Here is a 144,179-nt window from a genome sequence, read left to right on the forward strand (position 1 = left end):
GAGGTCATCCCTGCTTGCTTTTTTTTTTTTTTTTTTTTTTTTTTTTTTTTTTTTTTTTTTTTTTCCCCTCCTGCTTCAGGAGTCTGATGTGTATGAACGTTTAAGGTCAGAGTGCTAATTTCCACACCACTGCAAATCTCTGGGAGCAGGAACTCCCTTGTCCCTCTCCCAGCTGCTCTCTTTCCCAGCAGCATCACAGACTCTGCTCTCCCTTTAAAGAGAGAGGAGGAGCAAAACGAACATGAATTTACCGCAGTGCATTTTGTAATTGATTCTCGCATCCAGGTCAGAGGAGAGTGTTTTCTGGCAAGACATTGCAGCGTTTCACGGTCCTAACACGAGTGTAAAGTAGCTCCAGGAAGAAACTCCAGACCCTGCTGCTGCCAGAAGTGAAACTACTCGCCCTGCCCAGTCGCTTGGTCCCTTCCCCGCCCTCCCACCGCGTACCATGCAGCGATGCATCCAGCCAGCAGAGGACGGGGTAGGTTCCCTCGGCTGTCAGTCAGCAGGAGCTGCCCGGTTCGGGACGAGCTGATCGCGAAATAAGGACTGGCCCTGCGGAGAGCAGAGTACAGAGAGCTGGGGTGTCCAGCCTTGGCCCCCTGCCCTGCCTGGAAGCATCGCCTGCTCGGCATCTTCCTCCGTGCAGCCCCAGTCCGGTTAATCCCGCGTCATCTCCCACGAAGAACTGCCTTCTAACTTCGGCGCCGCCGCCAGCTCTGCCTGCTCGTCGTGGGCAGGATGGGGGTTGCGGCATCCCCTCTCTGCCCCGGAGGCAGCCAGCCCCCTCCTCCTCTTCCTCCCACCGCCGAGCCCCGCGCTGGAATCCCTTCGGCACAGCCTCTTCACCATGTCCTGCCAGGGGCGGGGAACCCTCAGCCGAGTGCCTAAGCGGGACCGACCCCAGAACCGCGGACAGATCCCGGCTCCGACGGACCGGCTCCAGCACCGCGGACAGATCCCAGCTCCGGGCGGAGCGGCTCCAGCACCTCGGACAGATCTCGGCTGCACGGACCGGCTCCAGCACCTCGGACAGATCCCGGCTCCGCGCAGAACAACCCCAGCTCCGCGGACAGATCCCGGCTCCGACGGACCGGCCCCAGCTCCGCGGACAGGTCCGTGGTGCTTCCGGGCTCCGCCGGTGGGAGGAGGGAGCTCGGCGCCCGCTCCAGCCCCGCTCCGTGCCTTGGTGCCCCGGGCTCCTGTGTACTGCTGGCAGCCCGCTGCGGTAGCGGCACTCAGCTCTCCCCGCACGCACTGCCACCCACCTTGCTCACGGTGCCAGAAGGGAGCTTGTATTTGGGCTCAGGATCTGAGGATCTGTCTTCTGTGGATCGGGATTTAAGAACTTGGACGTTGCCTGTTTACAGTGGTGTATGAGTCTACAGACCCCGAGGTGCACTACAGAGTTAGAAAGAAACCTTGGATCTGTCACGGCGTGGAGGGCTAAAAGAAACACTATACAACCAGCAAACCCAATCCAGGCCTTCCTGCCTCCCAGCAGCCAACTTTACACACACACACACACACACCAACCGTGAGAATTCCCTCCTTTCCTCCTTCCTCCATGCTCCTTCCTTCAGCGACTGTAGGATGAGGCATTTTCTTCTATCTGGCTCGGGGTAAAAGCATACCCTGGGGGCATCAGCATACATCTGGCAGGGACTGAAAGGTTTTAATCTAGCCTCTACTGCAATCAACAATGGCAAATGAACCAGTGATTCTGAATGTTTATGACATGGTGAGTATAAAACTACTGACTGGGGGCAGTGGGGCTGAGTGGGAGTTCATGCTTGGAGGGCAGGCACTGTACAAAGAGGAGCCAAGCACAGATCTCCAGAGAGGCTGATTCCCTCTCCCTCCTCTCTTCCCTGGCCCAAACTCCTCATCCAAGCCTATCATCCTCTCATGTCAGAGATGATGCTGACCTTGCTTTTTTTTTTTTTTTTTTTTAATATTTAGCATATTGGGCCAGATTTACAGGTATTCTGCCAGATTTTCTGCAGGATTTTTCAGGAGCAGCAATGGGTAAAGACTTTTAATTTCCAGTGTCCCACTTAAGGAAGAAAATGTGATCACCTCTGTCTGTGTTAGAGATAATTGTCCTTTAATTTTGAGTGAACAAGCATTATCAAGCTGTGGAGTGGGGGTCAGGATTTCATCTAAGGAGGAGAAACAGCTGTAGAGTTGCAGTAAGGACATAGTTTCTAATAATCTGGATCAATTCCTCATATGCATAAGATTGTAGTTAATGATTTTCTCTGAAGGTTTATTGCAACAAGAGTAAGAGATTGTCTGGTGAAGTTTCAGCACAAAAAAGGGGCATGGGCACATGCTGCTCGGCAATATTTCCTGAAAGTTCACAGGGTAGCAAGTGGTTTTCCTTGACCTCTTCTTGCAAGGGGGCATGTGAGTGGGTGTTTTCTGTGCTAGCAAATCAGAAGGTCCAAATCTTGGCACAAATCCCCAAAGAAAAGGTGGCTTGGCACAGCCTATTTGCTTGCTGGTCTGACAGAAGCTTAGGAGAGGCATGTTCACATGAGGAGTGTTTTGATGATTATGTATTTCACCTTTGTTTTTTGATTACTAACTAATGATTTTAAAAAAAGTAGTTTTCAGATCTTCCACAAATTTAATAAACCTTTCTGGGGAAAATATGACCTTATAAGGCCCAGGTGGTGACTGAGCTCTAAATATCCAGCTCCAGAACTTTAGGATTACAGCATACATTTGCTTTTTATCATCAGGCAGTGACAACTTTTACCAGGAAGCCCACAGAATAGTGTGGGTTTCCCTGTTGGGGAAATCCAGAGGACAGACACCAAACAGATTAGGAGTGGGTTGCTGCAAAAGTCAAATGTCTTTTTATCACAAGGATCAAGGGATCTTTTGTGAACTAAAACAGGTGGGATGTTTTCTGAGGGAAGAGTGAGTGGTAAGGGTTATTTATGTAGGACAGTATCTGCATTGGTGAGCAGTCCAAAAAGCACAAGTACACTGGACTGAAGCTGCCTCTTCCAGAGCTATTATTAGTAAAATTGAGTAACTTGGTGAAAATCCTTCCCAAGACTTTGGTCTTGAATATTTGTTCATCAGTTGCTTAGCAGCCTGAACTGTGAACTCCCCCAAGATGTTCTTCAACCAGCAGGTTTGGTAACCCAAATAGGTGGAGCTAGTGCCGGATAACAAGGGACACTGCAAATGCATGCACAAGAGTTTATCATTAATCCTTTGAGGAAAATAGAGTTGTGTTGTCCTTTTATAATATCCACTGATTTCCTTGCCAATTTTTTAGTTTGTTCTGCAGCAGACTATGGCCTAAGATTTCCTCTCTCAGCCACTGTTGATCCATCCCAAATCTGTGAATGTTTCTCCACTGAGCTGAAGAGATCCAAATACTCGACAGATGTGGTCTTTACCATTTTAGGTTTAATTGACTGGCACAAAAGATGAAACCTTAAGTAATTAAGGCAGAAGGAGCTTGCTGTTCATAGTCACTGTTCTGAGATGGATACCCAGACACAGTGAAAGAGTTGAGGTTATCAGTTTACTTCAGACTGAGTAGTTTTTGTTGCTTAGCAAACCATGGAAATCTCCATGTGCAAGTACAAACTCCATAGGTTAATCAGTCTGTACACAGAAACCATTCTATTTTCATACAGCATCTGTTTGACTACCACTGAGTCACCTGTAGCTCAAGTCCTGCATTATGACTATTGAGGCTACATGCTTTTTCATTGCTGCTATGATTTTAACATCATGAAGCCGGGAATGTAGCCATGCAAAATCTGCACTTTGTTACACTGTGGTGGGGAATTGCGGGGGAACTGGGAAATGAGCACATTTGCTTGAATGACTGTTGGAAAACTAGCCTCAGTGGAAAAAACCCAACAACAACAAAAAAAGACAGCTGGGAACAACAATTAACTGGATGTAAAGCTCTGCTTTCCTGACAAAGAACATGACCACCATATGGCAACTGGAAGCACTTACACTGCAGGAAAACTTATCCCTAGGGCAGAAGTTCAATTATGGGCTTTGTGCAGCTATGGAATACCCACTCCATGGAGTCTTGTGTATTCAAAGATTATAGCCATTTATCCTTTTACCCATTGGATATGTAGCAGGCTCCTTTAGGAAAAAAGTGCTTCTGTTTAATGAGGTGTTTTGCACGAATTGCTTAAGGAGGTAAATCTATTTGTAGGCTTGTTTTCTTCAGCATGAAATAATGGAGCAAAAACTTGGGTATTCCAAGTTCTCTGAATATTGTCATCAAAAGCAACCTTTCTTCACCCCCAGCACACAGGGTGGTTATATCCTATCTCTTGCCAAAGAGTTTGTACACACCTGGTCACTTGAAAAACAGACAGGACAGGTGGACTTTGCTGCTCAATTAGGAAAGAGCAGATATTCATGATACTGAACTCTGATTTAATATGCAAGTGTGAACACAGAATAACAACATGGATCATCGGTTTGATCACTGATGAATCTCTTTGCCAGTCTGAATTCAGCTCTTGCATGGACTTAATCTAAGCCAACTGCTGGCTGGAGACCTGCAGGAAATAACTAGGTCTGTAAAATCTGTGACAGACTTTGCTCAGATTAGTCACTTACCACTTTGCCTTTAGAGGGACAAATCAAATTGCCTTTCATAACTGGCAGCTCTCTTCCCTCCATTCTACCTCAAGAAGCTGTTTATCATGGAACAGATCTTACTTAGATCACAGGCACAGGGTTGACTTTTTTTAGTCAGGATATTATTCTGTTCCCTCATCACTTTAAGTCTTTGTGGCTTAGTTTATTTAGTCACTGTACATTAATAAATGTTGCCTACTTCAATCAGGCAGAAGAGTAACTGCAATTATTTCCTGGGTTTAAATCTTTAACAAGCTACACATATTCCATTAAAAATAGTTTGCTTGGCAGAGATTCAGGTTTGGGGACTCTCATTTTCAGCTTAATGCATAGCACATTCATGCTATCATATTACAGGCAAAAATATTCATATTGCAGTTATCCCTCTTTTATTACAGCTCAGGTTGTCCTGAATTTCCCCCGTCTTTGCAGCTGATAACATACAAAACTGCTGTTTTGATGTACTGCATTTTTGCTTACTCCTTCTGCTGGGGAAAGTGAGCCCCTAAGATGTGCTGCAGAGGAGAATGAGAGCCCTGGTCAGCAGGGAGCAGTGATGTAGGGGCTGTTTGAATGAGAAGGGGGCTCTCTTACTCAGCCTTGTCCCACACTTATTCCATTGATTCCACTAACATTACCTGTCATTCCCTCTGGAGAGGGAAATAATGTTCAGGTCACTGTAGATGGACTGAAGGAAGAGAGATGTTTTGTGCCTCTGTCCTCAGTACATAAGGAGCCTTTGAGTCTCTTATAGAAACAGCAACAGGCTTGCAAGCAAAGCCTTTCATTCTGTGAAGTGATTGATTTAAAGCATTGACTAGATCATGGAGAATGGCATTATCTTTCTGGAGGAAAGAGTAACTCTTCAGTTACTCAGTTACTTCAGTTACTTAGTTACTCCAAAAATGTGAACTTGTTGGTGCTTACTGCAGGTGAAAGTCTCAGATGCTCTCAGCTCACTGAGTCAGAAGAATGAAAAATCCTGGTGCAGGTGGTGCTGCTTGGTAGTTGTTTGTGAGCTGCTGTGTGTGGAGAAGCACAGCATCACCTGAGTCTATTTGGTATTCCAGGAAGCCACGTGGAGAGGAAGGGGAATTTTTTGTCAAGTAAGTTGATAGCTATGAAATTTCTTGCTGTGATGAGCTGAATGGCTGCTCTAAGTCAACAGTAGAACTTGTGATCTTGAAAGATTAAGTCATGGACAGTCACCAAGATTTTTTCTTTTTTTTCCTCCTTCGTATGTTGACCACACTGAATGTATTTAACAAATAGAGAGCAAAAAGCAGACAATTGCCTTTGGGATATTTTAGTTAAATTCTGATAACTCCTTGACTACTCCTAATATAAACATATATATATATATATAATTAAATGCTTTGAATTTTACTTCAAATATTTGCAAGCCATCTCTGGCCAAAATTATTAGTCAAATCTGAATCATTTCTGTTCTCCAAAACACACTCTTCATTCAAAAGTTTGCCATGTTCTTGGAAGGGCATGGTAGGTGTACCATATTCTTATTTGTTCTGTGATCAGTCAAAAAACTCAGAAGAATTCCCTCTTCCATGAATAAGAACTGGTTATGGAAAATCTGGGGTGTTTTAATCTTCTTCACAGCCTTGTTGTGGAGGTAAGCTCAAAGATAAATCCTAAAAGGATTTAGGAGTAGTCAGACATAGTGCTACTCAAAGGTGGTAATGTGAGGGATCAGGCAGCTCTCAGGTGCTTGTTTTATGTATCTTTCTAGAGCTTTGAGTTGGCTTTCTGTGCTGGTGTTTTGTTTTGTTTTGTTGGGTTTGTTTGTTTGATAGGACTGTGTTTAGATTATTCAACTATGCATATGCTGCATAATAGATTCAGGGTTCATAATCCATCTTGTGTCATACTATGATGCTTTCTGTTATGGGCCCAAAAACTCTCTGGGAAGACTCTTGGTTAAAGGTAAGAGACCCTAAATAGAGCACTGCTGAGAACGAGAGACCAGAGCAGAAAAAGCTGCTCTCACAGGATAACAGCGGAGCCCTGAGCCCAAGATACAAGAGGTGTGTCTGGACTGCTTCAGTTTTCTTGAATACAACAATTGCTAGGCAAATGTTCTTGATTAAAAAAATTAATTTTTTTTAAAGGTGTTATGGCAAATTTGATGGCAGTACATTAGAGGTTTCAAATAAATCAGGCTGTGCAGCCTGACAGTGTGTGCAGGTGAGAAAAACTAGGCTTTGTTTCTGCGTCTCTTTTCCTCCTAGACTGCATCAATTTCGTTTGAGTGACAACAGGCTGACCTCAGGCAGGGTAGTAGAGTAGAGTAGTAGTAGAGATTGCTCCCTTGTCCTGCTTGAATGCAGGAGCAGAGGGACAAGAAAAGCATTTTGGTGATGCTGAGCACCGTGTTGTACGAGTGCCTGCTTCAAGCCTGTGAGAAGATGACGAAATGCAACTAGACATCCCTCCTCTCTTGTGTCTTTGGAGAGAGGAAATCAATTGGAGGAAGAAAAGATTAAAAAAACTATTACACTGAGCTGCAGCTGAGTCTTTTCCTTCAAGAAGGAATCCAAGCATGTCATCTGATTTAAATCAATTAAGAAGGTAAAGAGTAAGTGGCATGGCCCAAGTTAATAAGTCCAGCAATGAAGTATACCCATTTATGCATAAGTGAATTTTTGTTGTCTTAGCAACAGCCTGGAGATGTGTTATCCATCGGGGAACAGTCTGTTTGGATGTTGTCAGGGTGACAAGCCTGCTACCTGTCCATGTTACTGCAGATCTTCTCCAGCACTGCAGCCCTGTCACTGGCTGCTGTATGCTTATGCATGAGATGTCTAAAGAGCTGTCTCTTGACTGTACGCAGGGCATTGCTCTCTCCAGCCACGGCATTTATCCCATCAGTAAGCTCACTGAACCACTGCTCTGTTGCCCAGTGGACTGACTTGAACTGACTCATCCAGGGCAACACGGGAGTTGTCACTTCTGCTAGTCCTGCCTGCCTTGGGAAAAATGCTCCACAACATGCTCTCCTTTACATCAGCAAATGTAAGAAACCTAAGAAGAACCTAGGAAAGCTAAAAACAGTGTTAAAAAAATGTGTGAACTCTGCTCCTGGAGCAAAGCCTCAGAGATCCTGTCATTAGCCCACAGTTCCCATATCACTGCTCTTGAGTTGGCTCCTGCAGGTGACAGTCTGACTTGGTGTCTCTAAAGCACTCATTTCAAGGCAGCCTGAATTCTTGAGGAGTCAGGAGACTCCTGTGCAGGATTTCAGGTGTAAGCCCAGGGGCTCAAAGTAAGGTGAGCTCTAACCCAGAGATACGGAAGATCCAGAGTTACTTTTGCTGTTACTGAAAGCTGTTCTTTACCCCATCTACAGGCAAAGTCACAATCTCCTGGCCTGGCTCTGAGCAGCTCTAAGAGAAATGATTGTTTCCTCTTGAAACCATATGGAACTTGGTTTCCAGTGTTTTTTCTCTGGTGCTTTTTGGGCTTTCCCCTTACAGAAAGGCAGACTCCTTTTAAAACATGACACTTCTGTCAGCAAGATTTAGCTTCTGGCTCACTAGGCTGTCAAGGTTCCTAATTTTACTTGGCTATTCCTTAAAACAAACAAATAAGCCCCCAAACCAACGTTTCTCACTATTGATGAAAGCTGATGTGTTGACAGTAGTGCAGACTGTCGTTCTCCTAACAAATAAATTATGCTAGCAGTAGCAAAGCAGACCCTTCTGGCTTTTGTACCTCATCCCTGGTGTATAGGTTGAGCAGCTCTGGTGTCATGGCTCAGCTGGTCATCCAGCTTCCTTACTCAGGCAGCCCACAGGGACTAAGTTATACATGCAGTGGGAGCTTCTGTAGGGGAGAGCTGAGCATTAGTGAGCTACTAAGTTGGAACAGCTGTCAGATCCATTTCGAAGTGTGGCGATCGGCAGGTATATAGTTGTGCATTAGTGCAATGAACTGAATTTAAATGGGTGTCTTAGGGCTGAAAGCTGTATCAGTGACCTGAGTTGCCCTTATTTCTAATTCTCTGTTTGTTTCAGTCCCTCTTGTTCCTGTCATTATGCCGAGGTGACGTAGCTGAAGCGGGGGAGGGAGGCAGAGACCAATCAATAAAAAAAAAAATCGATATTTCTGCTGGGGAAGAAAAAAACCAAAATTCACAAGTTTAATGATTCTTTCTCTAACAAGTGGACTCAAACTGTTAGGAAAGGAAAAAAAATATTTGCTACCATTCTTGGTAAACACTGGATGTTTTTGAGTGAAAGATCCAGAGCAGAGATAGCAGGTATCTCCTCACTTCAGAGCTTTTTCTATCAGCATGTGAATCTGTGAGACTTCTCATCTTAGAGGAAAATATGAGGCTGCATCCTAAGATTGGAAAATTGTTTTAATTTGTAACTTAATTTTTAAACAACTAATCTTAAGGTGTCTGGAAAAGCAATGATAAGGGAAGAAGAAAATCTGGAAGAAATAAATGACTTCCGATAGGTAGGAATGCTGATCTATGGAAGCAAGTGTCTGATGCTAGAAATGCTGAAAGCATTTCAGCCTGTTTAGTGCCTTCCTGGTGTGTGTCAACACATGAGTTGAATGCCATGTGACTCCTGATAGATCCACATCTCTGGGAAAGGGAGGACCTGGCACAGTGTGAGCTCTGTTGATTACATGGTTTGCTGAACCTTCAACCATGGATCTGTTACTTTGCTTTCCATATGGTCATACTTAAACCCGCAAGGAATGATCAACCCCTTTGCTGTTCTCTTCAATATCTGCTAGTGAGTGACTTATACTGGATCCTGATGCAAGAAAACAAGCTTCCTAGATGCTGATTGCTGCCTCGGGATTTAGAGTGCATGAGGAGCCCAGTGGAGCCTTCCAGAGTGAATTACAGGCTTTGCCATAGGTTGGCTTTCCCTAGGTGAACAGTGTTCCCTTAGACATCTGTTCTTGGCTCATCTGTGTGTCTTGCTCTGTTTGGGATTACCTGGAGCTGATGAATTTATAATTGCCCTGTATTTGTCATCTCCCCCAGCTCTGGACTAGTCTGGTGAATGTGAGAACTGACAAAAAGAGAGGAGCAAGAGGTTAACCATGGGATTAATCTGATAAGTCATTAGCTCTGTCATTAACCTTTATTCTTGGGCAGCACCTGGGGCAAGAGCCTCAGCTATCTGCTCCAGTTGCATAAGAAGAAGCCTAGGTTGTGGGTATTTTCAGGCAGGGCTGGGGTGCTTTCTTAGCAAATCACCTATCTAGAAAATGAAAGGCTCTGCTAGTGAAGCCTGGATATAAAAGGACATTTTAGGATATTTGGCTGACCTCTGGATTTCTCTCAGGAAAGGTTGAAGTATTTTCCCTCATTGATCCTCCTTCATAGCTATCAACTTCGAAGAGATGTCTTGACTATTTTAGAGCATTTGAGATGGCGTGATATACCCAGAGGTTCCTCATGAGTGCTGCTTATGTGCTGGGGCAGTAACAGTCCTGGCTCTGCATTTGGCTTCCACCATTTAGTATGCTGATGCATCTGGAGTGACAGAGACCAGGTTAAAATCCCTAGGGGACTCAAATACAGCTGCCCCTTCACACAGGTCTGCCAGAGAAGCAGACAGCAGGAAACTCTGGATTTGCTTGTTCTGGGTCTCTTGTGTGAAAATATTTCTGTATTGTTTGAAATGCTCACTTAGCAGAAGAGTGAATATTTCCAGTGAGGCCTAGCTGTTCCAGGAGGTTGTCCAGGCAAGAGCCAAGATATAGTGCTACTCACACTTGTTCTATGGCCTACTGAGCATGTATTTTATTTGAAAGAAATCTATTCTATACTTGATACAATTCTAAAACTGCTTCACCACAAAGGCATGAGAAAGCTGGACTCCAGATACACTATGATAGGGAGACCAGGATGCTTCTCTCTGAGATATGTGGAGAGTCAAATTCCTTCTGGCAGGCTGAGGTTGTTAGAAAGCTGTTTAGTACTCTCCTGGACAAGTGTCTGGTCTCCTGGTTATTAGGTACAAGCAAAAAGCACTTGCTCCTCCTGGGAATTAAGAGGTCAACCTTACTCTCCCTTCCTCCTACTGGTTTGTTTTCAATCAGGGCATTTTTAGACAGATGTCAGGCTTTGTTGTGCTAAAAGGATATTTTCTGCCCTTTCTTTGTTACCTATCTACCTAGCCTGCAGATTCAGTTACTTGTGGAGTAACTTCTTTTGAGTCTGTCCCAGCACCAAGAATTCAAGGGCTGTTACATCTTTAGAGCAACCCTGTGCTGGAGACATTGTGGAAAGAGGGGAAGGCAGTGCTGAAGATTTCCAAATCTGTGGAGGCCAGAGCTAAAAATGCATGTCCCAAGCTGAAATACACCCACCATCTGTCTCCAGCTCTAACATTCATTGTTCTTGATTGCAGTGCCATTTGCTGTACTTTTATTCACTCTAATTTTTATGGCTGCTCGTTATCCAAGACAGCTGGCTATCTTCTCTTTGGCAGTTCTTTGGGATGTGGAACAGACCTATTTTCTACTGCTGGAGCCCTGTGCCTTGTGTGCTGGCTACTGCAAGAATACTGGGGACAGGGCACTGAGGAATAGGTTGTACTGAACTGAAACAGAACGGATGAATTCCAGTGTAAGCCAAGAAGAAACAGGGGCAAATTAAATGGGTCCACTTCAAGCTCAGGTGTTCTTGGGACCAGAAGAAAGGAAATACTCTAATCCTTTTTCTTCCCTTATGTGTCTCATAATATAAACAAGAGCTGTGACTTCTGCTGAGCAAAAGCCTCTGGAAGGATAAAGAAAAAATGCAAACCACATGGATCCAGAAAAATTTCACTTGTTTTTATTGTCTGGGCCAAATTCTGTCTCCTCCCTTGGGCAGCATGCTGCTGGCAGGAGATGCTCTGCATGGTGGTAGCCAGAGGCCTTGGCAAACAGGCAGGACACCCCTAGGGGGCAAGGGAGGACAGACAGGAGTTCATGCCAGCACCGTGTTAATTAGATTTATACATCCCCCTGACTGCTCAGTGTGTACTCTTCTGTCCCTTTTGTTCAGGCAGAGCTAATAGGAAGGAACATGTCACCAGAGAGCTGAATTGGGAGGTAAAAGAGAATGAGCATGGGGAGAAAGAGACTCCTTACACATCTCTTATTCAGTTTTTAACTGCACAGGATCAACTAAAACTTTTTCAATGCTCTTTGAAGCGCCCTCTATTCTTGAGAGAAAGGCAAGGAAGCAGGAAGCAAGGTGGAGTAAAAGTGACATCCTACCATCCAAATCCATCTCTGCAGTAAAGTTATGCTAGGAGGCTCACACGTCCATCTGTGGCTTTTCAAGTGCTATTTGTAATATGGCATGTTATTGAAATGCTTCAAGGATTCCCTTTGTAATGTGTAATTACTCTGAGATATGCAGTTCGGTGCCTATTGCAGCTGCTGTTCTGACTAATTTTAATGCAGTTAAAACCATTCATGGATCAAAGAAATTTATGCAGATGAAATTTTAAAGCTAGTGTAAAGAACAATTTAATAGTCTCCAACACATCAGGTACTTAAAGATCCTGTACTTGGTACCTCTGGACTTGGATTTTACTTCTCATACCCAGAGGACTTTGAAGCATATTTCTAACTGTCTGTTACCTCTCCTGAGATTTCAGAGGTGTCTCATTAAAGCTGATGTTCAAGCCTATTAAATACATGAATGCAGCTTCTAATGATGCATCTCGTTTAGGTGAGCTGACACCAGGAACTGGCAGGGATCATTGCTGCCCTGGTCCCCCCAGTGCCTGGGATACTGAAAGCCATCTGGAGAAGTGCAGGATAATACCTTCTGTGTTGGGAGACACAAGCAAAATATCTTGAAAAGGCTGCTGACTTTCAGGGGCACACCAACCTTGTCACCTTCTCACCCTACCAGTTCCCCTCCCTCCCACCTGAAAAGTGCAGCCTCAGCTCCAGGAGATTGCAGATGGGAAGCATCTGTCCTTGAGCTCTCAGTCTCTCCAGCAGTTAATTATTAATCATCACAATATCCCTCGTGTCAAGCATCTGAACTGCCCATGAAGCATGCGGATCTGTTTTATCAGTCGAGTCAGAAAGTGTTCTGCCACTCATTACTGTAAAGCTGTTCTGTCGAAGAACTGAAGCACTCAGAGTGATAGTTACCTCATCTGAGCCCACACCAGATGCCCTGGTACTAACAGGGGCAATAAATGTGCAAAATGGGAAAATACAGGAGAAAGTTAAGCTTCTTTTATGGATCTGGCAACAGAACTGGTGCATGTGATGAGAACTGTAATGCTACTGCAGTTACAGGTATAGTGCCCATTATGAACACCTACCTACTAGGAACATATCTCAATATTTAGCTCCCTAAAAGATACCTGCTGGGCTATTAAATCCTGGGTGGCACAACTAATTTTCTGTGACTGTTGGCTGGCTGTTGTACCTCTCTGTGGTATGCTGCTGCTTGCCATTGCTTAGAATCAGAGAGACAATTGAGCTGCATGGAGCTCTAGGACTTACCTGTGCTCTGATTCAGCTTCTGTGCTATTCTAAAAGAGACTGAGAAGAGACAGACCAAAGAGTAGGCATGAAAGAAGAAAATCACTGAACTTGTCTCAAGGCACTTCTTACTATTGGGAATAGTCAGACATGAGAACTTGACACCCAACTCCTTCTAGCTGGGACAATTCTAGTGAAAATGGAATTGCACTGGCGCTTTATTTCTTGTTGAGGCAACATTACATTTTCCTGCTACCACTTAAAATTCTACTGTGGGAAGCCTTGGGTATTGCAGGTAAGTGAACTCATTAAGACAGGATGATACACATGACTTAAATTGTGTTCTTTAGGATCCCTAGGACATGATTAGGTCCTCAGGTACCCCTGTGTTCCCCTCTGCCCTTCTTTCTGTCCCAGAATGTCTTCATGCAGAGTGAAAGAAATTATAGTGGATCTGATGGGATGCTTTTTTGTCAGAGTAAATTGATGGTAGACTATCAATAATTAGCACAGCAAGGATCAAACTCATTCTTCCTTCATTCTTTTGATACTATGTAGAAGACCAGCTCTTACTTACATGTAGTAATGGATGGAGGTTTTTTTCCTCCTTTCAGTTCAAATATAACATTGTGTTCAATGACACCACAATGTTTTGTGGAAAATACAAGTGCTTTGAACATGTGAGGATCAAAAAGCTCTAAACAGATTGTGTCATGCTGCAAACAAAGCATGTCCTTGGTCTCTGGCCGAGAACAAACAAACCTTCATTTTGAGTAAAGCACTGGATGCTGAGAAGGGGAACACCCAAGCTTTAGTCCTAGTTCCCATCTCAATTGCATTTCTAGCAGTTGATGCCACTTCAATCGCTTTGCCTTGAGTCACCTCACCTGTAAGATGCTTTATTTATGGGATGCTTGGGTGTTTAAAACGCTGACTGCTTTTTGGCCCCTGGGATGTAGCTGCCTGGGTGGACATGATTCCCATAGGAACAGGAGGCAGCAGCAGGGTTTCTGGGTGGTGGGCTGAGGGGCAGCAGCCCTGCATCCTGCTGGCTGCCTGACCTGTGTCTGGGTGAGCACATGCCCTCTTGCTCCATCCCTCCTGCCTGCCCTGGCAACTGTCCCTGGCCTTCCTGCCAATCAGGGGGTGGTGGTCCCAGCCCCTTCTCACCAGAGCCTGCCTGGTGAAGGTGGGGATTTTCTGAAGCACTCACCCACCACAGCTGCTCCTGGCCTTGGCCCTTACTGCCCTTTGACCACAGACAGCAGATGAAGTATCTACAGACAGCTGCTATTTCTGTCATTAGCATCCAGACTTCCTAGGAGAAAACTGCTGAAATCTGTGACAGCTGAAATGTGACTCAGAGGAAGCTTTTTACTTCAGCATGTACAAAAGCAAGGGGAGAGTGAAGTAAGGGGGAGGGAAAGACAGAGCTCAATTTGCTATTCATTTAGTTCTGTCAGGAAAGCCCAGGCAACTCAAGATGACGGCGAATTGCAAACACGCAGCGTGGTGGATGTTGTTCAGGGGATGGAAGACGCAGAAGAAGTGAGTAAGAAAACAATGCAGCACGAGGGGGCTGTGTGCTGTGCTTCGTGACAGGAGGCATTAGCTCCCCCCGAGCAGTTCTGTGCTCTGCACCTTGCTGAGGGTACTCGACAATTTAAAGCAAATGTATCTCCATGCTGTGTTGCTGTTGCAGGGGCTGGAACAGGATACCCAAGGGATTTTCTTAGCCTTTTCCATTCCAGGGCATGATCCTTTCTCAGTCTTCTCCAGTGTTCTTGCCATTATTTCCTTGGAGAAGGAAAAGGCTGTTATTCCAAATCTGCAGCTGAGGCACTGGCTTGCAGAGAGGCTGGCTTGTCTGATGATAGGACATGAGGAATGGAATGAAGCTGTGTCAGGGGAACTTCAGTCTGGACATGAGGAAAAAGGTTTTCACTGGGAGGGCGATTGGCCACTGCAACAGGCTCCTCATGGGAGTGGTCACAGCACCAGACTCACATGGTTCAAACAGCTGTGGCTGCTGAAAATGGTATGATTTCTTTTTAAGGACTCTGATAGATATTTCAAAGTGAAGTGTTTTATTGAGGCTTCCCAGTTTACCTGTCCTCTCCTTTGATGGAGTTCAGGTAGCTTGTAGCTCTGAAGGGAACTGTAGGTCAGAAGCGCTCTCCCAGCACTCAGTCTTTTCAAAATGAAAGTGCAGGCCCTCTGTTGTTATCATGATTTCCTGTTTGAAAGAAAACTCCTAGGATTTCATGTCGTACTGTGACGCCAACAGGATCAGAGATGGTTCTTTCCAAACCGATTAATTTACAGAACATCTCTGGCAATACAATTCAAGAGGCTTTCTGAAAACGTGTCACTTAGTAAATGGGGGTAAATGAGCCAGAGCAAGAACAATTAATGCCCCTCCTTTTCCCCCACGACTCTATATAAGCTTTGGACTGAGATAGGAGGAGGTAAAGAAGAATCAGTCAGTCCCAGTTCTGCCCAGTGACTTGACAACAGGATTACATTCATGTTAATCCACCAAAATTTATCCTCTGCTTTAGAAATAGAAACAATTGCTCTAGACAAGCCTGAAGTCTTTATGCTGACCTATTTACACAGGTTATCATTTAATTTGATGGCCAACAGGTTTGAAAATATTCTTGTTTAACTTGGTACTTGACAGAATAAAATGCTACCTAGGATTTTGGAGGGGATAAGAACACTGGGGTTACAGGAAGTGATGTGGTTAAACACTGCATGCACATATGTGCTCTGGGAACAGCTTGACAGACTGCAGGCTTTTGGAAAGGACTAGTCTAGCAAAGGAGCAGGGAGAGAGAAAGCATCTGCCAGTAAATAGATGGATAAAGATGTTCTGTGCTGCTTTTAAGGAGCACCAATCATCTTTCTAACTTTGACAGGTGGCAGTGGGGCAGGAGGGGAGGAAGAGATTCAGAGAATTGTGTGGGTGGTGAAGAAATTAATCCTAATGAATTGGAAGAGCAAATCCACAGTGGGCAGAAAGCTTTGGATTTCTGCCCTGCTGGATATGAATAAATAGAAGAGAATCCCTTTTGCACGCAAGAGCTAATTGGGCAATTACAGCATAATCTCAAAACCTTTGCTTAAATTGTATTCTGACTATCAAAGCGTGAGGCAGATTCTCATTCATAGGTTCATAAGGCTTGCCCAGTCTTTGAGGCAGATGAAAGCCTATCTTTGAAACACCTCTCCTCCTTGTATTTCCAAGGTTTCCTTTCCATGTTTTTATTCTTATTCACAAAAAGAACACACAAGCATAAGAATGGCCAGACTGTTTCAGACCAAGGATCCATCTAATCCAATTTCATTGTTCTTCCCTCAATGCCTGCTTGTGCCCACAGTTGGGAGATGGAGCAGTACAAGCATATATGACACTTTCCTTCTAACACATTCACACAAATTTAGCTTTGGGGCTTCTCTGAGCTTGACCTCTGCTTCTTTACTAGGCTCTATGGCTCTTTCTTCCATTGAGTTTTCCTGAGCAAATGCCTTCTGTATTAACAGCCCTTGCTGGTAGCTTGCAGATGTCCTGTCTACTGGTGAAAAGCTAAGTCCTCTTCTGATTTCCTCACTCTTCCTACTTCTACAAAAATAAAAGTGGGAGGTTCCAGCATGGGAATCTCACCAGTTTATTTGGGTGGAAACAAGAAAACTCTTGATGGAAAGATTGAATTTATTTTTTCTGCAACAGTGGGTGTCAGGTTTGAGTTCTCCTTTTACAGCTTTGCTATCACTTGACCCTAAAGACTTCTCTTCTGACCTGCTGGAAGAAGATTGAAGAAATAAACATTACTGGAGAGGCTATTCTTCTATTTTTTTAGGTCTGTCTAGAAGCTAAAAGTGAAAATGTTTTCATCTACTCTTGAAAGGACAGGGTCCTGAGACAAGTTGAGTGAGGAATGATCAGTAAGAGTGCTGTCTGAAGTGCTCTCTGCTGGACATTTTGGTTCTCCCACCCCTAATTTGTGTGTTCATGATGTCTAAATCTTTATTATGACTGCACTTGAACTAAGATTTGAGTGCCACAATGCCAAGCAGTTCCACAGGCCGAAGAAACAGAGCATCTGAATGCTTCCAAAATTTTGGCTATTCTTAAGACTTTAAAACTCAAGACTGATTCCTGTTTACTTCAACCATCTTCCAAAGGCTCACTTGTGATGTGAATCATGTTATTCTCCATCCTGTCTCTCTTCTGAACCTAGCTGGCATTCTTTCTCTCATGAGTGTTTTTCTTTGGGACTGGCACCAGCACAGCAATTCAGCACCAGGCTGGTCTTGCTCACATCCGTTCTGGAGTGCCATCTGATCAAACAGATGAGGAGTATGTGCCTTGCTAGGACTGAGTTGGCAGGGAAAGCAAAGGAGGTATTTGCAAACATGGGTGCACAAACCCCATGGTATTAGTGTTCAAGTGAGGTAGAAACCATGGCTACACAATTACACAAAACAGAAGTGAAGCTCATGTCACAGTAGGCGGTCTTTTTTTACAAAGAGAGAGGAAAAAAGGTGCATTGCTGGCTAGTTTTTCTCTATCCAGAAGTGTTTTCAGACTTGGTTACCTGGACATTTCTGCTGCAGGTTGGCAAACCAAGCTGTGTGTTTGCTCTCATTGTTCACCACATACAAATGCACATTGGAGGATAAAGTAAGCAGAGAGTTAAAAAATTCACATCTTCTGTAGTTTACTTGCTGAAGAACACCATCTTCTAACACACTAATTACTGCCACAGAAAGCAAAGGCATTCCTAGGGATTCAGCAACATGCTTGTGTAAGTCACCATGTTCTGGAAGAGGATGATTAGGAGAAAATTGTTCCTCTAAGGAGTTTTGCCAAGGACCAATCTGCCGTGCTGCACCTTTGGTGCAATACTGGGCTTGTTTCTAGGCTTGATTGCTAAAATGGCATATGGGAAAGGAGACTGATTGCTGGCTTTGTACACAGTCTTGGGCATGTTTGCTTATTGCTAGCTGGCCATTTGATGGAGAGCAGAGGGTTAAAACACTGCTGTTCTCTAAGGCTTTGTTGTACACATACAGACTATTTATGTTTGCATGTGTGGCGCATGAGCAAATATGTCCTGTTTGCTTGGGAAGTTTTCTTGATGTTCTCCTTTGGAAGGAGGTAATACTCTCCTGCCTACAATGTGCTGGTGTTTGTTTTGTCCTGCTGTTAATGACTCATTTGTGATATCAACTATGAACCTCAGCCATGAACTGGGATTCCATCGTATTTCACAAAGACACTTTGTAAATAGGAGCCAGAGAAAGAGTTCTGGCTCCAGAGAGATTATGAGCTACTTCTCATCTAGATTTTATAAGGAAGCATGCAAAGAGAGATTGGTTTATGAACTCCATCTGATGACATTAACCTCTCCTGAGATCTCCCAGTCATGCAGGCAGTCCTTTGGTCATGATGCCCAGTTTTATATTATTTTGGGGATTTTATCCCTTTGTGGTCTCTTCCAGTAAGAGAGGCTAAACAAGATTATTGTGGTGTTAAAGGGAAGCACAGTAAAATGAAATATAGAAATGCTACTAACTCGTACTTCATAGAGCAAATGGAACTTTCACATAAGATGAAATATATCAGGCTGGGCTGCTGATCTTATTTGTTTGATGAATCTGTTTACCTCTTGCATGCATCCATCTAACTCAGGAGAAGGCAGATATATGGAGTGGGAACTGAATGGTCTCAGACCTATCCATTCATCACCTGCATGACTTTCATTGCTAGAGTGTCCAGATTACTTCCCTGCTATATAGGAAGAGATATCTTTATTTTCTCTTGGTTTACTGGATAATTAGCTTAATTTATGGCTTTATGACCATTTGTATTCCTTAGCTTGCATGAGTGATCTTACAGAAAAGCAGCTCAAGGGAACTGAAATCCACGTGTGCTGTACAATACCTTTAATCACTTATGCAAGTCATGTCTGCATCAAAGCTGAGACAACTGAATGGGGTTTTGCCCTTGTAGTGCACTATGGATCACTCTGGAAAGAGGGTGATGACTTTTTTAGGTCTCTGGTTCTCTGAGAAGAATTTCTGGGTCAGTATGGAATATGAGTTGTGTATAGTGTCCTATTAAGAGCATGTGCTCTTATTTTAGATAGTAATCAAAATAGGGGTGTGCTTGGACTGTGCTTCTTCACTTCCAGAAATGAGTTGCAGTCTGCTTTTGAGAAAGATGACAATGGCCCACCTCCTCAGGCCAAATAAGGCTTTGTTTATCTTCAATAGATATCTGGGCATCTAGAAGCCTCTCAGAAGGGCCAGTCTTGGGAGACAGGTTAATCTGAGAGCAGAGGTCTTTGATATTAGAAGATGTTGTGAGCTAGGTGAGGCATCACAGTGCTTACCTCTGTCTCCTACATCAGCCTGGCCATGGTTCAGGTTAGATGTCCACTCTGCATGCAGGAGAAATATTTGGCAGCTCTCTGAGGGATCTGGCAGACACCACCATTTGCACTCCATAGTACAAATATACAACCCTTTATTTTTTCACTGAAGCAAGTAGGAGCCAAGATGTAGTTGCAGCATCTAATAGATTTTTATAGAAATAAATACTAATGGGGGAGGTGAGGTGGAGACAGTGGGAGGAATATTCCTACAGAAACTTGTTACATAAGACAAATTCTCCTCTTTGGTCTTATTGAAGTATTTCCTTATCTTCCCTTTTTTCCTTCAATTCCTGATCTTACTGGCCACATTTCAGATGTGGAGATATTGTAAGATGCAAGCCTGTGAAGGATGCAGTTGTCTGAATCTCTTGGGTCATTTCAGGTCTGCTTCTAGATGTATGCAACATACAGGAGACTAGCACAGAAGATTTGCTTTAATACAAGTGTAAAATTACTCTTGTGCCCAGAAGAAAGGAAATATTTAAGGCAGCCTGAATGCTAATCCAACACACGCTGTGCTGTTTATGAGGTGGGCTAAGGAGAAGAAAGAAAGGACAACTTAGTGTTTTACAAAAAAGCTTCACTGTCAGGTTTGTGCCTCTCCCTGAGGCACAGGTGTGTGTGACCCTTGGAAGAAGCAAGCACAGAGGCTGTCCCTTTGAAGGGACAAATACCTGCATTTTAATCTGAAGTGGTTTGCACACAAAACAGTATCTTCATAGTACCAAATGCTGATGACTCATTGCCAGGCACTGCTCCTAACAGCCACTTCTGTCTTCAGCAAGAGATGGCTATTAAATGCTTTTGTAGCTGCACATCCAGTGCTACTCATTAAATAAAGACAGAGGGAATTCTTGGGAAAAAAAACCCCAAACACAAGCCTCCTGTAGCCCCCAGCCAAACCAAAGCAGAGCACATTACATCAGATTTATTAAGGCACTCCCACAGCTTTTTAATTTGTTCCCAGCCACAGTGGCATGCTGCACATATTAATCATTGTGTTGCATCTTCATATGGGGGGAGCAAAAGTATCCCTAAAACACTTTGTCAGCATTCAACAGCGAAATACCAACAATAAGAAATGGTTCTCATTCCCTAAGCTATTCATGTTTACTATCTTTGGTCATTTTAAATAGTGCTACAGTCATTCAGAAGCCCTTGGGTCATGGGTTAGAAACAATTTTCTATCTGAACTTCCCTGATTGGTGTTTCTGTATCAGTTTTGTGCCTTGTAGACAATAATTATTCCAACAACCAATTTTGGCATTGAGCTAGATTATACAGTTACCCCTCCTTGAGACAGTTCCCATCCCAATGAAATGTTCCTTGCTTTACTGGTTTTTTTCCTTTTTCAGACCAGGAGAAGTGGGTTTTGAGGGAAGATGTATTTGAATCTCCATGGCACAGCAGTATTTTATCATTGCTCTATGCAGGTTTCTTGCTTCCTGTTTTATCCCTTAAATTCTAATCTGCAGATATCACTGCAATGCGATTCTTCAGTAGTTGTGCTGGAAGAGCAGAGAGAGAGCACACAATTATGGCAAAAATGCACACCTATCCATTTCCTTGTATGAAGTGCAGAGAGATGAGACACTGTATGACATTGGCACTGTATTTGAACAGCTTTATCCAAGATAGGACAAACACTATAGGGTAAAAGGACAGGTCGCTAGCTGCAGGAATCTGTATTTTCCAGTATTTTTCTAAGCTAAGCTGGTTAGGCACCCTGCCAGCCAGGCAAGGGCCCTGGAACCTCTCCAGGAAAAAAGCTCACATTGTGAAAGGGTTTCCCCCATCTATGCTGCAGAACAGATTCTCTTCTCAGAAGCTTGGAGACAAATATTGATTCTTTTTTTCTTTTTTGCAATAGCAAACTACTGTTAGTGGCATGCAGTCAATATCTCTCATGGACACTATGAGGTATTTTGAATATGTGCCACCAAAGCCAGCATGGAGTATAGATTCCTTAGTGCAAACAGACCCTACCCTGCTCTCTTCTGCTCTGATGTTGGCTCACAGGACAGGCACAACTGGTTTTGGCAAGTGAATGGGAATGAGACAGAGTGAGAATTTACATGCCTATACAACATGCAATTTTGTTTCTACACAGCCCCTGCACAGAGAGAAAATCTGGGGATTCTTATATTCTTTTTTGACTTTTCTGTAAGGATCCAGATTCACCTGTGGGTAGGTCTAACTCCTGGCTATGAGGTGCTAATGCAGCCCTTGGGAACCCCAGGGTGAGTCCTACTTTGTGCATTTCCAGCAGCAAACAATCAGTGTTTGAAAGGAGACCTGGGATCTTCATCTCTGCTGGGGATTCTCTTTATCTGAGTGTGGAGCTCACGCTGTATGGGAAGGTCTTCCATTCAGATTGCTGATAATGATGGTGTTAAACACTGCAGGGTAAATGGGAATTCGAAGAAGAATTTGGAGGATCACGGTTTTGAATGTGAATGTGGTATCATGCTGTCGAAATTTCAGTTTTGACCTGGTCTGGAGTAAATCTGTGATGTGTCCATAGCAGAGCAGAGAATATCTCTCAAGTTCTTGTTTGGCATCCTAGCTATGGAACTATCCTTCATCAGTTTGTCTGTGGATGTTCAAATATGCGTCCACCTCCTGCTTGAACTCAAGATTTTTTTCTTTCCATTTTTTGGAGGCAATAATTTTATTTCCTTTAATATTTGTGTGTCTCTCATTTTTTTTTTCCTACAGAAGATGTCAGCTTTTGTCTAACAAATGTACTGCTAGCCTACAGACTTCTTTGAAGTTGTTTCCTGTCTACCTTAGGTCTCTACACAACAGGTTAAAAACAATGTTACTGTGATCTGCATGAATGGGATGGAACAGAAAGAACTATTTATTCCATTGTCTCTGGTGCTCATGGTCCTTTTGTGATATCATAAACAGACTTTTTATCCCTTTCCAATGGCTGTAGTTGCAATTACTTTGTTGTTACTCAGTCTTCTCCAAGTGGGTATCTGTGTAGAAACTTGTCAGAAATTACATTAACCAGTTTCTTATACTTTCTTGGTATAAAGGGAGTAGATGTCCCAGTCCTTATGTATCTAGGAGGCTGTTGCCCTTGGTGAAAGCTTTCATAAATTGGATTGCAATGCAAATATGGGTATTCCTTCCACTTGGTAGTCATCTCTGACAAAAGAAAGTTGTAAGTGGCCTGCATTCAGCTGATCAAAATTTTCAAGGTCGTATGTGTCAGATGAGGAGCTTTATTGTTAGTCCATTAGTCCATTGCATCCCATTCCTTCAGGACAGTCTCAGCCTAGAAATTTTGGAGACGATCCTTCCTTCCTCTGCCACCAACTAGATATGGTTAGGAGAAATGATCTTGATAGGTAATCAAGGCTTATGGTATGAAATGAAAACTGAACATGTTTGTCTGGATCACCTGACAGGTGTGAGCCACTGTCAGAGGATAACAGAAAACAAAATGCCATTCAGGAAAAAGGGTGAGCTGCCCAGCCCACCAAGCCATGAAGCCTTGGTAACAGGATGAGCAGACAGACTTTTTTGTCATAGATATTAATTTTCTCCCTCAAAGGCTCTGAAGGTTGGCTATAAATTGGATTCTGATGAGTAATACTTCATTCCTGAAGTACTTATGAATGGAAACAGCATGGTGAAGGGTGTTTCAAACTATACTAGAGCTTGAAAGAGACTAAGGTTTTGGATGTTCTCATTAGAAACCCAAGAAGAGATCACAAGAAATCTGCCTCAGGTGGTCAGGCATGGACTGTTGGTGTGCCTGGATTAACCAAAAAGGAGGTATTTGGGTTGACCCAGGCAGGAACATTCCAAAGGAGGGGAAGTCAAGAAGGAAGAATCAGTGTCATATTAGCATTTTGCTATCATGGAAGAGAAATTCAGGAACCTGAGCAGGGATCTAGACAAGCCTTTGGCAGAAAAGTCTTAGCTGCTGGTTTATTTGGTGGCATCAATTTCTCACTCTCTTCTGCTGGCTGTTTACATGTGCATGCATCACTTTGATGGAGAAGCTATGGCTGGTGATCAGGGTGTTCATCTTGGCTTTGAAAGACTGAAGTCAAGCAGAGGTGAACTGTGCTTTTCAGCAGTTCAGGGATATGCTGCAGCTGCTTGTCAGTCAGCTGTTCAGTGGGGCTCTGGGGGTGCATGTGACCTGCAGCCCAGTGCTGGGAACAAAGCAGATGCTGTGGCCTAGGCAGGACCGATGTCTCAACCCGAGAGCGTTTGCAAAGGATGCACTGAATGTGTGTTTTCTCTCTGTAAGGCTGGACATCAGGGTGGGGTTAGCCTCTTCTTTGGAGAGAAACACTGCCACAGGTCCACAGAAGACATCAACGGATCCTTACCAACAGGAAAAGGAGATGTTACTGTTTCTTGGTCTGAGCAAGGCTGCAGCATTACTCCACATCTGAAAAATCATTTAATAGCCCTATTTGTTATTACAGTTTTCAGTTACATTCTTTCTGCAAGATGAAGGGTAGAGAGCCATCAGGTCTAACCCCACCAGATATGTCAAGGACAATCTAGTTCCAGAGCCAAAGCATCTGCACTGTGCTTCAGACAGCTCCTGATGAGTTCCTGTCCAAGCTGTTGGCTCTTTATCTCCCTTGCATTATTTTTCAGCTCATCTGAATCTTCCTTGATGGGGAGCCTACTTATTGACAGTCTGGACTGAGGGCTCACAATGCAGATAGGTGTGCAGCATCTGAAATATGCTCAGCTGAGAATGTTAACAGCCTCCTTGACAAGCAGAGCAAAACATTTCAGACCATTCAATTCTCTATCTTGCACAGGCACACTAAGGCTTTCTCAATATCTCACTTTGAGTCATACAAATGTTTTCTTGTTCTTTTTTTGCTGCCAGGAAACTTCTAAGCACTTAGTCAAAGTCTCTCTTCTTTTTAAACTGAGTATGTTGCTCCTACTTGAATCTTTTGTATCATTCTTAAGAAGTATTCTCCCATAATTCATGTCAACCCTTCAGATGTTTGCAGATTTGTCATTTGCAGTCATTGCTTTGCCAAGCTATTAGCTCTCCTGAATTAATTCTTATATGTCAGTCTGCCACTTCCCTGATCATTTTGTTGCTGTTCTTTTTCAATACCTCTCAATTTGTCATTGTGAATGCATCTAAGGCAAAGGTATTGTCACTTCCTTAAGTTTCTAACACATGTGAGTTTCTCAGGCACATTCCGTGAGTGAATATATTTCAGTGTAATCCTACAGATAGATGCACTTTTTTTCTGGCTTTATATGCTCGGGATGAAAATTTGCATAAAAGTTGTCCAGACTAAGGGGATAGAGCATGTAAAGGGGTGTGCAATAGCATGGATAATCCTTCTTCAGGGCTGCTTATAAGATTCCGGTGTGGGACAGGCTCTTGGCACTGGCACACGCTCCAGCAACTCCCCCTCAGTGACTTCTGTTTGATGTCCCCAGTCCCACCCTGGCTCACTGAGCTGACTCCTTCAGGCACAGTCAGTAATGAAGTTTAGGGAAACAGGTGGAGGTTGGGAAAGTGGCACACTGCTTCTTATAATCTGTAAACAGTGTGCTATAAATACCATGTTCTGTACACAGACAGCCAAGATGGGCCATTTGTCATGGCTGGTGTGACAAGCCCTTGGCCTGGTGGCTGGCTTTGAGTGAACCTACAAACAGAAGAGACAGGGATGGTCATTCTGCAGGCACAGAAAATATTTGTTTATTTTAGGCAGCAAGTTGCCCTGTGTCTCCATTGGCAAGGCAGGTTCTCAGTCATGAGCTGGATGAGTGCTGGCTCTCCTCAACAAGAGAACTGTGTTTAATGCAGAACACAGCGGGTCAGCTGCCCTCTGAACAGCAGCTTCACATGTGCATGCCTTGAGGCCAAGGAGACAGCAGTGAACTTGGAAACACCTCACAGATGTAGCTGCAGGAAGGAAGCTCTGCTCAGGACAACACCTGCCAGCAGTGTGACAGGGTAGAAAGTGTAAACAGCAATGGAGAAAGCAGAAAATTGTAAGGAACTTCAAGTAATACCAGCATACTGAGCTAGAACTGTGCCTACCATTTATAGGATGAGACTGTAAGTGGAAACACTGGAGGTGTCCCATTGTCACATTTACAATCTCATTTACAACTTTCAATTAAAAATATTCTGAATGCACACAAAAGTTAACTTCCGAAATGCCTACTGTTTCCTTTCCACAGCATGATTAATATTTTCTTCTGTCCTGGTATTCTTCCAGTAAAATCGCATTGCGTCACAACATTCAAGCATAAGTAGATTTCCAATCTCTTTCAGCAGCAGCATCAGTTTTTAATCCACACACAGTGTTTTAGAAGCCTTTGAAATAAGCTCTTTATGCTTCTTGATTGTAAAGGTTTTATAGTTGGCTCATGCATCAGGCAATTCAGATGCATATTATAATAATGTCTGAAAAGCCACAGTAAACTCTGAAGAAATTCTTTGTGAGGAGGCAGCCAAGGAATGTATTTAGCCCAACCTGAGAGAAAAAGATACTTTGCAGAGCAGAACTTGGCTGAAATAGAAGACCTGCTGAGACAGAGCAGTCTGCAGTCCCACAGAGGCTTGGCCTCTCATTCCTCCCAAGGCTGCAATTGAGCATTTTGCCTTGGGTCTCCTCTCCTAGTATCTGTGGGTTTGCATCAGGGAATAAGTTTAACTGTATCAGTTTTAAGTATCAGGCTGTGGTTTCCCTATTAGATATATTAACCTGAAGGGTGGAGAAGTATCATTAGCAGAAGCTCCTTTCATTCAAAATGCAGTAGAGCAGAGACAGTTGCATGCCAAAGGATGCCTTGTCTTTTTATTCTTTCTGTGACTCTGCTCCTCAGATGTCTGTTCTTCAGCCAGCTCTTCTGTCCCAATCAGAGTATGAAGTGAGGTCCTTGTGTCACCCTGCATCCCTGCCTCATCAGAGCTACATAAAGCTCTCTTACTGCACTGAAGCTGCAGATTTCTCAGTATTTGAGAATGCTCTCCTGTAAGAACACCTGTAGTTCCTGAGCTTTAATCAGTTCTGCTAGTCCGGTTATTTGCAAGCAGGCCAATGCCTACACCCTTGGAACTGTTTTTCTTGATCCTTGAAAGTTATTGCCTACTGCAGCTGGGGGCTGCTCCTGTTTGTAAACACAGATCTCCTTACTGCAGTGTTTTGTTTCTTTACACTGTCTGGAATTGTAGTTGAAAGTTAACATGCCTGACTAAAGCAGGTGCTGCTTTTGGCTGACTGGATTTGGAGTGACCTGATGGGCTTTCACACCCATGTCCATGACATGCACATTGACAGCTTTTGCCAGCAGTGATGAGGACCTGACACAGGAGACGATCTTCCAGCTGGGAAGAATCATGTTCTGTGTGTGCTGGAGTGAGGGCCCACCCAGGTAGCTTTTCCCAGGTGTCAAGTATCAAAGACAGGTCTGTGTCATCACTCCTCAATACTCTGTTAAGCTTTATTTAGTTGCTGTTCTGCCCACGTGTATTGAAACCCTTTCCCACTTAATCTGTATTCACAGTATTATTAGGAAAAATAGCATTTTAGACTTGATGAATATATGAGCCTTGGACCCCTGGATAATGGAGTGTAAGAGACATGGGTCACACTGAAATGAGCTTGGGTCTCACCCAATTGCAAAAGAAAACTTGCTAATCATAGCCATGCTGTATAACTTGATGTCATCCCACATGGCAGTGAGTTTTTACCACTAGAGCTCCAGGGCAGAAGGGGTGAACAGCAGGACTGGGACATATTGCAGGACTGTGTGCATGCCTGGGGCCATGGAACAGAAGTGAGCACTGCTTCAGTATGACTGAAGAGCCCTGGATCTGCAGGAAGGCCCCTGTCCTGCATGTCTGTAGCTGAAGTAAAGCTTCCTTCGCCTCTGCAAGCATTACTTGGGGAACAATCTGTGATCTTTACCTCTCCTTCCACCTCTGTGGGCCCAAGATTCTGGATCTTGATTTAGAAAGCTGTATTGGGAAAACAAACTCTTCTGAAGCTGCTGGCTGTATGCTGTAAACAGCTGGGATTTTACTCGCTGGTTTCCTGAAATGCTGTTCTCTAGCTTTCCCCTCCAGTTTTATCTTTTGTGCTCTCAGTTTCTGGATCGATGCATTTCAGGACATAATGCTGAGGTATTGCTTTGATGTTCCCTAGCTGGTCTCCTGCATCAATCTGATATTGCCTTTAAAAGACTGCCTTTTGTGTTGAGATTTAACATTGCAGTGCATTCTCTTGGTGTTTGAGATAGGACTGAGAAGTGTGTTTGTCAGTGCACACAGTCCTTTGCATGCCTTCACGAGGCTGCTTAGGTAACTCAGCTTCAGGGGCAAGCACTGCCCTGAGTGTCTCCACTTGGATTTGTTGAGCCAAGGTTCTCTTCAGCAAGCCAGATCCCCCATGCTATAAGGAGGAGACATCCCTCTAAAGGGCCAAGCAGTGTGTGACCTGGCCCTCAAGAGGGAAAGGATTAAAATCAAGCTCAGGTGTAGGGCTGACAGTCTCTCATGGGACCTGTGTTGACAGGAGTCCCTTACCATGCTCCTTGCTCCCCAGCAATGTCTAAATACCTGGGTATTTACTGGCTTTACTGGGTTTTCCCTTTCTCCTAGAAGCAAAGCTCTGCCAGTGAACTCACAGGGAAAAGGAAGTAATGCTTCTGAATTACATGCAGACGGTGCTTTGAGAAGAGACATGGACAAGTTAGTTACTATTTCATCTTCTGTCTTTGGTAAAGGTGTGTCTGTCACAGTAGTGTGTGGTCATACCTGGACATCAGAGCACCAGATGAGGTCAGAGCCAAGCTCTCTCTAGCCTGGTATCCTGGCACAGACATTGCTGGTATGTGATGCCTGCTGAAGAGCAGAGCTCTCAGCAATGATCTATGACACTGGATACTCTGAGTTTGCAGCTATTTATTGAAATCAGATCTAATTAACAACAGGTGGATTTCTTTCCTATATGTTCATACAGATCATAAGCAAGGAAGGCTTAGCCTCTGTTCAGTAGTGGATGGATCTGGTGGACTGGAATATCCAGTCAGTATTGGGGTGATAAATGGAATATTGCTTAGTGTGTTGGCTGCTCAGAGGAAGTATCAAGTGCTCAGAATATCTGAGATACTCACAGAAGAGATCTTGTCTCCAGCATGTGGGGAGCTGTTTAGTTAAACTGCTCAGTGCTTTGATGCAGGAAAGATTTTGGTGACACACAATTGAAAGTAATGAAGTAGGTCTGAAGTAGGGGAGAGAGAGTTAGTGACAGAAACTTCAATGTTATAGTACAGTATTAGTTGATGGCAGAAGTTATGGCTGCATGGATGGGCCTCTTCTATCTGGAAACTCATGTTTCTGGCATGAGTTCCTGGGAACTCCTGCTCTGAAAACTGCCAGGATGATATAATCTGCCAGTATCACATCATCTGCTTCTCCATTCTAGACCTAAAAGACGTATATCAATACAATGACCCTTTTTAGTTTCTTTCTTTTCTGAAAAGTTAGGGCATGGTTCACTGTTTTGTTAAGACTTCGACCTCTGTGTGATGGAGAAATGAAGTGAATAACATAAGAACTGACTCAGAGTGTCTCCCAGAATCTAAACTATCTCACTGGTTATTCTGATTTCAGAACCAAACCAACAGAAAATCAGGGAAAACCTGAATAAAACCTGACAATTTTCAAATTCTACTTAATCAGGGACCTTCATTAAAAGCTATTAACTGATACACAACAAACTAAATGCAGAGGTTCCTCTCTAGGTTTGAATTTTGAGTTTTGGGTTATCTGCTGCTGTTATGAAGTGATTATAGCCTGGTCAGCCTTCCTCCCTGCCTCTGTTACCATCTGAGCTCTTCTTGGTCTCTGCTGAAGATGGAAATGAGACAGAATGCCCCAAGTCCCTCTCTGTATGGTTTAGGGCACAATTTTCCAGGCAGTATGCAATGCAAGAATGAATCACAACTCCCTTTAAGATATGGCTGTATTCAGTTCTCTGGCTCTTTTCATCTGACTGAACAGGCTGCAGATTTTTGTTTTTCAAATAAGCAATAACCAATTTCCTCCAGAGATGAGTATTTGCTGACTGTTGCTGTTGTTCTTACGCTCAGAATTGCAAACCCCTTGGAAAACAAGGCCAGCTCGTGCATGTGTGTACAAACCTGGCTTCAAATCTGGCTTGCATTCTCTTTTCCAGCTCAGCAAGTGACTGACATGTTCACTTTAGCACAGCTTCCTTCTGAGACAAGCCGGGGGCTGTGCCAAAGTGCTGTGAGGCGTTCACTGGGAGTTCAGTCACACACTGGAGGCAGATTCTACAGCACCCTGGAGACAGGGGTGAGATGAGGACAGTACAGCCATGATTCAGAGCTGCCTTGCAGTTTGGTCTTGCTAGTAGGTCATATCAGTATTGTATCAATAGAACAAAGATGCAAATCAGGCCCCGCTTCAATAACACCCTTGTGTGACTGAAATTATTTGAAGGAAAGGATAGCTTCTGTTCAGTTCAAATTCAGGTATGGCTGAGGCTGTTGCACTTCAGTCCATAATAGCTCACTTAAAGGAATTAATATTGAAAAATACACCATTTGAATATAGAAATGTCCATGTCATGGTCATAGTCTTGCAACACCTGACATCAGCCAGAGAAACACTTTTGCTCCTCTCTCCTGTATATCTGGAGGAGCCTCCTCATCACCTGTGCTTTCAGAGCTGTCCTGAAGCCTGTCCCTCTGCTCCAGTTGGGCAGGATGGGTTGCAGGGGCTGAAATTCTGTGCTGCGAACAAGAGTGCCTGGGGGACAGCGCAGGTTTGTGATCTGCAGGTATGAGGGTGCTCTGCATGTATGTCAAATCTCAGAACATTAACAAGTAGTCGGTCAAGGAGAGGGGTTTTTTTCTTGCTTGTTTGCTTAATTGTTGTCTGGATCGAACATAACCTTTAATATGGAAGAAGAAAAAGCGATAGCTGCAAGTGGCTTTCCATGTAACTTCCTTGTTTGAAATACAAAGCCTGATGCAGATGAGGCTCTGCAGAATGCCCTGATTTTGATAACTGGCAAGAGTATTTCTAATTTAAAAAGTCTCCCTTCTCTTCCTATTAGTTACTTCTCTAAGCAAAGTGGCTGCTGTGACCTGGGCATGTTTTGGTTGTATTGTTGCTGAGAGACAATAGCTCAGCCTGAGGGAAGAAGACAACCTAGTTACTGCATCATCTGGGAGTTGTTTCAGCAGGACTTGAGAAACAAGTGTTTCCCTGAAGCTCACTGAGACTACCTGAGACTATCTAACTCAGGAGTTAACCCCTGAGTGCCCCTTCAGTCTGTTTGCAGACAACACCAAGTTGGACAGGAATGTTGATCTGCTTGAGGGTAGGAAGGCTCTGCAGAGAGATCTGGACAGGCTGGGTCAATGGGCTGTGGCAAATCATATGATGTGCAGTGAGGTCAAGTGCCAGGTCCTGCACTTGTGTCACAACAGCCCCAGGCAGTGCTTTATGCTGGGAGAAGAGTGCCTGGAAAGCTGCCCAGCAGAACAGGACCTGGGGGTGCTGGTCTGCAGCAGCTGAACACGAGCCAGCTGTGCCCAGGTGGCCAAGAGGGCCAGTGGCATCCTGGCCTGTACCAGCAATGGTGTGGCCAGCAGGACCAGGGCAGGGATTGTCCCCCTGTACTCGCACTGGTGAATCCTTCAAATCTTGCATCCAGTTTTGGGCCCCTCACTACAAGAAAGACATTGAGGTGTTGGAGCAGGTCCAGAGAAGGGCAACAGAGCTGGTGAAGGGTCTGGAGCACAAGTGTGAGGAGCAGCTGAGGGAGCTGGAGGTGTTTAGCCTGGAGAAAATGAGGCTCAGGGGACACCTGAACGCTCTTTACAACCACAGGACAGGAGGCTGTAGTGAGGTGAGGGTTGGTCTCTTCTCCCAGGCAACAAGTGACAGGATGGAAATGACTGGAAGTTGTGTAAAGGGAGGTTCAGAATAGATGCTAAGAAAAATATCCTCTCAGAAAGGGTTGTCAAGCATTGGAACAGACTGTACAAGGAAGTGGTGGGTAACCATCCTTGGAAGTATTTAAAAAATGAGGGGATATGGCATTGAGGACGTGGTTTAGTGGTGAACATGGTGGTGGTGCTAGGTTGATGGCTGGATTTGATGATCTTAGAGGTATTTTCCAACCTTAAAGATTCTATAATTCTATGAGGTGTGGGAGGTTCAAGAACTGAATGGAGGGTTTTGTGCCTGGGGAGACACTGGCTTTTGTTGCCTGGTGTCATGTGTGGCCTCCATCTCTATCTTCTCCCCCAGTCAGAGTAGGGATATTCTTGCTGCAGAGAACTAGGCAACAGAAAACTGTGGGGAGGGGCAGCAGAAGGCAAGGGCACCTAAATACCAGGCATGGTGTTCAACCCAGGGTTCACTGCTAATGTGCTGTTCCAACTGGCAAAGGCTGAAATCTACCTGACCCTTAAGAGTTTGCATAATTCAAGTGAAGAAGTAAATGGAGGTTACACAAGGTCTGCAGAGAGCAGTGGGCAGAGTTGCAGCTGGGGTCAGGCAGTTTGCTGCCCTCCTACAACAATACATCATTTGTGATAAAAAAAAAAAACTCACAAAGAACAAGAAGCATTACAGCCTTTTCTGGAGGGAAATGGAACTGCTGTACTGCCAGAGGCAAGCATTTTTGGGGACATGGTTTAAGATATCAAGATTAGCCATACATTAAGTCAGGCTTGGGACTGTGGCTTTCGTATCAAAGCTACTGTGTTTTTTCACAGTAGCAGTGGTTGTGCAGAAAACATTTTCAGGTGATTTACAGAGCTACTGCAGTCATCATAAATACATAAGCAAGTAGTGCAAGCACAGTAGGTGGAGTATGCCAGACCTCTGGTTGCCTGACAGCAGAGGGGCTCTTACTCATACCATGGCAGCTCAGTGACACCAGAAGGTGCAGCTTCCACAGGGAAGGTGCAGCTTATTCTGGTTCCAAAAGAAGCTGCTACCAGACCCAGAAGAGAATTTTAGTTTAATGAACCTGTCATGTCCTTGTACAGGAACAAGTGAACAACACTCATTTTCCTTGCAGTGGTAGATTAAAACCAGAATTTAGTTGCTCTGAGTTACTAGAAGATGTATCTTCCTTGCACAGCAGTAAGTGAACTGTAAATATACCAGGCATGGGCAGTTTCCTCAGTGCCTGAAACATCATTTCTGTAGCAGTGCAGCTCTGCAGCTGACCTAATAAACACTGATGCTGAGTAGGGCTAATTATCTCCAATGCAGCACTGCCCTGGCATGGCTGTACAGCTTCCCTCTCCGGAATTAGCTTATCTGGGGCTTGTCTGGGTGTCTGCACTGCCCTTCACGGTGTGGTGGAAACAGGCCCTGCGCAGTGCTCGGCAGAGGAGCGTCACACACACTCACTGGACTGCAGTGTTTCTCTGCTCCGAATATGACGGGGGAATGCTGGCCTCCAGAGCAATGGAGTTGCTTAACAGCTCCTCTTGAACATTTGTCTGACCTATTGGGGCAACAAACATCCATCTCTGTGATCTCTTTGCCTAAAACCAAACTCATGATAAGTAGGGGTGCTGGGAGGTGATGTTACAAGGGGCGTGGAAAATAATTGGGGATTCTCTTATAGAAGATTTTGAAGATCAAATAAGGAAAGTGAATTGGTAAAACTGCCTCACTGTCAGGCATTAGGTGAGAAGATAGATAAGTAATCACACATCCTGTAGCAGCTGGGTTTATGCACATTCAGGTCCAGTTGTATCTTAATACAGGTTAGTACCTTAGGTGGGAAGGGTTAGATGAGGATTTTTCAGAGGGCTAATTCAATCCAGCTGAATAAACACAATGCCCACTTCTGTTGGTCTGTGAGAACCCCAGTTTGTTTGTCTCAAGATAATTTCAAAATCACTCTTTTCCTTAAGAGGAACTGGGGAGATGGGGGATATACCCTAGACCAAGATCATGTATTTCTTTTCCACTAATGCTTCCCAATGTGGCTTTTCTCTTACTGTAGTACTGGATAAACGAATACACCTCCACCTTGGGGATTGGTGTCTTCCACTCTGGCATCGAGATCTACGGCAGAGGTATGAAGTATTTCCTTTTTATTACCTGAAGAACATGGGGACAACTGTATGGCTAGTCTGATATGGAAAAGCATCCCAAACTTACAGCTGTTGGCAAGGAATGTTTGGAGGAATAAAAACTGAAAAACTCAGCCTATTCTCTTTCAGAGTCCATTGTGGAGTCTAGGAGGAACTCATGCAGTTCTGTTATGAACCATGTAGTCCTTCTTATTCAGCCTGTAACTGCAGCCTGTATAGCTTGTGCAGGTGTGTAGCAGGATGGCAGATAGGAGGAGCAATGCTGGAAAGCCATTCTGAAGTGAAAGGAGGGGATAGAGAATGGAGAAATGAGGGAGGAGGAAAAGGGGTGGATCAGGGGTTGTCTTAAGGCCTGCAGATGTGATTGTGCTAATTCCCTGTCAGGAAAAATCTTTTTTCCAGTAATTCTTTATGAATGTGTATGGTCTAGAAACCTTGGAATCTGGGTTTCCAGTTTTGGAAACTGTTGATTTGAAACAGTACAGTTACAAAAAAAGGCAAATGTCATGTAACACTTTTGAAATTGTCTGGATGGAGTACAAGCTGATTAGAGCCATCCATTTCAAAAGTCAAGGGATCTGGAAAACATCTGTAGTGTAGGGAAGGATGAACTACTATTACAGACTTTGTTTCCTTTTTCAGCATTAAATGGGGATGACTTGGCTACTCACTCATGGTATTTTTAGGCAGTGCCATGCACTAGCCTGAACCCTTGTGGTGCTATTTCCACCTTGAGCACAGAGGCTTTCACAGGGCCTGTGAGATGGCCTGTGTGACACCATGAGGATCACAGGCTGTGTTTCACAGGCCATGCAAGATGGCCTGTGTGACATGGAGGGACTCCACGGCCTGAACTGTGTGCTGAGGCAGCAGAGTACAATCAGCCTGGCCTTCTGCAAAGACTTCCCACTCACTGCCTGTAAATCCCTCTGGAAGATTTGATTTCACCCCACTCTAGAAATGGCTTCTTCCAGCTCAGTAGCACCCCTGGCAGTCTCTCATAGTTTATCTAGATGCCTTCAGTGCAGAACTTTCCACTGAAAGAAAGCCACCTGGATGGGGACCGACTCGGGTTTCCTGGTGCTGTGGGAAAGCAGTAGTGCTAGCATGGAGGGAGGCTGTGAGGGCATCCTCAGTCCAAAAGGTAACCAGGCAGTGAAAACAGCTTTCAGAGTCTGGCTGAAACAGATTTTGGCAATAGCCCAGCCCCTGCTGCTGATGTTGAGCCATGCAGACAGCTGCCATAGACTTTTTCCTGACATGGCGTTCATTCAGTTACTCACAGTCTGTTTCTTTCCTTGTCAGAGTTTGCCTATGGAGGGCATCCCTACCCTTTCAGTGGGATTTTCGAGATCACACCTGGCAGTGCGGTAGAACTTGGCGAGACCTTTAAATTCAAGTAAAGTACCTTTTCTACATCTTCCCCCCTGCCCCTGGTAGCCGTTGGTGTAGGGGGAGCAGGGAAGTCCTGTCATCCGGATCCTCCTTTCACTCTCCTCAGAAGTGCCCTCACTGCCATCCTTTACATGATCCTGATTCAAAGGCAGCCCTGCAGGGATTTTGGAGGTGGATAAAAGAGTGTGTACAGCAAACAGGGAACAGCGATGAACTGTTTGTCAGGGATTAAGAGAACGCTTACAAATGAGTGCAGTTCTCTTTTCCCATTTTATTCATCTTCTGTGCTCCCAGTTTTGCCTGTTACATAGAGAACATGCACAGGGGAAAAAAATAAGCCTTCTCCTTTTATGAGCACCCCCTCTCTGTGGATACTGCACAGAGTACCTGAAGTCATGGCGTGTGTTTATTGCTGCTCCGTTACAAGGAACAGACTGGCTGCTAGAGGAGTCTGAGAGGATGCTGCATTCTTCTGTTCAAAATGCTCAGATTGTCGGACAGTGGGTCAAGGAAATGTTTGTGGCAGGGGGACCTGACCTTGCCAGACTGCCAGTTTATGTTGAGGGCCATTTTAGAGCAAGTGCTACTGAGTGAATATTTGGAGAAGCAGTAGGTTTCTGCATAAAGTTTTCAGTCTGCCCCTTCCTGGCTCAAGGGACCCTCTCGATTGTGGGAAAAACATCTCCTCTCTTGTAATAGAAATTTTTCTTCTGGGATGATGGGAGAGTAGGAGCAGATGTCCAGAACTGAGACTTCCCTGCTGCAAGAAGATCTCAGGGCTGTTGCCTGTGTGATAACTTGCTTTGTGGAACAGCTGTAGATATTACTGTGCCATTCTGTTAGTGAGAGTCTCTGACAGCCTCAGATATGCATGTCCATAACATTTTAAGCCTGTCCTCCAGATATAGGCCAATATCTGATAATTTCTTTCTTCCTTGGAATGTATCACGCTCTTCACTGTATCTTCCTGTTTTTCCTGTTGGATGTTTTGTTTTTATCTAGAGAATCCATTGCCTTGGGCACTACGGACTTTACAGAAGAGGACGTGGATAAGATTATGGAAGAGCTGGGCAAGGAATACAAAGGCAATGCGTACCACTTGATGCACAAGAACTGTAATCACTTTTCTTCTGCTCTGGCTGAGGTGGGCACAAACGAGGTTTATTTATTCATTTTTTACTGTGTCAGTTCTGTAGTAATGTTCACAGAAAGGGACCTGGGGTCAGCACACCCTGCCAGGTCAGAGCCCATAGCCAAATATTCTCTCTCTGTCTGCCCTTAATATTTTTGGAAGCCTTTTGCTGTTGAAAGGGATGAGATCAGGAGGTAGAGATGTGGCAGGTTTATCACATGTTTGGTCTAAACTGTGTGGGAAAATAGGAGTGCCTGTAATTTGGTTCACTGAACAGGCACTGAGCAGGAATTGAAAGGACAGACCTGGTTAGCATGCAAATGAACAATCATTTTTATAACAAACATAAATAACAGTGTATGATCTGCAAAGGCATAAAAATGGTTTATAAGTGTTCTGGAAACAAATTTGCACTCTTCAGAGAGTAGGCATTCTTTTTCTTTATTTAATCTGCACCATCCAAACCTATTAAAAAAAGAATTTATTTTCTTATAGACCTCTTTGGTGCTTATTCACATCCATGTTCTCAAAACCACTGTGAGTTTTGAGAAATTATTATAACAGAGCTGTTATTTCTATTCAAAGACAATTGAAGCACAGAGAAGCACAAATTTTATTCCATCTATCTGCTGATTTGGGGTATCTGATTTTTGATTCTTAAAGATGTGATTATTTTGGGTGGAAGTTGCCTTCCTCCTGAATTCCCAGATGAGCTGGTTAAAGTGTGTTTCAATAAAGGTGTGAATATTCAGCATTTGTGTAAATCTGATTTTCAGATCTTAAACCAGTCTCAGAAAAAGTTGGGCAAAGCACAAAATGGAGTGACCTTCCATAAAAACTGTTTCTGTGCTTTCCATACTTGCTTTATGGCAAACTCAAGGAGAGAATATAATTTGTTGTGATAGGGTAGGACTGCTGGAACAGTAAAACTTTAATTTCTCCCTCTGGGACCCCCATCCTAATTAATTACACATCTTTTGCCTTTCTTCATCATATGAGGCAAGGGTCCTATGCCAACAACCTCTTTTGTCACAAGTGTTCATTCATCCCCAAACAAGCCCATCATGGATCCCAAGTGAGCTGTGTGGAAAAAGTACTGTATGATTTTCTAAGAAAATACCAAGTGAATCTGAGAACCAGCAATTGATTTACAAGGGACCTGCTTATGCTCTTAGGAACACCAATTCTCTTTTGGTTCCATCTTCATTAATTATATATAGAGTCCTTCTGCAAATGTTGGCAAATTAAAACAAACAGGAAGGAATTGAATTTGTACAACAGAGAAGGAAGTTCTAAGCAGTACAGTGAGAAAATCAATGTTAGCCACACTACTAATTTGGAAGCAAATGTCAAATTACTAAAACAGAAAAAGGAACTTGAAAAATTATGAAGAAAACTCAGGAGAAAGCTGTGGGATTATTAGAAAAAGATAAATAAAATCCTTTACCTGCAGCAGTGAAGTAAAGTCACTGCTCACTATGTGTTTTGAAAGGTAAAATGTCTGTCTTGTCTCTAAGCTATAAGCTCAAAGCCATTCTTCCTTGATTCTACTGCTACACATCAGTGTATCCCTCACTGCCCCTTCCTTGTCCAGCTCTCCTAACACAAGTCAACTAAGAGCTCTTATAGAAAATTTTAAATTTTGTTTTCAATATGCTTTTGCTGGGCATCTTTATAGGAGTGGAGTTTAGGGTTAAGTTTTCCTGCAAGAGCTTTCTTGGTGGATTCAGAGCGCTCATGCATCGCCCCATAACCTGTCTGGATTGTAAAGCAAAAGCCTGAATGGCTGGTTCTGACACTTCCACTCCCAGGAGCAGAATTTTCTCCAGATTTATGTCAGTTTAAATAAACCCTTCATGGGCAAGCAGGATTTTTTGTTGCTGTTGCTCTTCACATATGCCTGTGTTTATCAACCCTCTCTAATGCATTACAAATGCAAACCTGGAGGAGCTGGGCAGCAGGCCCAGGAGCAGAATGTCCTGGATTGTCTCTAGCATGGGGATACAGAAAATGGGAGCTGAGATTCTTATAAAAATACCTGGTGGTATGAACTAAGAAAAAATCCTATCCATTCAATCAGTTAGCAACATGAGGAATATGTGTGGCTGCCTTACAATAGGTAGCCCCATCCATTCTGGTAAGTACTGTCATTTTGGCAATTTGGAGCTGGGTGAGAAGTAGCATAGCTTATCTTGGGATATCTCTGACCTTTTGGAGGAAGTCTGCTTGAAATCTATGGAGACAGAACTGAAAGCAGAACTGAAAGTTTCTATTCTCAACATCTGAATGCTTTCTTTACTTCCCAGCCTAAGTGATTTTTTCTGTTCCTCTTCCTGTAGTTCCCATTAAAACTAAACAAACTAAGAATCACCCCATTGGGAAGCTCCAGTCCCTTCCATGCAGAGCTACAAGATGCATCCTCACTGGGCACACAACATCATGCTGGCTGCATGATGACTGGCTCACAAGCCTGTGTGGATAATGTGCCACCATATAGCCAGAAAACAGAAATTATATTTACACCCAAAAATCAATTCTGAGATGCATCTCTTTAGTATTTGTATTGCTCTTTTCTTCAAACTTGTCATCTGCGAAGGAGTAATAATAACAACAACAAAAATATTTAGCACCTGTTATAGCATACTCATGGTATGTGACAGTTAAAGACAGGAAACTGGAAAATTATTAAAATTTGAAAGAATTACAAGAAAGATGTAGAAATTTTGCTCAACACAATGAAGCACTGGAACTGGAGTTTCATTCCAGCCACAAAAAAAAAGAAGCCAAGGATTTTTTGTGCAAATTCTTGATCTCTCTGTTGCTGTAGCCTGAAAGGTGATGCTATAGGTATCACAATGCCCTTTTACCCCAGAGAGGGCTTGGGGTGGAGGATGCTTTTTAGCATGAAAGAGAGAATGCCTAGATCTGCTCCCAACAGCCTTTAGGCTTTTCTGCTTAAAAGCATAAGCCATTGTGCACGTTAAGGAGATGGTTGTTCTGAGCCTCCTGGGTAATGCTAGGCAGGTCACATCCCTGTGCTGTCCTTGCATACTGGCTTATTGGCTTCCTTCAAAACAGGCTCTGAAATCTTTTGATGACAGCTCTCTCATCTGCCAGTGTTAGTTACTTGGTTTTTGGCTGGTACTGTTCTGTTTCAGCATGCAAAAACATAGACAGAACTTTATAGCTGAGTGGTGATGTCTGTGTTAGTGTGTGTTTACACAGACCTGTCTGGCAGGCCTCGAGGTTTGGTTGCAGGCCCTGTGCTAGGGAGCTGAATTCAGGCACCCCAATTTCCTCAGCTGGATGTGGGCTTGCTAGTTAGGATCCATACAGATGTTGTCCCTGTGGCAGGCCATGGGCTGGGAGGATAATGCCATCTGGTCATACAGACTGAGGTAAATGTAGCCATGTGTGCTGCTGGCTGGGGTCACAGCTCTGCAGAGAAAGGTGTAAGATTGGCTCTCCTTCCTTCATCAGCTTCCTCAGGATCATGCTGTGAGACAACAGTCACATATCCAGTTGCCAGGAGTTGTAGAACAGGTTCTTCATCCTCAGGACTGCTGAAACCAGGCTTTATTTTCAGATTTTTATGTTTTTTTTTTCCTTTACCTATGTTTTCTCAACAAATAGAACATTCATTCAGAAATCTTCCATCTACATCTGTTTAGGAAACATTTTTTCTGTCAAATTCCCAATTAATATGATGATGCCTTGGTCCTGCCATGATAACTGGTAACAGTGTTTAAGAGTTACATGCAGGCTGACTGCTGATGGTTAGGGGTATGTCTGGACCTGTGACCGTGACTCTGCCATTTGGCCATGCACCTTGAAAAATCCCTGGGCTACAGAAGTCCAGCACGGGCAGCCAAGCTGTACTTAACCACTGGGCATGCCTTTGATCTACTGTCTACCTCTGAAAAAACTCACTTTGCAGTACACTGTGCAGCCTCATTGCAGCCTCACTGTGTGCTGCTGTGGCATTGAGCCTCTCTCTGAATCCATACATCTCTTCTGAGTCTTTTGAACCTCCTGCCCACATCGCTTGTAAGCTGCAAAGGGCTTTCTTTGTTACTCTCTCATTGCCACTTTGCTCTGAAGTTTCCTTATTGTCTACTGCACGCTGTCAAGCATATTTAACTTGCTCAAGACTTAGTTCTCTCCCTGCTTTGTCAGTTCCCTATAGACTTTTAACGAGCAGCTATTGGAACAAAGAGGCATGGCTTGGTCTACTCACAAAGCAGCTTCTCTGGAAAGAAAACAGAATGCTGCAGTTTCAGCTGCAGCAGTTCAGACTTCATCCCAAATGCCATTTTATGGCAGCTTTCTCAGTAAATGAACATGCTGCATGATCAGGAGTCTCTTCCTGTGGATTCTTCTTCACCAGGAACTTTGGATTATTCAAGAAGTGAAGAACTACCAGAAAGCATGAGTGTCTGCACAGCATTTTAATTAGTTTTGAAGGAAGTTCTGATGTAAAGCAGGGCAGAATGTCCTGACGGATAATCATAAGAAAGAAATCTGATGCACTCCCTGTGCATCTGCCCAGCTCCAATTTAAGGTCACTCTATACACACCACTTTGTAACCCCTTTGCATCCTCCCTTTACCCTCACCATCTAGGTCAGTGTGGAAATGTGAGGGGACCTTGATTCAAGCAGTCAAAATCTAGTCAAGGTTGCCTCAGCCACTTGATTCCTGCAACATGATGTCATGATACCTGTATTTATAAACCTCTTAAACAAATTGTGGGTTAAAATAAAGAGGTCCATCAACTGGGATTAGCAACTTGACTGCAAGAAGTTTGCTCCTTTTATGTTGCTCATGCTGACAGTCCCCAAAATCTAATAGTATCATAGTCTGTGAAGAAACTATCCAAGAGGAGGGGCAATCCCTTTGGAGGACTTATGCTTACAATTTATGCAAAGAAAACTCAGTGAAGTCATCAGCATCAGATCCCAAACTTCCTGTCCTGTTCTGAGTTTATGTCCCATTCTGTGCTTTAATACTCCAGTGGGAATTTATTCTGATGAAGTTATGCACGTGTGGGGAATTCAGTTAGGTCTATGTCAAGACTGGAAAAAGCCCTTCTGTTTGATCTTCTGTTTTAAGTTACTTTGTTCCTAACAATCCCCTGCAATCCTCCCTAATGTGTACTTACAGCAACCCGTTCAAAGTGCCCTTCAAGTCACTGCAAAATATTTGTGTTCTTTATGAATTGTCCTGGCTGATGAAAAAGGATATTTAAACTCTGCCAGATGGTAAAAAACCCTGGTTTTAAACATTAGTAAAACATTTTAAAACAAAACAAAACAAAACAAAAAATAAAGAAGGCTAAAATAATTAGTTCTTTCTATAAGGTGAACTGTTGAATTTCCTGGTTCTTTTAGAACATGGAGATGTAGATAGAAAAAGGACAGAAGATAGAAATTGCTCTAAAGAAGTCATAAAAGCAGGGAGAAGACAAACTCAAAGAAATTCCTGTACTATAAGTCCTCTGCGAGGATCTGGAGATCTTAGGTCCTATCCTTGCCACTGCTTTGCAGAAGCACTGATCACTGCAGCAGTGGGCCACGAGAAACTATGATGTGAGGTGCCGAGAAAGACTTGCACTTACACACTTTGTCACCAAGTCTGCTCTTTGGGTATAGTAAGGGTAGGAGCATGCAGACACAGGGAATTGTGAAATTGCTGTCAGAAGGCTCTTCTCAGTGCAAGAGCATGGCTCATGATTTCTCTGCAAGCCTACAACTGAATTTGGACTTGGCAGATCCTGGGTGAGGCAAAAGCATTCTTGGCACAGCTTGTAGTTCCAAACATATGTAAAGGTGGAACCACTGACATGGTTCAAGTTTGGGCATATAGGAATAGGAGCCCTTTGGATGGGTGGGCATATGCTGAGAGTACAGTGCCTGAGGACAGCTTCTGCACAGGAGACAGCAGCAGCTAGAGGATCAGAGGGAGGATGAACGTTTACTGCCTTGAGGTTCTTCTCCAGTCTGGGGATATTCCTCAGTGTTGAGTGTAAGGATCACACATGTCACTGGATCTTAAGGACTCTGAGAAAGCTTTTGCTTCTTAGCCCATTCACAAACAGAAGACAACTCATTTGACTTCTCACCAGCAATTTTCTATGCTTCTGAAGTTTTCTAAATAAGCTGTGGAGCTGTGTTCTTACCAGAGTGACGACAGTTGCTACAACACATCTCAGAAAAGGACAAACTGCCATAGGAAGGGAGAAAAACACCTCTGAATCAGCACCATAACTGGAAGTGAAATGACTCAAGGAAACCACTCCTTCTGCTTTCATTGGTTTGATTACTGCCAAGCAACTATCCCTATTTAAGGAAACCTTCCAGCACCTTGCTATAGGACATACAGCACACCATTATCAAAGAAGTGTGGCTTCTGAGCATCAGGGAAGGCAGCCCCTTTTAATCCCCAGAAGCTTTACCTAGTGGTGGGAAAGCAATGAAGTTGCTGGGTATTATAGGGCCTTTTGATAATATATGAAGTTGATGCTCATTATAACTAGGAAATGAATTTAGAGGCAGTGGTTTGATTTGCCTTAGAAATTTTTGTTGCTGGAGCTTTACCTGAGGATGGCAGTGGAAAAAGATTTTATTCTTGTATCACATCTATCCTTCATCTTCTTGAAAGAGTAATGATCTCTTTTTGATTTGTTTGAGTAATTCATCTGAAGTACTGGAAAAGATCAAAACTCCCTATATACCCTGAGAAACACCTGAATGGTCTGGTATGAATTCCCTCAGAGTTTATGAAAGCATAATATTACTACATCACTGAGGAGTGATGAAGCACAGTCAAAAAAATCCCTATTTGCTTCCCAAATCATCTCGTATATCTCTTATATCCAGAGAAATGTATTAAAAAAATCAGACCCAACTGTGAAGTTAGTGCCCATATTTGATCATTCTTCACAAGGCCTTTTAAGGTCATTTGGATTTCAGGAATTAAAAACTCTTTGGGAAAACAGACTGGTATCTCATTATCCAGCATCCTTTTGTACCTACTGACCCTTTTCACCACTTTACTGCTTTAAGTAGTAAATGTTTCCTCATTGCTCAGCATTTCTTGATCCAAATGATTGGATCTAAAGGGCAGGGCTCAAAGATGCCATCTGGACAAATGGTTAAAATTTGAACTAATTATTAGAGTTTAATGAGGATTTTTGGAAGTGTTGAACGAGGATTTTTGGAATAAACCAGGTATTCAAAAGCAGAGCCTTTTAGAAGGATCTGATAGTTTTAATAAAACTATTGCTAGGATGTTTTGTAGGTTCAAACAGAACTTCTAGCTGATGAGACATTACTCATTCACAAGTAACTGAAAGAGAGAAGATTGCTGAGGTGCAGGAGAGCAAGTTCAACTAAAGATTTATTAACCTTTTTGTCTTACATTTCAGGAAAAGTTCTTCTGAATATCATCCACAAGATGTTCTGAAGCAGGGAATCCCTCAGCCTCTCCCGTGGAAACCATCCTTCCTTAACTATTTACATAAACAGGGACATAACACATTTCAGTAGGAGAAGACAGAGACCTAAATCAGAATTTTGTCCTTGTTGTTTTAGAAGCTCATTTTGAAGTAGAATTTTCAGAAGTTTCTAGAAAGCGCAAATTATTTTGGCGAGCTGGTGATCTTGTCCTTGGGCTGAAGTGGCCTTGGAAAATACATGTGGAGGTTAATAAAGTGAGCTGGGCCTATTCTTTGTTGACAGAGGAAGGAAGGAGAGTATTCTAAGCATTTGAGGTGGCTGAGATCAGCCTTGGAAAATTTTTAAGGATCCTAGATGAGGATCTCTGGATCCTAGAAGGCAGGGATTATGAACCCTGTCCCAATCAAATAGTTTGCAGCTAGAGTCCTAGAGCTATAGCACTACAATACTCAGCCCGGGAAGTAAATATCTTCTAGTCCCCTGAAGTCACCAGGACTCTCTCAAATCAGCCTAAAAGGATGGTTTCCAACAGGAAATACCCTGCAGATTCACAGATGGAGTCTGCTCAGTGGATCCTGATGGTTACTGCAGCAGGCCTCTAGCATACCCATGATGGATGTCGACACCATAGGGATATTATTAAACCTGCCTGCCAGATGGAAATGCGTGGTAAAGCCACACACCTGGATCTCCTTGAGAGGCAGGGGATGATCCTGGTGCAATCAAGTTTGCTTGCAGGCAGATCACTGGGTCTAGGATGGTTGCTAGGGCTTCTTCACCCCTCCCTTTGTATTATTGGTAGAGATCTGTCCTATTGATAATAGCAGAGGGAGGCATTGTCATTGCCTGTCAGTGTGATGGCAGGAAATATGCATCTCTCGTGACTGCAGTGCAGCAACAGCAATCTCTGTGATTGGCAGTACAGCTGGGTCTGGTGTATACTTCCCTGATGGTGTGGCTGTCCCAGCTGTCCTTTGTCAATGTGGGTGGAGTTTTGGTAGAACAGAGGGATTGTATTTTACTTGTGGAGAGTGTGTAGCTGTGCTGAAGTGACAGGAGATGGTAGTCAGTACATATTACTTTCTCTCTGAATATTCACCCATCCTTTTTCAGCCACAGCAAAGCTGACAGCACATAACAAACCTACATCAGAATCCTGCTTTCTCCAGAGAAGCTTGGCTTTCAGCAAATTCTCTGAAATAAGGCAGGTTTGCTGAGGATCAAATGAGGGCAGTTTTTTAATCATCAGTGAATAATTCAAGAGGAAAGCTTTTCAGGTCCATCCCCAAGCACATGTGACCTTCTTATCATCAAGTTATTAAAATCTAGGAAGCTTTCCTTAGCCTGACAGCTATCACAGAGAAAGGATTAAACACCAGAGAAAGGAGGTTCAGGTGGCATTTGAGTCACAGTCAAAAGCAGCAAAAGCTTTTATAAACCAGTCTTTAGCAAATCCTAAGTAGACAAATAATGCTGATGTCTTCCTTAGTCAACAATTGCTTTTCAGTTGCCTCTGTTGCAGAGGAGGTAGGTGTTTTGTTGAGTGAAAACCTATGTGCAATTCTGTTAATGACGGGCAGACAATGCTCCCAACAGACATAAAAGACACAAGAAATGAAGAAACAAACAAATAAGCAGCCACAGGACATGAAAGAACATTAGGAAAGCTTTATTTCCTGGTGCCGGAGCCATTCGTCAGTGAGGCTGATGGAAAGGCTTGCTTCATTGTGGCAGCCTTTGAATGTTGTTTGCTCCACGGAGAACAGGCTGTGTTTATTTTCTGGTTTTTAGCTGCCACATATGTTTAAAAGAAGCTTATTTATAAAGATGCCCTGCACCCATAAATTTATTCTCATGGTTTCAGATGGATGTAATTTTTCATCTTGCTTCTGCCTGTATGCATGCACAGTTTTGACTGCATGCAGTTAATAAATTGCTATATTGCATTCCTGATGTAGTGTCTCTGCAGTGGTAAAATAACATTTCTGGGTGTAGGTTGTGTATAACTTGAAATTTATGAAGCCTTTGGGAATTCCTTAGAATGAAGGCTTCTATAAAAATTTTATTTTCCCCCCACTGTTAACTCTTGCCTTGCTATCCTGCATAGTCCAACGAGAGTTATTACTGGCTTAACTTTTTATATGGACTTTTCAGCTCTCAGTCCATCTTCTTTCCCCATTTATCTATTTGTGCAGAATAATATGAGTTGACAGGTAATTTGAAACAGAAATCAACCCCCCCTAAATGGCAAGATTTCAGCATATAATTTCAATTTTTTGAAAAAGGCCAGATTTTGTCACAATATATACCTCTGCAGCTATTTTAGGTTTTCCCTAAAATGTGATCTACATAGAAAAAAATATTAAAAGTGAAGATACTTTAAGAGGAAATTTAACAAAAGAAAAATATCTTGAGCTCTCTGGGGCTGGTGTAAATGTGGCAGGTTTATCCACCTATTTTATTTTATCTGCTTTTTGCATCTGTCTTACCAAACCGAAACCCCTGTTTCTTTATCTGTTATAAATGAACATAGTGCCTTGGAGCTTAGTTAGTTCACTCTGTTTGGGGAGCTCATTCCTAGTCACACCCTCACGGGGCCTTTGAGTCTGTGTGTGTGCAAATGCCTGAGAACAGTGCCTCCTTTCCATGACTGAAGATGGCAAAAATACCCCTTTTCACAACTCCCCGATGATAAATGAAAAGTGTGAGGGCTGTAATGAACTGTTGGAATATATTGAAAGGCTTTTGAGACTGGAGCCTTTTGCTTAGGACTCCTGCTAACACTGTCATACAGATCTTTCTCCATGTCTCTGAATTCCTGTATTCTCCTTTTATCTCCATCTGCAGCAACCTGCTTCTCACTAACGATAGGAAACAAGGCTTGAGACTGAAACACGAGTTATTCTGGTTAGCTATGCAGGAAAAATAGACACTCTTACTGTCTGTCCCTCTATGCATATGAGTTGGGCTGGTCATGCTCAGCATGTCCACAATACTTGAAAGGATGACCTTGTTAAGCAACAGCTGTTCTCAGCCACTGGTCTTGAAACAGCATCTGTTAGGAGAAGGCAATTCCTCTTCATGCCATCATCATAATGGGAATGAACTGCAGTTGTTCGTTCATTTGGTGGGAGAGTCTTTATTTTAAATGCCATTAACAAGCCCAGACTCAATTATACTCAGTTTTCCCCAAGTAGTCATTCATTATGAGGCCACTTGCTACCTACCCTATCACCCTGCAGCTGTTGGCTGTACTTACAAGCGCTCATTACAAAGACCTTCATGTTCAAGAGGGCACTGCCATGCTCCAGTGTTGGTACACGGCTAATCAGTGATGCCACTCAGAATTCAACTCTGAATGTGGTTCAACAAGATGTCACAACTGCTCCCACTGTGGCTCTCCACTGGTGGCCTGGCCAGTGAAGCTGAAATACTGCCATGAGTGCTGAGGTGCCAGGAGCCAGCTGCCTCATTTGACCCAGAGCTACCTACCCCATCATTTGTGCACACAGACTGCTGCAGAAAGGCAATCTTGCCCTTCTACCACGTCCACAGAGGTGACTGACATGCTTCCAACTAGCTTCACAAGGGGAGCAAGACAGTGGGTATTAGTCCCTCCTTTCAATGCTTTCCTTTTTCCCTCAGTCCTGGCTAGTCTCAGATAGAGGGTGCAGATTCTGTCTCTATAACACCTATGGTCCTGGAGAAGACCTGTAGCAGTTGCAGTGCTCTGCCCACCTCAGAACAGAAAAGGATTGCATAGGAGAATGGGAGCATTTCAGGCAGTTGCTTAAAATAATGACTTGGCTGCTACCTTCCTGCCTTTGACTCAGGTTGCTACCTCCCAGAACACGGCTTCATTACTGAGCTCATTTATTGTCATCTATAGTTTCTCAGCTATACCCTTTCCTTTGTAAGTCACAGGCTATTCCTGGCTCTGCTGAACGTGTGCTGCAGGCTTCACAGCCCGTGGCACTTCATCTAGTCTGTTGATTCCCACAGGCTACTTAAATTCCCCAGAGTAGAAACTGTAATTTTTACACAGTAAGTATACTATAAATCTGTTTCAAGCAATTGATCCTAGCTTGCCAACTCCACCATGGTGAGACTGTTCCTTCAGATGAGCTGTGAAGGTGGTTATGTCCATTCTCTCTCAAATGTTATTTCCACTGTACACCCTATGTGCAGGAGCTGATTGGGGTGCAGAGCTATAGGTATGTTCCTTGTTGATGCACTCAAACTCCCTTAGCTCTGCCAGCACTGGGCAGATATGCTGCCAGGTTAGTTTTTGTGAGGTGGCAAAAAAGATGTTCCTGTGCCTTGGGTTACTGGTTTATTCTAGATGTGTCAAAGAACTACATAGATTGAATTGAATTTTCTCTTTCTACATGTGCTTTGGCTGCTCTAGCATAGCCTGCAGGCCTTGCCTGGGCAGATGTGCTGGTTTGTGTCTAATGGCCTTACTCTGAAATTCTGATGAGGATAATCTATGCTGTATTGTATAGGCCTTGTAGGAGCCATTCTATGCAAATACTGTAATGATTTCCCTGGGGTTCTAAAGCCTTTGCTCTTAAATTGCTCTGAGGTGTGTGTTAGACTCCTCAGGTGCCAATAAAACCCCTCTGCATTCTCTAAGAGATGCGGAGAGGAATTCTGTACAGTAACTCAAATGGATACATGTCCCATATGGATGCCACCTCATCTTTAGCAAGGCTGCTAAGTGGAAGAGGCAGTGGGTGGTTCAGCAGATGTTCAGTGCTGAACTCTCCAAGCCTCAGTTTGATGACTAGAATTGAAATAATTGGCTTGTATTGTTTGAGCAATGTTATGTTGCCTCTGTTCATCTCGATTTTCCCGGATTGGAGCACTACATGGTGCCACTGAGAGGGCTCACTTGCAGAAAATATCCTCAGTGCCTTGAGTTATTCTTTTATGCATGGCTTGAATCACCCCAGTTGCATCATCCAGCACAGCACAGAACTGATTACATTTGGGAGCTTTCTCTTAGGATCTACAACTGATCAGCTCTTCTCTATATTTTGAAAGGGGCTCACCTGTTAGACAATCTCAGATAATGTCTAGCATATGCCCACACAACCAAAGCCCTCTCAAAAAGCAGCACATCGATAACATTGTCTTCTAGAAGGCAGGAGACTCAGCATCTTCCATTGCTGGATGGCATTTCAGCCCGTGTTGCCCAGCTGCTAGGCTGTTCCCCTGCCCACTGCAAAGCTTTACAAAGAAGTGTTAAAGCCTTGCCCAGCAGGGACAGGTAGCTCCTAGGACACCTAGGGGAGGGGAGAGGGTGCAGGGCAGTTTGTTCATTTTAACTGGTAACTGTTTTGTGCAAAATTATACAGCTTAAGTTGCTTGGAGAATATTTTCATATCCTGAATTAGTTGTCTCTTGATTAGTTGAAATCCTGGTGTGGTTTTGACAGTTGACTAGAAAAAGCACCCAAACTGTCTGGTCCCATTTCTCCTGCCCATTTGTCTTCAGCCATGGATGGCTGAACAGCTCTTTCCACTTGACTCTGCAGGTGCCAGCTGGGTCACTCACAATTCCTACACAGAGTCCCCAGAGGAAGCTGCAGCTATGGGAGACTTGGCTTTCTGTCAGCAGGTGCTGCTCAGTGGAAGCTGCAAGTACGTGCAGCCTTCGCCCAAGTGCCTGAAGGGAGACCTGGTCTCAGGCAATCAGAAGTTGTGCTTGGTGCAATTTCTGACCTGTAACAGTTTATTATTTATTTACATCTCCTGTCAGAGTTAGTACATGACCTAGCACAGAGAAGTTCATCTTCTTCAACAGAGAAAACCCCACTTCTTTGACAAGGAAGAAAAAAGCCCATGTGAAATCTTGAACTCTAAAAACATCTGAAAAAGGGTTCTGCTGATGGAAACAATGCGTGGTAACAACATTCAGTAACTTTATTGTTCCAGTGAGTGATTTTCAGTGGAGAATTTCTCAGAAGAGCTGCAGTCAGTAGATTTTTCTGTGACTTCATATGCAGTTGGAAAACACCCATTTCATCTTGCTTCGTGCTGTTTTATTTAAACTCAATTGGCTTAATCCCATGGCAGCCAGGCTCATTTGATGTTTCTCCATTAGTTAAGCACTGCTGGATGCTCCAGCACAATACACTTTATGGCAAGGAGTGAAAAACAGAGAAGATTGTAGTGTTGGTAGCAATCTCTGCCATTGCCCTTTTGCTCCTATTGAACATTGTGTTCTGCTGTGGAATAATAATGAGGCTGCACTGACAGGAGGTGACATGACAAGCAAGACTGAGGTAAGGGAAACCACTTTGACTTCATCATTATCCTTGAGCTCCACAAACTGCCCTTTGTTGCTTGGTGGCCCAATGCCCACACATCTTCATTTTTTTCTGGCTCTTCCTTGCTTTATTGATTCATTCTGGGTGAAGAAGCTCCTACAGAAAAAAGGCAAACATCTCAGCATTTCTTCCACATTGGGAAGTGCTATTTCAGTTGCTAGGGGATCTGCTTAGAAAATAAACCCAACTCTTAAAAACAGTATTTCCATTTCAGGCCATCTTACTTTATGCTGTTCTGTTGTTCCAGCTAATTTTCCAAAGAATCATACCCTGGTTTAATTGTTCTATCTATTAATATCTAAGAGGAGGTCTTTATTAAAACTTCAAACTGCTTGAGAACTAAACCCACATGCATGCATACATCACAAGGAGCCTAAACTGAGTCATTTTCTATGGCAATATGTTGCCTAAGTTCCTGAAGAAAAAGAGGAATACTACAAAATCTGAGGGAAATTGTAGTGCAATTTGTGACTTTGGCTCAGGTGAAAGTAGTGTAGTGTAGGTCAAAATGTTTGAGTAGAACACATCAAACACAGTCTTAAACTTCAACAGTATTCTTGTGAAAATTGTCTGATACGTCTGGTGAGAAAATCAAATGGATCAACAAATTTTCTATGAATGAGTCTCAAGCATATGTGGAGAGGTTATCCACTTATAGGCTCAGGCAATAGCTCTAGCAATGGAAATCAGGGAATCTGGATGGAGATACAAAATTGTTAATAAAGCAATCATCCCCCGATTAAAAATTTCAAAAATACAGATTCATTTAGCTGTGTCTAAGGTTAAGTGGAATGCAGCACTGGTGAGAACTGAAATAGAAGTCCTTGGAGTGTATTAGGTGAAGAACAGTCTATGCTTGCAAGTAATTTTAGCAGCTAAATGGCTTTGCTCATTCTCTGATACCTAATGATAATGTCTCCAATTTCACACATTGATTTTTAAACAATGCATGTCAAAATAAAGTGAGTTCTGTAGTCAAATTAGCACAGTCACAGGTTTGCTGCCTTCTCCACACCTCATTGGAAATGCCATGCTGTTGGAGCAAGCTAATTCCCTTATGCTCAAGGTGACTTGGAGTGGGGCGTGGAGCATTCTGCCCAGGCCATATGCAGGAAGGACCAGCTGCTCATCAGCCGTAACAACTGGAACACGCACAGCCCATCCTCTAGAAAAAGTTCCATTCTCCCTGAAAACTTCCTGAAACCTCTAAGCCCTACGTTACCTTGCCAATAAGAAACTTCTCACCAAATCATCTTCTTAGTGGACAAACACCCTTGAGTTTTTGCAGTACTTAGTATGAAATTAAGTGTGGTTTTAGTCAGAAAGAGGGTGGGAGGAAGGGCAGAGAAATTTAGTATTGGGAAAAGGTACAATATGGACAACCCTGAAACCACTAATTCATGTAAATTGTGGGACAAGGTCTGTGGGGTGGAGTTTCCTCTCTGTCTTTCTTGCTGCATGGGAAACAACACAGGGAGGGAATGAGAATTCAGGTACTATGACTCCTGAACCTGCTATGGACTTTAGGCTCTGGTACACTGGTGTAGGGCCCTATACACAGGCAGTAAATTTACTAAAGAAGGGCTCTTGAGGCATGCCTGCTGATCAGTTCCCCATGTCTCTTCTGTGCCTGGTAAGGGATATAGTAAAATATAAAGGGAAACATACTTTATGTGGTCTAAGCCAGATACAGCTATTAAAATCTGGCACCTGTATGTCTGTGTGGTTAAACGCTACAGAAGAAAGGGTCTGCAGTATAAATCAAGTTGTTTCCTCGTGCTGAATTTGATATGACCTTGGAAAACAGTATCTGTGCTAGCACAGTGTAATCCAAATCAGTGCCAGGAGCATCTATGATGGAACAGAGATACTTACAACCCAGGTTGGGGTGGGTTTTTTTGTTGCTTTCCCCCCCATATTAGGAAATACCATATGAGGAGAAATTAGACGGTGGTATGGTAGGATAGGAAAAGGACCCTCAGATACTGTAATTTGACTGAACCACTGTGTCAGAAAAGGGAGCAACAACAACAGCTTCTCAGGCATCTCCATCTACCTAGTCATACTCAGCTTCTGGGCTCCTCAAGGTCTGGCCAGCAACAGCTTAAACATTTTTCCAGACTTTTTGAGCTACTTGCTAAAGGAATGTCATTGTCTTGGGTGAGAAGCCCCTGCAGGCCTGTTCTTTTACCCATGGACTGCCTGGAGAACAGTCACCAAAGCCACTGAGGGCCATGAAATGTTTTTCCTGGTCTCTGTTAAGATGCTGACAAGGCCTACACTGGTGGGGGTCCCTGTGCATGTCAGGCAGTCATGTGGATGTTGGCATTACATCTGTTTCTGACTGCAGAAGATGCTCCTTTCTGTTCTGAGCAACAGGGAATTGGCCCCGTTGAGCTGGTGGTGTGGATGGGGATGACATTGCCTGTACGCTTGTTTTGGTACTATTAACCATGTTCCTTTTCGGTTTACTCCACAGATATTATGTGGGAAAGAGATCCCCCGCTGGGTGAACCGCCTGGCCTACTTCAGCTCCTGCATCCCTTTCCTCCAGAGCTGCCTCCCCAAGGAATGGCTGACCCCAGCAGCCCTGCAGAGCCACATCAGCCTTGGCCTTCACAAGGAGGAACAAGGGGACACAACGGATGAGGAGTCCCCCTCCACCTCTGCAGCCCCCTCAGCCTCAGGCACATCACGAACCTGTAGACATACACGGGTCTAAACTGCCCAGTTTGCCCCCAAATAACATCCCTGCTCTTTTGTTCTATCCGTTTCTCACACCCTTTCGCACACATTGGTTTCTCTTTTCAACAGACAACACAGGGGAGGGAAGACCCTTTCTGCTTCAGTCCCTTTTCCATGGACAGCCACTACAGTTGCTTGGCAAAATGACTGTGAACCCCAACACAGAACTGAGGATTGTGGTGACTAAACTGTATTTCCCTCCAGGGGCCTCCATGATCCTTGATCTACAGAGAACTGCTGACTCTCTCAGGCATGAGAGGATGTGTATGGGCAGACTGCACATACTGTGATGTTCCTTCTCTGGAACCGTTTTATCTTTTTATCTCTCCCTCTACCCATTTAAGCCCAGCAGTCTCTTCTCTATTTTGGCTGGGTTTTCCTTTACCCAATGACAAATCACCTGCCCACAACCAGTGAAGGAACCAGAGCCAGAACTCCTCATCTCTTAGACCAGCAACAAACTGCACTCAGATCCATCCCTTTTGTAATTATCAGGTTTCTAACTCATGTGAAGGACAAATGAAAGGTGCTCCTGTTCTACAACCACCTGTTTTCAGTACTCAAATTTAAGAGCTTGAATGACTGTCCTGCTCTTGAAAATAATAACAAAGAATCTAGAAAACGAATGTGTTACCATGGCTTTTCTTTGGGGTCAAAAAGAGCATGGGGCTGTGGTGATAAGAGGCAGCTACTAAGTAGATGCAGAGATGACTCGACCATATTGGTGCTTTTTGGCACAGACCCCTCCCACTTTTCCTAATCCTAGGCAGTGTTCCTGGTTTTCTTTTTTTCCCCCAGATTTCCTGGGGTGTCTCTCTCCTAGGTGACATTTGCTGGCTGTATTTGGGGAAATGGCCTCCCTGAGCACAAGGAAGAGGAGAGTGAATCTGTTTGGAAGGTCAGTATTTCCTTCAGATTTTCCTCCTGCACTCACAGACATAAAACATGGCTTCAGAGCCATCCTTCCCTGGCCTATTTCCGAGCCAATGCAATTAGGTAAAAAACAAATAGTGAACCCAAAGAATGTCAACCTGTTCCTTTCTTCTCCCTTTTTGGAGGTGGAGGGGGAAACTTAGGGCCACATCTGGAAAGCACAGATGACCCTTCCAATGCATGGGCCACCATGGTGCCTTCCGCTGTGTGCACTATTTCAGTGGAATGAAAAATGGGCACAGCTGGCTCACTGGCCTCTCCAAGCTGGCTCCTGACGAGAATCTGGTCCTTGGATGTATTTATGCTAATTCTGACAGCTGATGAGAAAGCACAGAATGAGGAAAGGACAAGTACACTAACTCTTCCACTCAATTACCTCACTAGGAATTCTAGTCAGAAGGTGTAGGAAAGACTCAAAGGGGAATCCAGGCCCCCTCTCTCCCTTGCAACTTCTCTTGGCTACACAAAGGAGGATGAAAAAGGAACTGGCAGTGTGTTGAGAGGGAGTTGTCATTTTAGAAATGGTGTTCTCAACAGCTACTGCCAAGTCAGGATTTCCACCCTGCACCCAGAGAGAGCTACAAGCTTTTAAGATGATGATTGTTTCCTTTTTTTGATCACAAATGCATGCTAAGTCCAACCAGCTGTTTCTTTAGCTCAGGTATACAGGGGTGTGTGCTTTCAGGGCTGAAGGTCTCAGCTATGATGTATATCATGTCTGCACAGACAACGTTTAAAGGTTTGTTTTATGTGCCATGCTCTTAGTGAAGCAGGAGGCTCTGGAGAGATCCACTGGATGGAAATGTAACTCACAGGATGGCCTCGCTCCACTGCCTCCTGAAGTGATGCGTGTTTAGGCAACAGAATCGTTACAACATGCCTCTCATTTTCATCCTCCTGTACAAACTGCTGCAAGTTCTGTACTGAACTAAAGTCATGTTCCTTATTAATCTTGGCTACCTACAGCCAGTGCTGCATTGTGAGCAATTCTGCACCTCCTGGTAACCAGTCCAATACCAATCTTGATTAGTATGGCTTGTCCAGGGATGTTTAATAAGATTTCCATCATGATCTCCATGCCACTGCCTAGAAACCATATTGCACAATGTATTGTTTCACTCTGTATTCCCCTGCAGTCGTGGTCATTGCAGCCTAAACCATTGCAGCATTGCAAGCTTCATTTGTCTGAAGTTCCCAGGGTTTCTGCCAACAGCCAGCAGCACATTATGTGCAATGAATTTTAAAGGTCCTTCTCAGGGAGAAAGTGAGAAGAGGCTTTCCCAGAGCATTTGTCTAGGCCAGGGAAACTGCAGTCAGAAACACCTCGTTCCCTTTGTTGTGATAAAAGCCAGCCAGCCATCACCTTAAGCTTCTGCTCTTTGCCTGACCTTCAGATGAAGCATCATATATACATCTAGCACATGGGCTCCAGAGGCACATTTCACACACAATATCCTCTCACAGTACTTCACAAAGTAAAAAATGTTTAAATGGCTGTATGGTAACCTGGACAAGAAAACCACATTTAGCCTACTTGGGAACATAAATATGTGCTTGAAGTATTGGGAACAACATTTGGGGCAAGCTGTGAATGACATAAAACCCCAAGATGTTTGTTTACCCACTTTTATGTTTGTCTATCTGTTTATGACAGTAGGGGTCACATCAAGGAGGCATCAAACCTCTGCTGTAAATCAAACCCAGAATATATTCCAATCTTCCAAACTGTTTCTCCCTACTCCTCTCTGTTCAAGGTGACTGATCAACCAACAATGAAAAGAACAAAGTGACACTGTGGAAATAAAATATTTATTGATGATGGCTTTACCTTTGTAATTTAACAGCATTTTAGAATATTAAACATTAAGGCATTTTAAAAATCCTAATTTACTGTTCATCTCTGGCACAGTGTGTTTGTCTTAGGCATTTGTATTATCCTTCCAATTATTACAAAATTGTCGTTGTTGTTATATAATGATACAATATTTGTATTTAGTTACACATTTACTTTCTCTTGCTGCTTTCTCTGCACAACACCATGTGGAAAATTTTAAATACCAACAGCAGTTATCAGTGAAAACAAAAGAACGCTGTGTGAATCTTAACAAGAGCACCCCATCGCAGTGGAACAAACTCTTAACCTTCTCTCCCAGCCAGGACTTCTGGTGTTCTTTTAAAAGCTGGGATAAGCAGGCGCCAATTCTGCTCATGGGCATCAGCAGCTGTGGGTTACATCTCTAGCAGTGACCTAATAGTATTCATGTGGGACAGTAAGACTGGAGGTGAGGCTAGCCTAACACTGGAATATTCGAGGTACAAAACTGTTTCTAGGGAAGAGATAAGAGAAGGGAAGTAAGTAATAACCTCTTTTCTCAGCGTGTCTTAATCTATAGTAGCAACTTCCTTAATTTCATAATTTCATGACATTATTCTTTCTGACTTCTTTTTGGTCAGTTGCTTCCTCTTCACAAGTCTGTTTGAGGCCCATTTTTCTCAAACTCTTTAGAAGGGACAGTTGTGCTTTCAGAGGCCCTGGGTGTGCTGGTCTTCCAGCACCGAGCCTGTGCTCTGTGACGAGTTCATCCCAGGCTCAGCACAGCATGGGGATGGACACAGACAGACCTGTTCTCTTGCTCTCACTGCTCCCAGCTGAGAGTTTGCATCTCTGGAATTCAGACCCATGTTGCCTTTGTGTTACTGAGGGACTCAACAAATAGCCATTTCCTGCTATGTTATATTTTTATTCTTCAGTTCTGTTTCTTTCTCTCTAGACTGGTACATCTCTCAGAACAAGTTAGTGGACATTGGATTGCAATAATATTAGCATATCTTACTATATGTGTTTGATTTTATTCTCATTTTAGCTTGTATATATGTGCTATCTTATTAAGATGGTCAGAAAACCTTATTAAGTATCTCTACCACTTCCTTGATTGATGGAGAAGACCAAAGGAAGGGATCATCAATGTTCCATTTTCAAATGTTTTTAAATTACTATTTGAGTTGAGGCAGCAAGTCCCTTGTTCCACTTTGTCCCTGCCCTGCATGCCCATCAGCAATGACTCGGAATGTGGAAAGGCTGTGTAGTGATTCAGAGGTATGTAAAAGGGGACCTGACATTCTCCTGTCTCCACTCTATGATTGCCACAGGCTACCAGGACAGGGCAGAACCTCTGGCTACAGTAATAGATAAAAACATCGCAGCGTGTGCCTGGAGAATGGGTGCTCTTGTCTGTAACAGGTCAGCACTCCAGAACCACGCGTGTGGCTCCAGCTGAGACCTGTCGGGGTGGATGGCACACCACATTTAATTCCTGGCAGGTTTGAAGGACTGTTGGCTCTAAATGTCAGAGTAAGGCTGCTCACTAGCACTGTTGTGGCCAACTTTGTTTTGAAAAGGGTTTTCTTAGTTCATTTTGGTTGTGACAAGGGTTAACAATGCAGAAAAAACAGAAGACACAGCTCGTGACTAGGCCTGCTCAACTGTGTTCATCACCGAGCTGTGAGGGAACGCGTGAGGGGGGTGTGTGTGGGGGATGTGCGTGTCGGGACGATGCGTGAGGGAAGGGGGCCGAGCCGGGGCCCAGCGGTGCCGCCCGGGCCGCAGCGGAACCGGCTCTGCGGGCCGCTGTGGCGGAGGGGCCGCTGTGGCGGAGGGGCCGCTGTGGCGGAGGGGCCGCTGTGGCGGAGGGGCCGCTGTGGCGGCGGAGCGCGTCCCGCCGGAAGCGCCGGGGCCGGGCCGGAGGCGGGAGGCGGCGCCCGGCCCGTGGGGCGGGAGCGGAGGATGGAGAAGCTGCGGAGGCTGTGGAGGGGCCGCACGATGACCTTCGGGGTGCCCCTGCTGGTGAGCGGCGCGGGGAGGCCGCTGGCGGCGGCGGCGCCGCGGCGGGCGGAGCTCCCCGGGCGGGGAGGAGCGGAGGAGGAGGAGGCGCGATGGCGGTGGGCGCTCGGCTGTCCCCTCCTGGGCTGGGCCTGCGCGGGGCTGCGGGAGCCGTGTGCCCGCCCTGCCCGGAGACCTTCGGGGCTCGGGGACACGGTCACACCCCGGAAGATATTCCTAACTGGCAGCTGAGGAGAATGAAGTTTGCTGGTGGTTTCTTTTTGTGTTGGTTTTTTTTTTTTTTTACCTGTGAAACACCACTTGTGTTTCTTGTCTTAATTTCTTTAGTTGTTCATTGGATTTTAAATTGCAGTGGCACTGTTGGTCTGATAATTTGTATATCTAAATAAGTGGAACGATTTTGATTGAAGTGAGTTGATGTGTTATAGGTAGCCGCTGTCCTCAAAGTGGTGAGTGAGGCATAACTTCTAGAGTAGTTAAGCTTGGGAAAGATAAATTATGTCGAAGGGTTAAAGCAAAATTATAAGACTCTCTTTCACACATTATCTGTGTAGATAGTGCACATTAGGTTGCACTTCTCTGTCCTAAGTGCCTGTGTTCATTAGGGGGAAATGTAAAAACTCAGATGCACTTCTGGATAAAAACTCAGCAAGGAAGACAAAAGCAGCACCAAGGCTAGTGTGGTTTCTGTTTGTGGAATTCATGTCTCCTTATCCATCTGTACAGTTGATTTGCAAAAAGTAAACAAATTTCAAGGTGGATAAAGAATAAGGCAAAGGATAGTTCCAACACTATAATAAAATGCTAGAGAAATGAGTGTCATCTTCCTCAAATATTCAGCAGCATGCCTTGGAAAAATGGAGTGGACCAAAGAAGGACATTGACACTTGTTGGAGTTAAAAAAAGTTTAAGGCCATTATTTTAAAGGGATATTGCAGTTGTTCTAGAGAAAGGACATTCATAGAAGTTATGCATGAAGTATCTTTTCTCGAAATACTGATGAAGGCATTTGTAAAAAATGAAAACAGTTAAACCAAACAAACCAACAAACAGTGTGATAAACCACAACAACATAAGATTATTTGCATCAGCAGCTCCACTCCCCTCCCTCCACAAACTCTGCCTACACCACCTTTCTTGAAGTGATCAAGCACGGTGTTACAGCTGGTTAGCTATCCTGCTTGCATGCATGTGTACCTGAGAGGCTTTCCAGAACTGCTGCTTTCATGCTTAAACCACATTTGTTTTGTTTTGGATTTCTCATGTATAAGTTCTCTGACAATATTCTTCAGTTTAGTAACACCATGCTTAGATGTTAAAGGTTGGATATAGTTTTAGCTTATGGTGCTTGTGTTTATATAATTATTTGAGGTTTGCTACTTTTCTTCCAGAATCAGGGAAGATCAGGCAGTTTAGTATTTTCCAGCTCAGTTTTAATTCCGTGGAAGGCCTGGGGAAAATAGTATGTGATTAAATAATAGATACTTAGAGGTGATGACCTAGGGGAGGAAGAAAAATCACCACTGCTCTTTAATAATAAGTATATCAGATTAACTGGTGTAGTAGGTGAGGAGATTCAACTAATACACAAGATTCTGATTTTTATAAAATTTTCTATGTTATCTTCCCTGTGAGAATTGCATTTCAGGGAAGTAGGGCAAAAATATGTTTCTTATCTTTTTAGTTCTCAAAAGGATTAAAAAGATACTATGAAATGTAGTTACCACATGCTTGGCAAATTAAAAAGTATCTTTGGAGTTAAGTCCTGTAGAAATAATGTGGGCTGTGATATTGTGAAAAACCAGAAATGTCATTACAAGATGGAGGAACTTGTCAAAAGTAGAGTAAAACATGAAACAGGATTCTTCCTGTGTCCTCAGTCCTCAGCTGCAGTAACTTTTTAGCTCTGTGGTGCCATTCTGGAAGTGAAGAAGATGAGCTGTAAAGTCTAGAGGAAAGCAACACAAAAGGTAAAGCTGACATTCCACCTTGAAGGAATTGAGTTTGTTTTAGAAAATTCTGCAAAGTTCTGTACATTGTACATTGGGAGTGGGGATTGCCTTTCATCACTTGGGAAGGTACCCTCAAAATAAATTTTTGTGTGTTAGGAAAATACTGCTCATTTTTAGGAAAGAGCACTCTGATATGTAACCAGGGTTTTAAAGATGAGCTTAAACAACCATCTGGCAGCAGTGGCATGGATTGTCTCAGTTCTGCTTCAGTGCTGGAGCTAGGACTGAAGCATCCCAGCCCAGGCCTGTGGTCGTTCTTTTGGCCATCCCCAGTGTTTTTGCAAGATTTTCCATAGGTCATAGCAGGAATTTTTAAGACTGGTTTCTTTGACTTTGTACTGCCTAATTTCATTCTGCTCCTGTTGCAACAGAGCTCTTTCCTCCAGACACAATATTATATAGAGAAATATTCTATTTCTTTCATGTTTCCCCGCCTTAAAATTATTCTCCCTTGTGAATACTTCAGAATGTTTCTGACTTGCTGCCCAGAGGCTTCCCAGGAAATAAGAAAAAGGAAAACTCCTGCAATTGTCAGTTACCCAGCTGTCTGTGGAGCTCTGAAGGCATCTCTGAAGCTGAACAGAATTGTGCTAAAAGATCAATTACAGCAAAAATGACAGTGAATCTAGGCAAAGAATCAGAAAGAGCATACCTTTGCAATTCTTTAAATTCTGTTGAATTGGTTGATAATACTGAAACCAAAGGTTTGTGTTAGATTATTACATTCTGGACATAGTTTTTTTCTCTATAGACTGATGCAGGACTATTCTTCAGTACTGCTCAACTTTTCATCAGTACCATATTTGGGTTTTTTTTGGTAGTAAAAAAAATCAAATTACTTTCATATCTTGCCTTTTTATACTGCGTGTTGGAATGAAAAATCTCTGTGCTAAAGTCACCAAGGCTCTAAGGTTAATGAGATCCTAATTCAAAGAAAGTTGGGTGTCTCATTACACACTCCCCAAATATATCTTTAAAATATTTCTTACTTTTTGGTGTAAATTATCCTGATGGTTTTTATTTGTTCATTTCGTCTTGGGGCTGTTAGAATATTTCAGTGGAGAAGGAATTCTCTTGGTTGATCTTTAAACCTCATACTGACAACAGCTTTCAGAATAAGATGTGTAAATCACAGTTTTCAGTCATACTTTCTCAGTATCTGAAAGTGTTTCTTCCTGAGCACCAACGAAGTTGTAGGGGATAGGAGTTAAACCTGCAATAGACCTTGATTTGTGAATTTTTTTCTGTAACTTTCTGCAACTAATTGTAAACTTTGCAGATACAATATCTGTGTGGCATAAAACAGTAGGCATGCAGGAGAGAGTGATGTAACCTGGTATGGAATGTCTCAACAGCTTGAATGCGATCAAGTGGGTAGTCCTAAAGCATTTCTGAAGATGTGTAGATGTTGGGATTGACTCCAGCAGCCTTACAGTTGTATCTAAAATTTGCTGTTGCAGTAGAGGGCTGTAACACCTCTGTGGTAACTTAAACATCTTTGTCACTTATATTGTCATCTCTGTTTGCTATTTTGATTACAGGAATTCTTTCCTTATCACATGAAGGTTAATTTACAAGTCTTCAGCATTTGTGGCTCTATTATGAAAGGAGAGCTTCAGTTTCTGCTGCTTTATATTCCACAACCAACTCTACCTGACCAAAAGAGATGTGTCTGTCAATGTCATATTGCTGCAGTGATGCTTCTGTAAGATCCTCAGAGAGCAAGGCTCCTTGGTCTTGCAGCTGGTGCATCCAGTGTCACACCTTCCTTATGGGATACTGAACATGTAAGGTCACCTCTGGTACACTTCGGATATTTGAAGTCTGCTAGAAGTTCCTTTTTTCCAACAGGTTTAAGTGATGGCTCTATATCATTAAGGGAACAAGTTTGGATTTCAAAATTGCAAAGTAGTAACAAATGTAAAAGGTATGTTAAAAACCCCCCTGTTGTTTCATATGCTCACAGCACTTCCCAAGACTTGCCTTTGTGATTGTGTCTCCATCTGATTCTAGGCAAGGATTTTTTTAAACTCTCTAAGCTGCAGAATGAATGTGTAGATGCAGTTCCAGTCCTGTCAGTGTGTTACAAGGAAAATACTATGTTCTGAGTAACTGAAATGACATTCTAGCAGAAAGAAAATATAGTCTATGGTTTATCTGATGATTTTTATTGCACTCCTAAAATAAATATTTCGCACTGTGTGTATAGTAATGCAGATTTTCAGATTTGCACTATGTTGCAACATTCTCCATACCTGTTGCTGTAGATTTTGACTTCCTTTCATTTTCTGGGATTTTGTGGGTTTCTCTCCCTCATCCTGTAATGACTGCTTTTACAAGTACTATGGTTCTCCTTCTGGATCCTGTCTTTGGTGTTTTACATGGCGTGCCTAGTCTTGCCAAAGGCTTGGAGCAGTGAAAGATTTTACTATGAATAAATATGTTTCTAAAATTCATTTCCACTAGTGATTATTAGCACAGACTGTACCACAATGCCATCTACGCTGCTGCCCTGAGCAGTGCAAGTTTACCTTGATAAACACTTCGTTAAGGGATGCCAAGAGTGCGTGTCATGTACAGGACTAGAAAAAAGGTCACATTAGAACAAGTCCCTGACAATGCTGCAGCAATGTGGTCAGTGCTTCTAGACACCATTAGAGAAGGTCAGTGGCATCTCAGGCTCTCATTAATGAGCCAGTTGTTGTGACAAACAGAACCAAAACAACTTTTCCAGACATCAGGACATGAAATTACATGTCCATGGATTAGTTTTGTTCTCAGGTGTGAAGTCAGGGTCATCTGGGAGCAAGGACTCCTGCCCGGAAATGTTTTGCAGATATATGAAATGATATTTTGTTGTCCTGTGAGTTACTGAAAGTGAAAGTTTAGAGGGTTAATGGGTTAAATTTTCATACATTTCTTTAAATTCAACATTTTGAGTTCATTTCATTAAAAACCTGCTCAATTTGGAGTCCTGGGGTATGCTAAACACAAGGCGTGGTTTTCCCTACAGATTCTGGATGATCTGCCTGTAAAAAGATTATCAGAACACTGGAAATATGGACAATTTTTCTTGGGAGTAATCATAATTCTGAGATCTTATTGTTGCTATCAGTGTCTATAAATAGAAACTGTTAATACATTATCTTCTGATATTGTTTAAAGAAGGATTACTGCAATCAGCATTTTTCACTTTTAGATGTGTCAGTGTTATTGCTAACATCTTTCACATTATTGCCTTGAACAATTCATAATACTGGATTGCAGGACTTTTATTAATATCTATTACTTTATGTAACTTTACAATAAAATTTGACATACGCAGAACAGTTGATTTAAATGTTAATACTTTTTTGAGAGTGAATAGAAGTTAACATTCATCCTTGAGAAGATAATTCTGACTTCTAGTATTTGTAGATAAATGGAGATTGCCTGTAAAAGTCACAAGTATTACATTTGCAGCCTAGAGGAGCAATAAATACAGAACTATTTTAGAATTTAAAAGTTCTTCCTCCCAATCAGTGAATAACAGAGTGCTATTTTGATGCTTCAGACTTGTACTGTGCATGTTGGTCTCTTGGCCTGTGGTGAGATATGTCTTCGACTTCTGCTTTGCATCTCCTGTTCTTGTGTGTGTTTGAATCCACAGTGTGGAGCTGTTCCAGACAAAACCAGCCCTGGAGCTGTTATAGCTCCTGTGGAAGCCAGTGTGTTCAGGCTGAATGGGCTTCTGTGGAGTCCAGTTGGTGCAGTCTGAATTAGCTGACTTCCGTCTTTCAGTTGACTGTTAGGTGTTAAAATATTTGAGTTTTCCTTTTGCATCAACTAGTTAAATTTTTCATTTTCAATCCTTGAGAACAGTTTTCCAGATATATAGTGACAAGCAAATAGGCACTCTTTGGTACTTCAGATTTTCCTTCTGTTTCATTTCAAATCATAAAGGGTGCATTTGTATCATTTAATGCTGTTAGAATGGACTAATCTGGCACTTGGGAGGGTCTGATGTTCTCTGTTGAGCCTCTGAACAGAAAGAGAAGTCCAGATTTGCCAGACTTGACTGTTTCCACTGTGTGTTTAGTCCTGCCCTAGGTCTCCCACTTCTTCAAGGGGTTCTGATGGTAAAAGTGTAAGATTCATGTTTATTCTGCAGAACGTTTAAACTTCATTCCTTGTCCAGGAGTAGCAATAGGGAAATAACATTTCTTGTGGATTCTTTTTATATTCTTTCATTCAGGTTTCAGTTCATTGCGGTTTTGAGCAGGACCTAACACATCACAAGAACACCAGCTTGCCACAAGATGTAAACACTTTCTCATGGTAGTTTACCTTGGCTAGATTTGAACCTGTGAGTTGTGGAAATTATAATGTTAATAAGGAATTGAAATTTTGTCTTTTAGGAGCTTGTGGAGAAAATGAAGGTGGTATTCAGACAACCACCAGGGCAGACTTGGATTTCAAACAGCTGCAGCTGCAGAGTGAAATGCCTTTGCTGTCTGACCAGCCCAAGCAGTGTGTGTAATGCAAAATGACAATGCTGTGGCTGAAAATGTCCTTTTATACTCATGCTCACATTGAGGAACATACGTGTTTCTATCTTTTCTGCATTATTCCTAGACTGGTTTCTATTACATGTGTTTTCTTTAGTTTAAAACCTATTATGAATTCGACATTTTAACAAACAAAAGTTTTGTTTTCTCATAAGACACTGAATAGTAAGATTGGAAGGTTATGGACAGGGTTTTTTTTGTTGATGTTCTCTGGCCTTTAGCCATTCTTATTTGCGATCTTTAAAAACATTGCTTTGAACATTCTCTTACTGAAACAATTAACCTGATACCTTGGGCTGGGTTTAATATTCTGTGCATGTTCTACATGCTGTGCAAACTGCACTCTGCTTTATCAGTCAGTAACAATTGGCTCCAGTTTATACCAGCTGCTGTTCCTGAACGCCAGCACAGTATTCATGTGGTCATCTACTGCTATATTTCATTCATTTTTGAGTGTAATGCAGTTCAGCCTTTCTACAATGTGTGATTCTAGCATCTGCATTACGTGAGAGCATTCGCTTACTTGATGTGCCTTTGAATGAAATAACTCCTGATGGGTGCATGCAGGTTTGGTCTGTTTTCCCTCAAAGGAGACCTCTGGTGTGACCTAAAAGTTATTTCCATTTTTTTTTTTTTAGACAAGCAGTAAAGGTAGACTTTTTGTTTCCATTGAGGGTGAGGAGAGGATTTAGTAAGTTTCTGAGAAGACTTAGCATTGTTTTTCCCTCTTCTCCACAGTTTCAGCGTTAGAGTCAAGTGCAGGAATGGCTGTGGGAAATAAACTTTTGAGAGTTAGAGCTGGCAGAGGGGGGCGCTTCAGGTTAAGATGACTTGCCTGGTCTTTTCTGGGGCTGGCAATTTGCCCTGCTACTTTATTTAGGGAAAAGAAAAGAGACTTCAGTCTTCTGGACTGCCAAATTGCGATCTTTCACCAGTCTTGCACTGCACATCTGACAGTTCTTTAAAAAGGAACCCCCAAAACTCTCTTTGCTGTGATCACTGCAAACTAAACTAAAATAATTCACTACTCTAGTTTTGAAGCTCCTGATGAATAGCTGGAGAGTTCTGTAGCAGCAGTCCTGAAGAAGAGGTTAGAAAATTACAATATTCCTTCTTTGTATACCTATCATAACATTTTCTACCACAGCATGATCTGCGCTGCCAGCACCAAACCCTGTGATTTGGTTAGTTTAGGGATTTATGACTTTGTAATAATCTCTTTCACAACTGCTGCTGTAGCAGGAATGACTTTCTCTAACAACAGGGATGCCTATAACATGACAAATTGCTGATGCTGCTGGAGAAGCAGTTTCTTATTATTTTGTTAACTCAATGAAGTGAAGTTGGTTGCTTTCGATTATGCAGGAAACTAAAAAAGAGATCTGTTGTAAGTCCTAAATTCTGATGTTACAAGCCCTCAGTGACCACCCACTGAAGGTGGTGACAAATACAAGCATTTCCCGTGCTAAGATGCGGTTCAAGGGATCAGTCTGATGCCATCTATAACTGATTGCATAACATACTTCACAATGGAGACGTGAACAAAAAGAAATTTTAAAAGAATGTTATTAAAGAGAATTTTATGTCATTTTTTTACATAAAATGTTTATTGAGGTTGCTGAGTATATGTGACAGATGGTGCTCTTATGTCACATCCTATCTTTCATTTTGTTTTGGAACATGCAAGTCTTCCATGCATGCATAATTGCATTACAACATTGTAGGGGTTTTTTCGTGTACTCACTGAAACATAAAGGAATAATCCAATGTGGGATCTTTAATGGGGGTTGTGCTAGCAGTGCTGTTAAGCTGTTTCCTTTGGTGTTAAGTGCTGACTAACTAGTATGGTTAATGATCTTTGCCTCCCTAAGTTAAACTTCAGGCATAAAGGAAAAAATGAGAAGTTTTTCATCATTTCATCAATCTGCTGAGACCATTCAAGTAACAAGATAGATGACGTTCACTACATAATGTTTTTTCTCTGTATTGTGAAGCAAATAAAATGAATAGTTTCCTCACAAAGAATGCAGATATATGTAAACTTTCAAGCTTGAGTATCCTTCAGGTGCCAGTGCCGTAATATTTTATCATGTACATTAAGTATCTGTATGATTCTAAAGTTGTAATGAAAAGAATTTAATTTTTATTATATGTGACATTACTTTTCCCCCTTCAGTTAACAGGAGAGTGAACTTGATCCTGACTTCATTAGAATGTTGCCAACCTAATTTATATTTATATGGCATCCTGAATAGCTTCTACTGTCTTTTTGTGCCTGGACTAGTGGATAGAACATACTGGACTTCACTGTTGCTTTTGGGTTACATTTGGCAAATTTGTCCATTGTGCTTTTTTAACTGAAGAGTGTTTTGCAAAGAGTGTAGAGATTATATGCAAAGCTAACAAGCCAGTAATGGTGCTGGAAATTTTGAGTCTTATCCTGCTTCTGATTATTTTAACTGGTGATTCTTGCTGGTTCCCTTTGTAAATACAGCTAATACTGAAATTAAGGTAGCGAGAGCAACTTCCCTCACAATGCAACAGAAGAGTTAAAGCCAAGACTAGCATTTCTACTCCATGCGTTGTCAGTCACTGAGTCTTTTGCTACCTGTAACAGTATTACAGTTGCATAAATTCGTTTATACCTTCTTTTATTGGCTTTTGAACACAGTTTTCAAGAAGGTAATTGATTGAATAGCTGTCCACTGTGCTCTGCCCTGTGTAGATGAGTGCGATTCATGTTCACGGCTGTCAGCTGACTATATTGACATGCTCTTGGTTGATTAAATCAGTGCTGAATATGACTGATTCTGGTCTGGTTTTGCAGTGAAGTCAGACATCATCTTTGGTTCTTTAAAGCATTGGTCAAGGGGACTTGTAAACATATTATTTATATTATTTGTGTGTATCCTGTACTTTGCAAAACTATGAAATCTTAGTCCTAACTTTCCAGCATTACACTGTGTAATATTTCAGCAGCGTTTGTACTTTCTTAAAGCATCAGTTTGCTTTGTCTCTGATGGAGCTTAACTGATGTTTCCTGGTAAGATAAGTCAGTCATTGCACTATTGGAAATGTGAAGGCAACTGTACTGGTAGTGCCTGATAAGTCAAATGTGCCAGCTTGCCGGGCTTGTTATGCTGCTTCTGCTGTATGAAGAGCAAAAGTACATCACAGATCAAGTGGGTTTTTTCCTCTAAATAGTACCAAGGTGTTGTGAGTAAAACTGCAGTGTCAAGCCAAAACCTGAATTCCAGAACAGGAAATAAGAGGGGTGTGTGTGTGTATCAACTTCTTTACTGTGTGTAGCTGCAAATGTAAAATGCACTGTGTCATGGATGGTTGCTGTCAAACAAGTGATAGGATGTGATGAGACACAGTGAGTAGCACGTGACTTACTTCATGCAACAACCTTCAACTTGATTTTTCATAGTTGCAGTGTACATTATAGAGTTTTAAAGCTAAAGAATGTAATATTTCATTTTTAGCTTGCAGCATGGCTTTGTAAGCCAAAGTCTTCCAATTGTTCATATTGCATCTCATAACAGGATACACTCCATGCAAGTTTATTGTTGGGCAAATTAATTTTTAATTGATGTCACAAGTAATTGCTGCTTTCTGCCTGGTTTAATAACTGAACCATTTCTAGTGCAGTTGTTTTTGCCTTGCTGTAGACATTCTTTGACAACATACTAATATGAAGAAAAGGAAATAAGCTCTGGTTTGTAACAGCCATAAACTTGTCTATAACATTTCAAATTTGTGTTTATTAGGGCTTAAAGTTTATTAACACAGTTGCCATAAATTAACATAATACTTGTTAGGAATTAAAGAAGATCAGCTAATGAAAATTTATGCTGAGGCATCAACCATGTTAAAATTCAATTACAGTGTGATCCTTGAGATTTTCAGCATTATGTGCTACCATATCTTCATCTGACAAATCTTGTGATTTGGTTGAATAAATCTTGAATAATGTTCAAGTTCTTTTTAACCATTTCGAACACTTTATTTTCTGCTTTCTGTTATTTTTTCTTACCAAAATACTGACATGAGGAAGACTTTTCTTTCATTTGTTTTTTTTCTACTGAGTATTTTGATGATTCAGTATCTGCAAGATCATCATTAATCCCTTGAAACAGTTATGGCACAAGTATGATGCCATCCAGTTTTTGATTATTCATATTTCTGGTCACTGGACTTGGTACCATATGGTGATTTTCTGATTGGCTTTCTGAAACCAGTGGTCTGTGGCCTAGCAACTGGGTATTCAGACTGCAAAATTTGTGTCTATTTGTTGTTTTTTTTTTTTTTTTTTTTATCAGCTAGATTTTAAGGCTCATTGAAAGGGCCAGAAAGAGACTCTGGAGCCCTTAACTCCTGGCTATTGGTGAAGGGTTTCTTCTTTTTTGGACAGAGTACATCATTTCTGGGGTACCAGTCTGTACCTTACCAGCATCTGAGTGTGTGTCTGGAGGGTGTTCATGTGGTTGTGAGTAATTTTACCTGCTTGGTGGGAAATAATGCAGTCCTGCAACTTTCGAGAATGAATAAGTGTAGAAGGAAGGGTTTTGTTTCTAATTTTTAATTCTTTGCGCCCACAGTGACATGAACTTCCACTTTCTGGAAAGAACGTACACTTTGACTACCTGCACAGCATAATTATAACAATTCTTGGGCACAGGCCATTGCTGCAAACCTCATACGTAGTAAGAAATCAACAATGTGTAGAAAACAGCAGTTCAGCAACAGCCTGTAATGAAGGACTGTAACAGCAAAGTTGCACGATGAAAGAGGGTGGTGGTGGGTTTTGTTTGGATTTTTTTCTACCTTCCCTCAGGTCCTTAGAGCTTCCTCATGCTTCCACCTTCCTTAGACGTGTGTCTCTAGATGTGAAGTCTTTTGGACTCCTATGCATCTGCATTAACAGAGAACAGCAGACACTGTGAGGTCAGAGCAGTAGCAAGGGACCTGACTCTTGCACAAAGCAGCTAGATTTCTATGCTAATTCTCAAGTCTCTTCTTTCTTTAAGCAATACTTGATCTTTGGATGGTCTATCGATTTCTACTGGTAAAAATACATACACAGCTTTGTGATATCACTCTGTCTAAGAAGGAATAATGGATATGAATCCCCCCCATTTCTCCATTTATTATTTTTAAGCTTCACAGGCATGGAGGAAATTGCAGGATAACCAAAGAGTAATAAAAGGATAGGTGTGCTGGATATGATTTCTTAGCCTGGGTGATAATATGTTATTGAACTATAGCTACAGCCATGGTCTGTTCAGAAGCTTAATTAGATCTGTTACCCACAGATATCAGAGTAACTCAGTGTGGCATTTTTACTTCCCCACAGAGTTTGAAAATTTATGAGAATAACACCTGTGGCAGTGAGGTAAAGGTTCCTTTGCTGAGATTATGTCAGGAAGCCACATGGGGAGGGAAAAGAAGGGGTAAGAGGAGAGGAAGTCCCTGGAAATTCTGAGTCATGTAGCAGCTGTCTGTATGAAGGAGGGAATGTGTGAAATCCAGGCTCAGAGAGTGGAAGAAGGCACCTGTACTTATTTTCTAAAGAATTATTTTCTTCAGCTCCTGGTGTTCCTGTTGGAAAAACAGCAGAATCCCTTGGTAAATGAATTGTGTCGGTATGCACAGTATTTTTTGTAGGTGTGCAAAGCGTTCTTTTCCATAACAGTCCTAACACATCTGTTTTCATTCTGTTTTCAGCTCTATCTCATTGGAGGATCTTTTGGACTCCGTGAATTTGCTCAGATAAGATATGATGCTCACAAACTACATGGCAAGGTAGTTAAAATGGTTTTCTTTGCTTTTCATTTCCTTATGCCTACATGATGCTTTCTAAAGAATTGATAGGACAAACAAACTCGATGTAGGGGATTTGCCTTTCACTGCTTGGCCCTGAGCTACAGCTGAGTCTCATAGGCAGTAGGCAGAGTAGGTAACAGTAAAGGGACTGACATGACGATGAATCCTTTGCCATCCGTGAAAAAATCAACATAAATAATAGAAACATTTTGTTCCTTTGGCTGATTGTAAGTGGCAATTCTGAATCCTGAGAGGGAAACGCAGCATGTCTAGAAGGAGGTTATTACAAGGGTACTGTATCCAATTTAGACTAAGAAAACGAATATTTTAAAAGGTTCGGGTTTCAAACAATACTTGGCAGGGAACATATAATGCTAGATGGTTTCTGAGGCTTGGCTTTGCATTGACAGAGACAAGCAGGTGCCTTTGACATTGTGCTCCATCCTCTTCCTTAAACCTAGTGAAGGAAATAGGAGCTAGTCTCTCTACCCATGGTGTCAGAATATCCTGTATATAAGAAGCCTTTTTTTAAATGAATCTGAGACCTTCTGTCTGAGGGAGATAGCATGTTTGCTGGTGCTACTCACACCTCCAAGTGTAACCCTAGTTCCAAATTGCACATGAAATGATCTGAAAGGAGCGTGTCAGTTCAGCAGAAAGTAATAGTGGCTTGCTTTTCCTGGTTTGGTAACGTGCAGGTCTGCTATTACAATGCAGAGAGACTTTCTTGTCTCAGAGCTGCTGACTTGCAGGCTTCACAGAGCTGTTTTAAAGACTCTATGCCACTTTACAGAAAAAAGAAGTGCAGGACTCTGGATGTTGTGGCTTTCTACTGTGGTGAAATCTTTCAGATCCTGAGCTGTTGAGAGTTTGGAGACCCCTTTGTTTTGTCTTAGACACTTTAATGTAAATTAGTGTAATCATTCCTCATTGTTCTCTGTGTTGCCTACCTGGCTGTGGTCTTCCATGCACCCACTCCTGCTCAGAGCTGTATATGACAGAACCTGTACACCAGGGAGAGTATCTTACAAATCTTTTCTTTAGTGCTGTCTTTTGGGTAGCCTTTTTGTATCATTTTGAGCCTTTTAGAACAAGTTGGAGGCTTTTAAGTTTTTCTCCAACCAGGTGGGGATCACAATGGGGCAAGAATTTGCCTGTTGTGTTTCTGTTAGTTTTTGGGTCAGATTCATACTCAGTGTATTGTATTTGACCCCCATGATCTGCACTGTGACAACAACTCAGGGAAAAACACAATTAATAGTTGTGCTAATTCAGATGTATGAGACTCTTTGTCCCAGCATTTATAATCAAGGGAAGCATTACTGAATTAGTGGTACATGAAAGCTCTGAGTGATAGCTACTTCACCCTGGAGTTCTTAAACTCCAAAAAGCTAAAACAGGACTTCTGAGTTAATGCTCTAACCAGTTTTACTTAAGTCTGCAGCATCTCTTTTGTGTTTTCCTTTTCTTTTCCTTCCAGTTTTATTAAGAACTAGAGGACATTGAAGTAAAGAACAGTGGAGTATTGGCTTAGAACTAGCAACACCAACTTTGGGCTTGTTGGTAGATGGACAAATCAAAGCAATGTGTTCCATTCATTTCTGTTTCTATGTCCATAAAAATAGTGTTGAAAGCCATTCTAATTCACTAAATAAGACAGCAAAGGAGATTAGAATGTATTTTAATGGATAAAAAAATCCAGTTTAAAATGTACATGGAACTCAGGAAAAGAACATTAATACAAGTAATTTAAAAGTGCTGTTAAAATCCCGATGCTTTTTACTTATAACACAGTTGGACTGTTGTAAATCCGTATCATAACAGGGACAGATGGACTAGTGCTCTTTTTGGGGGGTTGGACAGTTACATGCAAAATGCAAGAAGCAATAAAAGAAATAAGATTTTTTGGTCACAGCTGCTCCTTCAGAATAATAAAAATATTTAATTAAATAACAGTTTCAATATAAGGAGCCCAAAAGACTTTCACAGAATTTAAATGAATTAAGCTTCATAGGTCTACTATCAGAAAAGGTAGGATTTTTATTTATGTTTTACTGCTGAAAAAATGGAGGTTGCACAAATCCTAAAGCAGGCTAGGATTCATAACACCCAAGTGCCTGTCTTTTCTGATTATGTTTTAAGGACTTGCAAACTCCAGTATGTCACCTTTTGTAAGCATGATTCCTGAATTTGTTTTCTTGCTAATTCAACTGCTAAAAAGAGAAACAATCCTTTTGTGGTAAATCTCTAATACATTTCAGATGCCAGACTGTGATCCCTTGCCTTCAAAAGTACCTGTTCTTTTCTTTTTTCACACTGTGCTTAGAGGGAAACCACACTAGTAAGCAACTGCTCAGTCAGCAGAGATATTCAGAGGCAGTACTGCAGTAGAACTGCTGCTGTGTCGTCTGTGTTTCAGTGATGAGGGGCTAGCTGCCACTTTGGATTCTTGTGGCTTAATGAAAAAAGCTGCATTAGTAATAATGACTATATTATTAGTGTCAAACTGACTTTTGAAGAACATTCCCTGATAAAGGTTCAAGAGAAAATGGTGGTTTGGACCTCTGAGGGAGTCTGATTTGGTTGTGATATGTTGGGCTGGGGCTAGCATTACGGTTGGGAGAGAGACACAGCCTAGAGCTGCAGTTGAAGAGGGGCTGTTAGTATCTAAAGAGCAGATTTAGCATCCATTCAGTTCATCTTTGAGTATCAGGACCTCAGATATGCTCATCTTTTGCAAAAGCAAAAAACCATTTTGGCTACACTTCTATCTTCTCAGGATGCCTAGATCAGTCATATTCCCTCAGCACAGTGTATGTCCTGCATTTAAAGGAAGATTGCTGAGGCTCTTAGTGATGTAATGCCTGTTTATGCTGGTCAGAATACTCCTGATACTAATCAAGGATTTCTCCATTATCTATTGTTGCAAAATTGTCCATTAATGGAGAAATAATTAGATTAGGTCATTGTTCACTTTCTGGGAAGAATTCATGCAAATCAAAATTGGTTACAGAAAAGCAGGTATAGTTATGGGAAGACCATATGGAATTAACAGAGAAGAAATTAGTAGGTTTGTATAGGCATTGTTCCAGATGCCTTTATTCATAAATGGAAGACTAGGCCCTTTCTTTTGTGTATGGATTGTGTATGCATTGGAGATGTTTGTTTAAATTTTTTTTTTACTGAAAATGGAATTTCTATTAAATATACAGAAAATGTTTTTTCAACTATATAACAATCAATTATTTTTATATACTGTGCACACATTGTTGGCATTCCAGGTGTTGTAGAGACTTGCTGATTCAGATTTAGTTTGTTTTGGATATAAATCTTGGAACAAAGGGTGTGGTCTGTACTGCTGGTTAATAGCTACTGGAGAGAATTGAAGGGAAATGATATATTAATTACCTGGAAAAGTTTATGTTTTCTCCCCATCAGCAAACCTTTTAGAGTAAGAGAGTTTTTAAGCTCAAAATTGACTGTGACGAAGAAGTTGCAAGGCAGGTTCTCAGACTTGTGGGATAGGATAGGACTGAATGTGTTCTCCAGAGTAACGTCCAGCACCAGCTCCTAAGGAAGCTGGAATCTCTCTGATGTTTTGTTAGAAAGCAAAATGTCAGTAGCATTTGAAGTCTGCAGATATCTCCTGCTGTGGGTTATGTACAATAGTTTTACATACTTATCTCTTTACAAACTGTGAAGATCCTGTTCATTTTTTCTTTGTCCTGTACAAAGTGAGTGCACTGCAAAAATAGAATAAGAAATAATACTAATATTTTTTGTCTTAATGAGGTAGAAAGTAGTCAGTAAAGACTCAAAATGATAGAATTTCAGTTTCTCCTCCATGAGTTTTACCCTCAAATCAGTTGTTGTGTGTTCAAATATGTATGATTGTTGCATTGTATTCTAGGAGTTAAAATCCAGATGAAAATGAAAGTTCCTGACCTGTTGTTTCACCATTCTCTATGAGCAATGAACCTGTAAACCCAGAAAGAGTATTAAAGGAGTGGTGGTGGTGGTGGGTAGCATACTCAGTAAGTGCACTAGGAGTGTAAAGCCGACTTTATGCAGACTGCAGATTGCCTTTAAAATTTCTTAGCTAGTGTTTTTGACCAATTGACTGACCTGTAGTTATCCACGAGGCATTGCTTACTGACACCTGTAGAGTGTAGGTGTTGCCATTGTGAATCTGCATTTATTGTATATTTGCTTTGTCTTAAGGTACTAGTTCAAGAAATTATGTAACTGTGAGGATCTCCTATTTCATTTTACGATCCCGGAACGTGAATTGAGAAAAAGAGCACATGTGGTGTGTAGAAGATTATTCTGGAAACCTTGCTGTCCTTTGAAAAGTGAAAGAGAAAAGAAAGTTAGTGTGATTGCTTATGACACTCTGACTTTTCTGGTTTCAGCAATTCTCATAGTGAGGCTTGACAGCAGTGTAAGCACATTGACTGTCTGGTTGGTTATACACTGTATTACAGGTTTAGAATATTGCCAGTTGGTTCCTAGTGCTGTTCTTCAACATTGTGTCTTTAATCTCATGAGTGGGTGTCAGGAGACACACAGCAGCATGTGATTTCAGTAACACCCACTGATCTCACTGGAAGTTTTATATCCATCTTGTTCAGGTTCTCTCTTCAGTTACCTCTTGCACCACAGATCTCCTTTCTGCCTATCTCACTTTCAAAGTCTGTAGAATATAGGTAATTAATGCTGCTCTACTTTACATAGGAAACAGGAAAGTTAATTAATTCAAATAAAAGGAATTATTTAAATTCATATGGGTATTAAAAAATCCTCAGGTGAGATTCATTACTTCAAGTGTTCAGGGTGAAATAGCTAGGAGGAAATAGGAGCAGAGAACTGACAAGTTTGCATGAGACCTTTATGTCAAGCAAGAACACATCTGACATTTGCCTCAGAAAGGTGTAGGAAGTCAGTCCAGCGTTTTCTCATTGTTATAAGTGTATAGGTAAGAGGTGGTGTCTGCCTATTGGAATGCTTTTGTGTTGCTGTCAAAACATTGCTCTGTTCACACACATACTGCGAAGAGTTTCAGGCGCTTGAGTCGAGATGGTTGCAACTGCAGCAGCACAGTGTTTAAATGAGGCTCAGTGTCCAGCCAAAAAGGGAATACGTCTGCGAGTGACTGGACAAGGCCGTGCCTTGTTCCTGGCACATTCATGTTGCTGTCCTTACATAAACTGCCCCAGGTATGTCTGTGGGAGTTGCACATATGGACATGTCCTGGAGTACTGCAGCAGAAATTGTCTGTTGGTTATTGCTTCATTTTACCTGTGTATAAAGCCCATCTGGACAAGATTGCTGTGCCCCAGCCGAAGTTTGGTTTGTTTCTTTAGGTTGTTTGTTTCAGAAAAAAGCAGCACTACAGAATAAAATGTGATTTCAATATTTAGCGTAACATTAATATGGTTTATGAATAATGTCATGTTTCTATATGTTGCATCATTTTTTCTTTTAAATTATATATTTGATATGAGGTGAAAATTTTAAAACAAAATCACTTAAACCTCTGAATATGTCCCTAGTGTTGAAAATTACACAATTTGTGTGGGTTTTTTTACTTAGATTTGTGCAATGTCAGCAGATTTGTCCCCATCACTACACATACTGTGAGCTACTAGATGAAGCTGGTTTACTGCAAGCTGACTTATCTTCTTTGAAGACTTGCCTCTGTTGTAAAAATCAGTATTTGCTCTATTTGAAAGGCTATCAAAGATACTAAGAATTTAACTGAAATAGGTAGAAAGACAAAAAGGTATGCATTAAATTTTCTTCCACAAACTTTTCTATTGACTGAAAACTGCAAGATACACTTAGTACAGTTCTTAATGGATAAGGATATGTGTTTGAAATCCTGTTACACCTTGATGTTCACTGACATCCTCAGTCTGACCAAAACATCATGGACTTCACCATTTCAAGGAGTAATGTGGATAGGCCAAGTCATTGTGATTGGACTGGACTGGCAAATCCACGGTGTTCTAATGACAATTAATGGACTCAATGCTACTGCTGCCAGCCCCAGATTGCCCCATGCACTCAATTACCTTGTGGCTTCTGCAGGCTTTCCACTTTATTTTATTCCAAATGGATTTAGATGGATTAAGACTCATTCTCTCGGCTTCCTGGAGTGCAAACACCCCCTACCAATATTGAGGTCAATTTAAATTACCACTATTAATACTCAAAGGACTCTAAATGGGTTCTTTGTATTATTAAAGATAGGGAAGTGAAATTTCAGTATCTGCTCAGCCAAATATAAATGTATGTTTATGGTACTGTGTACTATGTCAGGGTTTCATCTTGTTCATTTTTCCATTGTCTTAAATGAAATGCCTGGTTTGAGATAGGTGTCCAGGTAGTCCATAAAGGAGGTTTGAGAGGAAATGCCCCAACATAGGTTTCATTCCTTTTTAAAATAAATACTTGAGAAATATGTTGTCCTCTTTTGATGGGTTGAAAAATAGTAAAATTGAGCTTGAGATTTTATTATTACCCCATTGCAGTGAGACAGTTACTTTCCTTAGTGTATGAATATGGTTGTATTTTATTTGACCAGCGAATAACAGGTGAGATAAACCTCTACCTAACTGCAGGGTGCAGACAATTTATAGTTTTGGAGATGTCTATATCTATAGATCTGTAGATCATCTGTAGATCATCTGTAGATCATCTGTAGATCATCTGTAGATCATCTATATATTTCTCTTTAAGTGGGACTTACTTTCTCAAGGAATGTCCATCTACAGCTGACTGGAGGAAGCGCCTAAATAGAGACTTTATTCTTCAAGTCAAAAGTTTAGATGAATAAAATTAGGTGAGATGAAGCCCAGCCTAGATACTCCTTCACTGGATCTTCATTGGCAAACTAGTAGATGCCTTGAAGGTAGAGGAACTCTTATTTGATCTGTTGTTTGTGCCTGAGGTATGCCTGTATTCTAGAGAATGTGATTCCATAGGAGTTTGTATTAAACATCCTGCTTGATTTGAGTGTGAGTAAAATCAGAATGTCTTCAGTTGGTGTCTGGTGGAATATTTCGGTTGGAAAGATATCCTTTCTAAACCCATCAGCCAAGGAATGTGGAGTTATTTTAGTGTCTGTCACTGAACTTGGCCGAATAATCAAGTCTTCTCATCTAGCATTTTAGCATTTATTTATTTATAACTGCATCTTCCTGTGTTTAATTGGTTTCAGTAACTTAATTATACAAGCGCAGCATGGCAAGGAATTGATGTTGGTGATTATTGTTTTCTTCTTTTTCTTTTCCTTAAGCAGGTCAGGTTGGCCTGGGTCTCAGGTCTAATGCTAAACTGGCTAATTTCCTTGTATAAGTAGATTTAGTTGATTTTCTAAGGCTAAATGCATTACTGAGCTTGGCCCTAGGTCCTCCAAAAATTAAGAAAATAATACATTGAAAAGTTTTTTGGTGCTGTAGAGAATGTGAGAGGCATACATTTAAGATTCCTTATAGGTGAGAAAAAAAAAGTCTTAGTTACCTTTATATCATGAAGCCTATTTTATTCAATTAAAGCAGACCTTGCTTTCAGGCATGGCCTGCTTAGTGGGAGGGGTTTGGAATTGTGTATTTAGTCAGGCAGATTGTCTCCGTGTTGATGGCTAAACAGGTGCCCTTACAGTGACTTTGTTTCTATGTGCAGGTGGAATTTGGAACTTGTTGCATTTTTTGACCAGGGTTCAGAACTATCCAAGGTACTAATTTCAGTCCTTGCTTGTGGCACAAAAATGAGAGGGTAGCAAGAGGTTTTCATACTCAGTATTGTGGTGGTACCAGATGTTCAGATGTTTTCTCTCTCATTTCAGTTCAGTCCAGAAGGATTGTATAGAAATGAGCTCTCTATCCATGTTATTCTTGAAGATTTTGAGGTTCAGCTGCTGGTGTTCAGTTCATGTTTTTGCATTGATTTCAGCAAAAGCTAATCCATTTTACTTGAGCTCAGATGACTTCTCTACACTGTCTGTGAAAAGCTGTCTACTGAATTTGCTATGATACCAGACAGAGATGTATGTTTCCTTTTTTCAGACATCCTTGCAGTTTAGCATATAAACCACCATTTTTCTGTAAAAGGCAAAACCAGATTCAGCTCTGGGATTTAGTAAGATTTTTATTGCCACATTCTGAAGCTGACACCGTGTGTTTACTTTGGAATGGTTTCCATTGATTGGATCTGCCTAGACCCAGTGCTTATTGTCACCACAGACAGCCTACAGCACTGTAGGGTCACTTGGAGTTAAGATATTACCTCACATAATTGAGCGTCTCTGTGATGAAATACAATATACAGTGCAAGTATTAAGAGTTCTTTGTTTTAAACAGAAGCATTTTTTCCATTTTTTACTTGATGGTGGTTCTGTTGTTAAGATTAGATTCAGATGAAGAGAAAGTTATTCACTGGAGAAGCTCATTCTGATGCCATTGCAAGTGGAACTAATTTCAATACATAAAATGTTGATAGCTTTCAGATATTTACATTTTATATACTACCAAGAATTCTGTTCAGTTTATTTAAATCCTGTCACATTGCCAAAATTAATTACTGCTATTTTTGCCTTGCAATTGAAGTGATTACAAGTGTGTAGCTTAGCTTCAGGCAGCTTTTAGCCAAAACATAATTTAATATCCAGCTGTTTTTCCCAACACCTCCCTCAAGCACGAGAAAACCTCTAACTTTCCAGTCTCATCTTGAGAAGCCAATAGCTGTGATGTGGGCAGATCCCAGTCCCTACTCTGGACTTCTAGATCACTACCATTTTGACAAAGAAAATGTTGAAAACCTTTTCCTGGGCATGTTTCCATTTAAAGTGCCATTTCTGTCTAAATGGACCTTCCCTTTCTTCTCCTTTGTGTTTTGAGGCTTGAAGCCTCATCTGAAGCCAAATGGTGCTGTTGCAAACTTCAGCTATATGGCAATCTAAACAAACAGAGCCCAAACTCGTATCTAGAGTATAACCAACTAATGAAAGGGGGGGAATGCATTATCTGTCTCTTTTCAAGTTTCTGTCACTGCAGAAAGCATTTATTGGTTTGCTTGTCATTCAAGAGATGCTGCATTTCCCCAGAGTCAGCACTGAACCTCCTGTGTGTAATGTCAGGCAGTGCTTAACTGCCTTTCTTTTGATGAGGCATAAAAATGAAACTTGGCCTTTAGAACCTTCGTGAGTTCTGAAATTAATGTTGTAGCTGGTAGAGCATCACGTCTCTCTTCTCTGGAGCACAGCTCAAGGAGGGTAGAAGGTATCTGAGGCCGTATCTTGTCCCTGTGCGAGTAGATGGGCAGCTCTGGGCTCCAGGGATTCTCACACTGTCCCTACAGTCCCTCCATTTCTGCACCCTCAGAGACTCTGTGCTGTCTGTATAGCCCACCAAGCCTAAGCTCTGGGATGATTCAGGGCAGCAGGCTAATTAGGTGTTCCCACAGGAACCTTTCTTTCTTCACTGATTACAGAGACGCTGTAGAAATACAGTGTTTTTTTGATACTGCTTAGAGAAGAGAGATGACTTGTCTTATTAATATCCAAACTATATGAATTAAAATATTTTGCATTCATAATTCCTGCTGATTTTAGCAGAATTGTTTTGTTAATGTTGGATGTTAAGCCCTTAAAAGAAAAACACTTTGCTATTCATGTTTTGAACTTAATTACACTAGATAGTACTGTTGTAACTTTCTCTAATATACCCATCAGAATATCTGATCCTTTGACAGGTAAACATGTTATTTACTAAAAATAGTGGCAAAATATGTTTCAAAGGAAATGAGTGAGTGATTCGATGCACACACAAGTGTGTTGCAAAGTCTAGTAATTTAAAGTGTAAGTGATTTGGGAAATTAAAAGCTTTTTGTAAGTACAAAGTATTAGAATTTCATTTTTCTTCTTACTATAAAACTTCACTAGATGTCAGTGTGCAAAGTATTTTCCCTTAAATGCAATGGGAACTGTAGAATAAGAAATGTTAATTCCTTGAACACATGCAGATTTTAAGATGGCAGTTACTGGAATTTGGTGATAATTTGTTTGTACAAATGCATTTTCTGAGTGCTGAAAACAATTTTGATAAGTTCACACTGGATTCTATAAAAGTTGTTTCTGTTCAAAAAGACATTAAAAAGTCAAAATTTGTTTCATTACTCAATAAATTTGTGTAAAAAACTGATATGCAATCAAAACAATATTTTAAATCATAATTCAAACAATTTTTAAGGTTAAAAACTGCAGAGTATTTGGTTTAGTTTTATATTCTTGATTATTTTCAGTGAGAAAAAAATTTAATGTATATTTTCTTGCTGTTGATTTCTGGGAACTGTAGTTGTTTGTATGGGAGTAGCAAGCATATTTTCACATGGCTTAAGATAGGGCTTGGGCATTAACTTACACACTTAGACAAGGAAAAAAATGCATGTATATTTATAGATGTTTAACTCTGATTAGGGAAAGCATTCCTAATCTGCTAGTGTGCTTGTGCATTGTTTTAACTGTGTTATGTTTTTATATTATGTTTATCAGACTATCTCTGTTCCTACATGAGAAGATTGATAATTTGGATTTTTTTGGGAGCTGGGTCTTTTGAGCATTTTTTGGTGTTATTTTACTGAAGCTTCAGTGCTTTTATTGAAGGTTTAGTCTCCTATGGGATGGACTTTTCCCTTTAAATTAATTCCTTTATGTTTCTGAACTGAGACACCAAGTGAAAAGTAGTGGTTTGGATATTGTGCGGTGCCTTTGGTTTCACTTTGGTCCAAGTGAGCTGCTGCCAGAACAGTTTACAGATGAGCCTAATGAACACAGGTATTCCTGCTGATTACAGAACTAAGGAGGACACCCTCTGCAATCCTCCTCTGTCTGACAGTACAGCACTGAAAAGATTCAGAGGAGGTGAACACAGACTGCTTCCATGCTGCCTTCAGCTGCCGATGCACAATTTCTCTCTTGAAGTTACTTGCTTTGAACAGAAACTTAAGTGACCTTCATGTTTTTCAGAGCTACCACAAAGAGGCTGATTCTGGTTGAAGTTAGGATATGACTAAGGAAGCCATGAGGGAAAAAAATACCCTATAAACTATATTTATGCTAGTTTTCCAGCTTGAACTTGCATGGTAGGTACATAACCATTAAAAAAGGAATCTTCAAAAAATACGACCAAAAAAATTGACTCTGCTGGAGTTGCATCCAAAGTTGCATATTGGATTGTTTCTAGCTGTTAAGTATATTCTATTTAGAGGCAAAAAGGGAGGGTCTTTTTTCCCTAAATACTGGCATCACAAATTTACACCTTTTTTTTGTACCAAAAGGAATATTTTTTGTACTGAATTTTAGTGTGAAATTAAATTTATGCTAGCATGCTCTGAGCCAAGGTTTACAGCACTAATTTGGTATAAATCATATAAATAAATGTGCAACTGAAAATCCAACTGGATGTGAAAGCATACCAAAATTAATTAAATGATGAGTCCTTTCTTCTCAGAACTGAAAATTCTAGAATCCTTGTTAGTTTTGTTGACCTTATAGGTGAGAAATCTATATATGATTAAATGTTTGCTGAAGTATGGGATAATTTGGCCATCATACTGGCCTTTAATTGCATTTCCCATGACATTATCTCATGAAAAAGTCTGCTCCAAAGTTTGGGATTGTAGGTCTTCCTTCTTTAGATCAATCTGGAAGCAATTACAAAGTTTGGCTTTTGAGAGATCACTGGTGCACTGTGTACTGTAACTCTGGGAACTGCTGCTGTAACAACAATTTATATTGCTCCTTTGGAAATGTCTGCATTGATTTCTGTCAGAGACTGGATGAAATTTTTTTGTTTGTTTGTTTGTTTTGTTTTAACTGTCTGTGCTCTGTGTGGATCATAGGAAAAAGTCAAAGGACACAAAGCACAAAGCTAGGGTTTACATCTAGTCTCAGCTGTCTGCCTGCTGTTCATAAGTATTCCCAACCAGTCGATATCCTTGGATTGTATCCTGTGCAGTATAGAATCCCAGAGTCATGGAGTTGTTTGGGTTGGAAGGGACCTTAAAGATCTCCTAGTTTCAGCCAGCCCCTGCCATGGGCAGGGGTGCCTCCCATTAGACCAGGTTGCTCAAAGCTCCATCCAACCTGGCTTCAAGCAATTAAAGGGATGGGGCATCCACAGCTTCTCTGGCAACCTGTTCCAGTGCCTCACCACCCACACAGGGAAGAAAGTAGCCTTATGTGTTTTTAAATGCATTAAATATTTAGGTAATATAGTTGAAGGATTATTGTGAATGAAGTTGCACAAAAATGGTATGTTTTGCCTTGCCCTTCTCTGTTACCTAAGACTGTATGCCAAAGAGCTTGGCATAAGTACAATTCTTTTTGTACCTTACAACCTCTACAAGCTTTGTTCCTTTAATTTCTTAAGTAGAACAGCACTCAGCTTGGCTGTAGGTTACACTGCATTTCCTGAGTCCTGGGATTTATCCTCTCCTGTCTACAGCTTCTCACTCTGCTCATAAACCACAGCTTAGAATATTTATGACACAGACTTCTGTAGCAATTTATGGGAGTCTTCTCAAGGAAGATTAAAGTTGACTGATCCACTCAAGATTGCTGATTTTCCATTTAGAGGAGTTAGGCATATGATAAATGTTTTCAAAGAAGATACGCTATGGGAGAGCTAGAACTGGTGATTCTGGTTTACTCTTAAATTTAAAGAATGGGCGGGGAGAACAAATTGAAAAATTTCATATAAACAGTAATTTTGTGGACTCTCTGTGTTGTGGATACCGCAGGAAAATTGTGTCCCCTCTATTTATGCTGGGAGGGGCAGATGGAAAAATATAAATCTGAATCCTAATTCATGTTCATTAAACTCAGGCCACTGTCTTATCCCATTTCCAAACTTGAAATCTTTTTCAGTGGGATATTATTTTGTGGAGGACAGGGCAGAAACCAAAAACACATGTTTTAGTAAAAATAACAAACTAGTTTTAGAGTAGAAATATCTTCTACTGTTTTCTGGAAATGCTTGCTAGAGGGAAAGTTCTGTACAACTTTGGCATACAAATATTTGGTCAGTACATGCCAGGACACAAGTATCCAATGTACTGCAGTGACTTATGTGAGAGGAGGCTGTTAAAAGCACAATCCTCTTTTCATGACGTGGCTGTCTCCTGACAGTTTCCTTGTGTAGTAACTGAACCCCTCATTTTAGAAGATGTAATATATTAAAGTCTTGGTTTGCTCTAAAGCCCATGGCCACAAATAGGACATGGACAAATAAATGGTAACTTTTATAGCATAGAAAGACTGCATGTGAAGGTGGGCTGTTTGGGTTACAGATCAAGGCATATGTGTTCTGTGGACAATAGGGATGTTACCCTGAAAATGAGAATGTGAGTCAATTTGGTGGTCCTCTCTGAATGCTGAGCAGGAGCAGCACTGCTATTCTGCTTTATACTCCTGTGTTTCACAGAATCATATAATTTGGGTTGGAAGAGGCTTTCAAAGATCTTTTAGTCCAACAGTCCTACAAGGAGCAGGGAGATCTTCAAGTAGATAAGATTGTTCAGAGCCCCATCCAGCCTGACCTTGAATGTTCCCAGGGATGGCACATTCACCACCTCTCTGGGAAACCTGGGCCAGTGTCTCACCACAGTCATTATAAAAAATACCTGGACTAAATCTACCCTCTTTTATCTTAAAACTGTCAGCCCTTGTCCTGTTGCTACACACTTTGCTAAAAAGTTTGTCTGTCTTTCTTGTAAGCCCCTCTACTGAAAGGCCACAGTCAGGTTTCCCCAAAGCCTTCTCTTCTCCAGAATGAGCAAACCTAGTGCTCTTAGCCTGTCCCCATGTGGAAAGGTGTTCCATGCCTCTAAACTTAAAAAAGGGTAGTAGTGATGGTATTCTTTGGGTTCCCTTGTTGAAGATCTATCCTTTCCTTATACTGGAAAAGTTAATGACATTCGCAAATTTCTCAGTCACTCTCTGCCCATATTATTTGTTTCTGAGCTGAAATGAACTGTGGTCAATGAGTATCAAGACAAAATTGTTATCTTGAGAATTTTTTAAGTAGCAACACTTCTAAGTTTATTACTGTACCAGAAATACTTGTGTCACAAACAAAAAAATCTGCTTTACTAAGATGAGTGCACGTTTTTCACAGGGCACTGCAGGAGTCCCTGGTTTGGCAGGCGCTGCAAGCACTGGTTATTCTGCTTTGTGATGTGATGATGCCTCTTGTCTGCACCCCAAGGTGCACCATTTTTAACACCTAGAAATGCTGTCCAGGTTCTAATTGAAAAACTAAAATGTCAGCCTTAAAATGAGAAGTGTCAGCCTCATTTTAAAAGGTTTTTAGTTACTTACAGCCTCAAGTAGCTGCCTACTAAGATTTCTAAGAATGTTTCTGTGCTTAACCTCTATTACTTTTAGCTGTTAGGAATCTTTTTAAAGTCTGTTTCTTTGGGAATCTTTTGAAATTAAGTAAGGGTAAATCTGAAGGAATGGTGGGAGTGTGAAATGGGACAAAATTCTAATTTGAAACCTGGATCCTTAAACCTTTTCTGAGATTTTTCTATATTGCACTTGCCCTTGCCCTTTCAGTTGATGTAATATGAGATAAGCCTGTATAATGCAAAATACGGAGAATGTTTTATTCATTTTTGCTGCAAGTGCTAAAAAGGGAAAAAAAAACCCACCCCAGAAAAAGAAAAGAAGTAAAGCGTTTAAAAGTTGTATTTATAGTATTGGTTTCAAAGCCTTGCAGATAGCATCTCATGAAGGTTGTCTAAATACTTGCATCAAGTATTTCAGTAGTCTTTCAGTAAGAATTTAATGTGAAGTTATGTTGTAATTATACATGCACACATCTTTGAATTCTACATTTAGAGACCAAGTTTGAATTTAAATGGATCTTAAAGGAGCAGCTGAGATTTTGCTGAACAAGAGTCCTCTAGTGTAAAGGAATATCTTTTCTGTTCCTTCCTGCCTCCTAAATAATGGTGGAGAGGGACACTGTCAGGCTGTTATGCCATTTGGGCTTTGTCTGCTGCCATCATCATATTTACTAATACAGATTTGTATCCATAATTTAGCTGAAGATCTATTTGCCAGTGCATAGCTGAATACTTCTGGCTCATTTGGCAGTATGTGTTGGCATAGCAGTCATCATGGAAGCAAAATGTATGTTTGTATTTGGATCTTGTGGCAGATGTGTAACACAATGGAGCTACTGCTTTGGCATGGGCACTTTCCTGGCTCTGCCCCCGTTTGAAATGTTCCCTGGTTATGATCTGTGATTGTGGCTCATATTGATGTTTATCTGCCTTTTCAGAATGAAAATAGCATCATTCTGTTTTCCTTTTTTTTTGGTTCTTGTGATGTTTCAAAGATAGCACAGCATTATACAAACACAGTAGAGACAAAACTTTATAATGCGCTTTTTCTCAACTTCTGTATGGGTTCCTAAAACAATTTGTAGCTCATCAATGTCATTTGGTAGCTGAAAAGCTGGGGTTTGCAGTCAAGGCATTAGAAGGTGCAGGTGACTGAATTACTGTGCAGACTCAAGTATGTTTAAATTATTCTGTGTGAGTAAGTATGTATGTAGGGAACAAAAAAAGATAAAGAGAAGAGGAAATACGTACTTGCTCCTCTTTTTTTACCTTCTTTTGGTGGAACTTGGAGCAAAAGGATGGGTTTTGCAGAACGAGCTTAAGATGTGTATCTAGTTTGTTCTCAAAACAGGGTTTAACGAGTCTTTTTGGGTGAGTTAATTTGCCAAATAAAATTTTTGCTTCCTAAGAAGCAGCACTCTCTGGTAATTTTGCATTTACAGGGTGTTTTTAAAAACGAAATTTCAACTAGGCTCCTAATTTCTGAATTTTTGTTAATATTAAAGCTACAGCTTCAAACTGGGATGCTGTGTCTCAGTTTTAGCTGTCTTTGTGCGGGCAGAGGAGAACAAAGACAGGAGAAAGTCTGAAGATGGAAAGGTCTGGAAAGAAGGAGAAGCAGCAGTAACTTAACTGATTATTTGCCTTTGCCTTACACAAATGTGGCCATGAAAACACCACACATTAAACAAACACACTAAAAATGGATAAAATAAAATTTGATAATGGGGATATTGATAATGGGTATTTGTAAGTTAAATTCTGGCTGTAGTTAATTAGGTACAAATGATGTTCCAACCATGATACTTTGCCTTATAATTAAATGAAGGGAAAAGGTAGGGTGAAATAAAACGGTTGCTGCCTTACTTACTGGAGCTTTTATTTCCCCTTGTCCACATATGTATTATGAGAACACAAAGCATAACAAATAGTTTTTGCATTTAGTTCTGAGTACAGTGAGGCCTGTGATCACTCTTCTCTCAGTGAAAGCAAGCTTCAAACCTGTCTGGCTGCCCAAAGACTTTGCATTTCTGCGCATGTGATGGATGGGTTTGTTGTCCTAATGAAGCATGGCTGTTGTTGGAGGTCGTGGTCACAGGAGAGACACAATCCATCTTTAATGAGGGGCAGTTCTACAGAGGCCTTGAATGCCAAGACAGAGATGGAGCATTTCATTTTTTATTTGATGTAGAGGGCCAGTGCAGAGACACTATCTTGTTTTACGATTTTCTTGTTTTTTAATTACCAAGAAGGTGGGAGCTGTATCCAGTACAAACATTAACCATTTTAGATATTTTGGCTTAGGTTCCAAGTGTACTGAGTCTGGAGGTTGCAAATGTGTGTATTTCTGTGGCCAGATCGCTGATGGGATAGGGAAATCAAACCTCTGGCCATGCACAGATGGTGTTAGACTTGCCTGTCTGAACATCCGTCCTTAGGAACTGAGGTCTCACAGGCTGCATGCTAACTAGCAGACAGTGTCTGTAATCAAGAGGAACATTATGCTTAGGGAAATTCTTCAGAGCAATTCCCATCAATACCCATAGCAGATGTGTATTTTAAATACCTCTGATGAGTAGGAACTCATGTGAGGGGAGAATCTGAAGGTGGATCTTCTTATTGGCCAGGCAAATTCTGTTATGTGTATGACCTCCTTTTTGTTTTCTAGACTACTCGTAGATGGTTGACGTTGGTTGTGATGAGGGTTACTGAGCCCTTTTCATTCAGATCAAGAAGCAGCAATTAGGAGTAACAACTTTTCTTCACTGAATTAGTTGTAGTTGGACTAGTGTATGAGGGATGTAGGACTACACAAGAATTACCAGTCTCCTTACGCATCTATTTTGGTTTTCAAGCTCTAAAAGTGAGATTGTTCTCTCATGGTGGATTTATTTGATATTTTAATTAGTTTGCCTAAAGACTGTGTCTGAATACTGTGTATGTGGCTGTTTGAGAAGAAGGTAAAATGCTTTCTCTAAGCATGAAGAATGCTAATTATCTTTTTCCCCTTAGCTTCTGCTCTTAGACCCGTGGGAGACAGATGTTATTTAGCAAAGGGAGGGATGAACATCCCTTCTTCCGGGCTCAGAAGTACAAACGTGAAATGTGGCTGCCATGGTTCGTTGACATGTCTGTTCTTATATTTGTCCTTTCAGTAGGCATCTCTGAAAGGTGGCAGAAAACACCACCACTGTCAGTACAGAATCAAAACTGGGAAGGAGATGTGTGTTCACCAGAAAATTGGAAATTTAGCTCATGCTTAGACTTTGAAAACCAGGATATATTGTATACCTACTCACTGAACTCAACATTCAGGAATACAATGTGTTACACAATCCCAACCTTACCTTTCTTGTGCTCGTTTCATTTATTTAAGCTTTGTTTAGTTTAACAGTTTTAAACTAAATAGATACGAATTTAAGTATCTAAGGTAATGCAAGTGCAGGACTATAGCTAAAAATGTGTTTTCCTTTGGAGTTTAATAATTTGGCAGTTGACCTGTTTCTTTTCAGCCCGATTCTTGTGCTGTGTTCTTCATCCTGGCATTGGAACAAATGGCACATAAACTCTTCTAGAGGAGAGGAGGGTTTGCATGTACCAATACTGAGTTTATTTGAGGTTAAGATTTCTTTAAAAAATATTCTTAAAAGCAAACATTTTTGCCGTATTTTTGTTTGTCTTTCAGGTTGATCCAGCTTTGAAAGAAAAATTAAAAAAGAACCCTGTGACACTGGAATCTGAATATGAGGTAAAATAAATTTGTTGCCTGGGGCCCATAACCTTGGCTACCCTTGACTACCCTGGCCGCTGGTGGGTCGTATCTGTCCCTAACTAAAATTAGATCAACCATCTGCCTTTGACTCACTGATGTCCAATAAAAACAAGGTTTTATGTAAAAAAAGGTTTTTGAACACATAGTGCTTCTTTCTGAACACAGCTTTACTTTGATTTCCAGGCGTCAAGTACAGCGGTACAAATAAATTCCCCATTTCTGTGGTTAACCTAGTTTATAAATGTAGACCTGATGTTGGCCTTAGAGGAAGTGTGTGTGAATGTGAGTACTTCTACTGCATGAGTTTAGATGATCTTTAGACCAAATTACAGAACAATGTGCATGATGTACTTTATGTTCTTTCTTGCTTCTGAAATTTACGTGTATCTTTAAAACAACTGCCATTCTTTTTACACAGTTTCAGAAAATTTTATAGAGAAATAGTTCATTCTTCCCTCAACATTGCGTTTTCTTCAAATATTACTGAGCTCTAAAATGTCTGTTTTGACCGGTTCAGTATTCAGAGTCTCATAATTTTCAGGTCTACAAAAAGCCATGTTAGAAAAACTGGAAAAAGCTTCCCTGTGACCAGGAACAAAGGATAAAGCTATTTAAGATGATTCCTAATGTTTTAAAATTAATTGAATCAAATGTCCAACTAACACTTTATCTATCTATGAGGCCTTTATGCTGAAAAGAGATTTTTGTTTTCTCCCATACCACATTTCTGTCACAAGCCTTTGAAGATCTTTGTACTCACTGCTCTCATACTTAGGTGTCCAAATGGCAGTACATGATCTTGATATTAAAATTTTACTATTCTATTACTCTTTTGTGATTTGTCTGAAATAAAAGTAAAACTTACCTTTTGTATTTTCACAGGCCTAATTTCACAAAATATTTGCTACTTTTTACCATTGTTGCAAATAGTTTTGGGCTCTCCCCCACTATAAAGAGTTATGATTTCTGGTGCAGGGAATAACAAGATAGAAAGTTCCAACTGAGACTGAAAACTTAAAAATCCATTATGTTCTGATTGCCTCTGGGATTACTGTCTCTCAGTTCCATTCAATATACTGTAAGGCTGCTCTGATTTATTTATGTGGAAGAAAAAGTAAAAAGAACCACAAGCAGTAAAAAGAGCCACATCTCAAACTCAATACATAACCTCAAAATCAACAACTCTGTATTCAGATGTACATTACTTTTTCTTCAGAAGATGAGTAAATCAGTTAAGGATAATATTTAAATAACCATAATTCCATTGTCTTTATGGATAAATCAATGCTAATAAAATATATCTGGCATAACAATATATTACAAGCCATCTTGGGTAATGAGACTCTTCTCTGATGGACAGAAATGACAGAAGCAATCTTATTTTTTTTCTTAATTTAAACTGTAGAAAGCTCCCAGACTGAAATTCTTCCAGAGTAGTGCTTGGGTGTGATAAAGGGCAGATCAGTTCAAGAAAATGGATTTGCATAATGAAAATAGATTTGGATTATTGTTTTGAAATCTAATATCAATATATACTGTGAGCACCAACTTGCAAGCACATACTAATTTCTTGCTTCAGTGAAACTGGTGAAACTACCAGCAGTCATGCACATACTCTGCAGGCTCCACACTACATGCGTGACAATTTTAAGTCACTGTTACCTCTGTATTCTAATGACAAAATCTAACCAATCATCCAGTTACAGATGACATTTAGGAGTGTAGTGTTTTGTGGACCCCATCTTCTCCAGACTAGAGGGGTTTGGGTGGACATTTTTCTCCTTTCTTTATTTTTTGACTTGTCCAAAATACAGCTCTGAGGAACACCTTCTAATTCAATATATAGGTCACATTGAAGGATTACATTGGTGGCTGTTACTAAATATGGTGTGATAAGAGATCAAGGGCAGTTCAAAAAAGAGTTGCTGTTTCGATATGTAAAGCCTTATTTTACAATATTATTAGCATTATATCTGCAGCTGTTACTGAGGATACCATGCCAGCTCTTTTGAAGCGTGGTTGCCTGATATATGCAAATATCCTTTGGCCCTCCCCAAGACTTTTAAAAATATTTTACTGTCCTTACAGAAATGTACATATTGAATACATATTGAATTCTTCTAGAATGTCATAATTTCTTCTATAAGCATACATATATGCCTTATGGTCATATTGCAAAAAATACAGACATTTTCAAAATTTCAAACATGTTGAAGTCTGCATTTTGTCTCTGATGTGGTGGTCATGATGATGTAAAAAGTTATAACCACAGACCTAATTTATTGTGAGGAAATTAACATAAAGACATTGCTTACCTTCTAATTTACTAAATTATATCTTCTCAAACTATAAAAAGTTAATTTCATACTGGAATGTTTCTGGTCAGGATACTGTTTTGAGGAAGAAAGAATTTACATATGTGGTTCATACTGCATTTCTTGTATCTCAGATCTGTTAATAATGGAATTTATCTTGTGCCTTGGGACATGCCAGAGGAGCAAGCTACCTTTGCCTGCACTCTCCATTGTTTATGCATTCCTCTCACACACTTTTGTGTCCTCATATGACCAATTAGACCCTGCTGCCCCCTTTGCCTAATAAATCACAGCTCTGTCCACTAGTGATGCAGGTACTAATGTGAATGTAGTTTTGCTGCTGAGCTGGGCCTTGTAGAACACACTGCAAAAAATGTCAAGTGTTTGACCTGTGACAAAAGGCTAGAGTATTTCATTTGAAAGGACAAAAAGACTGTTTGAAAAAGGGAGATAAAAAACCTGATTAATATGATGAGTGAAAACCATTCTTGTGGTTGTTTAACTATCACAGTACATTCCTCTTTGTGTGTTTAAAGCAGTCTCAAAATAGTATTCCTTATTCTAGCACTTGGTTTCTGTACTTCTGTGAAATTTATGGTGTAATAAACACTAAAAAATCTGGCCTCAGTTACATCAGACCCCAAAATATAGAATTGTGGATAAGAGTTTTTCTAGCAAATAAAAGCTTCCTTAAGAATTTACTAACATTTTGACATGGAAAAAATAATTTCAGTTTGAATCAAATATGTGATATTCAGTGGGAATCAATAGCAATTGAAAGTAGAGAAAAAATACCCCAATTAAAAAAAAAACCTGAAGAATTGCTATGGAAACAGTAAATGAGTTAGTTATAAAGCAGAGAAGACTGATAAATGCTAAGGGCATCAGAGCTGTCTGATAAGTAATCTGTCAAGGATAGGGGTAAGAGGATGATGTTGCAGCAAACCAAAAATAAAATAACGAGCATTTAAAATAATGAGTAACCATGTTGGCAAAGTAGCAACATTCAAAAAACATATCTGTACTTTTTTAGAGAAAAAAGTCCTTTGTATTTGACTCAGATGTGCTTCCAAACCCCTTATTAATCAAACAAGATGTTATTTCATACCTAATCGACTGTGATGGTTTATAGCCATTCTAAGAACGGGCTTAGAACACTTCAGTGGCTGCTGAAAATTTCTGTTTGGGAATGATGGTTCTCTGGGAATCATCACTGGGCAGGAAGGTGATACTATTAAGAGTTCTGTGAGATTTGGGACATATAGGCAATGCTGAGTACTTCTTTCAGTGATGTGGAAGAAATTGTGAAATCTTTACTAATGTGCAAGTGATAGGAAATATTGCAATGGTAGAAGTATGGCAAGGACAGAGAGCTGTTCATATTACTTGCTAAGATAGGCCCATTAAAAGTACCTTTTAGAGTAGCTGAAGTTATTTATTTAAAAACCTGAAAATGCAGGCCAGAGTGGACTGCATTCTGAAAAGAGCAGCTCTGCAAAAGATTTAGGAGTCAGTGAATAAGTAATTCAGCTTGATCTTTTAGTGTGATCTTGTGGCACAAAAGGTAATTCAGTGTATAAATACAAACAGGAATGGTAGATGTAGGAACAGGTGATTTTACTTATGAGTGTGGCACTGATGAGGCTGGGATTGAAATTCTGGCTCTCCTTTTGGTATCTGGGTTTTGAATAGGGCTTTAAGAACAGATTAGCTTGCAGAATAGGCTGACTGTACTAATTTAGGGCTCTAAAAAAATCCTTAAAAGAAACTTAAAGATTTAAATAATACTAGAGGTACTGAGAAGAATGATGCTTTCATATAAATACTTTCATAGGAAGAAAGTGATGGTGATTGAACATTTTTCATTGAAGAAAATATAGTAAAATTAGAAGTAAGATCCGTTCTTAATAGCTGGGAACATCATTTGAACACAACAGCAAGAAAAATTAGTCTTTGTGTTTCAGAATATCAAAACTGTAAAACTTTACAAAGTTTTCCTTCAACTGGTTGCAAGGACAGCCTAATTGATGTAATAAGCTGGTCTGCAAATGGTCAGACTTGAGAGTGCTGCTTTCTTGACTTAAAGAGTATGAATATTGAGCAGGTTTTGTTCCTTACAATTTGATAAAAAGTCAACATTAGCTCTGGACAGAAGTTTTTAAATTGTTTGTCCTGAGAATTACAGCAAAAGAGTCATAATTGCAGTATTAAAATGTATATTGAGGACAGTTCAAAAATTAAAAGTAGGTATATGGAGAGGTGTTTTGGAAATATAACCTATATATTTACTGTCTTAAAAGAAGAATTTGAATAAGCTCTTCTGAAAAAGACTCGGACCACTTATTGCTCATTTGACCTAACTTCAGAGCATGTAGTGCCAGCAGAATGGATAAAACTTTTTTTCAGGGAGCGACAGTGTAGTAACACGTAATTGCATCCAAGTGTGTGCACATCAGGAATGCTCTAGAAAGAAATTCCTGGATGCCAGTCGTTGAAATCTGCAACTATCTTGTTGCTGGCATTATCAGTACCAGAGGATTACTGATTTTGTTGCTGTTTAAGAATTAACAGATTAGTGTACTGAATTGATTTGCTTCTGTGTCTGTGAAGAGCTGTTTCTTTCATATATGTTGCATTTGTACTTCCCTTATCCAATAAGAAGACACTGATGTCTCACAGATGGAAAACAAGGTGAGTGATTATCAGTCAGACAGCAAACATGGTTGGGACTGTTACAAATAATCTCATCACCCTTTCTCCTCTCTCCAAAATAGAATCCTTAGTACCAACTTGCATTCCGTGTATGTTTTCTTGGTTTTTAATGCCACGTGAATTGACCAACTCTTTTTATGCTGAGGCCAACACTGTGTGTTGTCTCAGTCACAAAATCCCCCAAAAGTTTTGAGTAGGGCAAGTTGTATGCACACATCATGGCTGAATTCTTTAATTTATTGTGTTAAGGAATGCTGCTAGATTCTGCCGGGCAGCCAGTGTGGGGAACTTGTGCAGCTGGCTAGGTGAAAATGTTAAGCACTTCTGCCCTGCTAATAGGCCTCCAGTGGGGAATTGTTGGGTCTTTGGTATGAAATATTTGTGTAGTAACTTTAATGTAGTCTGTGGGTATTTAGCTACATGGCTGAGGCTTGTGTATATTTCTCCCATTGTCTCCTTCTGAAGATGATACAGATAATTTTGAAGGAAGTTCTTGTCTCACCAACCAGGCAAAGTGGCTTTTTGCAAGCAAATCCTCCTATTTGTTTTTCTTAGATATTTTTCTCTGTTTTTGGCCAATTTTAAAACCAATATCTGGAATATTTTGATTGTTAGTTTACTTCCAGATGATGTCCACAGACAATCAAGTCTAAATGTGAAATACTTAAAAAAATTCTTGTACAATTCTTGCATGTTCTTTGCTTCTCAAATTATTGTTACCCATGGTTATTTAATGTTCAAACTGTATTATAAAATGTACTCTGGTTTGGCAAGTTACTGCCAGAGAATGGGTTACTGCTTGTCCTAACAGGATTACTGATCAAACAAAAAAATGATATGCAATATTCAGTGGAGGCTGACCATGGAGTTTGCACACTTCTTAGCTAAATAATCAATTTTCTAAAAATTGCATGGAGAAGTTCACAAGTTTAACCCCTGCCTTCACTGTGTGTCTGGTAAAACTTGGTATTTGCCCAGGAATAGCTGGGAGGCATCACTGAGAAGTTCAAAGGCTGAGGGAAATGGTGTTGGTAATTCAATATGTAATAATCGATCTTGTTCGTAGCATCTTCCCCTCAAGTCATTGGAGAGCCAGTGTCCCCCTGTGCCATCTTAGAGCTCTAACATAAATAGTCTTTAGGCAAAATGCAGTTCAAAACCAAAATACCTTCCAGCTATAGAAAGACCTCAGACCTTACCTTCTAAAACTTAACCTTCATACTTGTAAAAATTTAAAAAGATGCCTTGATCTTTCTAAGACAGGAGTCTTTCTGATTTGATTTGACGACCTGTTAGTTCTGATAGAATGGAAGGTAGAGTTTTTCACATGTTATTTGTGAGCTGTACATTCAGCAGGATTGCTGAGAAGTAGCTTTACTGTTACTGGCAGTATAGTGCAGGAATAACACTCCTATTACTGTCCTCATCAATTAGAAGGGGGATGTTAGCCACAGAGAAGAAACAGGAGGATTTATTTTCCCTATGAGAAATTTCCCAACAGCACAAATCAAACAATAGGCATTGATGTTACTTAAAAACTATTTATGGCTGAAATATTTGAAATTGCCCTGTTAATATTTAGCCTAAATCATAGTTTCTCAACACAGAAAAACATTCTATTTCAGCATATAAATTGAGAGGCAAGTTCTGGAAGAGAGGTGAGTGGAAAATCAGCAGGGAAGTGTAGATGAGAAGCAGAAGTCCTAATCTACACTAACTGTGTCAATGTTACCTGAATCAGCTGAGATCAGGGTAGAGGGGGAGCATGTGGGAGGTAGGAGATGAAGCCCACCAATTCAGAAGGTAAGGCTTGGTAAGGTTGGCTGCTGATTTGAAGAAATGTGGTTACTTTAAAGTAGTTACTTAATGGCCTGGATTTAAGTTTAATTTGACACTGTTGTTGTAAACCTTCTCTAATTGTTTCTTATACCCACACATTTCTGTTAGTAGTTTCATGGTGGTAACTGATCATTTCTTCTTGTTTAGTCCTTTGCTGTGGTATTGCAGCTTTTCCCTCTCACATAAGAAACCTTGTTTTTCATGTCTCTTCAGAAGGAAAAACACCATGTGTGACTCATGGGTCTCATATTTTTTTTATCCTGGTACACCTCATCCTTTTTTTTTTTTAAGTATCTTTTAATCTTTATTAGAAGGACAGACTGTGCCAGATTTATATACAGAAGGTAAAAAAATTGTCCACACTTCCAAGTATTCCTAGTCTTAGGAAGTTGTTTGAAATAAACAATTTCTGTGGTGTCAGGAGGGCTTTCTGGGCTCCAGATAAGGACATGCTGTAGAAATCTGTATGCTCTTCTTAGAAGCAACAGAACTGTCATTTTTTACTCTGACTGGTCTCCTGCACTGTTAAAGATCACACATCCCCTTCAGTCAAGTTCACCTTAATTTAGTTGAAAAAGATGCTGCAAACATCCCAAAAGTCTGTCCCTGGCTGCTCCTATTTTAGAGACCTGTGCTGCAGTAACTAGGACATCCCTTTACAAAGTTTAGTATGATATAAACTTAGCAAGAGCAAGCAGTCAGATTTGGGAAATACCTTGGTCCTGTTGACTTGGCTGGGTCTCCCAAGTAGTGAATTTAGGGATAAATCTTAGTAAGCAGCACCTCTCTTTCTGGGGCAGAATAACCATAGCTTGATAAAACTTTTCTATACGTGAGAAATGAAAACTATTCTAAATGTACTTAATTTCTTAATTAAAAGTGGAATTTGGGATTCTTGAAGTTGTACTACTGCACTCATGCTATTATTTATGTTGGACCTTTCTGAGTTTCATTTTTGCTTAGGAAAAGAAGATACACTGAAAGTAAATTACTGTGCACACATTCTGTTGACTTTATCATAAAGCTTGTGAATCTTTTGGATTGAGAAATCCATCTTGGGTGATCCACAGGTGTAATGTATAAATGGCAATGGATTATCCTCTGAGATTTATTGTGGTTTTTAAGAGATTCTAAATTTTAAGAAGGAAAACTGCGTGTAAATTAGGAGGAAGTTGTGGCAAGGCCTAATATCTGATGGAAGTCTCTCTCGTTATTTTCTCTTATGTTAAAAATTCAAGGCTGTGTAATCATGTAGTTTTAACTGAGTGATGTAATTGTTTAGTTTACTGAGCACTTTGTATCATTATAACACCTTCACATAAAACTACGACAGTACTCTGTGAACATTAATTAAACTCTGTGACACCTCTGAGTTGGAGGCAAGTTCTCTTTGCATGCTTAGCATGGGGAAAAGGTTGCACAGACAGATTGGTGGTGCAGTTTCCCAATACACATCTTCTGTGAGTGATTTCCATGACATAGTCACTCAAAGATGTTTCTCTTCTCTCTCCACCCAATGCTTCCTTCAGCCAGTTCAAGTGTTTGCATAGTCCTATGCTTATATAGGATTTGTTCATAAGCAGTATGAATTTATTTTCCTAAATTATTTTGTTTTTTTCTGGTGGGAGCACAGCCCTACATCATTGAATTGGCATAATTAAAGGGAAAATAACGCATGGGGAAAGGGTCTCTTAAACCAGTTCACCATAGGTTGAATTAATTACGCTATGGATGAATGCTATTGCATCCCACTGAATTAAGCAACAAAGCCTTTATTGGTTTTTGCCAGTCTTCAGCAAAGCCAAAAGGAGAAGCAGCTTTCTGGATGCTTACATGCCAGTCCCCCTTCACACCCTGCAATTCTTCCCTTAATGAACAAAAACCAATCTTATTCTGGCTACAGTTTGCTGCTTACTAACTGGTTGTTTACTAATATCATAAAAAATAAGCATTCTTTAATTGGAAAAAAAGACTTCTTTCTAAACTGAGGATTCAATCACTAATCATGGGCTATTAAATCCCAGATTATTAAATCATTAATTGCAGATATTAAATTATGTCACTTCCTAGGGAAAGTAACACCCAGTTATATTAAGAAAATGAGATGTCAAAAAGATGGCTCTGGAAAGAGTTATAAAAAAACCACACTAAAGCCATATGAGTGCTATGATGATGTTAAGATTTTCAGTCATGCATAAGACAGCAGATTCAGTGTTAACTTAATTCTGTACCTCTTCATCTATATATCCTTATAGAGCTCCTCAATATACCTTTTGTCTTTTCAAGCTTTTTAAACACCTTTAAAAACCAGACCGTTCAATTGGTTTAATCCTTTCACTGCCTCTTACAGCCATGAGGATATTTTTCCCTGGCTCATCTTTTGTCTGCAAATGGGTTTGCTTACTATAATGATGGGAAATAATTGTCTCTCTATATCAGAGCTTTTTCTTTCTGTGCTGTTCAGCACAGAATTTATTTCATCAAGCTGTAAAGTAAACAGGATTCTCTTATCCCTCCTTTCACATGTGAGAAACTGAGACTAAAGCCAAACATTTTTTGCAAGTGGCCGCCTTGAATTCACTCAGCCTGAACACTAATAGCTCTAAATGAATTTCTGCAGACTTCAGTTTGTGTATTGTGGCATAAAGACTATCCTGCAAGAGTAGAATTCAAATTCTTTTTAAAATTTTATTTTATTTTAATGCCGACAGAAGCTTATAACTTCTAGTTAAGCCAGACGTTTGAACCAGCAATTAAGAAGTGAAGGTCTTTTTATGTCCTTTTTGGTACCTTTGCACCAGTCAAGCTGTTTAACAGGTCTTAAAAGTCAAGTGTGGCAAACAGTTGAACATATTTTTCTTTTTCACTGTGCCTGTCTGAATAACTGCATTTTTTTTCTTGAATTTACAGCTTCTGTCAGTCCTGTACTCTTAAGAGGCAGTTTAGCTGATTTAGGGAGTGAATCAGTAGATTTAATGGACTATACTGATCTTACTTTAAACAGCTAATTTTCAATATCCTTTGGGCTATTTGAAACAAGCAGGAAAAGTGCTGCTGATCTGATCTGATTACATTTCATTGTAGTCTCTAGTGATTGAATGTTTAGTACATTTGATTTGGGGAAGTCTTTTAGTTTTTAAAAGCTTTCCAGTTCATATGAATTTCAGTTTAGTAAAAGCTGGAAGTAGTTTAACATGTAATGTGATGTCTTCATAAAGTTTGGTAGGCAGAGTCCAAGTGGCTAAAATAAAATAAAAAAAAATTAAGAAGACCTAGCGAGACAGAAGGAAAGATGTTGAGTTCAGCTTCATCTGAGAGCAGAACTAGCTGCTTGTCTGAATTCTCACTGTACAGCTCAGGCAGTCTGAAGGAGCTGTGTAACTTTGCAGCTTGTGCTGCACCTAATTAAGAGGACTGTCAATCTGGTTTTATTCTCATCACTAAGATGAATTTAAAATGTAGCTATGTGCATGTCTTTAGCCCATATCTAATGTAGCTATTTATTCTGGGATGATTCTGTTGTAAGAATTTTCGTGTCAGTGACCAAGCAAAAAGGGTAGGGTTTTACTCAGCTGTATGTGGGGTACTGTCCTGGTTTAACCCCAGCAGCCAAGCCCCACGCAGCCGCTCACTCACTCCCCCACGATGGGGTGGGGAGAGATTTGGAAGGGTAAAAGTGAGGAAACTCATACATTGAGATAAAGACACTTTAACAGCTAAAGCATAAGGTGCTAGTGTAAGCAAAACAAAACAAGGAATTCATTTACCAATTCCCACGGGGAGCAGGTGTTCAGCCATTCCCAGGAGAGCAGGGCTCCATCACATCTAAAGGTTGCTCTGAAAGACAAACTCCATCTCTCTGAATGCCCCCCTGTTCCTTCTTCTTCCCCCAGCTTTACATGCTGAGCATGGTGAGATAAGGTGTGGGATTTGCCTATGGTCAGCTGGGGTCACCTGCCCCAGCTGTGTCCCCTCCTGTGCACCCTCAGCTCACTGGCAGGTGGGCTGGAGTGAGAATCAGAGACAGCCATGGCACTGTGTGAGCTACTCAGCAGTAATGAAAACATCCCTGTGTTACCAACGCTGTTTTCAACACAAATCCAAAACATATCCCTGTACTTGCTACTATAAAAACATTTAACTCTACCCCATCCAGAACCAGCACAGATACACACGAAAAGAGCTATTCAATAGGAAAGCATTGCAGAACAGATTCCCACATCTCCTTTCAGTGGCAATACTCCCTCTGTTTATCCACAGGCAACAGGAGTGCTCTGTTGTTCCAAAATTGGATAGCATCAGTTCAGAAAGTTGGAATGTCGAATCATTCTGCCTTCTGATGACTGATAACTGTCCCATAAACTAAATTCTTGCAGATGCTCTCCCATGGTGGTAAAGAAGGTGCTTTCTTCTTGAATTGCAGTAAGATACTACAAAGTGCTTATACATCACACAAAATGTTAGTGATCTCTAAAAATATAATGATAATACAAAAATATAGTGTTCCTATGTATGCATTAGAACCTTTATTTCTTTATATTTTAACTGATCAATAGATCTTACTTGTCATCTCAGGCAATGCCATTCACTGCACGTAACCCTTGGTGGTTTTATTCTGTCAGTGTATCCCAGTGTGTTTTCTGGGTACCTTTATGATTTCTATTGGAAACTGCCAAGATACTTTCTGGTACTCGTTTGTTTGGCTACTATAGTTTTGAAATGCTTCCTGTTTTTGACAAAGCTCTCTGTAAAGCCTTTGTGAAGTTTCGGGGACAAATTAATATGAACTTTTGGTAAAGATCTTCAGTACTCATGTCTGTTGATAGACTTCTTTATGTAGCCTATTTTTACGTACCACAAGTTTTGTTGTAATTATTTTAGAAGTTGATTAATGTTCAGGCTTCGGGAGACAAACAGATTTGGAATAGTTGAGATCCTCACAGGTGTGGGATACCTTTGTGTTGAATTAAATCAGCATGCATCCCTTCTGTTAAAGCACAAGGTTATTTTAAGTGTAGTTTCCTTGAAGCTTCCTTTGGAATCAGATGTTACATTCCGAATTTGCAATCAGAGGGGATAGTTACTGTTGTGTGGGATGATGAGTACCTTTCCTCCATTCTCTCTCCTTCCGTGTCAGCTCAGATCACTTCTGGCTGAAATGAAGTACCAGCTAAGCTTAAGATGTATAAAGTAGTAAAGACAATTCTTCAGAAAGACCTATGCCAAAAAATTCCATTGCTCCTACCTTGTGAAAGTCTGCTATATTTATGCATGTGCTCTCATATATCTTCTTTAGAGTGTTGCCTAATTTCTTTTGATATCTGACTAACCTCATTGCGATTTCCTAAATTGTAGAAGTGTTAGGAAACTTTTACATAACATGAACTAATAGCAGCAGGTCTATTCTCTTATAGCTGTTGAATTTTTCTGCAACTATTATTCAAGTCCCTGGGTGTTTGCCATTTATTTAAATGATTGAGAGTAGACAAAATTAGGCACAGGCTCAGGGCAGGGTTGAGTATTTTCTGGTGTATTTTTACAGCATTTGCTGAGATGAGGCCTTGATCACAGATCAGGCTGAAGTTCCACTGCAGTATGGATCATTCATTACTGGAATGCAGTTTTGCCCTGTGTAGTAACATCTAGGACAGTGCTGATTCTGGCAGTGGTGCAGACCGTCTCCTCAGTCTTCCCATCATGCCAGAGGTACTGTTCCACAGCTGGCATGTGAGACTTGAGGTCTGTGTCCTGGGAAGGGACAGCTGTGCCTCTGCCAATAGGACTGTGAAGATGCAATACATCTTTGTGTTCTTTGCAGCACATGGTAGGTGAAGTCAGAAGGGCACCTATTCTTCGTTTTTGTTGCCTCTAAGTCATTGGTAGTTCTGAGGGGGTATGGTAGGAGTAGGCAAGAAGGTAATTAAATCTAGTTTTTCAACACCTGACAGTTCAGTCAGTTAGCATATCTCATGTATGACTTAGTAGTACTGAGGCCTGTCTGTGGTGGCTGGGAGCCATGGGGTACTAGTCAGCAGAAAGCATTGCATACCTCTCTCAAGTTAAAACCACATGGATTGAAGGGGTTTGCACTGTTGCTGTTTGCACTGTCTCTCTTTGTGCTAGATAATGAATCTTTTCCAGCATGCTTTGTATTTTTGCTGACAGGATACTTCAGCTCACTAATTACTAATCCTTCTGTTTGAGCTATACCAATGCTTGTCACTCCTGCTCCTTCAGTGCTTGGCAGACTTGCAGTTGAAGCACAGATTTGGAAAACAAGGTGAGAGGAGAAAAAGTGAATACAAGGCATCTTCAGTCTTGCTCAGATGCTGCAGTGCTTCCTGTCCTTAAATGTTACTTACCTGCTGACAAGCAGGTGCAGAAGGCCTGTCTTAGTCGTTTATGTAGCTATATGGATAACTACTAGGTTTTTTCCTTCTTGTTGGACTTCTCATGCAGGGTGGATGAAATTTCATCAATCCAATGGTGATGCTGAGTTTCTTGTGAGAAAAGAAATCAATTTGGAATCATATGTACTTTAAATCATGGATCCATCAAGGTGACCCTGTTATTTTTGCTGTTTGTCTGCAGAAGCTGGATAAATCTAACCTGGATAACTGGGAGAACATCAGAGGACCCAGTCTGTGGGAAGATTCCAGGACGGTTCAGAAACAACGGCGGGAGGCTCTCCGTCTCAAGACAGAGTGACTGAGCAAGCCTCCTTTGGTGCCTCTGAAAAAAAAAGTCTCAGGCTGGACTGTCTTAATTTTTAACCCAGTGTCAGGAACAGACATGGGAGCATTTGCACTGAACAATTCAGCTGGTGTATATATAAGTAACAGTGAACTCAGTCCAAACAGCACTGTATTATATGAAGGTCTTTGTTTGCATCCATTTGTGTACAGTACCACAGGCTGTATATGTGAATTTTCAATTAAAAAAAGCTGATTATTCTACTGAGAATACCCCATTGTTTTTCAGTCTCTAACATTCAAAACTCCTTCAGCAAGGAATAACATTTTGAGAGTCACTTGTCAGTACCAGAAGTTGTCATCCTAATGAGAACAACAGTCATCTAGATGTGTGTGACCAGATAAGTGCTGCTTCAGGGAGCCCCTGCATGACTTCAGGCTCTTTAGCTTGGAAGGGACTCCACAGGCATATGAGCTGTTCAGAACAATGAGTCCAGTTTTGGCTAAATAACACTCTAGTGTTTCATTTCCAGTGACTGCATAAAGGCATGTACTGAGTATCAGCTGATAATTGGGCAAATAACATTTGTTCAGCTGTGGTTAAATTTCTGTGATTGGTTTATCAATACCTTCACACAGGCCGGAGCTCTGCACTGGAACCTCTCAGTTTAAATTGGAAGAACTCTTCCTCGCTAGGAGCTGTGCTGCTTCTCTGTGAGTAAATATTGTAGCAGAATCTTCTTGAACCACTACATGTTGGCGAAGCTCATCTTACATGTATTATTACATGTATATTTGTTCATGTGCATAGAAATGTTATATGTTCCTATCAAGTCTTCTGAAATGCTTGTCTTTTTATATTTGTCTGCGTGTGTTAAATCTTTGCTGTTAAGAGAACGTTGTGCTAACATTCAGGACCCTTCTGCCGAGAGAGTTCAGTGAAGGAGCATCTACTCAATTTTTCAAATGAAATGACAATTTTGAAAAGGTGTTGCAACAGACTTGTGAAACTCCTTATCAGAGGAATGGAGCAGTAGAGCACAAATTAACAGCAGATTCTTGTTTCAAAACTGTCACTGACACCTATATGTAAATCCTTTTGAACTATCTTGGAAAAAGTGTGGTCTTACTTCCCTCTGCAGGATGTGTCAAATGTAATCTAAATGTCCTTTTGGACGCTTTTTTAAGGTAGCCTCCTTGTCCTCATGTAAATCCTCTCTCAGCACTTCATTTTCTTTAGGCTGTCAGTGATGAGGCCCAGTCTTTCTTTCACTCAGGAGGAAGAATTAACACTGATTTTTAGGGAGTTATAAAGGAATTCATAAAGCACCACATGAAATATCTTAGGCGTATTTTATGCATATTTTCTTCTGATAGAGTTGTGAAAACCATCAGAAAGTGGTAGATGAAATCTGGAACAAAGTTGGAGCTGTATTTGTGTATTTCCCTGTTCAATATCATAGATATCTCTGCTTCTAAATCAAAGTATGAACAAATTAAACCACCCAGGAGAGGAATAAGAGGAACAATGCAAGAATAGGTAATAAAAAATGCTATAGGAAAACCAGTGAAAAACTAGAATACAGAGGCATTAAGTTATGCTAGACCTAGACAAGGAGGAAATTGATTTAATTGTCTTGTCATTAGGCAAATAATATAAATACATGACAAATAAGGAGTTAATAATACTGCATAACTTGTTAAGCATGTTTTCAACTCTTAAATTCAAGTTCAGGTGGAGTTCTACTGACTACGAGATTGATAATTCAAAGGACATCAGAGATTTGGCTACACTGACAGTGTTCTCTCAGTTAAGACTCTTGCTGCATCATTGCTACTGTTACAGTGAGAGCTGGACCATTGGAAATCTTTACATTCCCCACTGGTGTGGACTCTGCAGATTGGCTGCCTTTTTGAGAGGATGCCCATCTTCCTTTTCCCTGCTTTGACTGAAGGAGATGGGCAGCTGCCGTTGCTTTGCATAAGGAGAGGCGTGCTCAGCTCCCAGGCTCGCACGATGGCTCTCAATATGGACCAGCGCTGCTCCTGAAATAAACACATGGCTTTCTAAGAACAGCATGTGTAGGAGAAGCAGCCCCTTCCCCCAGGGGAAGAAGCAAAGATATTTCTCTTCCATGAAGCCTTTAAGGTTATCAGTTTTCCTGATGAACAAAACACTCACTGGAATATCCTGTATATTTTTAATAATTTGATATACTGCAAAGACTGTTTTGGGAATGGTCATCTAATTTCAGCAGGTTTGGAATTCAGTTGTAAATAATTATTTATATGGAGCAATTTCTTATGTCCTTACCTAGGACCCAATCTTAGTTGATTGTTTGCTGTTTGTGGGGTCCCCCGCCTTTCCCTTTTTCTTAGGCACTAAATCCTGTCATTTCTGAGGGCGTATTTGTAACTGCCTCGAAGTGGCCTCTCTGGAAAGTAATGGATTTATCTTAGCATCTCTGAGAAAAAATGATGTGCAGTTGGAAAACTTTCCAATTTGGCCTTCTCTTCAACTTCCATTTTAGAAGACAGCCTATATCTATTGACTGTCTGCTAAAATCCACCATGTTTTTGAATGCTTACTTATTTTAATATTTTTTTAGTGTTGACTCATTTATGAATTATAAAAAACCCTGAACCAACAATAGGTGGTACAGAATCTGTGCTTTTCCATCTTATGTACTCCCATAAAGTGGGAAGAGCCATTTCAGCAATTCATCTTTATTGCTGTGCACTTGAACAATGGCTTGATGTTTTGTGCTGTGCTTTTCTTACCCACTGAATTGGAAGTAATACTTTTGAAAGGCGTGTTGAGAGCCAATTAAGTCTCTTAAGTTGTCATGCAACCTAGAGTAGAAGGCACTCCAGAAATGTGGAGAATTATAGTTCATAACAGTAGCAGGAGAGGCAAACTTCAATTAGTTCAGAATTCATGCTCAGTTTGGCTGCTTATTTGAACTATCCTTTTGAAAGCCAGTTAGAGCACTTCTAGTTATCTCTAAGGCTCCTGAAGGCAACTTTGTTCAGCTCCCGAATCACAATTCTAAACATCTGTGAGTGGAGGGGGTCGGAGGTAATTAAGTACAATTGTCAGTCTGAGACACTGATTGACATTTTTGCATCCTCTTTGGTGGCATACACAGGTCTGAGCAGAATGGAAACAAGGCTTTAGTGAGAGGTGTTCAATATTACAAAGGTAAAAGAGAGGACTGAAGAAGCCAGATCTTCTAATCAGTGTTGCTGAAATTAGATATAAAAGAAGCAAGCCTGGCTAGGTGTCTGTGTGTATGTGGGCTGAAAAATCAGTTTCAAAATCCCTGTTCTGACAGTAAAGGAGAAAGTGTTTATCTCTTAAAGAAATTGTAGTAAGGTTGGTCTTTGGGATCTTCCATAACAAGAAAAGCAGCAGGACATAGAATTGGAAGAAATCTGGGGCACCTGTCTCCAGGGACAGGGACAGCATAGCACCACAGATACGGGGGTATCTGCCTGGTTGGTTCCCAGTGGCAGCTCTCTGCAGCTCAAAATGCTGCCCAGACCTCTCTGTGAGATCTGCCCTGTGGATCCTGCTTATCGAGAGTTGTTTTCCTACAGCACATGAACGTGCAGATGCATGGGTGACCCAAAATGCTCAATATCTCAGTTCAGCTGTAACAGGTGAAGGAGGGCCTTAGTAAAAGCTGTAGCTGCTGTGGTGCAGAAAAGCTTTCAAAACTACTGAATACCACAGCAGCTGAATGTTAAAATTTAACATTTAAAAATGTTAAATCCCCCTGACATCTGGGGGAGCAGTTGGATGTTAAAAATTTACAGAATCAGAATGCAGAGAGCAATCTTGCTCATAGTGATCTTCCAAGGTCTTGAAAAAGGGTCCAATACCCAAAAAAATAGGTCATGGTGTAATAAGACGTGAGTGATGGGAGTTTTAGATCAGAATAGAGAATGCAGAAACTTCTGAAAAGCAACTTACATCTATCCCCATCCTCAGCTGGAGAGCAGTCCCAAAAGGCAGAGAACAGACTCCTTTTCTTTTCAAAGAAGCAGCAAGTTGGAGAAATTTGAAGGTTGGTGTTCATTGGATGTTTTACATGGACACTTTGTGTTTCAGTGTGCTTGCCTGTGTAAAGGTGAAACTCAAAACAGTAGTTTTCACCATGTGAAATAACTACACAGACCCTTGTACTTTTTGATGATCTTGCATTTGTTCTGACTTGCTATGTTTGCATTTCCAACTTGAATCCAGGGCAAGTTTCATTTTATATTCTGTGTTTTCCAGAGGCACTTATTTCTGCATGAAATGAGAAAGCCTAATATTATTCTTTGCTACTAACTATGTCCACTTGAAAAAAAGATGTAAAAACAAAGAAAGAAGGGCATGATTTGAAGTCTTAGGAAAGCAGAATAACTATTTTTATAAGGAGATGGTCAAAGAATTTTCCTTAAAGCTTTTATGGTTAGAAGGGCTGCTTATTGCCAGTGTTTTCAGTGGAAAACCACCTTTCATCCTTCAGTGGAGTAAGGTTCACAAAAAATTTCCACTCTTATTTTAGACTAGCTAAGTAGAAGCCTTTAATCGAAGGAAGGTGATTCCTTAGTATTAAGCCTTCATTTCTTACAAGGGCTTGCAACCAGACTCAACCAACACACAAATAGTCTCTAGACTTAGAAACAAAATCTCCATACAGATGTTTTTCTTAAAACTTGTACTCTCTCCAGGAGCCAAAAGCAGTCCTTCATACTACTGGAGTCAGACTGACCATATTTTCTTGTTAAACATGTGTTTTAACTGCATGTTTAACTGTCTTGCTTAAGACAGGCAAACAAAACTTCACCCTCACTGTTTCCATGCTGCTTGGGGCATGTTAAAATCAAATGCAGCCAAAGCAGCAGGTGGTAGTGCTGCAGAAAGAACATATGAAATATGCTTATACATTGCAAATGTGAATAGTATATGTGTCATAGTCACAGTTCCTTGAGAAAGGAAAAAAATCCACATCAAAGAAGTCCCCCAGAAATAAAGGGCACATTTTCAGTGCCTCTGTGGAAGGAATTCATGCCCTTTCCCACAGCATGTTTGGAGCCTGGCATGATGTGCCTCAGGTGGTGGGAAAAAAGACTACAGCTTTTTAGTATGCCTGTTTCAAGGTAGTTGATGAAATCCTTGATGTTCAATACCAACTCCATTGTGTGTGTTCAGTGTCAAATCCATTATAGTATCAACCTCAAGGAGGCTCGGTGGCTCCCAGGATGCTCCCTCAAGGACCAGGGGCAAACCCATCTCTCTGCCTTACAGATCCATTCTCCCTCTCTTTCTGTCCTGTCTTCCAGTGTTCCTCCCAAAAGGTAACAAGTCATTCTCTGAGCTGCTCTTTTCTAATGGAACTGGCTGTAAAATGTCACCCTCTTTTTTCAAAGTTCACTGTCTACCTGAATTGAAGAATAGTTGTTTCTAAATGAATTTGAATTTAAAGCTCAATGTAACCTCAGAACACAGACCAGTATTATATCTCTGTAAAGATGGCACCCAGCATACTGAGATCTCTTTTTATCTTCAGATACACAATGCTGTGCTCTCTATTTTATGTACAAAGGAAATTAAATGTACTTTTTTCTTTAAAAGATGAGATCTTCATCCATCTCCAGCTGTCAGTTCCTAATAATGTTGCCCAGAGAAGCGTTATCTGTGATTTAGTGGCTTTAGTGGACTATCTTTTGTTCAACAGAGAACAGCAGAATAAAATTTCAGCTTAATATAGCTCTTTTCTTAGTCCTTCTGAATAAACACAGGAAAAGAGGAGACCAAGAGCAAAGAATCTTGGGTTCCAGACTCAGTTTTCTTCTGCTTTTTAGTAGATAGGGCATTTTAAGAAAGGAAAGAAAGTTAAAAAAAAAATACAGAAAGCCAAAATGCTTAGGGACAAAAATAGTAATAGAAAACAGTATCTTTTTTCTGACTGGTCCCTCTGGATAGAAGAACAGAAAGGAAAATTACTTTTGTCTCAGGAAAAACGTTTGAGCTCAAAAATACTCAGGTCCAAATGAAAAGTCAGGTATGATATTTTGCGAGTTAGTAGTTTTAGAAATACTTTTATTTGGGTGAAGTTTTATTTTATGTTTTATTTTGTTTTTCATGTTTTTCCATTCTTGATTCTTCTTTGTCGGGTACCTAAACTTTGGAAATGAAAAACCACCACTGATCTTAAAAATGTAGTTTTGACTTAAAAGATTGACAGCACAAAATGCTGCAACAGTTTTCAAAACTTTTCACAGAAAGTGTTCTCAATAAGAGTAAAACCATCAAAAATAGGTCTTTCTCAATGAACAGATTGCAAAATGTCAATCAACCAGATTAAAAAAAATTGTAAAATATCTTCTTTCAAGGTTCACCAGTCAGTTCCTCTGTTAGTTGGTGGGTGCTGATGCTCTTTACTGACGAGGATGTGAGTGCACACCCCTGTGGCTGGGCATGCCAGCCTTCTTCCCACCAGATATGCACACCTGCATTCAGAAAGGGGCACTCCTGCAATTCAACAGAGCACTTCACTGCTCTGTAACTCGTAAGGAAAGACCTACCCCATATTGCATTCAATATCCTGCTATGCCAGGTAATGACAAGGTAAGTTTTACACCGGCTGATGAAGTTTCCTCAAGAACAAGTTCCTTTTCCTCCCTGCTTTCGCTAATTCCACAGCCTAAATTGATTTGTTCAGTTCCTGTTAAATTATGTCACTTTTAGATATTCAAACAGCATGCTCATATGTCATGATACATTAAGAAGAAACCCAAGATTTTTCCCTGTGTGAAAAAAGACATCACTGCTGCTTATAAGCCTGGTTTGGGGTTTCCATAATTTTAAGTTACCTGTCTAGCAACAAATTGGCAATCAAAGATGGAAATACTTCAGTCCTACTCATGTTATGTGTATTTGACGTGTCTACAGTCCGTACAGTTCATGACTCATGTCTCACCATTACTTGGTTATCCACCCCACCACCACAGATGCTCCTTTGCCTTGCAAACACCCTAGCTCAGATGTGACTAAAGATGTGACTAAAGTTAAACACATATTTTCAGCACAAAAATCTGAGATTGCACATGATTCCCTATAACAGGCCTCTTGGGCTGAGTGTGCCCTGTGCACTACAAATATCCTAATTGGCTATGCTGGAATAATAGCAAAAATTTAGGTTTTGTTTTAATCATCCCTTAAGACAAGATGATCTTGAATACGGTTTGATCAAATTTTTAAAAAGTTCACTGTAGCCCTGATATGGGTTTTTTGGGAAGATTTAAAAGAGAGTTATGACAAACAATGTTTTTCAACTTGGCTTAGAGAAATCATTGCAGAGAAACAGCTGGGAATATTCACAATATGTTTCCATTAATGTAAACCCCCTATTTTTTAAATAATCAGAAATTGAAACATTAAATATTTCTTTGAATGTCTGAATTTTAATGTATCTTCTAGGACCAGTGTAGAACATGTCCATTTTTAAGTGGGCTGAAGTTTCTGACTTTGCAAGAAAAAGCTGCAAGGATATGGAAACTTGTACTTTGTATGGACAGACCCCGTTGGCTGGGCAGTGATTTGGAATATGAATAGGAGAAGGAGACCTTTATCTCCTATTTTTTATCTATTCAAGAAGATTTCTTACCCCTGTAATGAATTATTCACAATAGAAATTAAAAATTGAGCAGTCTTTGTCCCTTGAAGCTACACAGGGTTGTTCAGTGTTACCTGACAGGTCCATTTTTCTCACACATACTGCTCAGGATCTTAAAAGTTCTGTCATTGGCGTGCACTATCCACTTTAACAGCCACATCTCCATACAATCTTTATACATTTCCCTTTCTGTGTGTTCAGGTAGGACCAAGAAACTAGGAGGAGAACAGGAGTTAGTTCTGTGCTCTCTGCCTGGAGATGCTGTGATCTAGGAACTCCTGCAGCAGTCGATGAAGCTGTCTCTGTGCCTTGTTCTTTTGCCCTTGGAGATGTTTCTTTCATCCTTGGAGGATTTACTACTCTGCTTTCTTTGCATAAGGGGTGTAGCAGAAGATCTGAAATTTGGAAAATACATAATACCTTAAAGTCTCTTATGGGTTGTCATATGACTGTAAAGCTGTTTTTTAGTGGGCCTGCATTCTATATCAAATATAAGTGTAGATAGAAATACACATATTTAAGCAGCCCCAACGAATGTATTTTCCTCTCTGTACACATGCAGTGGAGGGCTGGAGAATAGTGTCCCTTCACCATCAATGCCCTGCCAAGGTGGGGGCTTGCAGGGATCACCTCTGCGGGATGAGGATGGTTGCCTTAGCAGGAGCTGGCTCTGTATAGTGATTGCCTGCCCAGGTTACACAGAAGAGACTTCATTTTCCCACTGACATGTGGTAACTTCATAGAAGTCAAGTGTCTGTCCAAACATTTACATTGTCACATGCAGTGATCATCTCATGCAGGGGTAGATGTCTGCCACGGTGGGTGTTGAACCATGCTCTGCTGCTTCCCCCCTTCCACAGATCTTGGAAAGCACTTGAGTGATGATCACTTGATCACTTTGCCTTTATAAGTCTTGTTTTGGGTGAGCTGGATCCCAAGAAGTCTCCTTGTTTGGCTTTCATGGATGTTAAGACCAAACTTTGGGATGAGTGCTTACAAAAAACAGCAAAGGCCTGTGAACTTCTGCAAGTGCTTTTGGCATGTACCCCTTGACACTCTGGTAAGAGGACTACCAGCTCTGAATGAGTTTGAAAATTTGGGCAGCTCTGATATTGCCATTAAAAAAATTTTTCTTCTTTCTCTTGAAAATTTGGTATGTTTCTTGACAGCTTAAAAAAAGACTCTCAGTAAATTCTTATTACAATGATCAATAAATATTTTAGTGTGTCACACTGGTGTTTAGATAGAAATTGCAATCCCAGCATTGCCTGGTACAGAGGCAAGGTTTGTAAGCTACCTTTCTGACAAAATCTGGAAAATCATGGCATGGACAAGGGTAAGTCATATTATAGGCTGGACTGAATGCAGTCCTGTCTGCTGGATGAAATAAGATAAGGAAACATATCTTTCCCATTTCAAAAGCAAAGTTTTTCTTAGACCATCCTTCAGCCAAAGCTCATGTTGTATGGGCAATAAGGTCAGAGCATCCACAGCCTCCTCTAAATCATCAGGGAGCAATAAAAAATATGTTTTGTCATTAAAGATAACCTTGTGTACAGCAGGGGCACAAACAGTGTCAGCAAACTGGCCCTGTGAGACTATTGATGCTGCTTCAGGTTCCTTGTAACATGCAAAACAGCATTATTATTACAGTAGATAACTGCAACAGACCTTTCAGGATTATGTATTAAGAGCAGCAAGTCAAATACCATCTGCTTAACATGATAAATTCTAAGTATTATTCCAGAGAGGTTTGCCTGCATCTCCTCTGCAGAGGACACAGAGGAAGCTGTAAGTCACTTTTGTCCTCAGCCCCCTCCACGCCATCTCTTCTTGACCTTTTGGCTAAGATCAATTGTAGTATCAGTTGGAGTCTTGCCTTGTAGTGTCCTTGGGGACTCCACCTGGCCTGGCAGCAGGCTGGGCTCAGTGACCTCCTAACTTTTACCCATCTGTAACTGCTATCATTCCTGCTCTTTAGGAGACCTGGCAGCTTTTAGAAGTCAAGTCCCATTTAACATGCCTTGCAAGTACAGCTGAAATGCATTGCCCTGAATTACTTCTGTTTCAAAAGGCAGGTGGGTCTCGATGTTTTAGAGTGGGAGAAATTGTAGTGTAGCTTGATTCCCTTCTGTTGAAAGTCACTAAAAACATTTATCTGCAACAGCAGACTCTTTACTTTTTTAAGATTGCTTTAAGGATATATAACCCCAACAATTTTGGAAGATAACCACAGGTAAGTTCTTTGAGAGCTTTTAACCCTTGTATGAGTGGGGTTCTGGGGCCAGACAAAAACATCTGCAATGTAGGAAGACCTTAAAATACTGTGATAATATGTTTGTTTCTGTCTAGGTTTGTAAACTTCCTGAATCCAGGGCTAAGTATCCACAAGGAACACAGTAATTGCCAGCCAGACTTGCTACCTGAAAACTTATCTAATCCTGATTTTTATACACAGATCTATTAACTTGATATGGGTAGTTTGTTTCGTTTTGTGTTTTTTCCCAACTCACTTGTGGAATCAGAAATAATATATATTATCTCTAGAAGACACCATAAAATGATGTAGTGGAACCTTGTGTGTGACTCAGTTAAAGACATTTCACTCCAGTATTCCTCCATCAAACACAGTAACTGTAGGATATCTTCCAGTCTTTGTGTCGGCAGAGATCACTTAAAAACTCCACCTTTCTCTCTGCAGCTGTCCTTTGTAGAGGAGGTACATGTAGGATGATATGAATTTGCCTTCCACCCAGGGAGGGCTGGCCATGTGCCCTCCAAAGCCACTTTCTGGGGCAGCATCAGCCAGCTCTTTGCATAGAGAGGGATGTAAGGGATCTCTGCTGCAAAAATCCTCTGGCTGGCTTTTATTGAAGGCTGAAATATCTTCCAGAGTGTTGGCCTCTCAGCTGATTTTGTCTCAAAGATCTGTCTGGTCTAATGACACAAATTGTGGGAGGCCAGGTTTTGTTCACTGTCTCTTGCTGCTATTTTTGGGATGTGATTTTTCTATTTTGGTTGGCTGGGTGTGGAGGGAGTGTAGCTATGCTTTAGGGAACACTGCAATTAGATTCACTCAAAACAATCATGGTTAATAATTATGACTGGTTTGTTACTAAAAAAGGAAAAGGTAGAAACAAATAAGAAGCCGTGGTTAATTTGAAGGCAATCTCTGTCTCTTTGAAGAGCTTTGAGCAGACCTAGGAGCACTTGGGCTCTCCTTAGGGGACAGGAAAGCCCTCCATTCTGTACATGGCAGTGAGCCTTGCTCCAGTGTAAGTAATCTGACGAATTCTCTAATGGAAGAGCCTCATTTACCAGTCGGTGACTCTTGTTAGGTGAGTCCCAGATAACTGCAGCACCTGGGCAAATCTTAGCTGTGTTCCAGATAATTAGCAGAAGTATTTGAATCAATAATGGCAGGGAAGCCAATGAAGCAGCTTTCCCAAAACAAATTTGTGAATAAACACTGAAGATTTTCAGTCCAAGTGAAATCTGTTTACCAGGATAGCTTCTTTCTTCTGTGAGTACATGGCCTCAGGCCTGCGATGTGGAGTAGGAGCTGTTACTACCTGAACTCGCACTTCATTATCCCATTAGAAGCTGAACAGAGAAGTGTCACACTAGCCTGCGGCCCACTCACCCCTCCTGATGTCAAGGCCAGGGGATGATATCGCCACGTCAGGAAACAGAGCTGAGCTGGGAAAGCTGCTGCCTGCACTGCTGGCTTGGTGCAGAGCCTTGGGCAGGGTGGGGTATGCGATGGAGGCAGAACAGTGACCCTGTGAACTGGGAGGGCACTGCTCGGTGGCAGGGGAACCTGCATTTCTCTAGGAATGGAATATACCGTGCAGGAGGGGCCTGGCAGTGTTGCTGTCAGGCTCACAGGTGCTGCAGCTCTGTGCCTGGGTCCCGGCAGCACTCTCAGATAAGCAGGCTGTTGGGGGGTGGGGGTGCAGGCTGTGCTGTTCTTGAGGCAGCAGCCCCGCAGAATATCTTTGGAGCTTTTTGAAACTCTCTTAGTTTTTATTTATACATGTACACACACATATTATATCGTCAGTTCACTTCTGACTTTGTTTCGTAGGAGCTGAAAAACTGTTTCAGTTCAAGCACATGTGAAAGTTCTTTAAATAATCTCTTAAAGTAATGAATTCTTATATCCTGTACTTGAAGCAAAAGGTCATCATCTCTCTGCTTGATTTTTCTGTAGTGAGAATTATTGTTTCTGATTTTACTAAGGAATTTGCTTCTGTGTTCCCAAATGAGTGATTCTTTAACCCTTAATACAAATTCTATACTTAAATGATCTCTTGATCAATAACTACAACATAAAGTGAATGTGCTGGGTTTGTACATAAAGATGTTTCACTGTGAAGTTGTTATACAAGGCTTATGTGCTGCTACAAAATGTCCACCTCAAAAAGCTTTTCTCATGTGTAAATGTCTGATTTTAAGACAATCAAAAACTGGGGGACAACAAGAAATGCTTTCAGTCACCCTTTTCCTCTGTGACATTTTGAAAATTTTGGACTGTGTATTTAAACAAATACCTTCAAATATTCCTGTGCTTTTGTCTGTACAAATCAGAGACATAAAGAGATTTTCTTTTGAAAAGACAAAGTAAAGCCAATGTCAGTCTCTGAGTTGTGTGATACTGACAGTGATCCTGAGTAGACATGTTAGTATTTTCTTAATTGTCCTAATACAGAAGTATTTCATAAAATTTGTCACTTGAGGGGAAAATTTTCCCTCTAGCAACTGAGGTCTTGTACCAGACTAATGTGTCCTGGTTTTAGATAAAAACAACCATGTTGCTGGGCATTCTTTCTTTTTGATCCCCTGTTGTTGAGATTTATCGCCTGCCATTTATAGCATTTGCAGCTTGCAATTAAGGCTTCTATTTTGAATACCTAATGCATAAGCAGGAATTACCATAACTTAGTATTTTGATATGTCTTTCAAACCACAGCAAAAAAACAAAAACCAAAAAACCCTACATGTTTCAGATGTTACACAAAAGCATTTGAAGCTAGATAAAGTTTATAGTGACCTAATGTTATATGAATAAACTATAATTTTATTAATTTTTTTCCCATCCTTTAGAAAATTTCCCCTGCAAAAAGTCTGTCTGATATCATCCATGGGCTGATTTTTAAAATTTTTCCCCGCAAAGAACTGCGAGTGCATTTAGCATTTGCAGCAAGGGAAGTTTAATGTTTGTATAGTTAACTCTTTGTTTTCTTAAACCCTCTTGGTTTTAAATGCTCAGCTGGCTTTGTGCAGGAGAGGCTGGGCCTTTATCTCTGGTCTGGGATGAATCTTGGAGCACCTAGTCTATGCATCCTTGGGCCCTATTCCCTCAGGAAGGACAACATATCCAGGCTGTGAACTAGCCCCCAGGGCTTCCTGGGGATGCTGGGCAGCTGGCAGGACTTCTGTGGTGCCCTGCTCTTGGGAGTGGCTGTGTTCTGTGTGTCTGCTGTATCCTCAGCCTTATGGCAAGGAAGGGGCTGTGAGGACCTCAGAGTAGCAGAAGTGGACAGTAGCAAGGACAGTTTGGATGCTACTGGGCTAGAGTACCCTTTAATCATGCTGAAGGACTGGAAGGTTGAAGGATGGGCAGGAGAAAGCTTCTCTCCCCTTTGGCTGGACTAAGAGAGTGCTGATTAATGGTCATCCAAACAACTTGACTGGACTCCTAAGTCTGAGCCTTGGTTGATGATGTTATGTAAAAGGGGGAGATAATGAAAATAAAGCAAAGGTCTTGTTCCCCCATATGCCTTTCAGATTAAATTACTGTTTGTGGCTAACAGGAAAGCTGGAAATTTTGTTCCACCAGTGATGGGGGTGTGGAATGAAAGCCCATGTGTATTTTTAGCATTCCTTGTAATCTGTCACCTTTTGAAATGAAAGCATCAGTGCATTAGAGCGGAGAAAGTGGGGAGAGGACATCTCCTACCAAGAGAAATGTCAAGCTCAGGGTGGATTGACTGAGTCACACATTGACTGAGTGATATTTGTGCTGGCCAAGACAGACCCATCTCCTCCCTGCTGCACGCTTCCTCCCCCTTCCAGCTCTTCAGTTTTATGTGGCTTCTTCCTTCATGTATCTCTGCTGGTTGTCTTCTCATGCATGTCTTTCTAGGTGATTCTACCCTCCAAACTGTATCCAGCTGGAATAAAATCCAGCACATGCTTTGGGATGTTCACCCAGTTTCCTGCCCAAAGGGTCAGCGGCCCCGGCAAGGTGATGTTACATGCCTTAACTGAAGCTACTTAGCAATGCCTTTTTTCTTTTGCCTATGAAAAAATCATATCTTAACACAAGGAAGAGAGCAGGGTATCTGCTCAGCTATGAATGTTTACTTGCTGTTCACCTCTGAAATGCCATTGAGCATTTGTGCTGTCTAGTTTGAACTGACTATTGGCCTTGGAGAAATTACTAATGTTGCTCTTGAATGAAATTGTTCCTTACTTTCTAAAGAGGTAGAAAAAGTCTGTCAGTGTCTCCATTTGTGATTATACACATCATGTCCTTGCTCTGCTACATCCAGGAAAAGGAAGTAAATCCTTCTTATTCCTAACCTTTGCCTAGCCTTCATACACTGGTAAGAAGGCCAAACCTAATTCACGCTACCCAGAAGAATGATCCTCTGCAGTGGATAAATTCCTTGATGCTGTTAGCAGGCAACTCTAGTGGTTAGAGGTCTCTTGTTCACTCTCTGCCCCCTGACTCAGCTTTGGCAGGGAAACGGGGCACCAGCTGTGAGAATTAGAGGAGTGGTTGCCACTAGCTTTTAGCACATTATTCAGTGCTGGGTATTTGCCCCTGCAGGATAAAGAAGAATGAGGGATACAAGTGCCTGAGGAGGGTGGCTGCCACATGCCCAGGCCATTCACTGCACTTCTCTGTGCTTTGGTGAAGGTGTCATCTGTGGCTCAGGTGACCTTCCTTACTGAATAACGTGGATGTGCAATTAGTGCTGTAATCCTTTAAACAGGCCCTGTTGTCACAGAGCTTTCCTTAGGTGCCCAAAAGTGTCAGGCAATCCTCATCTTTTCCCCCTTCCTCCCTCCACTTCTTCCCTTGTGTATTGTATTAAATCCCTTCTCCACTGCATTGGCAACAGAAGTGTGTTGTTTCTGCAGTGTGCCAAGACTTTGGTCTCATGTTTACACTTTCTCCCGCTGCATGGCATAGATCCGTAAGATTTAAGCCACCGTGCTGGCTTTTCTCCTCTTTCTTGTATATTTTCACTTGATATCCAGCTTCATGACTTGACTGAAGGTAGAAATGGAAACTTCATGCTAAGAATGTGGAGACTCTCTGAGAGCATCCAGGCCATGAGCCCAGCAAGCAGGCACCATTAAGGGGAGCTGGGCTGGGCAGCAGCACGTTTCCCCAATCTCTGTGCTGCCCCTGGAGCTGCTGCTGGAGCCATGCTAGCAGATGGAGAGGTGCAGAGTTAGTGGGGAGGCTTTAGGGCTGCCCACTGCAGTGTATGAATGGGACTGGAGAGCCTTCCTCAGCCTGCATCTGTCCCCCCAGCTCCCTTCTTCCAGTAAAAGTGGGTTATTTTCACCCAGAGTTGCTCTCTTGGTGACTTGGGTTCATGGTACAAATTTGGGGCATGGCTTTGTCATTCACTTGTGTGCACATCAGTTTGGTACCTCACTAAAGCATCCCCAGTGCCACCCAAGCAAGGCCTCTCTGGCTCCCCAGTGAGTCTTGGCTGAGTTAGGGAGCAGCCCTGTGTACACGTAAGCATTTGCTTTAGGGACTCACCCGTCAGTTAAAGTGGAATTACATGCTTAACTTACTAAATTACTCTAGGCTTTGCTTAAGTATATAATTAAGAATTATGTACTCAAAGATAACCATTTGTAGGGTTGGGGCTTGCTGTCCTGCTTCCATTTCCCTATAAACACAGGCAAGTTACTTGTGTTCTTGTCTTGTTCTGCCTGGGCGATGTTTCCAGCTGCTGGGATCGGGGTATTATGGAGACAGGAGGAGAGACAGAGCATACAGACCCACAGGAACACTTCATTGTTCTGGGAAGCCATCTCAAAACATGAGAGTATTTCAGATGTCCAAATATAGCTGAAGAAACTTATTTAAATGATGCACAGGATCAAATCCTGGCTGCCCTCCAACTCAGTTTTTATTCGAGGCATCTTTCCCTCTGTGGGCAGGTTGGGAAAGAACTGGTGGCCGTGGTTGCCCTCAGCCAAGCTGCTGGCAGGGCTGTGTCCCAGAACTGCCACCTGGCCAAGGACTCTGTGGTGTTTAGCAAGCTCAGCTTTGCAGACTAAAGCCCTTGTGCACCTCCCCTGCCAGTGGTTTCTCCCAGTTCTGTCAGCATCCCAGGGGACAGCACTGGGGCAGGGCAAGCTGCCCCTCCCTTGTGGTTAAACCAACATTGAAGGCTGCGAACAAAGAGGGCTGACTGAGCCCTGCGACCACAGCCTCCTCCTGGAGACACCCATCTGCAGAATGAGCCCAGGAAGACTGTTTTGCTTGGGTACCCAGACAGCAACAAGCAAAGAGCTTCCCAGTAAGAACGGGTCTGAACCAGTAACAGTGACAGGCAATGCCCTGTATCCATCAGCTCCCAAATGCTGCTGTCTCCCAACAGTGCTTTTCAAAGGGAGAGGTTCCCTAGTCCCTCTGTGACTTTGGCAAGCTTTGGGTATGGCATGACAGCAGCCAGAGGAAAGCTGTAGTGCCTCTTCAGGAAAGGAGTGTACTTTGGTGACGGCACCACCACGGTCCTTCTTTGTCACTTCTCTCACCTTTCTCATTTTATCTGCATGACCTGTATTTGTAAAGATGGAGAATGCAGATTAAGGACCTAAAATCCATCTAGTGTTTACATGATTTTTAAATACAAGAGGCAGTTTGGGGGGTAGTTTTTCCTTATCTTCTAATCATTTGCACTGCTTTTCCAGGGCCAATTTGCCACAGCTCAGAAATGGTCTGCTTTGGTGGTTTGTTGTTGTTGTTGTTGTTTTGTTGTTGTTGTTGGTTGGTTTGGTTTGGGGTTTTAAAACCCTTTACTTATATTTGCTTGCTCTCTGCTTTTTTCTCCCTCGCTCAGACTGGCCCTGATGCTTTGTAGTGCCTCTTGCACCACCATCTTCCCCTTTGGGCTCCTCAAGGTGTTATTGCAGGTGGGATGTGATGGTAGACAAGGGCTATTGCAGAGTTCCTATGGGCAGCTCTTCCTCTGACCACATTGCAGGGGCAGAAAGATCTGCAACACCGTGAGCAGAGCTGAAAGAGATATCTTCCTGTGCATGTGCTGTGCAAACAAATAGCAGGGGTTGTCAGAAGTCCTCTCTTCTGATATTGGCATTGTCACAAAACCTTGGAAAACTGTTGTACCTCCTCCAGGCTGCCTTCTTACACAAGCCACGCTGTCTAAACACATTGAGTAATCCTAGCCTCAGGCTCAAACATTTCTGCTTGAAATAGTGAAGATCAGTTAAAAATATAAGCTATTAATTTTAACATGTTAAGTTACTGAAAGCCAGCCACGTTCCAGAACACGTTGTACCACAGGGTGGTCGCTCCCATAACTCAACATTTGGGGTCTGGCTCTATCCAGTTCTTGCTGTCAAATGTCACTTGTCTATGCAGATGCTTCCAGGTTTAAAATTCCATGGTCCCCTAGGAGCTCTCCCCTAGGCAACTCCAGTGATGGTGACTTCCCTTTAACTGCAGAAGCATATTCCCCAGTGGGAATTGGATGCTGCCTTCCCCATAGTGGCATGTCTATGGCTTATAAAATCTTTCCTGTGCTCCTTCAGACCTTTTCATTTCCATGGAAGGACTGATTCTGGGTGGTTTGTGTAGTTTTATGAAGATTTTTCTTTGACTCTTGGACTGCATCATGGCTGGTACATACCCTTGTTTCTGCAGCAACAAGCTGTTTACAGTTTATTTTCTCTGTACTAAAGTGCTAACCAGCTTGAACAATAATTAAATGGTGTAATCTACAGTATGGCTGGTATCTAAGGAGTATCAAACTATATATCTAAAAATATGTATTTGGAGCAGGCACTCGCTACAGCCTAAACTGGAAGGAAAAATCCTGGCCCACATAATGAGCACTATGTTCAGTGCCATTGCACTAATGTGGTTCTCAAAGTAAAGTAAACCTAAAAATGTGGTTTCCACTATTAAAACAGAGGATTACCTGCCCACACTGAGTAATTTCCACTTTTTTTTCAGTACAGAGATCCCAGTGACAAACTTCGTGTTGCTTCATTGTTATTGTTCATCCTGTGCACTCAATTCAGTCTTCCATGGCTTTTGGCAGCACTGTTTGAACACTGCTTCATCCCACATCTCCTTCCTGCATAACTCCTCCGTGAAGCCGGGGAAAGGCAGGTTTGTGTGTTTTTGAATGAGAAGCAGCTCTTTCCAAATTCCTGCCCATCACACAGCTGTTCAGCAGCCATTCAAGTGGTGTTTTTTTCCAGAGGCGCCTCCTTGTCTCTGATCTGATAGCAAATGTCTCCTTTCATGTCCTACATCAAGGCTGCTACTTTGGCCTCCTATTCCATTTGCTCCTCTTTTTTAATGCCGTGCCAAACATATTAATGTCAGGCAGAGCTGTCCTGGAACCCTCGGCGTCGTTCCCAGTGCACAGCCCTCCCTCTGCCCACACGGCCGGGTCAGTGGCCCGGCTCCTGCGCAGCCCGCTGTGAGGGCGCCAGTGGCGGCGCCATCCCCGGCACGGCCTGCGCCGTGTCCGGGATGCCTTTTGGCCCAGCTGGCTCTCAGCATCCATTCTAAGGGCATCCTGCTGCCCTCTAGTGAGAACTGCCCGTGGGCCGAGCCCGCCATTTGGGACCAGAAGGCGAAGGGGGCGCGCGGGGTTGAAGGCCTGTAGTGCGGGCAGGGCTGTGCGGTCGGAGCCGCCCGGCTCCTTTGGGTGTCCGTGTCACCTCCTGCTCCACGCTCTGTGGGCACTGCTGCCTCCAGTTCACCTGCTCAGCTTTATCCCCAGGCTAAACAGACTGCAAACCCTTTGAAAATCAAGAGCAGGCAGACAGCGAGTGGGGGAACGGGCAAGATATTTGACAGGTGATTATGGTTAGAAATTTTCTTCTTATTTATGCAGGTGTAGCTGCATGCGAGCCAGTTGGAACACTTGCTACTTGCCCTGGTGAAACTGAATTTTGCTGCATTGCCCCATTGCAGTACAGAAGGAGAAGCTCCTCGTCACCCACACTTGTAGTGCACAGGAGGGGTTTATCCAACCCAAGTAATGCCCTGCCACACATGGCCATGCCCAAGTTAAGCAGGGGAGGATCCGGTCACTGCTTTACTGAGGGCCCCCTGGGCAGCCAGAGCACTGCTTGGTGTGACAGCTCTTGCAGGCTCCGGCTTAGCTGGTGATGAGTCACCTTGAGTGCCTGACTTCTTGATAAATCCTGGGAAAAACAGGGCAGTTAAATGTCAGCCAATGGGGAAAATGTTCAGCTAGGGTAGGTTAAACTAGCTCTGCAGCTGTCAGGGACACTTGGCCATGAACCACCCACCTGCAGACGTGGCTGGTTCAACAGCACCCATCTGCCATGAATCTGCTGGGAGGAGGCTGGTCAGGTGGGCCACAATTTTTAAGGAAAGCCTGAGATGCTGCTGTGGTTTTCTCCCTCCTGAGACAACAGTCTTATTTTTGAGGCCAGGTAGGTAAAGAAAGAGGCTTTGTCTTACCCTCTTTCTCAGGAATGTAGACAAAGGTAAAATTAGAAAATGCCTCTGTTTTTGCCTAACATATGGTTCTTTCCAGGTTCTCAGCTGTCTTTTAGTTACTTTAAAAGCTGATAGGAATTATTGATCTCATTTACCCTCCTTATAGCTTGACTGTTTCATTATTTGGAAACTGGAGTCTTGAGATACAAAAAAAAAAGCAAAGCTCACCTCGTGGACTGGAACAAAAATGCACTTTAGAGTATCTGAAATCTGTCAGGTGGCTTTGTGTTTCTATGGGTTGTGTTGAAATACTGAGCACTGAGAAGGTAGGGGACCCACTTTGCTGTGGAGAGGACTCTGGTCCCCTGGTCCTCTAGAGAGAGGCTCTTTCACTACTGCCCTTGTGTGTTTTTCCTCAGCTTCCCTGAACTTGCATCTCTGGGGAATGGCAGCTTCTGCTAGGAGAAAGAGAGGAAAGCTGCAGCACCATTTCTGCCTCTGCCCAGGCAGCTCTTGCCCTTTAGGGTTGATGGTTCTGTGGTGTAGGAGACAGACTTAACCCTTCATTCCTTTCCTTTCTGCCAAGTTAGCTGTGCACAAGCTTCCCTTGGAGCTGTATCTCTCATTTGAGGTCTTTTGAGTGGGCTTGATTGTCGGTCATAAGAGCATTGTGGGAAAGCTCAGTAAAGAATATGGTTGACTCTAATGCTAGGGGAAGTGAGAGCTACCTTTTCCAAAAGCTGTGCTCAACAGCGAGAAGTTTCAGATGACTCACCTGCTGGGAAGAAAAAGAAAGTAAAGTAATTCCTAATTCTGGACACTTCTTGACCTACTTCCAAGCCGTGTTCCTTCCCCACCACCACCCACTGTGACAGCACAAGCTTTGCAAGGAATACTGCTTTGTGACTCTTAATGGTTAAATGCAATTTTGTTTATTGGATGTTTTGGAAAACATAAAAAGCGGTTAAGTGCACAGACAGACTGTTACATCTGAAATGATTTACTGCTTTGCCTTTTATAGCTCTTGATTACATCAGGTTGCTGCATCAATATCTTGTCTGTACAGTCTGGTCTGGTGGGGCAGCAAGGCAAAGAAGATTGTTGCTGGGTAGTTTTCCAGGTGGTGTGACAATTAAAATAGCTTCCCTGGAGGGTGTAGGGCAGATCACCCAAAGCTGGGAAGCAATTTAAACTTATGCACGTTCAGATACTTGTCCAGCCCATAGACCTAAAATAAAAATAATGTTTTAATGAAGTATTTGGGCCATCTGGCTTCAGATTGCCTGGCTGTAGTTGAGCAAAAACCTTGCCTGGGTATTTCACTACATCTGTCTTTGTTCAGGTCGCAGTCTAGAAGTACAAAAAGCTGTCCATAGCAAGGGATGAGTGAAGACTGTGAACCCAGGTTTGCACTTTGAAGCCTCTAGAATATGAAGCTGTTTGAGCCTAGTTCAGAAATAGGCACCAGTAGCACTACCTTTCCCCAGTCTGGGATTCACAGGCTTCATCTCCTTCAAAGTATTGGAGGGTAGGATCCAGAACTTAGCCATGACACAGCATTGGGCACTGTCTTTGCACCTGCAAGTCTCATGGTCCTTGTAGGAAAGTGTCCTCCTGACTGCCCAACAACTGAGGAAGCAAGGGAGGGGATTTGACTGAGGCTCCAGCAAAGCCCACAACAGGAACAGATTCCCAGTGTGCTGATATCTCTTGCAAGGCCAGATCTGAATCCAAAGGAGATTTTTTTTCTTGTATTAGAAAATCTCCCCCTGCTTTGTTGTGGTCCACTCCCTTCAGCAGACAAACCAGCTTTTCCTGTAGGATGCAGGAGGCAGCAGAGTAAAGGTAACTAAGGTGATGTGCCCAGTGTATTATCTCCACAGTGCCCCTGAGCAGCTGGGACAAGAGGGAAAGGGGCTCAGTGCACTGAAAGAGCTTTCCTCACAGTGGACAGAAAAAGTGGGGCTGCAAAAGCAAATACTAGAGCAATTTTCTTGGTGAAAGAGGCAGCAGTTGTTACCTTAAGCCCCAGACAGTACAGAATGGGGAAGGCTGTGAGAGGACAAGGAGACTCCCGGGTGAAAACCATTTTCATCAAGAGTTCAATTTCCTACTGTAGCCAGAGCTTGTGCCTGATGAGTATATGTCTTAAAATCAGATACACTTCATACTCTGTTCTTTGGCTGTGCACTAGACACAAGGAGTGATGGCAGGAAATTGAACACAGGACTGCATGTCTGCAGATGTGAGGAATGTGATGGCATTAGCAACCCAACCAAGAGTCTCTTTCTGGTGGCTCCAGAACTCACAGAAGTACAGTACAGAGCCTCAGATCCAATTTCCTGCTCCCCTTTATCCAGCGTGTACATGTCAGTCACAGCGACCTCCTGTCATTATCAAGTGATCCATCATATTAAAACAAGAGGGAAGGAAAAACCACAGCAGAAAGGAAAATTAATGTGTTGCAGACTTTGAAGTACTTCCCCTTTCATCCTAGCCCATAAAACTTTGATTTAGTTTTGTATCCTGGCTCAAAGGTTTCTCTCTGTCCCAGTGTTCTGATCTGATCAGTCTGGTTTGGACTCTGGTGAAAACCAAGCAGTATCTGCACCTGCATGTGCTGACCATGCCCAAGCTGACCTTCCCTTCTGGACTGGGTCACGGCAAGTGGCCTGGGGGACTGTCACTTCATTCATGCTGGCTAACGCCACTGCGTGCCAGGGAGCAGGTTCATTGTTGCTGCCCCAGGCTTGTGCCCCTTCCCCTCTTATTAAACAACAAACTGTCAGAGGGTAATGCCAGGGAGGATAGTGACCTTATGCCAGGCTAGTGTGTCAAGGAGAAAGACCTGCAGCATACAAGGGAGATGTAGGCTGTGTCAGGAAGTCTCCATGCATGTTGCACTGTTCTTGTTGAGAGGGTCAGGCAGTGCTAGTGGGACTGCAATAACTTCCAGTCCAGTTCACAGTCAGGAGCAAGCCAATGACATCTTTGTCTGTGATCTTGCCTTTTAGTAGTAGCAGGCATCAACTAAGCAGTCATTACTAAAGGTCTGTTGTGCGCCATGAGGGGACTTGGTGGCTGTGACTTTCTGATGAGAGTACAAATTTCAGTCTGCTTCTGTCAATTCCCCTTGGAAGGTGTTGCATACTGCATGCTTTGCTTTCTGCCCTTCACTATTCTGCACTGCTTCTCCTGACTCTTCAGCAGCTCTCATAGAGTGGTGTGGACTATATTCTCACAGTGAAAAAGTTCCAGCTGATTTCCATAGGATCAGGATTTGGCTTGATCTCATATGTACTATACTCCAGGGACCGGAACCTCCCTGCACCACCCTCCATGCATTGCAGTAGCACCAAGCTGGTTGGAACCTTGTTGCACTTGTCCCTGTAAATGCAGAGGGTGACAGAGAGGTCTCACACTGGCAGCTGTGGATGTGGGTGAGGATGGATTATCTGCAGATCCTGTAGCTGCCCGAAGTTCATAAGTTTGGATTTCCTGAATTGGTCGTACAAGATGTGGGGACCTTTGACCTAGCCAAGAGCAGTGAATGCTCAGACAATTCGGACAGTGCCTGGAGGCTGAGTCTGGGTGCTTAATGTTCCACAGCTGGAGCACCCAGGCTCAGAGTTTTGCCCTCGCTGCTGCTGAGAGGTGCAAGAGCCAGAGGAAATGTGAATGTTTCTTACTTACTGTGTGCTGCTGAGAAAACTGTGACGGTAACTTGCCCTGCTCAGTATCTGAAGCACCCTGAGACATTTTGATTGCAAGGACTGGCATTCATCTGCCTGTTTCCATCAAAAAAAAACACTGACCTGGCTTGGACTGCTTTGTCTTATCCTTCCCCACTGGTACTGGTAAGAGGGAAGGACTCAGTAGCTGAGAATGAAGCCACAGCTGCAATTGCATTCAGAAGGTGGTTTCACATCCCCACCTTCTGTGATGAAAACCTCTGTCATAAAATTAATCGGTGATTTCACACTTCCTGATATACTATGAAAATGATTAGACACAGCAGCAGCTGGGGAAGTGATGGGACTCATTGAGGCTTTGCTCCTTCTAATAATATCATCTCTTCTCTTTTACTTTTTTCCCTTTTTTGAACATACATTCATTGTTCATGGAAACTGACAAAGGACTTAAAATATACCTACCAAACAAGTCCAACAAGGGAGCTGCTCTTGCAACCTGTCTGTACCACATGGCAACAGCTCTGTCTCATCAAGGCAGTAAAAAACTGTAAAACCTCCAATAAAGAAATGAGGAGGATGCTGTCCATGCAGGGGCTAGATAAAAGTGTTTTCTGTTTTTTTGCCTTTCTGAAGGCATGATGAAATAAGTCTCATCTCCTGGCTCCATTGCATGCTTTTGTCACTGCTTGCTGTAACAGGGATGGGATTAAAATCCTTTCAGCATGTGAAGTGGAGGCTACACTCTTCACCTCCCTTGGGAGCACAATTGGTCTGTCACTGACCTGCACCAGGGAGCTGCTGCCAGGCTTCTGAGGGTAGTAGGTGACAGGTGGCAGCCTGCCACCTGCTAGGCACTGGATGCCTAGAGGCATGGTGCCCTGTAGGACATGGAGCCATCCCTACACTCTCCTTCTCAAGAAAGTACTTGAGGAGGCCCTAGAAAGATGTTAAATAGAATACCATAGGAATATAGCCATGCAGAGTAAGTGAGGGCTCAGTTCATTTCTAGATGCGGCTGAAACCAGTGAGATGATGGCAGTGGGGTCAGCAGCTGAAAGGGGAGTGCAGTGGCTCATAGCAGAACCAAATTAAAGGGAGTCTAAGCACTGCAGCGTTTACTGGTCTTGCGGTGTGAGTAAAACCACATGATGCTGGGGAAGAAGGCTGCTGGGTAATGCTGCCACTCCTGGGATGCCATTTCCCTTGCCCAGTAAATATTGCTTCTGGAATAAGCTGCATAATAAGTGTGCTGAACCACACCTTCATCTGCTGGACAGCATTGCGACAAGAGTCAAGCAATTAGCCCTTGTAGTGGCTTTGGGAGATCAGTAATGCCCCCCTCGCACTTGAGGAGTTGCCTGGTGCTGCTGAAGCTCCTGGAGTAAGCCAGGGCAGAACTGGGACCAGCAGGTCCCTCCCATAGCTCTGGGACTCGCTAACCTCCAGTAGGGAAATTTGGTAGGCAGCTAGCAGTTTCCAAAATCCTGATTTCCCAGTTGTGAGCAATTAGGCAGGTGGAAGGAAAAGCTTGGAATTCCCAGTCTGTGGGAAGTACATGATATGTTAGGGCTCTACTGTAAGACATTCAGTGCTGCCAGCTGGGTCTTGTGTGCTGTCAGCTTTGCTGAGTGATGCTGGTTCGCTCCTGTCATGTGTGGCTCAGGTGACTGGTACAGTGGTGAGCCCTTACAAATTTCTTAGTGGTATGTGGAGATGAGGTGGGTTTTTCTACTTTGTTTCTGCTCCTGGCCTTTGGGGTGAGGTTGGTGTATTTGGTAAACAATGCTGTGAACAACTTGTGTGACTAGGACTTCTGAAAGCTGCTGCTCTGTAGCTGCAAGATGGTCAGCAGTGCAAAAATGAATGTGAGAAACCAGGCAGACCAGAGCCTGTGCAAAATGGCCATAGCTTCCCTCTGCCAGGAGTGCCTTGACAGCCAGAGATAGGCAGCCCAAGTCACTCCAGTCTGAAGTGCTTCAGGCATTCCAAATTATTCCCCATTATCTCCAGAGCAAAGCTTGTTCTGCACATTCTGGGATACAAATCAGTTATCAGGGAGAGTTACTCCAAGTTTGGAGTTTATATGAAGTGTTGGCAAAGAGTAACAGCTAAACCCACGTCCCCACAGGAGCAACATGAAGAGGGACTGAAAAGGGGGTGTGTGGTGAGAGGAGCAAGGGCAAGAAATATGTGTAGGTGGGAGGCAGTGCACGGAATGGGACAGAGGAGAGGGCAGAGGCTGAATGTAGGACTCTTACAAAGTACAGGACAAAATACACATTGTGTGTAGAAGAAGCCCCTTTAGAAAGAAACCTCAGGCTATGAAAGACCACCCTATTTTTTTGCACACAGCTGTGTCTTTCTCCACAAATTAACCTCTTTCTGTCTAAGTTGTTTTGACTGCTCTGAGGGTGGGATCCTGTTGTTGGAGCAATCCTGTGGGACTGCTTCAGGTTGTGATGGCATGTCTAGGGCAGGTGGACTGTGTTCAGCAGGATCAAGCATGTATAGGTATATAGGTGTTCTAGAATGACCCTGCTTGAGCAGGGAGGTTGGACCACTGTGGTCCCTTCCAATCTGATCCATTCTGTGATATGTACATGTTGCGTGTGCCAAAGTCCTTTTCTGGCTGTGCACTTTTTTAAAACAAGAGATAATCTTCTTGTAAATTCAACTTTTAGGAGAACCTGAATAAATTAATATTTAAAGGGATAACCAGTGTTTTATCATCCACTTAATCCCCAAACATGACACACATTAGAAGGATAATTTTGCAACACGATGAGATATTTAAAGTCAAGGCTTCAGTGCTGAGGGAGGTGGCAGGCCTTGTGTGGTGTCATGATGACAGGTCTCTTCCCAGGGAAACTGTCTGTGTCTTACCACCATCATCAGAGAAGTCTGGGGTCAGACTTTGCACCAGAAGCACTCATCCCATAAGTGTTTCCTGAATCCTGCCAGATCTGGACAGATGCCACATGTATCCTAGAGATGGATACGTCTCTCCATGCACAAGCTGCTCACTCCTTTAATTAAACTGCTAACTTTCATTACAGCTGATCTTAATTTACTTTATACTTGTTTTTCACACACACACATACACCTTTCTCTCCCCCCTCCCCCCTCCCAATTTTTATAAACCAGCATCAGATTCTCCTGGAGGGAAGCACAGCTTTCTTCTAACTGCTCAGGGGGAAGAGACAATCTGGCACTCTTGACTTTGTCCCAGATTTGTAAAGGAAGAGACACTATTCCATGCGAGACTTTTTTTTTTAAAGTAGATCTCAGCTGTTTTGCTAAGAAAATTATCACACACACCTTAGGGGAATTGTAGAATTTTTATCTTTATCCAGCATTTATTGTTATCCCCATTGGACAGTGCTATCAAGGTCTCTAGCTGTGCTATCTGGTAACATCCCCCGAAGCTGCGGACTTTCAGCTTTGGCATTCTGCATACTCAAAGTGGAGACAAATCATAGCATGAAACCTTGTTTGCCAGCCTGCCAGAAGCTGTTGTGAGGTTAAGGGAGGGGCACCCTCAGCCACACCAGCACTTGCTGCCCATGAGCTGAGCACCCACAACCCCACTGCTTCTGAAGGTGGGCGGCTACAGGACGGCTGTAGGAGAGTCTGAATTGCTGTGGAAGACCCTTAGGAACTGAAAGCCAATACAGGGGATTACATGCTCCTGCTACTGATGTGCTATCCACACTGTAACATAATCCCAAATGCTTTTCACTACAGCATAGCTTTAACCTGTTAGCAAACATGCTGGCCAGGGAGTAACTTACCCAGAATGTGAAGGCACAGGATGCAGAAGGAAGGATTTAAAAGAAGTGTAAGAAAACCAGCCTGTGTACAGCGCATGGCTGAAGCACCAGTTACTGCTCTAGAATTGCTGTGAATTTTCCTTTCCATAAAGCACTGCCTTAGTTTAAGAAACATGGATTTTTTTCTTTTCATGCAACTAGCCAGCATGTGGTGCAAGAAGCAGAAAAAACATCCTGGTGCCAATGTTTAACAGGGAAATCAGAGTGATGGTGGTGCAATTGATTTTTGTCTTTGGGTTTCAAAATCAATGAAATATGAACTTTTCCCATTGATTTTTTTGAATTCAAAATTATTTTGGGAAGCTGTTAAATGAATTGACAACTTTGTGAGCTAAATCCTCTTCTATGCTTTGTAAGACACGTGTGAGAATCCATCAGAATGTGCTGATGTGCTTGCAGGCCTCTTTCCATGTTACTATTTGTTGCTGTCTTCTGTCGTACCAAACCTCTTCCTCTGAGGCCGGGTTCCTTGGTCCTCAGTGAGAGTGTGGGGTAGGAGCAGATCCAATCCACTGCTGTAAACTGAGCCTCATGTTCCTGTTCTGCAACTGAGAAAATGGATGTAGCTCTAGCAGTGTTGGTGCTGGTTGCTCATTAGTAGTCACTGCAGTTGAACTGGCCTTTTTGAATGTGCCCCTTGTCCTGGCACATAGTCTGATGCTGTAAGCCCCAGAGTTCCATTGGTCCTTCCTGGAAAAAAGCCCTCAAAAAATATATAACCTAGCTTTGTAATAGAGTTGCTATTAAGCAAGTGCTCTAAGACACCAAAAATAAGGAAAGCCTCAGAGCTCCTCAGCCTGGGAAAGTCCCCCTGACCACCACCCAGGCATGGCAGTTCAAATGCTGAAAACATCCCCTTTGAATGAGTCTTGTTTCCTGCCCCAGGGCACACTGGCTTGCCAGGCCAAGCCCCAGGGTGTTTGTCCTGAGCAGAGGGTACGCTCCACTATAGATGTCCATGTCTCTGCAACCTGCAGAGTGGTCAATCCATGGACCATGGATCAACACAGTTTTTGAAGCTAATGCTAGAATGGAACACTTTGGAATTAACATGTGTCCTGGATTCCCCCATGATCAAAATCTGGTTGTGGGGTGTACCCTCATTTTCCATTGTCAAGTAGATTCTTTGGAAGAAGTCATGTCTCATCAGGAGTTTTCAAGGGTTTGACTTACCCTGAACTTCCATTGACTGGTTGCTATACTTAGGGGTTTTTTTATTTTTTTGAGGGTTTCTGCATGGTGTCTGAATGCTGCCTAAAGTTTCTTTAGGTCTTTGTTCCCTTGCACAGAAAACCCTTGGGAAGCCCAGGCCAGGACATGTTTGTGGTATCACAGTCACCTTTGTGTGGGCTTGTCTCTACATTACTCTGCAATCATTTATGAAGGTGATCACACAATGAGTTGCCCTTCCTTATAAGCTAGACCTAAGAAAGGTGGCCTCTGACCCCAGACTTAACCTCTTGGGAAGCTCTGCAATGAGACTAGAGGATCTTATTGCAACCTACAGCTGTCACAGACACATCAGTGAGTCAGAAAGTTTAAACCCATAATTTGCTCCTTTCTGAGCAGTGTACAAAGGATACACAAAGAATCCCTACCCATCTGTGACAAGTCCCCTGTCTGCTAGGACTTGTGGGGGAATCATCCCCTGGTTATGGGGAACTGCCATGAAGAGTGCATGGGCTGTCCCAGGTGTCCCATGACTTGTTTGATAAGAATTTGCACACTGTTGTGTGTGTAAAGCCCAGCTTGGCTTTCAGAGCTCTAACCATGTTTGCAAAACAGGCTTTCATGGGAGGAAAAAATAAAGCACAGGGTTTTACATTTGAGCTGGGCTCATTTGCTCTGTAATCATGGATAGTCTTGAAGCTGCCTTCTACATTGTGGCTCCTTTCCTCTTTTTCCTAGAAAGTAATTTTTCTCAGATTCAAAACTTCATTTCAAGGCTCTGCAAATGCATCCTACTAATAAAATGTCACATTATCTCATCCCTTCTGACACAAATGTAAGCAGGCATCTGATGAAAGCTGATGAGGGAGGAAAAACAAAGCTATGGAAAAATAGCCCAAAATATAACACAGGTTCACCAATATCAGATCTTGAATGAGAGAAGGAGGCTGTGCCAGGCCCTTTCATACAAACTTGAGGTCAGGAGCAGTCAGTCTGCTTGTATTCAAGGAAAAAGGGCTGATTTGGTGTTTGTTTCTTTCTTATATCTAGTCTAAATCAAATTCTTGGGTCGTTAGGCCAAGGGCCAAAAGATTGCAGGAGGACAGCAATAGCAGGAGCAATTCCTAAAGTCTTGCTCAGCTAGAAATTTTTCAAGGAGGAGCCAAACCTACAGCTTGTCATGTCTGCCATAATAAAACAATAATATGGCTCTGTCCACCTGAAAGTTTGGTGGTAACTGTGTGAAATTCTTATCTGTATGTATGAAGTGCCTAGCTGGTGAATGAAGAGGAAAGAACTGGTCCTTTCAGACTCAGCTAACATACTCTCAGAGTTTCCTCTGGAACTTGTAGGACACTGGCAGGTTTTTATGTCAATAGATGCTGTTGGCCTGGCAGAGCAAGTCAATGCCTGTTATGCACATTGTCTTTAACAGCACTGCTGTTGAGTACATTCTGCTGTCAGCATCTTTATTATCAGCATGGTTGCCAGCAGACGGCTGAAGTCACGGGATGTTGAATCTATAGATTAAGTTATAAAAATCTTCTCTAGTTATAGGCAGACAAGGAAAGGAAGAGCAAAGCCTCCATTTCTTGTTCTGCTTCAAATCTCAAGAGCTTGGAGACAGGTTTCAGAGAAGTATTAAGGTCCTGATTTTTCACAGGACAAGTCCTGACACTTTTATGAAGAACTTCTTTACTGTGCAGGTGATTGATCACTGGATCAGTTGCCCAAAGAGTTTGTGAAGCTATCCAAAAGCCATCTGTACTCAGTCCTGAGTAACGTGCTCTAGGTGACCTGTGTGAACAGGGAGGTTGTACAAGATGACCTCCAGTGGTCCATTCTAACCCTATCCATTCTGTGTTCTTTTAATATACCACTGTTTGGTAGGATTGGGTTTTGGGTTAGAATCATACAATAGTTCATGTTGCAAGGGATCTTTTGAAGGTCATCTAGTTCCAGCCCTCTGCAATGAGCAAGGACTTCTTCAACTAGATCAGGTTGTTCAGATCTCCATCCAACCTGACCTTTAATGTTTTCAGGGATGGGATGCCTACCATCTCTCTGGGCAACATGGGCCAATATTTCACTGCCCTCTTTGTAAAAAATTTCTTTCTTATATCTTATCTAAATCTGCCCTCTGTCAGTTTAAAACCAATTGCTCTGGTACTTAGGTGAGGTAACGCTTGAAACATCATGCAGTCTTGGTAGTCATTAAAAACTGATATCCATGCTTGTTTAGTGAGATTGTGTTAAACAGCCCAGGAATTTGAACACCCTGTATTTTGATTGTTAAAGCTAACATAAACAAGAAATGATTGGGTTTTTGTGAAGTTTGGGGGTTAAAAAAAAAATTTAAACAGTTTGGTTGCTTTCATCTCAGGTTAGTACTTTGCAAGCACACCTTTCAGACTAAGGAGATAAAAAAATTCATATGCTCCCTCTTGTGATGAAAAATTTCTGCCTGAGCTGAGCAACATAAGATCAGGCCCATATGGAAGGGAAGGAAAGAGGGAAATGCCTGGGAGCATTTCTTAAATGTATTAGGCATGATTTTATGTACTGGGATGAGGTGAAATGAAACATCTGTGTACTATAAAGAGCTCTGTCTGTCTTTAGTTATTGTCAACTGTAAATTTGTGCATTGCCCCCAGGGCTTGCTCCTGCTGACGAGCATTTTGTACCGCAGTTCCTCAGCTCCAGACCCACTCTTGCTGAGCCTTAAACACAAGCAGTTGTTTGGAACTGCCTGATGATGAGCTGTGGGTTGGGAGAGTTTTCCTGTGCCAACTGGGGCGGTTTCCTTTGCTTGGTGGAGGTGACTGGAGAGCTGCCACCCTTGGGGACTTTCCCCCTGGCAGGGGTGTGAGGTTTGGAGGTGGCCACCTGGAGATCGGGTGACACTGGCCAGTGCCAGAGTCCCTGCATCCACACGCTCTGGGGTTTCAGCCACTGATGCTGTGCTGTTGATTTTATGTGTTCATGTCAGTAAGGGTTCCTCTGCAGCTCAAGTGAGACTGCCAGGCACTTAAATGCCATGGGCCACACATACACATGTGCCTGTGTTCCCCCAAGCACTGGGAAGCCCTTCCCCTCCCTGACATCACACGGGAGCTTCATTCAGGGTTGCAGCCCTGTGCAGGGCTGGCCAGCACCCTGAGGTAAGGCACTTTTGCATATGTTAGATCTTGCCATGTCTCTTGGCCCATGTGCATCCCATACCACGTTCCTACCTGGTAAGCTGCTTTGCTGGGTTATTTGAGGACACCAGGAGTGGCAGGTGGCATTTGGGGAGATAAAAGGCTGAGTCTGGGACCCACAAGCTGTTCTGCACCATCTTTTGTACTGCCATTTTGTACTTACTTGCAGCAACTCTGTCCCCTTGTGGCCTCCTCCTGCTGTCCATCTGTCCTGGACTTCCATGCCCTGCTCTAATAACAGTGAGTAGCCAGACCAGAATGGATAATTGCTCTTCCAGGTCTCTGGATCTCTTCTGTGCTGAGGTGTGGGGCCAGGGGCTGCTCTTATTATGGAGCTATAACTAAAATGTACCAGCTGACTGTCAGGGGCTTAGTGGTCTGTGCTGTCCTGCAGGGGACCACAGCCCATTTGCAGCTTTCCTTACGCACTTCAGGCAGCATGAAGCCCGTGCAACTCTCTGACACGTCACCCTTCCAGTGACTGTTCTGCCCTTTCCTGATCCATCTTTGTATGTCTGCTGCCTGTGCCTGGCTGAGGGCAGTTACTGCCTAGCACAGGACTCGGGCTCAGGTTTCTCGTGGCAGTTTATTCAGCTGCTTTTGACAGGGATGGTTTGCACTTGCACATGTGCTCAGGTCTCACCAGAAAGCTTCTGGGCCTTCATCACCTCAGGGGGTATGGGAAGTCACTGGGGACAAATGGACTGGGGACGGCTTCTCTCTGGGGGATGAAACAGACCGTTCTTTGGCAGGATAGCCCAGTGTCAGGGATTGTTGCTTTGTAGTACTTGGGCTTTAGAGAAGTGAGAAAGCCATGCCAGAAGGTAAATCTCCTGGAGGCACATCTGCCCATAGCTGCTGGGGCAAAAACAGAGGGATCCTAAGGGGAGACAAACGTGTGGAAGTACCATGATGTGTCTTGTGTGAGGCATAAATGTACTGCTTTGTTCCATGGTCCTGGAAACCAGCCCCCAGCAGTCTTCTGCTGAAGTCAAATGGCAACTTTGGAGGCAATGGGTATTTTTAATCTTAAAATGAGTTGCTGTCTCACAACTTATTTGACTTTGGTTAAAAAAAAAAACAACTGGGTAGTTTCTGCAAGCACAAACTAAAGCATGCAGCTTCAAATGGATACCAGGACCAACTCTGGCTTTGTAATTATATTGCCTGTATTTAATCTCTCTGTATTTAAGGGTTTGGCACATGCTTTAAATTTCAGATATGTAATCAATACCTTTTTCTCTGAGGCTCAACTACCATGTTCTTTCCCTCTCTTGCTTGAAATAAACAAAGTCAAGTCTATATACTTGGATAGTACAGGAGTGATCCCCGCTCAGTGAGAGTCTATCTCTATCTGTGTATACTGAAGGAGACCTCGTAGAGGTGTGTGTGTGCGTGTTACATGCAAGACGTGCTCTGCCTTTATTTATTTTGGAGAGGGTTTGCCTCGGTTTCACCGTGCCCCGCTTTAAACGATCTGAAAATCCCCCCCCCTGGATTCAGAGGAATAAATATGCATGGCTTGTAATTCTGTTGCAGCGCTCGCTCCCAGCTGATAGGTGACGTGGAGTTTGGAGGCTCGCAGATTGGCTTTTTGATTTGGCTTCTTGCTGCAGTTGTGCAAACCTCGCTGGCTCCCAGAAATCAGGCTCAGCGCTTTGCCGTGCACCGTAATGCTAGGAAACCTGCACCGAGCCCCGATGGTGTGAGCGCGGGAGCGGGGGAAGCCCAGCAGATTCAGTGGCAATCTGGGGTACAATCCATTTTCTCTTCCCCCCTCCCTCGACCCCCATTCATCTCCGTCCTCCTCGCCCTCCTCCTTCTTTGCCAGATCTCCCTTCCCTCCCCAAACTCCACCGCACGGAGCTGAAGATCAAGGCTGGTGGATTTATCAACATTTTACCTCCACCCCCACCCCCTTTTCCAGATGCACCTCCCCGCTCTCCCTGACAGCTGCAAAAGGGAGCACAGGTTTTGTAGCGAGCGAGGCAACTTGGACTGACATGCAAAGGCGAACCCCCCCGTACCCGCACACACCGTCGGTGAATCACCGGGAGATGCGATGAGCTCCCTTTAGGAACCGGAAGGATTTGTGTTGGGGAGCCAGTGGAGCCCCCCCTCCCCATCCCCCCAGCCCGACCCTCCAAAAAAAAGTCAGGAAAGCCGCCAGAAAGGGTAAGTAAGGGGGTGCCACCCCCGCTCCGTGGGAGACGCGAGGCTGGCGGGCAGGTGTCCTGCTGCCAGTCGGGGCTCCATGCCTTGCACGCGAATGGCCGTGGAGCGGGGGGTGCTGGGGGGTGGGGGGACGAGAGCTCTTTGCAGGCTCATCTCCCGGGATAGCGGGAGAAATTAGCGTTGCCCAGGCGCTGGGAGCTCGCTTCATTCCCGCTGTCTTCCCGGCGCCGCGGCGGCTCCGTGCCCGTTTGTGTGTGTGTGTGTATGTGTGTGTGTGTGTGTGTGAGGGGGTGCGTGTGTGTGTGCGCTGCGGAGGGAGGGCTTTGCCTACGGCGCGGAGCGGGCGCTGCGGGGTGGATGCGCGCCGGGGAGGGGGCGCCGGGCCGGGCCGGGCGCTGCGGGGCCGGGGCCTGGCGGAGCGCGCTCGGCGGGGCGGGCGCGGCAGCGGGAGCTGCCCGGTCCCGCGGCCCCGCGCGGCCGCCCCGGGATCCCTCCCGCCGCCGGGTGGGGGTGCCCCGGTTCGGCGGCGCGGCGCGGCCCGCAGGGATGCCGGGGAGCCCGGGGGGGGTGGCTCTGCCCGGGGCTGTCAGGCGGGGGAAGCGGCTCCCATGCAGTGCTATAAATTTCCTTTTTTAAAATCCACCCCTCCTCCCCCCGCTTAAATTTCCTTTTTATTTTTAATTTATTTTTTTTCTTCCGCCGGGAGAGGCCGGGCCGGGCCATCCCCGGCCGTGGGGCGGGGGCGCCGGGGCCGCCGTCCTGGGCAGCTGTCGCGCTCCGTCCGCCGGGGCCGGCTTGTTTACCCCGGGTGTCAAATATAGCTGCTGCGCCAGGCGCTGCCCTAAATAGGGCACGGGGCCGCCGGCAGGCCCGCAGCCCCCCATGGCAGGGAGACAGGAACTCTACACACACACAGGCACACGCATGAGAGCTGACCTAAATGTGGGCTGGTCTTACACTCTACCTCTCTCCCAGCCTTGCTTCAGGGCTTCATGTTTTTTCACCTGTGTCTAAAGTATCGATCACCCTGGGTGAGAGATGAAACCATTGCAGCTGGTTTGGGGTTTTTTTACTGTTACTCTAAAACGTGAGGCCATAGCCATTTACCCCTCCAATGGAGCTGTAGTTTAATGGTTGGGTTTCTGACTTCTTGGGTTGTTCCTTGGCTTGTTCTGGGGATTTTACCCTAAAAATCCGTTTTGGATTTAGGGGGAGATGCTGGAGAGACAGTCAGGGTGAGAAGGGATGCCTTACACACATCTCCCCTCTCTTCATGCTTATATGTATATTCCTTTAATTCCACAGATCTCTTTATAAAGCAAAAGCGTGATTTTGTTCAGCTGGGTTTTGGTTTTTTTTTCTGGAGGCGACAGGACTGGAAGACTTAGGTAACAGTCGGTAGCACCTTCCTATTCAGGAGTGCTCATCCCATGGTCACTGGGAGACTGGTGGGAGGCCCAGGACAGCAGAGCTGGCTTTGGGGGGCACAAGACACAGAGGGGGACACAGGCCTTGAAGGTGCTTTGTAGATTCAGTGCAGCGGGGAGAGGCATCACTCCCCCACGGCACAAGCATTTCTAGGGAGTCCCTAATCCTGCTCCATCCACTGCTGTTGGAAGCATTTGTTTACCCTAAACATGGTTTAGCTGAGAAAGTCACGGTTGGTGCTCGTGTTTGTGCTTCTGTGTTCAACTGGAATGAGACTTGCTTTCTGAATAGAAATAGTGATGTTGGAAAAGAGCACGTCCAGCTACTGCCAAGGGCTGGCTGGAGTGGAGCAGGAGCAGCCCGGGAGCCCTCAGTTCTGCCATGAGTGTGCAACATGAGGCAGACTGACTACCCTGTGTAGTAAATAGAAGGGTGTAGCATCAACCGGTGTGGGGAAGGAGACGACTGATGGCTATAGAGAGCCTTAGGCAAAAGGTGCGGCACACCAGTCTGGTTTTCTTTTCCTTAAAGCCAAATATGAGTCCTGCTCTAATAAGTGGGTAGTTTAAACATTGCTCAAATGCCCAAGGTAGGACAGACTGTAGTAATCCAGCTGCTGAGGTCTTAAGTGAGAGCAGTGGAAATGCAAGTAAGCTTCTGGTCTTTTACATACCTCCAGTGCACTGCTAGGCATATTTCAGGTCCTGGGTCTCATTTGTATCATTAATGGTATTTTTCTTCCTGGGTGGGGATTTGGTAAGGACACGGTTGCAATAACAATAAAGTGGGTGACAGGGTGTGACAGGGAGGGCAGATACATAGCCATCCTAACACCCCTCTGCACTGCACTTGCTTTTGCAGAGATCCTGCTCTTGCTCTGCAAAGCTGCCACCTGACAGGATGGCACCTAGGATGGCAGATGCCATCATCAGGTGGGGTAGTCCTCTCTATAGCCCTGGGCACTGTGAGAAGCAGTCTTCAACACCAGCACCCAGAACAGGAGAGCACCTGTGCAGCAGTACCAAGCACAGCCTGGGTCATGCACTGTTCTGTGCCCCATAGGCTCTTGATGGGCCAGTGTAGGGCAGGAGCTGCCCTGCCTGATCCAGGCAGACTGGAGCACACTGTGATGTTAGCAGTCATGGGCAGTTGTTCTGCATGGCAATCCTAGGATGCTCAAGGCACTGCTGCTCAGCTTGGCTGCCTTGGAGGAAGGAAAGAGATACCCACAGATGAGTCCACCCTTCCTGCTTTCTCTGCTTTCCTCTGAAACTGGTGGGTTTGAAGTCAGAGGAGACTGGTTCAAGCTTGGCAGATGCTATGGAGTTGCAGGCTGGACAGGTAGAGAGATTACTAAGGACCTAGGCTGACCTGCTGCTGTGTTGTGCCTGATCCCACATGTGCCTGATCCCTTATTTTTGAAGGGTCTTTCCTGTGAGAGGCATCCTCTATCCCCTAAGCAGGGCAAGGCCATGACAGCGTGTGTCAGCACTTTTATTAGAAACCAAGTGAAGATGTATTCCCTTCGCCAATATTTTCAAGTGAAGCACCATACAGATAAATGGTCTGTCTGTCAGGGTTTTGTTTGCTTGTTTTAAACAAACAGCATCAGTCTCCTCCCCTAAGCTTCCCCAATGACCAAGTGGCGTTGACAAATAGTTCCTTGTTCTTTGTTGCTGTCATGTTTCAGATGCCTTTCATGTGCTTCACAGTTAAAAAGATGGCTTTGATTGCTGGCCAATTTTTTTTTTTTATAAACCAGGCAGTAAGATCTAATTCTATATTTAAAAAAAAAGTGAAGGAAATTAAATTACAATGACAAAAACACCTTCTTAATATGGAAAAAAAAGTCTCTGAAGCCAGGAAATTGATAGTTGTGATGCTCTATCTACCATCACCCACTGTGTTGAGGTATTGTGGCATAGATTAATGCTGTTGTTGATTAACTGTTTAGATAATGGTAAACTCCTAAAGGCATCAGCCTGGTTGGGGGCCCATGTTTCCCAGCACCATACAGATGTCTAGTAAATTACAGTCTTTGTCCTGAAGAGTGTCATGCATTGAGAGATACATGAGATGATAAGCTGTTCTTGGGCAACCTTTAAAACACCTGTGTTGCTGAGCTCGTGGTCCTGAATCTGCTGATTTCAGTGATATGAGGCTGTGGGGTTTGGGGCTAAAGAGGAGCTCCAGGTCATATCCCTGCTTACCTGCAAAATGAGATCCAGGATCTACCTCAAGTCTCCTGCAGCTTCAGTGGGCTTCTGGGCTGCTTGAGGACTAACATGGTATAGACTGTAGCTGGCTTCTCTTATTCCCCTCTGCCTTAACACTTGAAGCTGCAGGCTGTGGTTGAGGGCCGTCACGGCTGTGAGCACATGAACGTCAGCATCATGGCCTCCCAACCTCCCCACAAGGCACTTCTGTCACAGGGTTTTGCAGGAATAACAAGGCAGGAGGTGGCAGGGATATGTCCTGCCGTTCTGAAGGCAGCACCACCACTCCATCTTGACAGTGTCACAGTGAGACCCAGATGCCATTGTTCCTGCAGTAGAGCATTATAAAGTAATTAGTTTGCCCCATAAGACACATTTATAAATAGGTGATGATCATGCCCCCATGTTCCTTCAACTCTTGATTTTCTGGTAATTCTGTCTTTAAATCTGCTTCCTGGAGCCTTTGATCACACAGCTGAGCTGTCATTGATGTCTCTGACAGTTGACATCATGGGAGAGAAGGGAGCTTAGGGCTCTTAACATTTCTTTTATGATAGCTTGTTTTCTAACGAAACACTCCAATGAGGATTTTCCATCATAATAAAACAGGGAGCTCTTCCAGAGCACTCAGATTTAGGGAGAAGCTTGTGTTTCCATTCACTAGCAGATTATTTCAAGGCTACAAAACAGAGCTTGCTCTGTTTGCTGCCTTCCTGTACTCTGCTGTCTTTTTACCTAAGCCTCCTAACTCAGGACAGCAGCAGAGACAGCCAGGTCAAGAGCAATCAGAAATACTAAATATCCTATGCTGCTGGGCATGTTTTGCAACCAGTGAGGTGCCAAAGAGTTTTAGGAACTATAGACAGATGAGACTGCATTGCCATTGTTTTTGTCTCCCCTCTCCTAGGCTGCTACTTGGAGGCTGTCTCAAAGCAAATAGCAGCACCACAGAACACAGTTTTAATCAAAAGAAGTGTAGTGATGCAGGGATGTACCTGGGAGAGGGCACTTAGATCTGACTGCTGAGGTTGTGTTGAAGGTGACATGTCCAGGAGTGAACGTGGGACTCCAGTGCCGACAACACAAGGTGCCCTGCCGGTGTGTTCATGTGCTGCATGCTGGTGAAAGCTGGTTTCCATCCCCAGAGTAGGGGCAGAAGCAGGGAGGGTTAGAGCATGTCTGCACCTCGCTCTGCAGCCACGCTGCAGCTCACTCTGGATGTGTCCTAGCTCCCCTCGATGTGAGTAGTGCTAGGAGAGAGTCTGTCACCACAGTCCAGGCAGGCTGTGAAATCCACCACTGCCCTAGAGCCACAGCTCCCCACACGCGAATTAGTGAAGGCATCACTGCCTCTGCCATGCACAGGTGAGGGTACTTGGAATAACACTCTCTGTGAAGAACCTGTCCTTTCGCTCTCCATACTGTTTACTCTCAGGAAAATTTGTCTTGAGTGATTAAGATGTGAATGTCTTGGTTTATCCACTTGAGGGAGGCCTTCCTTGTTGGGAAGCAGTTTTCTTGACATTGAGCTTCAAGTTCACATGGTTTTGGTTGGGATTATGCAGTGACTCTTGAACACACATGTTAGCTGGGAAAAATGTAGACAGAGGTATGTCTCTGCCCTTGCGTTTCAGGACAAGGCAGTTCCATGGTCCAGGAGGTGTTAAAGGATTCACTGCTGCAAGAGGCAAACCTGCCTCTGCTCATACAGCCAATGCACTTGCCACGCTTGTCATCCGGACCTTGTTTTCTACAGCCTTTCCACCCTGGCTGCTTGTTTCTGCTCCTGTCCCCCCTCTGTAGGATACTGACACAGTGGCATGTGTGCCCATGTGGTAGGTTCTGCTTGCTTTTCTGCCAGACAGATTCCTGGTCCTTATTCATGCCTTAGCCATGCAAACAGTTATGCCAATAAAAAGGGGAGAGCTAGAGCAGAGTGCCAGCAAATTACCAGAGGTGGAAAACGTTCAGGTTGGCTTAAGAAGCCTTGCTTCCACCTGTGAAGCTTCTGCCTGAATTGCCTGCAGCAGTTAAGGCTTGGAGTTGGTTCAGCCTTGAAGTCTGCGCTTGATGAAACGGATAGTACTGAATGCAAATTAGTTGCAAAGAATCTAAGAGTGATGGGGTCCGCAAAGCACTTCTTAAGCTATTAAGAGGCACAAAAAGCAGGAAAAAAAGAGACAAAATAATTTTTAATATAAAATCTTCCCAAGAACATGCACAGGGGGTATCATGATTTAAAAAAAAAAAAAAAAAAAAAAAAAAAAAAAAAAAAAAACAACAAAAAACCAGAAAGTCTAGGCCAAGCTATTTCTCAGATGCAACATGCCAAATGGACTCAGGTTTTCAAGAAGAGAATAAAATGAGAACTTCCCCTCTGCTCTCAATACTTTCAAGTCCCTTGAAAGCTTCACACTAGCACTCAGCACTTCATCAACAGCAATCTCTCCATGTTGAAGCCTCCAGACTGCATTCCCTGGCAGTGCAAGTGGGAGCAGTGCCAAGTGTTTTATTAGGTTTGCACCCACGAAACCCACTAGCAAGGGAGGAGCTGACTCCTTGTCCTCACGGGACCGGGGCGGGCTCAGTTTGTGCCGCTGCCGTGCGCTCGCCGTGGGTGCTGAACTCGGCCAGTGGGAGGCTGCTGGCCTCGGTGCTAACAGGGCAGGGCCCCGTGCGAGGACCCGGGGACCAGAGTGAGGCGGAGCTCTCGGTGGTGCTGTCTTCGAGGTGTGAGGCAAGGTGGGTCTCTGTGTACTTTTCCTTTGTGAAGGGTTCTGATGAGGGATAATGACTTCCCACTGCTTTTGTTTTGGCAGCCCCTAGACAAGAATGAGCCTTTCAAAGCTTGCGTCATAGGAGGCAAGCAGAGGGAATGCTGCCGGAGTTAACCATGATAGAGTATTCTCCTGTAGGAGCATTTTGGAGATGTGTGGACTAGACATTGGCCTCACATAAATTACCACCTACTCTGACTCTTTAAGCCTCATTTTTTCCCTTCCTTTTTAACCTTCCAGAGCAGTTTCAGGTTCACTTCTTCTAGTAAATGTTTCCTCTTCTCTTAACTGAAATAATCCATCTCCCCAAAGCTGACCTGACAGATGTTTCCCCTGCAGTGACCCTGCACACACAGCACACTTCATGAAACCCTGGCTTTCATGGGGAAATGCAGCACCAGCAGTGACCCTGCTGGTGTCCCTGCTAAAAATAAAGCCTGTCCCTCCTGGCAGTGTTGGGGTTTGCTTTTAAGTAGGTAGGCAGTTTTACCCATTGGCTGCAATGTGCTCTTGTGCCAGGCAGAAGGCACAGCTTAACCTTCAGAGCATGATGGAACTGCCCTCCCTTTGGGGAATCACACTAGGAGACTGAAGGTGAGAAGATGCTCCGCTGCTCTTGGTGCACCTACGTCACTCCCAAAAATCTGCTGGCTTGCCTGCTGCCTGTCTAGATCCGTCTCTTTGCTGTTTGTGCATCCTAGTGAGTCATAAACGCCCCTCCTTCCTTCCAGCTGTGGCCTTTTCCTGCCTCTGCTTTTTCTTCTTAAATATATAGATTTCTTCATGATTCTCAGTAACTGCCCCAACTGCTGACTTCCCTCAAAAACTCCATGCCTTCTAGCTTCCCAGTGTTCTAACAGCATTGAGCTTCTTTTGGCTTGGTTGGCCACCTCTGTCCCTCAGACCAAAGCTAATTTCCCAGTGAAGGCTGAGGGAGGGGACATGGGAGTTATGTTGGGTTGTGCACTATTCTAGAAACCTCATCTACTTATTGTTGAAAAGAGAACATGAAGAGGTGGTCTGGTCATAATTTACAAGTATCTGTATGGGAGCCAACAGCTACTAGGTACGGTGGGCTTGGTGCAGTCAACCCAGATGAAGGGGCAGTGGTCATGGTAGCTGCGTTTGGGAAAGACCCCAAGGATGCTGTGGGAGGAGGGGTCAGGGGGATGATCCAGGAGTGTTTCTATGTCTGCAGAGCGTAGGGTTGTTTTGATACAGGTCTCAAATTCATTGAGTACCCATTTTATTCATCTGCTCCTTGAACTCCCACTGCAAAATGGATTAATTTCAAGGCTTTGTTAGCCTTGAAAAGTGACCATCATTTTGCCCAAGATCATCTGTGCTTGTTCTTTTACCTGTTTGTGTCATTGACCTGAATGCAACACCTAATGATGGCTCTGCCTGGGATAACACTCTTCTTATCCCATTGCTCCTCACTTGGTGGTGTTGGGGGACTGTTCCTTCTGTTTTGGCAAAGCATTTGCCTGTGACTTGTGACAGGTTTCCCAGATGACAGGAGTTTCTGTCATCAGCAATGTCAGTAAGAGCTGGGTTCAGGACACCACCACAGAAGTATGGCTTGGCAGGAGAGGCTTTCTGGGCTGAGGCAGGAGGGGTAGGGAGTGAGTGTTGAGTAAGGGTGTGAAAACAGGCTGTCTGTTCCTGCCTCAGCTGTTGCTCAAGTCAGTCCTTCACTGAATCTTGCAGCAAGAGTGGGACCCTGCAATTTCATTGCTGTAGCAGGGTCTTAGGAGAGATTTACACTTGAAAGCAAGTTAAATGCAACACAGTTTTAATCTTCTCTTTGCAGAAAAGGATGAAAAAATAATTTCTGCTGTCCCTGAAGGGGAGTCAAACTCCTGAGTATAGCTGATGGAGATATGTAACTACTAGATCCATAATGGAGGCTGTGCCCCTCAGTGGCAGGATAGAAGCTGTCCTCTCTTTTTGCCCTGGTGGCTTAAATAGATTATACAGCAAGTGCTGCATGGGATGAGTACATTATCCAAGCACACACATTAAGCCACTGACTCCTATCATTTGACCTCCAGGATGAGGCACTTCACATGCTGATCCAAGGTGACACTGGGCACATAGTAGAGGGGAGAGACTCCAAACCTTATGTGCTGCAGTCTGGGATTGGGGGAGAAGGAGAATTTTCTCCTTCTCTTGTCGGGTTTCAGTGCATTTGGCTGAAGTGGTCATCTCCCATGACTCAGCTGCTGCTCCTGTTGGCAGGACTAGTTGTAGCAGATTTGTGGCCAGCATGGAATATTGGGAGGAGGGAGGAACCAGGGCAGGATGGACAGGAATATAGTTGTATGAAGGAAGTGGGAAGATGCCCCCCCAGCTGCTGTGTATGACGTGGATTGTGAAGAAGAAACAGATGAAGTTTTCCTTTTGGAGGTTTCTGTTGTATGAAATGTTGCCAAAGTTCCTCAGGCATCCCTTTCAATAGAGTAAGCTGGCTCTGCTGACTTGGGCTCACTGGATTTATGCTGATTTACGCCAGAGAAAATCTGGTCCTAAGTCCTCTGTCTCTCTTCTCTCTTGCCAGCCCTCTTCTGATGGTATGCAGATTGAGTAGGCTGGAAAGATAGTTCTAATTTTTAAGATGACTTTGTGTAAAAAGAGGCTTTTGGAGGCGAGGGTCAAG

General features: G+C 42.5%; 2 protein-coding genes across 2 annotated transcripts; both read left to right on the forward strand.

The window, feature by feature from the left end:
* Nucleotides 1-850: 850 nt before the first annotated feature.
* LOC134551476 (deubiquitinase DESI2-like) lies at nucleotides 851-53,219 on the forward strand. The gene is made up of 5 exons (XM_063399136.1): nucleotides 851-1,228; nucleotides 33,602-33,674; nucleotides 34,998-35,091; nucleotides 36,090-36,231; nucleotides 52,489-53,219. Exons 1-5 carry the CDS (start codon nucleotides 851-853, stop codon nucleotides 52,729-52,731), a joined length of 930 nt encoding a protein of 309 aa, XP_063255206.1. The 3' UTR covers nucleotides 52,732-53,219.
* Nucleotides 53,220-57,380: 4,161 nt separating this feature from the next.
* Nucleotides 57,381-101,928, forward strand: LOC134551277 (cytochrome c oxidase assembly protein COX16 homolog, mitochondrial). Its single transcript, XM_063398704.1, has 4 exons — nucleotides 57,381-57,531; nucleotides 69,818-69,895; nucleotides 88,011-88,073; nucleotides 101,555-101,928. The coding sequence occupies exons 1-4, from the start codon at nucleotides 57,472-57,474 to the stop codon at nucleotides 101,669-101,671; spliced, it is 318 nt and encodes a 105-aa protein (XP_063254774.1). The 5' UTR covers nucleotides 57,381-57,471; the 3' UTR covers nucleotides 101,672-101,928.
* Nucleotides 101,929-144,179: the final 42,251 nt, after the last annotated feature.

Source organism: Prinia subflava, chromosome 5 (genome assembly GCF_021018805.1).
Source record: "Prinia subflava isolate CZ2003 ecotype Zambia chromosome 5, Cam_Psub_1.2, whole genome shotgun sequence".
Classification (NCBI taxonomy): domain Eukaryota; kingdom Metazoa; phylum Chordata; class Aves; order Passeriformes; family Cisticolidae; genus Prinia; species Prinia subflava.

What these genes read in the sequence shown, in the direction of transcription:
- LOC134551476 (XM_063399136.1), top strand. Translation starts at nt 851, where the DNA reads ATGTCCTGCCAGGGGCGGGGAACCCTCAGCCGAGTGCCTAAGCGGGAC. An exon ending in ACTGCTGGCAGCCCGCTGCG is followed by an intron (nt 1,229 to 33,601) that starts GTAGCGGCACTC and finishes CTCTTACTGTAG; the next exon opens with TACTGGATAAACGAATACAC. An exon ending in TTTCTTCTGCTCTGGCTGAG is followed by an intron (nt 36,232 to 52,488) that starts GTGGGCACAAAC and finishes TTTACTCCACAG; the next exon opens with ATATTATGTGGGAAAGAGAT.
- LOC134551277 (XM_063398704.1), top strand. Translation starts at nt 57,472, where the DNA reads ATGGAGAAGCTGCGGAGGCTGTGGAGGGGCCGCACGATGACCTTCGGG. An exon ending in CCTTCGGGGTGCCCCTGCTG is followed by an intron (nt 57,532 to 69,817) that starts GTGAGCGGCGCG and finishes TTCTGTTTTCAG; the next exon opens with CTCTATCTCATTGGAGGATC. An exon ending in CTCACAAACTACATGGCAAG is followed by an intron (nt 69,896 to 88,010) that starts GTAGTTAAAATG and finishes TTTGTCTTTCAG; the next exon opens with GTTGATCCAGCTTTGAAAGA.